Genomic DNA, 116,272 nt, shown 5'->3' on the forward strand with positions numbered 1-116,272 from the left:
GGCAGCCGATCCCCCTTACCTGCGGGGGCCATTTGCAATTATTCTGCAATGTTTTCACAGTGCAGACAAGTAGATTGTGTCATCAGCTATGGTACGCAGACCACGTGTACTACGTGAAGTTCAAAGTATACTACGTGAAGCTACGTGTAGTGCTGCCACTCAAACTATGCCAAGGGTAAGGGCGGCAACCTGCCAGAAGTGGGTGTAGCCTCAATGGTTGGGACTGTGTTTCTCCGCTCAAAAGGCCAGCCAACATTTGCTGCGGTGGATCAAAAACGCAGCCCTTAGTAAAAGTGCATTGTGCAAAAGAAAAAAGCTACTAGCCAGAGCTAAAGCAGTTCACAGATTATCCATTTCTGATAAATAAGGTACTGACCTGGGGAGACGTGGCGCAAGCAACCTCCAGTCTTTGTGGCCAGCATCAGAGACTTCCAGGCCCAGGAACCATTCGGGGCCGCAGAGCACACCGGCAGCCCCTCCCCCTTACCTGCGGGGTCTTTTTCAAATTCTTGTGCCTCCCGCTTCGTGGGAGACGCAGCGCAAGCAACCTACAGTCTTTGTGGACAGCAGTAGGGACTTCCAGGCCCAGGAACCAGTGGGGGCCGCGGAGCACACCGGCACCCCCTCCCCCTTACCTGCGGGGGCTTTTTCAACTTCTTGCGCCTCCCGCTTCGTGGGAGACGCGGCGCAAGCAACCTCCAGTCTTTGTGGCCAGCAGCAGGGACTTCCATGCCCAGGAACCAGCGGGGGCCGCGGAGCACACCGGCAGCCCCTCCCCCTTGCCTGCATAGGCTTTTAACCACCTGCAGACTCCCACGACGCAGGACACACGCTGGTGGTCGCCGGTCTAAGCCCAGGGCAAAGGGCGGGCCGTCCGTGGCCGTCTGTGGCTGGACGAGGCAGGGCTGGGCCACCCATCCTGTAATCCAGAATTGACTTCCGGCAGGTAGAGTGTGCATTGGGGCATCAGGCTACGTGACTGTTTCATGGACCTGCGGAACCTTCTCAAAGACAGTGGGTGCAAAGTTTAAATATGGGAAAACGAAAGGCTGTGGATGCTACGGGGGAGTCTTAGACTCAGGGGTGGGAGCACAGAAGGGGAAGAAGGCAAGAAAAGCTACTAAGACCCCTGTAAATAACTGTGTTTTGGACAGAATTGATGGCATTATTGCAGAGTGTGTGGAAATTATTTTATCTGATGGACCCACACACGCATCTATTATCGCGTACCATGTAACTAAGAATAGCGGGTCAGTTCATACTCGATCTATTCCCCAAATGTTTCGGAGACTCCCTAACTCGCAAGCATCGGATATTGCGTTCCCTTTGGTTTCTGCTCAGCCGGGAGAAAGGGGCACAATGGTGAGGTCCCCTGCTGATATTCCAATGGAGGCGGAAGGGGGTCATTTAGAGCCATCAGTGGTCGCGTGTTCAAACCGCTATGCCACCCTTGCTGAGCTTCCAGATCTTCATTCTGGTGGCACTGTATCACCCCTGAGGTCACCGAGATTTTTAATGAATCGGGTGATATTTCCCCTACGACATTTAGAGATGTGGTACAGCTAATAGGTTCTCTTCGATCAGAAATTGAGGACTTGAAAAAAATGATACTAGACTCAGCTGTGGTAATAAAAAAAAAAACAGCGATGACTACACCTCCACATTCTAATAAACCAGAAGTCCCTTCGCCAGTTTTAAATGCAGATGACCAATTAGTTTCCTCTACAAAAAATAATTCCGTAAAAGATGGAAGCATTATGTCTCGCCAGGGTAAGTAAGTAAGTAAATTTATTATGCATGATTAATTAAAACCGTTGCATTCAGAACATTAAAGGCACATTTTAAAAAATATTGCATTAATAAAAAATTTAAGATAGAATACAAGGTTAAAAATGCTTTGGTTTTGTGTTTAAAAGACGTAAATATTGTTTACTACTGTGTTAGCACTGCTGGCGCAGACATGAAGGCCTGTGTAAGGTCAATTATGGAAACTTTCTTGGTTGACCAGTGGTGTGGTCCAGTTCTACATCTTCAACTCTCTGTAAGGGTCTTAACTGTTGACAGCAGGTTTTTTCAGTCTCAGTGCTGTCAGATCGAAGAATTTTGTAAGGCGGCAGTTTAGCTGCACTAAGGTAGGGTTAAAGCACAGCATCACTGCCTGCCTGTATGACCTCACTCCATACGGGTCAAATATTGGTTTTAAGAGTGCCTTCCGAATGTCCTCTAGTTTCTTGCATATGCATATGATATGGATCAGAGACTCAGTGACTTTCGCACACAGACAGCAGATCTGATCGCTCCCTCTTCCTTCCTACGGTGGCAAAAGCGGACTGATCGGTCCGACTCCCAACCGAAGCCTTAGGAATGTTTCTTTGATCACAAGCTTGGATCCAACCTTGAGGTAGGGCTGAGGTTTAAGAGCTTCATAATTGTTAAGCACGATCCAACCATGAGCTCGCTTGGATACCGCTTCCTTATCCTCTATTACGGATATGAGTCTTGTAGTTTTTGTGACTAGTCTTTTGTAAACCAAGGGGGCCATTGGGATGTTCTAGGCTTCTGCCACACCAAGAGCCTGCAAGGATTTCTGAAGGTAGTCATTAGCTGGCAGCTTTCTGGTACAGGTCAGCTCTTGCCAGAGCTGATAGTTCAGGGACCCTGTGTCGTCAGCTCTGATTTTGTGCCAGCTCTTTAAAAAGGCACCCTGCCTTTCTACTTCCTGTTTTTGAAGTCCGAATTCCAGTCTTATTTGGGCAGGTGAAACAATTTTGGGGAGTTCCAAAATCGCATGATAGGAGGTTGCAATTGTGCAATCGAGGATAGCAGCGTCTCTTCCTGTCATGGATTTGCTCCCATAGGTGACTGTTGGTTGAAGTTTCGCTCACAGGCCAGGGGGCGACTAAAATACCAGTACTTTTTATGTACCTCTCTAGCCTCTTTCTTTACTTTTCTTCCCTCTTACTGTACTTTTCTTGCTTCTTTCTGTGCCTCTCTTAAAAATTACTGCACCTCACTTGCTTTCTGCACATCACTCTCTTCTTTCTGCACTTCTCTTGCCTCTTTCTGCACCTCACTTGCCTCTTAATGTACCTCTCTTACATTTTTTGCACCTCTCTTGCATCTTTCTTCACTTCTCTTGCCTCTTTCTGAGAACTTATCTTGCCTCATTCAGCACCTCACTCTCTTCTTTATGCACCTTTCTTTCCTCTTTCCGTACCTCACTACCTTATTACTGCAACTATCTTGCTTCTTTCTCCACCTCTCCTGCCTCTTTCACCACTGCTTGTGTCTCTTTCTGTACCTCAATTACTTCTTTCTGTACCTCCTTCTCTTCTTTCTGTACCTCTCTTGCCCCTTTCTACACTTCCCTTGCTTCTTTCTGTACTTCTTTTGCCTCTTTCTGAACCTCTCTTGTCTCTTCCTACATGTTCATTAGCCTCCTTCTGCACTTCTCTTGCCTATTTCTGCAACTCTCTTGCCTGTTTCTGCAACTCACTTGCCTCAGTCTGCACCTCACTTGCCTCGCTGCATCTCACTGTCTTCTCTCTGCACATCACCTGCTTCTTTCTGCACTTCTATTGCCTCTTCTGTACCTCTCTTGCCTCCTTCTGCACGTCTCTTGCCTCATTGTGTACCTCTCTTGTCTCATTCTGTACCTCATGTGCCTTTTCCTGCACTTCACTTGCCTTTTTCTGCACCTAATTTGCCTGTTTCTGCAACTCACTTGCTTCATTCTGCACCTCACATGCCTATTTCTGCACCTCACTCTCTTCTTTCTGAACCTTTCCGGCCTTTCTGTACTGCTATTGCCTCATTTTGTACCTAAAGTGCCTCTTTCTGCACCTCTTTTGGCTATTTCTGCAACTCACTTACCTCATACTGCACCTCACGTGCCTCTTTTTGCACCTCACTATCTTCTTTCTGCACCTCTCCTGCCTATTGCTACACTTCATTTGCATCTTTCTGCACTTCTCTTGCCTCATTCTGTACCTCTCTTGCCTCATTCTGTACCGCATGTGCCTCTTTCTGCACTTCTCTTGCCTCTTTATTAAACTCTATAGCCACTTTCTGCACCTCACTTGTCTCTTTCTGCACTTCTCTTGCCTCTTCCTCACTTCTCTTGCTTCTTTCTGTAGCTCTATTGTCTCCTCATGTACCTCACTAGCCTCTTCCTGCACCTCACTCTCTTCTTTCTGGAACTCTCTTGCCTCTCCTTTCGCCTCTCTTGCCTCTTTCTGTACTTCTCTTACCTATTTCTGCACTCCACTCTCTTCTTTCTATATCTCTCATGCCTCTTTTTGAAATTCTCTTACCTCCTTCTCTACATCTCTTGCCTTCTTCTGTACATCTCTTGCCTCTTTCTGCACCTCACTTGCCTCTTCCTCCACCCGCTCTCTTCTTTCTACACCTCTATGGCCTCATTCTGTACATCATTTGCTTCTTTATGCACCTCTCTTGCCTCTTCTGTATGTCTTTTGCCTCTTTCTATACCTCAATCTCTTCTTTCTGCTCCTCTCTTGCCTCTTTCTGCACCTCATTTTCTTCTTTATGTAACTCTCTTGCATCTTTCTGCACCACACTTGTCCCTTTCTGTACTTCCTTGCCTCTTTCTGTACTTCTCTTGCCTCTTTCGGCACTCTTTTTACCTCGTTCTGTAGCTCTATTGTCTCGTTCTGCACCTCACTTACATCTTTCTGCACTTCTCTTGCCACTTTTTGCACCTCACACTCTTTTTTCTGTATTCCTGTTTCCTCTGTATGTACCTTTCTTGCTTCTTTCTGCACATGACACTCTTATTCCTATACCTCTCTTACCTCTTTCTGCACCTCTCTTGCCTTTTCTGCACCTCTCTAGCCTCTTCCTGCAATTCTCTTCCCTCTTACTGCACTTTTTGTGCTTCTTTCTGTTCCTCTCTTGCTTCTTTCTGTACCTCTTTTGTCCCTTTTAGCAACTCTTTTGTCTGTTTCTGCAACTACCTTGCCTCAGTCTGCACCTCACTTGACTCTTTCTCCACCTCACTTTCTTCTTGCTGCACCTCTCCTGCCTCTTTATGCACTTCTCTTGCCTCTCTCTGTACCTCTCTTGCCTCCTTCTGCCCTTCTCTTGCATCATCCTGTAGCTCTGTTGCCTCTTCCTGTACCTCATGTGCCTCTTTCTGCACTTCTCTTGCATCTTTCTGCACCTCACTCTCTTCTTTGTCCACATTTCCTGCCTATTTCTGCATTTCTCTTGCCTCTTTCTGCACTTCTCTTGCCTTTTTCTGTACCTCTCTTGTCTCATTCTGTACCTCACGTGCCTCTTTCTGTACTTCTCTTGCTACTTTCTGCACTTCTCTTGCCTCTTTATGTACCTCTACTGCCTCTTTCTGCACATCACCTGTCTCTATCTGTACTTCTCTTGCCTCTTCCTCACTTCTCTTGCCTCTTTCTTTCTCTGCCTCTCTTGCCTCATTCTGCACCTCATGTGTCTCTTTCTGCACTTCTCTTGCCTCTTTCTGTACTTTGTTTTGCCTCGTTCTGCAGGTCTATTGCCTTTTTCTGCACCTCACTTGCCTCTTTCTGCACTTCTCTTGGCACTTTTTGCACCTCACTCTCTTCTTTCTGTATCCCTCTTTCCTCTCCCTTTGCTCTCTTGCTTCTTTCTGCACCTCACTCTCTTCTTTCTATACCTCTCTTGCCTCTTTTTGCACCTTGCATGCCTTTTCTGCACCACTCTAGCCTCTTTCTGCAATTCTCTTCCCTCTTACTGCACTTTTTGTGCTTCTTTCTGTTCCTCTCTTGCTTCTTTCTGCACTTCTTGTGCCCCTTTCTGCACTTCTGTTGCCCTTTTCTGCACCTCTCTTGCCTCTTTCTGCACTTTTCTTGTCTCTTTCTGTACCTCTATTGCCTCTTTCTGCACCTCACTTACCTCTTTTTGCACTTCTCTTGCCACTTTCTGCACCTCACTTTCTTCTTTCTGTACCACTCTTGCCTCTTTATGCACGTTTCCTGCCTCTTTCTAAACCTCTCTTGCCTCTTTCTTTATTTTTTTGAATCTGTCTGCACCTCACTCTCTTCTTTCTGTACCTCTCTTGCCTCTTGCAGTACCGCTATTGCATTTTCCTGCACCTCCCTTGCATCTTTCTTCCCTTCTCTTGCCTCTTTCTTCCCTTCTCTTGCCTCTTTCAGCACCTCACTTGCCTCTTTCTGCACCTCACTCTCTTCTTTATGTACCCCTCTTCTCTCTTTCTGTACCTCACTACCTTATTTCTGCAACTTTCTTGCCTCTTTCTGCACCTCCCATGCCTCTTTCTGCACTGCTCTTGTCTCTTTCAGCAACTCTCTTGCCTGTTTCTATAACTCACTCTCTTCTTTCTGCACCTCTCGTGCCTCTTTCTGAACCTCATTCTCTTCTTTCCGTACCTCTCTTCTCTCTTTCTGTACCACACTTGTCCCCTTCTGCACTTCCCTTGCTTCTTTCTGTACTTATTTTGCCTCTTTCTGTACCTCTCTTCCTTCTTCCTACATGTTCATTAGCCTCAGTCTGCACCTCACTTGCATCTTTCCGCACCTCACTCTCTTCTTTCTGCACATTTCTTGCTTCTTTCTCCACTTCCCTTGCCTCTTTCTATACTTCTCTTGCCTCCTTCTGCACTTCTCTTGCCTCTTTCTGAACCTCTTTTGCCTCATTATGTACCTCATGTGCCTCCTTCTGCACTTCTCCTGCCTCTTTCTGCACCTCTCTTGCCTGTTTCTGCAACTCACTTGCCTCATTCTGCAGCTCACTTGCCTCTTTCTGCACCTCACTCTCTTCCTTCTGTACCTTTCTTGCCTATTTCTGCACTCCTCATGCGTCTTTCTGCACTTCTCTTACCTCTTTATGTACATCTATTGCCTCTTTCTTTACCTCTCTCGCCTCATTCTGCACCTCATGTGTCTCTTTCTGCACTTCTCTTGCCTCTTTCTGCACTTTTCTTGCCTCCTTCTGTAGCTATATTGCCTCTTTCTGTATCCCTCTTTCCTCTCTTGCTTCTTTCTGCACATCACTCTTGCCTCTTTTTGCACCTCTCATGCCTTTTCTGTACCTCTCTCACCCCTTCCTGCAATTCTTTTCCCTCTTGCTGTACTTTTTGTGCTTATTTCTGTACTTCTTGTGCCCCTTTCTGCACTTCTGTTGACCTTTTCTGCATATCTCTTGCCTCGTTCTGTACCTCTGTTGCCTCCTTCTGCACTTCTCTTTCCTCTTTCTGCACTTCTCTTGCCTTTTTCTGTACCTATCTTACCTTATTCTGCACCTCACATGCCTCTTTCTGCAGTTCTCTTACCTCTTTCTGCACTTCTCTTGCCTCTTTATGCACTTTTCTAGCCTCTTTCTGTACCTATCTTACCTCTTTCCGCACCTCACATGCCTCTTTCTGCAGTTTTCTTACCTCTTTCTGCACTTCACTTGCCTCTTTCTGCACTTCTTTTTCCTCTTTCTGCATATCCCTCGCTTCGTTGTGTACCTCTCATACCTTTCTCTTCACCTCTATTGCCTCTTTCTATATTTTTCTTGCCTCTTTCAGCGCCCCACTCTCTTCTTTCCATACCTCTCTCGCCTCTTTCTGCATCTCTCTTGTCTTTTTATGTACCTCTATTGGCTCTTTCTGTACTTTTTATCCCTCTTATGGCACTTTTCTTGCTTCTTTCCGTACCTCTTGAATATTTCTGCACCTCACTTGCTTCTTTCTGCACCTCACTCTCTTCTTTCTGCACTTCTCTTGCCTCTTTCTGCACATCACTTGCCTCTTTCTGCACCACTTGTCTTGCCATTTTCTGCACCTCACTTTCTTATTTATGTACCACTCTTGCCTCTTTCTACACCTCTCTTACCTCTTTCTGCACCTCACTTGTCTCTTCCTGTATTCCTCTTGCCACTTTCTGTACCTCACTTTCTTCTTTATGTGCCACTCTTGCCTCTTTCTGCACCTCTCCTCTCTTGCCTCTTTCTGTACCTGTCTTGCCTCTTTCTGCACTTTTCTTGAATCTGTCTGCACCTCACCCTCTTCTTTCTTTACCTCTCATGCCTCTTTCAGTTCCCCTCTTGCATTTTACTGCACCTCTCTTGCATCTTTCTGCACTTCTCATGCCTCTTTCTTCACCTACTCTCCTCTTTCTATACCTCTCTCTGCACCTTCCCTTTCTCTTTCTGCACCTCTCCTGCCACTTTTCGAACTTCTCATGCCTCTTTCTTCAACTCACTCTCCTCTTTCTATACCTTTCTTGCTCTTTCTGCACTTCTCTTCTGTCTTGCTGTACTTTTCTTGCATCTTTCTGAACATCTCTTGCCTCTTTATGCACCTCACTTTCTTCTTTATGCACCTCACTCTCTTCTTTATGCACTTCTCTTGCCTCTTTCTGCACCTCACTTTCTTCTTTCTGTACCCCTATTACCTCTTTCTGCACCTCATTTAGATCTTAGAGGTATTACCGTCATTGTGCCATGGCGGTGGTCCCAAGTACTCTGTCGAGCTAACAGTGTTCTCTCTGCCGTATTGAGATGTGACATCAACAGACTGGGTAACTGCTGTATCGTATTTTTTTTTCTGCTGGCTTCCTGTACTTTGTCACGTTATGCCTGCAGGTTTGTGTCAGGCAGATTTAAATGTTCCTGTTGTGCTGGCAGTGGAGTCCTGATAAACTGAGGTCATGGGGAAACATCCATTACAACGCAATCATTACAACACACTAACTTAACAACTGAACTGTTACGACGCAACTGCCTTTACACCGCTTGCCATTACAACGCATGTCACTACAACGCATGTCATTACAATGCATTCCCTTACAACACATGCCATTACAACGCATTATAGGGTAAGTAATGGTGATTTTTTAGTTTTAGGGTGGGTATGGGCTTTGGGGTACATGGGAATAGTAATTTGTAACCCTACACTCTCCAACACTTTCCCTATTGTTGCACTCACTGGAGTGGGAATTGTCATTTTTCTCCCTACACTACCCAACACTTACCCTACAGTTGCACTCACTGTAGTGGGAATAGTAATTTTTACCCCTACACTATACTGTTACCCTATAAGTATTATGCCTTGTAATGGTATGTAACGTCATATATTCCGTCATGGTGGTGTGGAGACAGGTAAGTACTACTGATCATTACCTCACTACACATATGTGTTGTGAACTGTCAATATGTACATGCAGGTAATGCGCTTTTTTGATATAATACAGAATGGCTCTGCACTCAAATGTTGAGGTAAATTGCTAATTGATGGAGATTAGTGTCCAAAATCAATTCTAAATTATTAGAATATAAAGTACTGAATGTAAATATCAACATTTAAACACAAATGACATAAGCATTGCGTCTCCCATATGAATCACAGTGCCAGTCGTGTTACTGGAAAAATATTCTCCTTTTATTCTTTCATTAAAATTTTCTTTTATAAAATCACAGCACACAATTGACAGCCGACACTGTGCGTTTCGTCCCACACAGTACTTTTTCAAGGCTTAGTGTTTTAAAGATAAGATCCAGAGGCTCTTCATGTCAGGCTTACTGGGGCAAAGAAATAATTTGAAAGGTAAACGGGATATGTATCTCCCAATGTAACAGTACGACGTCCAGTTCCATCGAATACCAACAACATGCACTCACTGTTGAATGTATAACCACAGGCACTATAAACACGACACCCACAACCCCTGCCACCATTACTTTTTTTTAAGTGTCAATACAGGTGTGTACATTTTACTATGATAAGTGGTAAGATGTCCACTCATGCATGACACATAAAAAATTGCATGTTAGAGCAATATAAAAATACACATGGCTAATGCAAATGTGAACACACGATTACCTCTGATCTTGATAATGATGGAGTTGATTTGCGTCATGGCCAAGTTGTAGCAGCGAAGGAGGTACCTGGACAATGAAGATTGAAGCAGAACACAAAAACAGTAAAAATGTAATGTTTTTAGCTCATTTATTTCAATTCCACAAATCAAAGCTTCTGTAACCCAATTAGGGTTTGCCTGGACTCTTTACACAGTGTACCTCGTTTTGGTCCACTATTTAAAGAGCCAGCTTCCCACACTGTATGACTGTCTGTATCAGTGTGTGAGTGGGCGTCTGAGTGATTGTGTGGGTGTGTGAGTGGCTGTATGGATTTTTCAGTGGGTGTGTGAGTGGCTGTATGGGTCTGCGAATGGGTTTGTGAGTGGGTTTCAGAGTATATGAGTGGCTATGTGACAGGTGGTATGGGAGTATGAGTGGGTATGTGAGTCGTTGTATGGGTGTGTGCGTAGTTTTATGGGTCTGTGAGTAGGTGTATGAGTAGCTGTATGGGTCTGTCAGTGGTTTATGGGTGTGTGAGTTGTTTTATAGGTCTGTGAATGGTTGTATGAATCTGTGAGTGCATGTATGAGTGTTTGAGTGATTGTGTGGGTATGTGAGTGGATGTGTGAGTTGTTGTGTGAGTGTATGAGTGGGTGTGTGAGTGGTTACGTGGATGATGTAATCAGTGAAGTCATTTGAGATGTTATCAGTGTTGTCACTGACACTGTTATGAATGATGTAATATGCGAGGTCATAAGCAGTGCATTGTGGGGGCATAAGTTATATGTTAACTAAGGTAATTATAACGGCTGAATTTATATTGTGTTGTGCCTGTGAAATCTGAGCCTAACTATCACATATCCCTATATCCTTTGGTTTTCTCACTTAGTTTCTGTGATTTAAAAAAATATCTATTTCCCAGATATAAAGTCCCTGTAACCTTTGTTTTATGTAAGTAAATGTTTATGTTTTTTAATGTTATTTCCTAACAATAACATGCCCGCAACCTTTGTTTTTTTGTAAATTGCAGAGGTTTTAAAAAATGATATTTCCTAACTTTAACCATGTAACCTTTGAGAGTGGGTGTGGAAATGCCTGTATAGGTTAGTGAATGGGTGTGTGATTGGCTGTATGTTTCTGCAGTGGGTGTGTGAGTGGCTGTATAGGTCTATGAGTAGTTGTGTGAGTGGGTGTAATAGTCTGTGAGTAGGTATGAGTGGTTATGTTGGTGTGTGAGTAGTATGTGAGTGGCTGTATGGGTGTATGAGTGGGTACTTGAGTGGCTTTGTGGGTATGTCAGTAAATGTGTGAGTGACTGGGCCAGAATAGAACCTCACCGGCCCCTTTACCCAGCAAGAGTACACAGTTTTGCACAAAATATCTACCTAACTGGAATACTTTCTAGTGGCTAATTAGTAAGCGTCAACTCGTTGGGTAAATGTCTGGAGCATATTCAACAATACAGCTGCGTAATGGAACATGAGGAAATGTCTCCAGTGACCTTCTGGGTGTTGAATTTTGGCAATCTGATTGTTTATGCACCTTCTTCCAGAAATCTGTGCTAACATGAATCCTCCTGTAGAGAAGATGACTAGACTAAAAAGAGGTGAAACTCTACCAAATAATAGTACTTACTCTTAACTATATTAAGTAAGTGCTTCTTTGTTTGGTGGAGGCTTCCTCACATTCCTCTGCATAGAAACTGCATCAACAACATTGGCATAAAATGCGCTCGGGGGATCCTTTTGGTAAGCGGCCCATCAACATGGGAAAAGATGGGAATGCCTTTGCCTACTACCAAGGTGGATGGGTTGAGGCCAAATGAGTGGAGCTTCCAATTGATATTGCTCCATTTGCATACTCGTAGTAATTTAAAGGGTGAACTATGCACTTAAGTCTCACCAGAAGGTGACAAGAAAGAACGCACACATCACATAGATCAAAGATGCATTCACCTCCAGCAAGGTTTTCAGTTCTTTTTTCAATGTGGAATAGCTGAGAAAACACACTTTTTTGCCTTTGCCAATCCCAGGAAGTTTGGATTATTTCTCCTAGACATGAGGGGAGGGGGAATACCGCAGCCCCCTCCCCGGGCTGATTTTGGCCCCAGGGACCTGATCCCCTGGGGCCCAGCAAATTAATGGGAGGAGTGGGGGCCCTGCTGCCACCAAAAATGATTTATTCCTTGGGGACCCCATCCCTGGAGCCTGGCCAATTACTAAAATTGAAGGGCACCACTAGGACCCCCTCCCCAGGACAATTTTGTCCCAGGGGACTCCATTACCCGGGCCCAGCCACTTGATGCTGGGTGCCCTTGCCCCACTCAGGACACCCATTGTGGTCTGTTGGAGACCATGGGGAGCTGGCATTGGTCCTGCTTACAGGATGCCAATGTAGCATCAGGATTAGGTTACCCCCGCCCCCCCTTTCGTCCTGAAGAAGACTCACAGCGGAGATATGAGTCACTCTCTATGCGTTAGCTGATTCGAAACGTCAACATCATCCACTCACAAAGGGACCTGTACCTTCCCCCCCCCCATTGCTTGATGTTGCATTAATGCTTTATTACACTGTATAACTGTGATCTGAAGAATTGGCAAGGGCAGGTCCTGTATTTTGGTCTTCTTTACCAGTATAATGATGCAATCATTGAAATAATGTGTGTTCCTTAACCAGTGACTTCTACCCACCCCTCTCCACCACAAGCACAACCATCCCAAACCACCCCCCCTTTCCTTGCAACCTAACTACTACTGCAAATGCATAAAGTGTTCTCAATCGGAAGTATATGGAATGAATATACTACTTTGAATACTTTTGGCGCTCCTTTCCTTTTTTGACATTAACTGTATGCTTTACATTGGTTTCTTGGTACTTTGTTGCCTCTCTAACAAAGTGTTCCTTACATTAATTGTATGCCTTAAGCAACATTTATTTCATTATATGATATTGATAATCAGTGCTGGTTACTTTTTCAACACACCTCAGACAGATTGTGATTCATCTCTCTTTGCTAATCAGTTACGTCCTCCTCTGAGATGTCAGTACCTGCAGTAAAAAACTATTGAAGCATACCATGGCAACTCAGAATAAGGAGAAACTATCCTTTCGCGTCCCCTTCTAATTGTGATTAAAAATGGGTCACAAAACCCATTTTGAGAGTCAGAAAGGATTTTTTCTGACTTGCAAAACGGGTTTAGTATTTTTAAAAAAAGTAAATATGGGGGACTTCAATTATAAAATGTCTTTACCCTTGAGGAGCTATATGACATCTGCAACTCATCAATGTGGCTGTCAAGCAACAATTCCTAAACACTGGAATCAATGCCCTTTCTTTCAAAAGCCTGTCAGGATGAGGAAGAGCTATGTCTTCAATTTCACCCTGAAGAGAAATAGCCATGGCATCTGTGCAGCCCTTTGGGAAATAGGTCTAAGTCCCCAAAACTAAATATACACAGTATTGGACATGCACATTTCTGTCATGTAATCTTAGTCATGAAAAGGCACACAACTTACCATCCTAGGGAAAACAATTGATGATTCACACTTCAAGAGGGCCAACAGACCATGTTAGGACCAGAGGCACAGCAGTGATGGGCTATTAGGCTTTAAAAAAGCATACATTTGGATAGATGGATATGGTTAGTGGTCTTCCATCCAGAAACAAATTTGAAAACACGTGCTGAAGCATCATTTGTGAGAGCATAAACAATGAGTATGTTACAGTTGGTTCTAGTGCATTTAGGGATATGGAAACAACAACAAATGATGGAAGGAGGAGGTGAATAAATCTCATTCACTGTTTAGTATAGTAACCACAGTTCAGTTAATCGTTTCCCCACCTCTGCCACAAAAGACTTCTCTCAACCAGAAGCATTCAGTTTTGTCAGTTCCTCAAATAAACAGTGCAGCCTGATCTGATATGTCATGTCCCATCTGCATGAGAACACAAGCAACCATGTTGGTGGAACTACACCCATGATTACATATTAAGAGTTACTCACTGAGAAGAGTATACTGTGATGAAAAGACTTACATCAAACTCATTCCCTACTAATTACTCTAACCATGTGCATCTTCACCTAGTCAATGTTCCCTGTACCACTAAAGACTGGAAGGAAACTTAGAAAGACAGAGGAAGGTGCAAATGTATCTATGCATATTGTGTGTCCTGATCAGTATTCTTTCTGCATATGCATTGGTAATGCATCTTCCAGTGCTATGCAGTCCTGGCAGGGGTGCGCTTCACTTATTTTTTTAAATAGATTTTTATATAGAGCGTACTCGACCCATAAGCGGGTATTGCAGCGCTTTACATAACACCAGTTGCTTTACATGAGGATACGTCATTTTTTTTTGTTAGGCACAGGGAGATTAAATGATTTGCCCAGATTCACAGGATGTTGAGCGTCATTGTCGAGTCTCGAACCCGGTTCCCCAGATTCGATGTCGACCACCCCCAGCCGTAAGGCCAACTAATCTCCCAAATAATTTGATTTCTATGCCTCTTTATTCTGCAGGATTGTTACCTCATTTTAAAATGCCTTACAGCGGTAGGAATACCACTGAGGTGTCGCCATTTGCCTCTTTGATATCCTAACTGAGACAAGTAATCAACTGGTAAATGGAACCTAGCAGATAGTGAGACCCAATTTCTCTATGGAGACCAACATTGGAATAACTAATTGTAAGAAAGTGAATTATTATTTGGGTTGAGCAACTGCCCACCTTAAAGAATAATAATACCCATTGTCAGGAGGAAACCTTGAAAGTCACTAAATTAACTGAGTTCAACTGCTGGTAGCTATGGTACATATCAGACAGGCTTAATTTAGGACAACGTATTAAGATGTATTAAGTATCAAAAATATAATAAATCCAAAACACCATGTAATAAAAATCCCAAACTGAATTAGAAAGAGAGAATATAATCTAATACATTACATTATATAAAAATGACAACAATCCAATAAAGGGAACTGGAGATATGAATATTTAAAGTTTAAGTAAAAATAAGTGCTAGAAAGTACAAATCACCAATTATTTTCCATAGAAGCTGTGGACTGTAACCTAGGCACTATGTGAGGCCAACTGTGATGAAGCCTGTCCAGTGAATATTGTCCGATGAAAGTTGGGAAGTAAAAAGTTCACTAAAGTCTCTAAGTTACCCTTCAGAAAGGGCAATTTTCTGTTTTTGAGAAGAAAAATCCCCCCTGCACTGGATGCCACAGAAATTATAGCTGCTACCAATGGACCAAAGGCCAGACATCTGAAGCAGGTTGGTCCTGCTGGCACTCTAAATCTTTGAAGACGCCTCGCTAAAATGTCCCAACGCTGAATGGGACTTAGTAATGTTTTCTGAGGTTCTGGGATCTTTGAGCAGAACAAAGCTGAAATTCAATCTGATGCTGTGCAACTGCAGGTCAGAAATGTTTTCCAGCAGTTCCTGCTAGAGCTGTGGAACAGAAGTTTTCAAAAGTTTCCAAGTATTTTTCTGGTTCTTAAACAGCCACAGGACTTCACTTCTAAGACCCACAGAACCTAATGCAGAAGCCTTTAGAGACCCTCAGGATGTAGGACTTCGACCAACATCAAGGCCTAGTCCAGGTTAACTTTTCTCTGGTCAGCTGGGCACTTCAGGGAAAAGGCCTCTTGTAGCTTGCTGTGTATTTGTAGCTACAAAAGAGTTCAGCCAATCGATGCTTGGAGTACACTCTTTGTCCTGGGCGCAGGGGGATCAGGTCCAATACTTTAAGCCGCCTCTCAGGTCACAGACAGGAGCGTCCAGTCTTCTTCTGATCTTCAGCATATAAAGAGAAAGAGTCCTGAAGTGGGTGTCTATGGTTGTTGCATTTATTGTTGGCACTGGCTAGTGAAAGTGGGTGAATAATGGGCACTCCATAACCATAAAGGTAACACTATTCACTTTTGTAGCAGTTCGTCTTTCACCTACTTCCAACAATCCCACAATCGAGATGTTGAGAGCCTTTGTGCCCACCCAGAGGTGTGGCCAGGAAAATGTGCAGCCCCAACCCCTGTGTCCACTATGAATCAATTCCGGGGGTAGTTTCCCTTGCACTGGGTTTAGTGTAAACCTGAATAGGGAAACAAAAGCTGATTCCTCCAGTACTCGCCTTACATTTACTTATGAAAGGGCAGGTCCTCTTTCAGGTTAATGAAGTTACTAAGCCCATCCTAACAAGTCTTCCTGCAAGGGGCAGTAAAACACCTCCACATCCTGGCTACTGTGTGTGCTCTGGGAGAAGTTTCACACCTCATTCAGGCAGGGCAGTTGCTGGAGAGCTAATACGAACTACTCTGCAGCAGCTTCTGCCACAGATAAGGTAACGTTCTAAATGCTGATTTTCCTAAATATTTATTAAAAATACAACTTCACTATTGAATTGGGCATTTAATAAATATCAAAAAGAGTGGTGGAAATATTTTTCTAGCTGGTCCTAAAAGTTAAATACAGAATTAATAGTTTATTCTGCATTCTGGTTTTCTGTATAGGATAGCAAGGCCTGCCACAGTAAAAAAAGTTCTTGGGGGTCTTACAACATTAGAGATATGGTGACATCAATTTTCTACATGTCCCATTTTTAAGTAACATGCACATACATTGTGGGCTACAAGACATACAATGAGGAGAAATTAACATTTAATAAGTAGGTCTTTGTCTGTCAAAATGGGTTACTTTGACAGGTTCCCCTGCAGGCTTTACACTGCAGCAGTCAGGCTACCTTGGTCGAACTGGAACCATGTTTTGTAGGCCTACTATGTGGCTGGCAAAGTAGGTGATGAATTCCACATGTGGTATTTAACTACCAGCCCCTGGGTGCATGTTCTACACCATATACTAGAATGTATAGGCAATATAAATGTGTCCAGGAATAAAGGAAATACAAGGAGATGATGGACGGAGAGCTGAAGATTTTCAGACACTCACTGTGATGTATTCCAATAGGTTCTGTATCGATCCCCCTATTCCTGACCCTATTCTGGTTAACAAACTAACAAGTTAACTAAGCAGCCATCCCATGAGGCAGAAAACCCCCATGATGCAGGAACCGTTATCTGATAAAGCCACACTACGGCACAGGAACGCGTTATCTGATTAGGTCATAACGCTTGCCATCTAATTAGACAAGCGATAATCCTCCAGCCCCTGATAAGGCATACGGAGTTCTCAAAACAAATCAAACCTATGTCAACCTGGAAAAACCCTGCGGCCATTGTTTTGATTTCTTCGAGAACTTCAGCAAAAGAATGTGCTAACGACCAAGTCGTATGACATCCTTATTGACATATCTATGTCCATCCTTACGTCAATCTCGGCACCTTAAAGGTATAAATATTACCGATATTGCCCTATGCAAACACACGCGGTGGTGACGAGATCGGAGCAGCCAGACTTGCCGAAGCCCAGAGCAGAGCAGACCCCGCTGGCGCAGCCCCGCCTTCTTGACGCGCTGAGACCGACACGCTGCCTTTTCTCCTGCCGAGAAATCCAGCTCCGGCGCTTCCGGGTAGCCCTCGCAGGCAGCCTGGAATATCGAGACCAGAGACGAGAGATACCATCCCTCATTCATCCTAACTTCCAGGTACAGAACTGAATAACCCCTCGCAGAGAATTCTTTAGTCAGTCACTTGGCAAAACAAACTTAACTTAAACTGTAACTTTCTATTCCCGCCCACGTATTAGGCTTAGGTCAGGTACACGGGGTAGGCGTAGCTAGAAACACCAGTTGTGTACGATTAGTCAAATGTATATGTGTATGTATATATTTTATTCATTTTAAACCTTCATATGGCTTAGAAACCATATCAATGTTTTTACAGTATTATTTTATACTTCTGCTTTTAATGTATGCACTTTACTTAACTATAAGTATTGCAATAATATCGATCCATTTCTCTTGTATGAGAAAAGAGACTGATCAATAAATAACATCTTTTATTGAACATGCCCGTCTCTTCCTTTTCTCTACAATCTGGTGAGACTAAGAATGCACGTACTGATTGAGTAAAATAAATTGCCTTTTGTTCACACGACTCTAGAGATACACTCTTGATTAGGGGAGAGCAAAGTTGTCATGTTCTATGGTTGTCAGAAACTAAATCCCTTCTTGTCTAATCAGGGAAGTTAATTCCTTCCTGAACATTCGAGAAAGTTTCTAGTGAACTCTGAGCTAAGCTGGCAAACCCAAAACTTTAAGTCTAATATCGACAGTAGTAGACCTAGTTAACGTCTGGTCTAGGCCTATACTATTGAAGGTATTATTCCAATGCGCAGAGCCTATTGGGATAATAGGAACTACACTACATGGCGCCCAACGCGTTTGGAAGGGCGATAAAACTAACGTAAGACATTTAGAGTAACTCAGTCGTGCTTTCTCACTCAGACCCCTTTTTTCCCATAATACTCCAAAGACGTCTGGAGTGGGTGAAAGGTCATATCCGCCAGACCTCGCAGGAGGGAACTCCTATGTATGGTTCTTGGTTTAGTCAACGTTGAAGGATACACTGATCCAAAATATTGTGCATCTAATCTTTGTTTCCATAAGAAACCTGATCTGCAAACAAAAGAAATAAGCTTCCTGTCGGTAAAATGGACAGTGATGATGAAAGAGAGGCAGTTAGATTAGCAGCTGAAATAGCAGCAGCTGATACTGCACTACAAGAAGCAGACCAGGATATAATACTCATCCCGGTCATCAAAAGGAAATCTATAACCTTAAAGCTTATAGAAAACGGACTGACACCTAGAGGTGGCACAGTCATATTCGTAATTGAGGCACACGAATATCGGCAGACAGAGGTATACTATTCATGGATAAATTTTCCAGCAGCAAATGCTGTAACAAAGTGCTTCCACTATTACAAAATAGAGGAACCTCCTGAAATGTACACTCCTTTCGAGGAGGTGGAAGTACCACTCAAATTTCAAGAGCATCTGCTCTTATTTGATGGCACCCTAAAACATAATAATCACATCACCAGGCTAGGTCCTTTAGGAATACCAGGAGCAACGTGGCCGGTCCTAGCCGGATACACACCACATCCAGACATCGAAAGAATGTCTGCAGCAGATCTTTTAATACAACTAAAACAATTAATAAAAGTACATAGACAATTAGTCCAATATGTGATGCGGACTTCAACAATACAACCAGCAATTAAAATTCCACAGCTGACCCCTCACCAGGGGAACACAAATAAAATTACACCACAGAACATACAATCCTGCCTAGGTAAAGTACCGGCTAAACGGGAACAAATACCATTCTGGTTGGCACAGAAAATCACCCAAATAGAGGCGGTGTTTCCAGACACCACCCCGTTAGAAAAACACAGGATTCTGACTATCTGTCTTCCAATGGGAATCGCACCACACATTGAGGACTGTGACACTTGGGGTACAGTCTTTGCTTCCATTTACACAAAAACGCACGGTGTTCCATCCATTTCGGTAATACCAGATGTGCTAAAACAAATTCAAGACGAATACGGTCCAGAACCTGCCTTAACTCTTGGTATGAAATTACTAAAAGACTTCAAGCAGGTCTCGGCTATATTATTAGCCAACATCAAGGGAGAAGCAGCAAACGTGGCGATCCGCCAGAGGTTAAAGGAGACAGATATAGCAGACCAACCAGCTGAAATTGCCAGAATCATAGAAAAATCCTATGAGGAACTAGGTAGAGATAGTTTAGGTGGAATACCAGTAAAACCACAGCTGATTGAAAGTCCTGAAAAAATATTTTTTAATAATAATTCAACATCACAAAAAAAGAGCTGGGATGGAAACAAACAATCCAATCCTAAAGAAAAGAAATTCCAGTCCAGAGGAAGGTCTCCTCGGCGGAGAGAAAAATCTCCGAACCAAAGACACAGGTCACCCCAAAGTGACCCCTCTGGGAAAAGATATAACCTTAGAAATAGGGATAATATAAAGAAGCCTGATAGATATCAAGACATTGATACACGTCCCTCTCAATCTTTTCAGACTTCCTCGCAGAAATCGGAAAGAAGAGGACGATCAGAACAAAGAGAAGAGCACGCCAAGTCCAAAGACAAGGAACCTGCTCAGCTAAAAAAGAAATTACAATTTCCAAAAAAGAAGGTAGCCAGTATCAAGGTAGTAAACAATGCCGAGAATACTGAGGACACAACTGAAAAACGGAGAATGGGCTCAGACAATGCTAGACAGCGCAGCAGAAGTGAGCATAGCTCGCAAAGTCCTTATGAATCATCTGGAGACAGTGGACACGAATGAATATCTTCAAGTGGAAACTGCAGACACCAGAGTTAGCAAACCTCACAAAATATATGAAATAACATTACGTATAGAGGGGGATAAGACTAGGAAAATAAGGGGACTATTTTGGGATAATCTCTCCAAGGGCTATGACATCCTTCTAGCTGAAAAAGACTGGCCACCAGAGTTTGTCAGGGAGTGCCCTCATGGCGAAGAAGTAATTATGCCTGCCTTCTCAAATCATATCCCAATTCATAAAAAATACACACTTGCTAGAAAGTGGGCAGTAGCTCAAGCTCCTGCTTTATATAAAAATCACGTAGGATGGGATGAGGACTCTCCTCCTCACAAAATCCAGTTAAAATCACAACCTACTGCACAAAGGCAGTACCCAATTAAGCAAGAAGCTAAAAAACAGGTAAAAGAAATACTAGATCAGCTAGAATACCAGGGGGTGATTGAAACTTGCACCTCACAAATGAACAACCCTTTGTTTCCGGTCTCCAAACCAGACAATTCATACCGTCTAGTTTTGGATTACCGACACCTTAACTCATGTTGCAAAACTTTTGCAGTGCAAAACTCGCATAGTGCTGCACTAATGAATAACATAGTGCGCAAAAAATACAAAACAACATTAGACATCTCTAATGGATTCTTTTGTCAAAACATAGCACCAGAGAGCAGATATTTGTCTGCGTTCTCAATAAATGGCACTCAAAAACAATTCTGTCGGTTAGCCCAGGGGTACAAGAACAGCCCGGGGGTATTCTCAGCGAGAGTAACAGAATTACTACAAACATATGACGACGAAGCATTATCTTATGTCGATGACATTTATTTAACAGATGATGACTTGGAGACTCACTTGAAGAGAGTGAACACCATAATACTTGGGTTCGCAGCAGAGGGTTACAAATTCAACTTTAAAAAATCCAGAATTGCCCATCTGACAGTCCTGTTCTTAGGATATGAATTATCAAGTGAAGGCAAAAGCCTGGCAGACAATTTCCTAGAGAAATGAGCCGTACTCCAAGCACCTAGAACACTAAAAAACCTACAGTCAATTCTAGGCTTCCTAAATTTCGGAAGAACATACATTGCAAATTACGCAGAAAGGGTCAAACCCCTTTATGATCTGATAAAACCAGATTTTAAAAGAACTAGTTGGACTCAAATACACACAGAAATTTTGAGATCTTTACAAACAGACATGTTAATTAAAACAAAATTAGAAACACGTGACAACACACGCAATCTTGTGATTCGAGTCATCCCAGGAAGATGCGGATTCACATACCTGACTTCTAATGAAGGAGAAAAGGTACCAATTGCATTCAAATCACACTTGTACACAGAAGCTGAAAAGAAATTCAGCATTACAGAAAACATTGTTCATGCAGTTCAAACTGCATTAGCGAAAGAAAAAGATAAAGCTGACGGTAGACATATCACAGTCAGAACAGCGGAATCAGCCTTTGAGGCATTAACAACACCGTGTAATTTACCAACCACAGCATTGAATCCAAAGTGGATACAATGGGTGAATTCAATCACCACGGACAAAGTATACTACTACTTTGATCCAGAACTAAAGGAATTAAAAAATCTAGAATATGAAAGAATATTCCCTCTACCAGCCGACATTCTGCCATTACGACAGTACGCCTGTGTAATCTATACAGACGGACATGCTCAACCCTCCGTTTGGGGAGAACAAGCATACAACCCCACATGTGAGATTACAAAAGAAGTGTGGCGCGGAGGCAAACTAAGACCTCTATTAACAAAAACACACTCAGTAGAAACTAATTCAGAACAACAGACTGAAATATTAGCATTGAAAATGGCGCTAGATAATGCGGATCGCGAATTCCCGACACTTATAGTGTCCGATTCATATTACTGCGTCAAATCATATAACAAGGATTTGCAGACATGGATTCAAAACGGTTACAAAGATGACACAGGTGCAACAATAAAGCAAAAACTGCTCTGGGAACAAATAGTTCTGTTACAAAGAGAACTACCAAAGACTCACGTGATACACTCACTGAGTCATCAGCGTGATGGCGTTCACGTTGCAGGGAATTCATTGGCTGAAACAGCCACAGCGGCAGCAACTAAATCAGCTTCCGTAGTTCGAAAAAAGCATACAGCGAAGTATATTGACGGTGAAACAGTGCTGGCGGTGAAAACGTCATCAAAAGGCGACTGCTCAGCGCTACCGGTCAATTATCCACTCAATTATACATACATAATCGATGCAAACTCCGTCCCTTTTGCTCGAATCCCTGGAGTGGGGGATAGAGTGATTCCAAACATGGACAGGAGAAACTTGTTAATCGCAGACGCACATATGGGCGAGGGTCTCAGACACCTCAAACTAAAAGATTCTCTGGAAGAATTACAATCAAGGTACTGGTGGCCAGGCATGAGCCTGCATCATACCCTGTTTGTAAAAAACTGCCCAAACTGCAACAGGAATCGCAGTGGTGAGAGAAACGGTGTAATACCGTGTCGTTTCACTCCAGAAAAAATCAACAGTAAAAAGCAAGGCTTGCGATTAACATATACAGGCTAGTTTCCACTTATAATGTAGATCACCAGCACTCGGCTGACGTCTGGACTGTTATACAAAGATTTGCGAGTCTAAATGGCATATACGCTAAGAGCATGCTACGTTTGACCATTGTTTTCACTCTAGCCCTCCAGCCTGATGGGAAACATGGCCAAATGAGCATAGCACAGCGGGAATCTTCTCACTTCCTTCCTGAGGGATACGGGATGGTGTAAAGAAAAAACCAAGGCATAAAGCAATCTATAACGGAAAGGATATTAGGTTCGGGAGCTGGGTGGGTCAAACATCTAATAAGTGTCCAACGTAGTCTAAATAACCTGCCAAGAAATTCTCTGAAGGGATTCAGTCCGTACGAATTATTATTTGGAACTAGGATGTTAATCTCTGACCTTGACAGTCAAACTTCAGTGGTGAAGGAAAAAAGCTTTGATATCAAAGACCGTTTGGCTATTTTGCAGGACTTAAACGAAACAAGAAAAGACCTGAGCAACATAAAGTTGAAACAACAGCCATCAACCACTGAAGAACCACCACCTGTCCCAGCAAGACCTGTCTGGATTCCAAAAGTCGGGGATCTAGTCAGAGAAAAGATCGCGGTAAAGAAGGAATTTGGGCCTTCTTACAGAAAAGCAGTTCCTGTCTTGTCTGTCAACGGGACAAGATCAGTTGTACTACCGCCGCTTGCTGGTAAAAAGGAGAACCGAGTTGTATCCATCGACCTGGTAAAACCACAATCATGTGGCCGATAACAAACAGTAGGCCAAGTGGACTCCCAATAAGTAGCAGAACACCAAGGTTTGCTACCAGTACAGAGGTCCTAACAAAGAGGCTAATCACATTCGAAACGCCTACAGAAGAACAACAAGGACTATGCAACAATGCAATGGAACTTAGACCTCTGAAAACCCAAATAAAAACATTTTAGCAGAGACACACCAATCTATAATGAAGTACCAAATGATAATGCAAGAAACAGTAATCCTGAAGCAATTGGAACAATTGACAGAACTGCATCCGGCTACTTCATAAACTTCGATGATTCCTCTGAAGGCTTCAGTGAATCAAAGACACAGCCATCATCAAAAACCTTTAAAGATAAAGCTAAAGAACTTTTGAAACAACTGAAAGAAACATATCTGATTTCTCCATGGATCGAATTTTGGGTGGGTTTTGGTGCATTTATCCTCATACTTTGGCTCATCATGATACTAACATTGGGACGCTTCATTGAGGGAAAATATGCTAAAATGGACACAGCAAGTCAGAAAATCAACTTGATCCTCAAACCACACACATCTTCACACGTCCAGAAAAGAGAACTTTCTTCAGTCAACTTCACAGCCAATCCTATACCGGGTGGGGTAGCATGGGACAACACTGACTACGAAATCTATGGTCCGGTTGAAATCCTGAAATATCCACACCAAATTAAGATCTCATTAAGTGACTTTGTAAAACCAAGCACATTTGCTGATGATTGGGACTTCGAAAGCATTAATAATATGATGTCTGACTTAGTAATGTCTGCTAAATTTACCAAACATGATTATTTGCAGGGTTCTACAAATTATGATAGTATGTATTGCTACAACCACTATGGTAACCATTTTTTACATAAATCTGCACAACCTAGAAATGTTTTAAATTATAATCAATGGGAACATTGTGCAACCCCTCCAAAAGGAAGCTCAAGAACCGTTTACGACAAATATTCATATTTTTCAGGTTTTAACACAAGTAATGCTGAAACATTTTATTTCAAATTGTCAAATAAGACAGGGACAAAAAACATGATAACAAACACCAAATTGATATATTCAGACTCATTCTTTGAAAAAATGAATACTTTTGGTTTTGATTATTGGGACAAAAATGTTGAAGTAAAAAGTGTTTGGGGTACAAAAGAATGGCAAGTACAGGGTATAGAATCTTTGTTTAGAGCCTGCATGATCCCAGAACAAATTATATTTTTGAATGACACTGTTCAACAAACCACCTGTCTTGGCTTAGCCAAAATCAAAGACTTAAATAAACCGTCTATTCCAAAACCAACAATGAACAGCAATAGCTCTACGGATGAGGAGATAGACGTAAATTATGTATTAAACCAAAACAGAACACATCCAGATTGGAAACAGTGGTTGATCTGGCCCACAGATACTAATAACTGTCAAGACAGATTCCTGAACAAAACACAGGGGTTCAAAATGACCAGGCCAGACCCTAGATATCCTCAAAGACAACACCCAGGGATAATAACCACCTACAGTGTGGGCAAATTATGCCTTCAATGGCTACAAACTTCCACACTGGCAGAAATTAAGCAACACCTAACTTTACTGACTGATGGTGCTGACTTGCGTGATTTCATTATGGGACCGCGCAAACAGCGTCAAAAGCGTTTCATAGCAGCCTCTGTATATGCAGCATACAACGAGGCCTGGAAGGTTACTCAAATTGAAACAGCAGAAAGAATACGGGAAATTGACCGTATTAATTTGGAAAAATCACTTTCTGTAGTGGACAATGGGTTAATGACTCTGTCCTCCAGAATTTTTTCTCTGAACAGCATTGTGTCTTCAGCAATCGACATATTATCGCAAGACTTACTGTTATTACAACACGGTCAGTCTCAATTGCGTTCTATTGTATAGCTTGGCTGGACGTTACAAAATCTGCGTTCAGGCTATGTGCCTTGGCGTTTAATCAACACAACGTCACTTTTCAATATCTTTAACCTTACTGATAAACAAATCAGTATGGCCCAGAAGGGTGCTGATTATACAATCCTGAGCATTGAGAAACTCGAAAGATTACCAGTGACAATGTCAGAGCGACCTGTCAGTGAATGGATAATACATGGGATAATTAATATTCCAATATCAACCTTCAGGTTTCAATACTGCCAAAAATATATACAGGCTGGCATGTACGAAAAATTGGGAAAGGGGTACATTAAAACAACATGGAACTTGCCCTATTCACATGCATGTGTCAGTAATAAAGGACAGAAAGTGTTTCTTAGTGGCAATAATTGTGCGATGTCACTGACCGGTACACTTCTGTGTAATGGAATTAGTTTGCATGGAGCCTGTGAAGGGAACTCAAATAACCTTTCATGTCACCAGCTAGGCGCACCTGCAACAGAGATAGAACCATTCTTTCAAAGACTCTATAATGGGAGTTACATTCTAATTGTAGACCGCAGATGCTGTAGTCTTATGCCCGGGACTCCTTATCTCGTAACTACGACTGCGAAGGTCAAGTGCTGTGGACACTTATTGTTCCCCAGCTCCTTTCCAGACAGGGAGGCAAGGGCATGGCCCAACTTGAAAATTACTTCTATTCGAATAGACACTTTAAGCAGAATGAAAACAGTGCTTCTTCAGACGCCGACCAGGCTCACGTCATCAAAAGAAACGTATGATCTCCAAGTCGCAAGGACGACTGCAGAGATACACTCCTTATTATCAACTAATTCCCCCATACATTTCGCAGAAATCCTGAATGAAATCTTAAATATTTCTGATACCAGTGGAGTCTCACAAGTATTTAAGACAGTATTTTCGATGGCATTAACACCATTCAAAGCCATACTGGGTATTTTTCCAGATTTCGTCCACTCGATTTTTGGCGGACTTCCCCTCATTTTAGGACTGATTGCAGGAATCCTATTCCTAGTCCTTATATTTCGTTATGGCAAACCGTGTCACAGACAAAACACCTGCGACAAGGGAAGAAACAATCCGAGCCATTGGATACCGGGACCGTATATCAAAAATCCTGGGACTATCCCGGCTTAGAGACCTGAACATGACTTGGTTTCTATCATTTCGACCAATGTGGCATCGATGTGTTTTACCTGTATTAAGGTGCCTGCTATGCGGAGAAGAATGCGTGTTAGACACCTGTCTGACGCTACAATCGGATGCGCCAATGGATGCAGAAACATTGTTGAGTCCAATAAAGGCTCATGCTTTGTGCTGCCCTCAACGGCTACCAATCCTGATGACGGCATTCGTGGTAGCTTCACCATCACGATTAAGGGGTAGTGAAGTTCAAGATGAAAGCAGCATCGATCAGGTACGACCTTCTGTCATCATTCCAAATCAAAACGCCAGTGGAGACAATCATGCGACCGAATGCATGGTGACACCTTTTTCCGAGTTAGTGGAACTCTCCCAGGAAGCTGTTGACAGCTTTTTCGAAAGCCTAAATGATATGATGTTCTCACCAGAGCAGAAATAGAGACTTTTGAGCAAGCTCGCACACGGCGTTCCCTGAATTTGGCCTTCAACTTTAATAACAGAATACGATGAACAATTTTCCCTCCAGTTCACGGACAGCAATTTTTCCAACAGCCCCAAAATATTTTTGCATATTTTTCGGGACACTATCTTCTGCTTAAAGTAAGAACTATTCTTAAAGAACTAAAATTTCTAATTTTAAATAGCTTATAGACATTAGCTGCCCGCAGGAATGTTCATAATTATTTTACTCTGTGATGAAATGGTCTCGAACTTTTTTTCTGTATTAAGAGCCGTTTCATGTGTAAATTCTCATATACAAATTAGCAATAATGTATACAAATGCGTAATTACTTTAGCATTATTTCACAGCTTGAGTGCATACAATACATGTAACTGCATTTTTCCGTATATTTGATAATTTCAAAATGCATTTATGTATTTTGGGGTGGTAGGGTATACACAATACTCTATAGTATGTTGTACTATGTTTTACTATGCATAGATTAGTAAATATGTCTATAGTTAGCGTGGAGTGGGTGTGATGTATTCCTATAGGTTCTGTATCGATCCCCCTATTCCTGACCCTATTCTGGTTAACAAACTAACAAGTTAACTAAGCAGCCATTCCATGAGGCAGAAAACCCCCATGATGCAGGAACCGTTATCTGATAAAGCCACACTACGGCACAGGAACGCGTTATCTGATTAGGTCATAACGCTTGCCATCTAATTAGACAAGCGATAATCCTCCAGCCCCTGATAAGGCATACGGAGTTCTCAAAACAAATCAAACCTATGTCAACCTGGAAAAACCCTGCGGCCATTGTTTTGATTTCTTCGAGAACTTCAGCAAAAGAATGTGCTAACGACCAAGTCGTATGACATCCTTATTGACGTATCTATGTCCATCCTTACGTCAATCTCGGCACCTTAAAGGTATAAATATTACCGATATTGCCCTATGCAAACACACGCGGTGGTGACGAGATCGGAGCAGCCAGACTTGCCGAAGCCCAGAGCAGAGCAGACCCCGCTGGCGCAGCCCCGCCTTCTTGACGCGCTGAGACCGACACGCTGCCTTTTCTCCTGCCGAGAAATCCAGCTCCGGCGCTTCCGGGTAGCCCTCGCATGCAGCCTGGAATATCGAGACCAGAGACGAGAGATACCATCCCTCATTCATCCTAACTTCCAGGTACAGAACTGAATAACCCCTCGCAGAGAATTCTTTAGTCAGTCATTTGGCAAAACAAACTTAACTTAAACTGTAACTTTCTATTCCCGCCCACGTATTAGGCTTAGGTCAGGTACACGGGGTAGGCGTAGCTAGAAACACCAGTTGAGTACGATTAGTCAAATGTATATGTGTATGTATATATTTTATTCATTTTAAACCTTCATATGGCTTAGAAACCATATCAATGTTTTTACAGTATTATTTTATACTTCTGCTTTTAATGTATGCACTTTACTTAACTATAAGTATTGCAATAATATCGATCCATTTCTCTTGTATGAGAAAAGAGACTGATCAATAAATAACATCTTTTATTGAACACGCCCGTCTCTTCCTTTTCTCTACAATCTGGTGAGACTACGAATGCACGTACTGACTGAGTAAAATAAATTGCCTTTTGTTCACACGACTCTAGAGATACACTCTTGATTAGGGGAGAGCAAAGTTGTCATGTTCTATGGTTGTCAAAAACTAAATCCCTTCTTGTCTAATCAGGGAAGTTAATTCCTTCCTGAACATTCGAGAAAGTTTCTAGTGAACTCTGAGCTAAGCTGGCAAACCCAAAACTTTAAGTCTAATATCGACAGTAGTAGACCTAGTTAACGTCTGGTCTAGGCCTATACTATTGAAGGTATTATTCCAATGCGCAGAGCCTATTGGGATAATAGGAACTACACTACAGACCTGGGTTGGATCCATCTTCGTTTTTTAGCTCACTTCGCCACCCCAGTTCAGACACTACTATATGCAAATCAGTCTTAACCCTTTGCCTCATGGGAACAGTCCAGCCCAAAGGGCCATGTCTTCCCTGAACTGCAAACAAGCATCCTGGGACCGGTTTCAGGCTAACAGCCCTCATCAGCCAGGCTAGCTTGAATCCAGTGGCAAAGTGAGCAAGGGACCCACGTCTGGGCATTCCCTGCGATCAATTGTTGTTTTTGTATATGTCACCCGAGTTGGACAGGTATGCCCAGAAGTGGGTTGCGTGCTCTCCATGCCACTGGAGTCAAGCTATACTGGCTGACGAGGGGTGAAACCCTGAATCCGGACCTAGGATGCTTGTTTCCAGTCCAGGGAGGACTTGACCTGGCAGTTCGGGCTGGACTGTTCCCATTGGCATGGCAACAAAGTTCACAAACCTGCAAATGTAGGGTCCAGAAAAAGCAGAGAAGTTTGGAGTGACCATGCAGAGAGAGCAGATTTCCCACAGTCATAATGTGACAAACAATGAGCACTGAGAAGAGAGCCCAGTGTGCAATCATAGTGATAATACACCACTCCGTTATGTGCAGGGAATCGTTCAGAATATCTTTGATTCTTTGGCAGGAATACATAAAGCAATGTGTAAAACTACTCCACCTTGAAAGGCAAGGAAGTACACTCATCAGTTTGGATGAAAGTTGAAGCGCCACAACCACCATGACTCTCTCCCCTGGAACACACAAGAAAGACACTATGGTGGGAATATGCGTTTTGTACTGCATTTTTTTTATACGTCAATGAACCATGAGATATAGTGACCAACTCCTTCAGGGTAATTGCAGTTACTGTTTCCAGTACTGTTTTTATGTGTTACAGGCAAGTATATTGTGTGTATTGTAGTCTTGTTTTGCTTTAGGTGGAAAGTTCAGGTCTAGAGTCAGTGTTTGGGATGACCAGGAACTAAGTGGTAGCCCTAGCATAGGATAACATAACATAACCTTAGGACGACCATATTATTCTTAATCATTCCCAGTGCTGCCAATAAGGAATCCAATTAAGGGTCCTCTAAAGACTTTTTAAGGTTTGTTACAAACTCTATGAACTGCTTTTGGAAATCCAATGAAATCTTAATTTTTCTTAGTGAGTATAATACACCAGTTGCATTACAGCTGCAAGTCAGCTCTATAAGCAGATATATATGCATGCAGGAATTGGAATACAATGGTTCTCAGCAAACCAATGACAAAAATGATCGGCTCAACCTGGTAATCATCCATCTGTATGCTGTAATAAATTATTTATGCTATATGTTAAGAAGGATCCTTTGGTCTGATGGAAATCTATTACATTAAATCCATTGAAGAGCAAACAAATAAGTGAAAAATATCTGTTTAAAAGCTTGCTAAATCTATTATTAAGCTCCATTTCTGTACACTCATGTACTTTCTACTGCTTGTCTTAGGTTTGTCTATCAGCATTTGCAATGGCTCCAAGCCATGGTATTTGCCATTGATGAGATCAACATGAATGCCAACTTTTTGCCCAACATCACCTTGGGTTTCCACATCTATGACTCATGTGTAATGTTGCGACGCTCACTGGAAGGAGCTCTGTGGATCCTTTCAGGGAAAGACGAGTTGGTAGTGAACTACCGGTGTCAGAGGAAGCCACTGTTGTCTGGAATTGTGGGGGAAGCCAGCTCAACACTCTCCATTGTTCTGGCAAGATTGCTGGGCCTATACAGATACCCACAGGTTGGTGATTCCTTACAGGGGCGACAACATTCAGCTGCTGGTTATTTGAAGATTAAGACATGTCAGCATTCAAAATGTTTTGTTACAGGGCTTCCTGCCAGCAGAGCAAAATACAAAGAGATAATCTTTTTTAATGACGAGATAAGACATTAACTTTAAGGTTTCAGACCACTGGCTGTGAACACATTATGGGGCCGATTATGATGGCGGACGGACTTGAGTCCGTCCACCACCATAGAGTAGGAGGGACCGTCCGCAGGGGCAGCGGCGGTCCCTCCATACAGATTAGGATGTGACCCCCAGGGTGGCGGTCACATCCTCTATTTTTAACATTGTGGCGGGTGGAGCTTCCAGCTGCACCCGCCGCAATGTTAAAAATGCATGCACAGCATTTGCGTGCACAAAGCGGCAGGCACCGCGCGGTGCCTGCCGCTTTGTGCACGCAAATGCAGGGGGGTACCATAGGCACCCCCCATGTGCACCCCCCCCCCCTTCACCCAGGGGGCCTGCAACGGGCCCCCGAAGTGAAGGTCCGTATGCTTTTCCACAGCGGAAAAGCCGCCGTGGAAAAGCATACTTTTTACTCCATCCTAATATGGCTGGCGGTGTCTGATAGACACCGCCAGCCATGTTACAGCTTATCCGCCGCGGTTGTAAGTCAACCGAGGCGGAAAAGCGGCGGACTGAAACCAGGACCCACCAGCCATCCTAATGTGGCGGTGGGTCTTTGGTGGGTCCGCAGAGGATTTTCCGCATCCTCCGGGCCGGCGGTGGCTTCCGCCGGCCCGGAGGATGCGGAAAATCCTCCATCATAATGAGCCCCTTAATTTGCCAAAGGCCCTTTCAAAGTGAAAAACAAATATTGGGGCATAAGTAAAAGGAGATTGCGCCACTGCAAAGTCACTTTTACTGATGTTCCTGTGGCACAATGCCCTGCACCATATTTACAAATTGGCGTTAAGACACTTTGCAGGGCTTAACTTTGCTTTGTAAATTTGGTATCCTTTCTCTGCAGATACCAGCAGGAAAGGGGCTTGCAATGGATGTTTCTGTGGGCATTTCAAAACAACACTCATTGCTTTTTGACGCTGCCCCAGATTTACAAGGATGCGTAAATCTGAGGCAGCACCAAAAACTAACTCTATGCAAAAGCATTGAGGAGATATTCTTTTATTTCTCCTTGTTTCTGCTCTCTCTATTCATTCTGCAGCACAGCTAGAAAGAGCAAAACACCTTTACAGATTTTTTTATGTGCAGGAAGGTGTCCCTTCCTGTGGATATATGACATTACAACGCGGTCTTCACACCGTGATACGTTTACAACGCGGTCATTACAACACAAGTCTTTACAATGACTTGCACTAGAGGCGCTGGACTTAGGAATAGTATGATTTACTATTCCAACTCCAGCCTACGTAACAGTGGGGAAGGTGTTGGAATAGTAAATCATACTATTCCTTAGCACATAGAGCCATCCAGCGCAAGTCGTTGTAACAACTTGCGTTGGAATGACCGCGTTCTAAATGTATTGCGGTGTAAAGGCCACGTTGTAATGGTTGTCTCCCCTTCCTGTGCATAAATAATCAGTCCCTGCAATGCAGGCACCCTTGCACTATGGTGCAATGGTGTCTGTGTTGGTGGTAGGCAGCTTCTTAATACGGTGCATCCCTGCTTTTTTTAAATGATAGAGTGCAGCACTGCAAAGTTGCTCGCAGTGCCTTGCGGTGCCATTTTCCTTGTAAATATCCCCCATTATCTTTCGACATGGTAGTTATGTATTTCATTTTGCACTCACATACATTTGATACTGTAGCCATGTCTGACGCTGAAAGAAATTGCTACAAAATGTGATTTACTAGCAGGCCTCTTGTACCCGCTGTAATGTGGTTCCAAGAAAGTCCTTTAAATTACCTATTCTGAAGATATGGCATGAGGAGATCTCTGTTTGCCTCAGTTACAACATACATTGGTTATTCCTTCTGACCATGACACATGCAGTTCATCTTTGATGACCCTACATGAGATCCTGGTCATCTATTTAAGCAAACAAGATAATAAGTAACTGTTGTTTTTTCAAAAGAGTAAAGCTTCAAATGGTACTGGGTTATACGTATCTTAGTAAATGACTAACTAAACTGGGATGCTACAATAAAAAGAACTGCATACGCCAAAAATATTAAATTAATGTATTTGATTAACTGCCAGATAATGTGGGCCTACACCCTGTTATCCTCTTAAAACACATAAAGCTATGGAAGTTCTTACAGTTATCTATTATGTAACTGAATGATTATCTTCTAGCAATCATTGCATCGATGACTAGGAGGCTCTGGTGATTTATATGTTTTTCATACATAGGTCCCTTGCACACTTTACCACTGGTATCAAGCTAGCCTGGCTGAGGAGGGGTGATACTCTGAAACCGGTCACAGGATGCTTGTTGCTGGTAAAGGGAGGACATGGCCTGTCAGTTTGGGATTGACCTTTCCCACAAGGAGTAGGGTCTAGACTGATTTGCATATGATTGGGTCCAAACCGGGGTATCTTAATGAGCAGATGAACAATGATGGATTCAACCTAAATCTGTGTCTGGGGGTGAGTGTCTGAAAAGTTTTAACACTCCATCCATCACATTATTGTGTTTGCTATGTTCGCCCTAAGTGGCCAAGGTATGCTCAGACCTAGGTCCCTTGTCCACTTTGCCACTGAATTCAAGCTAGCATAGCTTATGAGGGGTGATACCCCAAAACCGGTCCCAGGATGCCTGTTTCTGGTCAGGGAGGACCTGGCCTGACAGTTCAGGGTTGACTCTTCTAATGAGGAGCAAGGTCAAGACTGGTTTGAGTATGGCTGGGTCTAAACTGGGGTGGCTTAGTGAGCAGAAGAACAATGATGGACTTAACCTAACTCTGTGACTGGGGGTGAGTGTCTGAAAAGTTTCAGCACTCTGTACATTATCTTATTGTGTTTGTAATATTGGTTCATCCCCAATTGGCATATTTAATTTTCTTATAAGTCCCTAGTAAAGTGCACTATTTGTGCCCACAGCCTGTAAATTATATGCTGCTAGTGGGCCTGCAGCACTTATTGTGCCATCAAATTAAGTAACAGTCTAACCATAGCTCAGACCTGCCATTGCAGAGCCTGTGTGTGCTATTTACACTGCCATTTCGACCGTATAAGATAAACCTCTTGTCAGGCCCAAACATTCCCTTTTTGTACATACAAGCCACCCGTAAGGAAGGTAATGGACAACACATATACAGGGTGCAATGTATTTAAAAGACAGGACAAGTACTTTTAGGTTTCAAATGTCCTGGTTGTGAAAATTAATTTCTTACTACTGTAAGGCTTATATCTCTCATCGGTTAACAGTGGGATTGCTTTATTCTATTGTATAAGTTTCATTCCTAATTATGAAGAGACAGACTTTTCAAGTTTGGTCGCAATTTAAAATCCCAGCTTATGGTACAGGCAGAATTTAAGTTGCAATTCTGAAAATGCAATTTTTAGAAAGTTAGCATTTTCTTAGTAAAGCCATTTTGTACCTGCTGCCTGTCCTATCACTTTCAAACCGGCTCCAGTGTCCCTGCATTACTCATCGATCCAGACGTCAGGCGCCTGCAACATCCTGCAAGCAACCTGACTTCGCCTCCCTTTCCCGCACCCGGGCGGCTTTATTCTTCTAGCGCACGTACAGACAATGCCTCACTTTTTCCGCACCCGTACTGCCTCTGGCACCCTGCCTGCCGCCCACTCGGCTCCTTGCGACTCACCACACAGCCGGACACTGGACAGTCTCCTCCTGTTATCATAGGCTCCATCCAATTCCTAAGCGCCGTGACGTACCCGCCCCAGCCTCAGCTTCATACACGCTGCACGGCTATTTTTCAGCCTGTGGCCACCTACGTCCACACCCTCGATTCTAGCAGGGCGAGCTATCCAGCCACGACCTACACAGTTGCTCCTATCTCCCGCTCCCCCCCCCCAACCGGGTTGGAATTATCACCGGTTTTAGGGGTCTAGCACACCTCCAGATGCTATCGCTATACAGCCCTGATGAGTCACGGGACCTCTCCCGGTGACGAAACACGTGTCAGCTGGTTTGTTTTGTTCAACATAGTTGTTGTTGAGATATAAAGAAACTTTTTGAACTGACACTGATGTCGACCACTTTTTTTTTTTTTTTTCATCACCACCCCCTTTTCCAAAATCGCTTTTATCCACACTATGTGTGGGAGGGTATGCTCAGACGTGAGTCCCTTGCTCATTGCACCATCAGGATTCAAGCAAGCCGGGCCGACGAAGGCTGTGATGCCAGAAACCGGTCCCCGGAAGCTTGTTTCCTTCCCAGTATAAGAATTGGCTTGGTAGTTTGGTTTGCCCTGTTCCCATCATGCACTGGGACAGGAACAGACTAATTTGCATATAGCCAGGTTCTGAGCTGAGATGGTGCATTGAGCTAAAAAACGGTGATGGATTAAAACCATGATCTCCTGACTTGGTAAGAGTATTCTGCATCATTCAGAAACTCTGTCCATCACCACCCCCTTTTCCAAAATCACTGATGTCGACCACTGCATTTTTATGACTCATTGAAACTGAATGTTACATTGCTAATACCCTCACCGCGTGTGCTCAGGACTGTGGTTGCTGTCTCTGATCACATGTCTGGGGTGGGTGACAGTTAGGATTTGTTTATTCCCCTTATACAGTCACACACAATGGGACCTTAAGTATGACTTGATGGGCCATCCTGGCAGAATGGAAGGGAGGAGCTGGACCCAGCCTAACTTACACCTGAATAGGCTGTGTCCTGTCCCCTCACAAAGGACTACATACCCCGTGTGGTGAGTCTGGAGTCAGGGAATGATGAGAAGACCTCTGTGGCACAACTAGGTATAAGTATTGGACCTCAGACACCTCCACTTCAGTACACCTCTGAACCTGTGACTACTCTGTAGGAAGAAGAACTTTAGTGCTGCTGAAGGACTTCCACTCTGCTGGACTGCTGCTTTGCTGAACTTCTGCCTTGCTGTGCTGCCCTGTTGTCTGCTGTTCCCCTGCCTCGGTGGGAAGGACAAGATCTGCATTATTTGATCTGCATTACTTGAAACCAGAGTCACTCCAAAGACTAGCTGGTTGGCCTCCTGATCTGAAGTCTCAGGGACATAATAGACATCCAGCCACCCTGCTTCTGCACTTGGACTCTACCAACTTTGAGTCTGTCTTTCCAAGTGGTGCCACACCAGTGCTACACCCTTGGAAGTAGCCATAAGTTGTTTTCTCTAGTGGAATTGATTCATTGTCTGCCAAAGTGATGCATCACTGATGCTACTCAGAACAGAACTGACACATGCTGTTGCATGGATTGGACTTGGCACATCGCCTTCGGAACCACCGCTGAACAAAGCTCTTACCGACGCCAGGTCCTCAACCACAGCCTCGATGACCATGATAAAACTCCACATCGCAGCTTCCTCACATATTGGAGCTGACACATCGCCTCAACTTCACGACGCATCCTCAACACTGGTCAAGGCATTGCAAGCCCCATCAACAGGAGCCTTGATGTTGATGCATTACAAACCTGGAGCTTCGCCTCTGCTGCGCACCAGATCTCCGACCCAAACCCACACAATGCTCCGTAACCTCAAATTAAGGTACTTTGATTCAGCTGGCCTAACTAGGTCACTGTAGCTGGCCCACGCTCCATCACGGTCGGTCTGAACTTTTGACTTTGTTCCAGTCCGGATATCCCAAATAAGCGCTTATTGCCTCTAAGTGCTATTTTACAGTTTATTCTTTAAAACTTCAGAACTCAAGTTCTACTTATTATATTTTAGGTATTTTGATCCTGATTTATTTATTAGGTTAAGCTCTCTTTTTCTAACCTGGTGTGTAATCTTTGTGTGTGGTGTTTTCACTGTTTAATGTTTGAAGTGTTGCACAAATGCTTTACAACTTCCCTCTAAGTTAAGCCTGACTGCTCAACCAACAACCCCATTGCTATCATTTTTTGGAAAAATAGAGCAGTAACTGGAATGTGCAGAGACATGGAGGAAGATTCTAACTTTTCTAACTCTAAGGAGTGCAAAAATAGACATGTTGCCATAAATATCTCCTTTCTGCTTGCCACCATACAGCTAGAAAAACAGAGCAGTAGACAGAAAACAAGTTTTGCTTTTGTTCTTTGAACTGCTAGGTTAATTATGCTCCATGATCTGACCTACCTTTACCCCTGGCTTCGGACTCTGACTGCAGGCATTGTGATACTTAAACTCAACTCAAATATGTTTTTACAGTTGAGCTTCTACATCAATTCTTTATAATAGGTGACTGGGAGAGTGACGCGCTGCCTATTACAGAAAAATTAGAGACAGTTTTCTATACAGGGATTGCGAAATCCCATGCATTATGCATTTTTATATGAAACTGTGAACTGATGGAGGTTGTGATTTATTCTTCTCTGACTTGACAATTATTGCTTTTTAGTGACAAGGCAGGGCCAAACATAAATTATTCAATCTCAGTACGGAAACAGACTAAGAAGACCTTTTATTGGAATTACTTTACCGGTAATGCATTTATTAAATCCAGCCCTGGTAGGGTTTATGAGATCACCTGTGGGTCTTGCAAGAATGACAGATAGGCAGGTGGTCTAGTATCCCTAGATCTTAAACAGTTTGTAAATTTTGCAACAGGAGTGCAGTGGAAGCTTAAAAGCACATTATGTTATATTGCCAACACCATTGCCAATTTGGAGAGATTGTTATGAAATGTTGTATTGTTATTGAAGCACCCTCAAACGTAGGATTTGGGAAGAGTTAAGCAACCCCCTGACTACATGGCAAAGCTATCTAAATATCTCATTGGAAGCCTTGGAGGCCAGAGAGATTTGGTCAAGTGATCTTCCCGAGCCTCTGGTATCAGAGTTGCTGACGAGGCAAGCAAAATGAGCATCGAGAGACCAGGATGCGAGGGTCTGTAGAAACTAGCACACAGTGCCAGGGCAGTTACAGTGTACGAGCCAGGTGTTCTGCTGTGTTATCTCTCCTTACCTTTTTGTAAAGATATGAAAAAACAATGAATGAGACTCAGAATCAGGTTAATCCCCCTGAAAACTTACTAGCATGCCTGGAGGAATTCCAGTGATCCCAACAGACAATGCCACTTCTGCGCAAATGGAGAGGAACCTCTGAGCCAAACTCTCTGCATCTGCAAAAAGCTTATCCAAATATTAAGGTTTTGGCTGAGGCCAATATGGCCGAGCCTTAACATCAGGACCGGTCAAGATGCTGTGCAAGCCTGTTGGAGAGGCGAATCATCAGTGCCAGTGGCCCTATTTTTGAAGTTCATGAAATATGCCCTAGCATCCTCAACCAATGCAGCAACGTTTGAACCAGAATCTCTTTAAGTTAGCATGTTGTTGAAAACTTTGCACCTCATGTGGGCCTCGAAATTGACTCTGAATATTAGACAAACCCAGGACCATAGATACTGGGGTACAGGTCAATAGTGCATGGCCTGGCACCAATGGTCTCTATGGTCACAAGGCTAGACAATATCACTTGTTTTTTAATCAATTTGTTTTTTAACCTATGGAGTCCAATGCCGTTTTTATTCTACTTACTAGTAAAACTTTACACTTCACGAAGGACTCAATTGAAGGGCATAATCTAGAGGTAAGCAAATCATCTACAGCCCTTGAGGCTAGAAATAACGTTCTCTAATGTAGGCCTCAAATTTCTTATATTTGCTGCAAAAAAGAATGCACTTTGGGCACTTAGCACTTTATCCAGACCTCAACAGTGGACCTCATGATAGAGGTAAACAGAGCATGCTTGGCCTGGGGAGGCTAGATAATATTATTCCAAGGCACCCATTTTAAATCACTTTAATATATAGCACTTTAATTAGAGGCAAATTTAACATTTATAGTTACTGGAAACATTTAATACAAATTGCACCTTATCCAGGCTTAACATAGGTACTCACATCAGAGAAAAAGCCAACATTTCGCAGTCTTTGGACACAGAGAGGCTTCACTTTTATTTGTTGTTTGTAATCACTATTTGAAGTGTGGCCCTTTAGCACTTGTCTGTCAGCCCTCAAACCTAAATTACATTAGGAGAGGAACCTGGATTCCAGTTGTAATGACTTTAACTAATTGTTTGGGCTTTCTTTGGAATGCTTTTAATTAATTGTTCAATAAAAGCTTATCTATCAAGCTGTCTTTTTTGCATGATAATGATAAGTTGATGTTTAAAGTTAGGAACGTGCTGGCCTGTGACTTTGAAAAACAAAAAAGTGAGTAAAGGAATGCTCTAATTATTCTCAGCAATTAGTAATTAACTACCACCGGCAAATTCCAATCCAGTTGTTTTTTTGCCGATTATACCACTCCAGAGATGTGATTTATTATTTGGGGTGGACACGTGGTCGCCTGAAAAAATAAGGCCATTGCCTGCTAGAAGTCACACGAATTAAATAATATGAACCCGTGGTCAATCGTTTGTAACATGCTACTAAGCAGTCAGGCTTAAAAAAGGGCAATGTGCCAAGCATTTAAGTTGAACTGAATATGGCCTGGTGCCAGAAGGCCACCAGGGCTCCAAACACGCACAATGAAAAAAATACTCCTTTTAAACAAACTGCAATGTATTTATCACATGAGTTTCTTCAACCAAAGTTCATTTTCTTACAATCATTGTTTACTACAAACATATCAATTTCATCAGTAAATCAGGACATCAAAGCATCATTAGTTTAATCAATGAAACTATGGAACATAATCAAAACATAACAAAAACCCAATGCATTTCGGGGCCCTGCCCCTTCGTCAGGGGTCTGTATAAGAAAAGGGAAAGAAAAAGGAAAGGAGACCGTATTACTTTTGTTGCCAAGGGGGACAAAATGTATATACACTAAAACTTGCGTTTTGTTACATCTGGCTTACCTAGTAATTGTTATATTGCGCGTTGCCAAAATGTTGACAGGGCGCGTAGTTCTCTTTTTTGACGTTCTATGGGAAAACGAGTGGAATTATGCGTTCATGAATGGTTGACTGACAGTCAAAGAAGTGTCATACTTCAAGTCAATTCAAAAGCTCACCTGAGTATAAAAAATTATGTCCAATCTGAAAAACGCGAATGGACATCTATCAGTATGATTGTCAATAATACTGAACAAAAGGTAACATGAACTGAACCAAGAAAAACGTGCATTTACCTGTGGGGTATGTGTGTATTCTAACCCCAGACAATCAATCTTGTCAACAGGGTTGCCTACAAAACAATAAAATCGAAATGTTGGAACTGAATATATCGCCAAAGGTTATCTGCCATTGTTGCCGCTTTAGGCAGGCACATTTGCTTACCTGCGGGGAGATTAATATTGCCAGTCCCGCTTCGTAATATGAGGTACACACGTCCGCTCTACATAAAGAGAACGAGTGTTACTTAAATCTAATGTGCACTCGTTTTGGTAACCAAAAACGAGAAAATAAGTTTCTAACTTAGAAACTTATTTTCTCGTTTTTGGTTACCAAAACGAGTGCACATTAGATTTAAGTAACACTCGTTCTCTTTATGTAGAGCGGACGTGTGTACCTCATATTACGAAGCGGGACTGGCAATATTAATCTCCCCGCAGGTAAGCAAATGTGCCTGCCTAAAGCGGCAAGAATGGCAGATAACCTTTGGCGATATATTCAGTTCCAACATTTCGATTTTATTGTTTTGTAGGCAACCCTGTTGACAAGATTGATTGTCTGGGGTTAGAATACACACATACCCCACAGGTAAATGCACGTTTTTCTTGGTTCAGTTCATGTTACCTTTTGTTCAGTATTATTGACAATCATACTGATAGATGTCCATTCGCGTTTTTCAGATTGGACATAATTTTTTATACTCAGGTGAGCTTTTGAATTGACTTGAAGTATGACACTTCTTTGACTGTCAGTCAACCATTCATGAACGCATAATTCCACTCGTTTTCCCATAGAACGTCAAAAAAGAGAACTACGCGCCCTGTCAACATTTTGGCAACGCGCAATATAACAATTACTAGGTAAGCCAGATGTAACAAAACGCAAGTTTTAGTGTATATACATTTTGTCCCCCTTGGCAACAAAAGTAATACGGTCTCCTTTCCTTTTTCTTTCCCTTTTCTTATACAGACCCCTGACGAAGGGGCAGGGCCCCGAAATGCATTGGGTTTTTGTTATGTTTTGATTATGTTCCATAGTTTCATTGATTGAACTAATGATGCTTTGATGTCCTGATTTACTGATGAAATTGATATGTTTGTAGTAAACAATGATTGTAAGAAAATGAACTTTGGTTGAAGAAACTCATGTGATAAATACATTGCAGTTTGTTTAAAAGGAGTATTTTTTTCATTGTGCGTGTTTGGAGCCCTGGTGGCCTTCTGGCACCAGGCCATATTCAGTTCATATCCACAGTGTGCAGGCACTAATCCCGACACAGCACATACACTGGTTTAAATTTGCACTAAGTTTGAATATTTGAGTGCAGCCCCCTTTCATACATTGTTAAAGCATTTAAGTTGAGCACATTCAGTAGAAAAAGACATACAAAACACAGTAAAACTCCACAATTACATTTAAAATGAAGAGAAAGATTTTATGATTGAAATAAGACCAACATCTATAAAGGAAGCTATCAATTTTTAAATAATTTTTAAAGATTGAAGGTTAAAGATTGAAATAGAAATAGTGGCAAAGAGCAGAGCACAAAGAACAAATGATAGTCTATGGGAGCAGTACACCAGAAGCTAGGCGCGATTTAAAGCTGAACGCATATGATCCCAGGTAAACTACAAGAAGTTGATTGGTCCTGATAAAAAGCCTGGAAGTCAAAAAGTTCAAAAAACATTTTAAAGTCCACATCTGAAGATACTTTGCCACTCTTTTGAAGAAAAACATTGACATTTCATCTAACTACCATTGCAAAAAGGACTTTGTCATTTTGTGAGAAAAATAATTCTCCCTGAGTGGGTCACCTGTAAAATTGTATCCACCGCCATGAAAACAAAGGCCTGATACTTGAAGAACATCAGCCCAATTGGAGCTCTGGATCTTCCAGGATTTCTTGCTCAATGGATCTAGGTTGCTTTTACTGAGGTCTTGGGGACCTTAGGCATGACAAATCTGCATTCCAATTCGGCAAAGAGGAAATGACTGTCACATACCTTTATCCGGCAGGCCCTGCTGAGTCTCTGCAGGAAAGGTTTTCAAAAGTTTCTAAACTTTGGATGTCATAGCCTGAGGAGACAGCACCCATAGTGTTAGGCTGAGGCCAATAGCAAAGTCTAGTCTAAGTCCAGTTACTACTGGTCAGCTTGGTATTTCCAGGAAGAGGCCTCCTACAATTTGTTGTGTCCCTGTCTCCACTCAGTTGGCCAGCCAGCTGACTCTTGGGTAACACTCCTTTGTCATGGGTATAAGAAGAAGCAGGTCCAATTCTTTAGAGTACCTATCAGGTTACAGATGGCAGATCCATTTCTCTTCTGATTTTCTGCAGGCACAGAAAACTTTCTGATGCCTGGGTGTGGGTCAAACTTTGTAGTTTTCACCATCCACTCAGTGGGGGACACCCTAAAACATTCCTAGTCCTCCTCTGACAACAAAAGTAAATGTTCCTGGGCTCTGACTTAGCCACTTTTTTAGTAGTTCCTCTTTGCACCACCACATACAGGCCCAGAATGACTAACATTTCCAACGTTTTAAGCCACAAAAAACATGGGCTCTAAGGGCTGGGGATGTGTATAGATTTGTCATATGGAAATCATCCTTGTCCTCCCACTTCTAACACTAAAATCAAATTTGAAGCAACTCCTAGGCCCACAACAAACCAGGAGACAGACATCTACTGAAACACACCAGTGACCAGATAGGAGATACACAATAATTGTTACTGACTCAAGTTTGATCGCATTTAAGAGCAAAGGCATTTTGCATGGACTTAGACGGATATGGCAGGCACAGTTTGACATGGTAGAGCCAACAGGATGACCACAGCCTTTAACCTGAATATTTTGCTGAGCTCAGAGGAGGCATCCTCTGCCCATTCAGGTTGACCAGTCAATCACACTGACCTATTGTGTTGCTCCTAGGACGAAGCTCACACCTCACTCACACCTCTTTCAGGCCAATAACCAGCTCACCTCCTGTCAGAGGCTAATAATAATTAGACTCCTGAAGCCTTAGGCAAGGAAGTGGTAACTTTATAAAATTGACTTTCCTTTAATATTTATTCAAAACCTGACTTCACCATTGAATTAGATTGAGGTCTCCCACATTGAAAATTTCTTTGGGGGCCTTATTACTGTGGGGACATGGTAACATTCATTTTCTGTATGTCCCACTTTTAACCCCTTCCATGCTCATGACAAGCTCAGCTCGTCATGCAGTACACTGCTTGTGTGCTCATGACGAGCTGAGCTCGTCATGAACAATGGGAATCAATGAGTTCCAGCGCTGAGGGAGAATTGCTGTAGCATTGATGTGGTTAAATATCATGTAGCCTGCCTTGTGGTTTCAAGCCCTACTAAGGCGTGACTTCCTGATATGGATGAAGATCAGCCATCTGAATCTGAACTCGGACAGGACGGAGGTCCTCATCCTCGGCTTCAACCTGTCAGACTGGGACGACTCCTGGTGGCCAATGGCACTGGGGGCAGCCCCGACCCCCACCGACCACGCACGCAACCTGGGAATCATCCGCGACTCAACGCTCTCAATGACGAAGCAAGTCAACGCCGTCTCCTCCTCCTGCTTCAACACCCTCCGCATGCTCTGCAAGATCTACAGACGGATCCCGACAGATACAAGAAAGACAGTCACCCAGACCCTCATCAGCAGCAGACTCGACTACGGAAACGCCATCTATGCAGGAGCCCCGACCAAGCTCATCAATCGACTACAACGCATCCAAAATGCCTCGGCACGACTGATCCTCGATGTTCTACGACACAGCCACATCACCCCCCACCTAAAAACCTGCACTGGCTCCCCATCAACAAGAGGATATCCTTCAAGCTCCTCATCCACGCACACAAGGCACTCCACAAGACCGGCCCAGCCTACCTCAACAGACGGCTCTCCTTCTACTCCCCCAACCATCAAGTTCGCTCCACCGACCTCTCACTCGCCACCGTCCCTCGCATCTGAAAAACAACCACCGGCGGGAGATCCTTCTCCCACCTCGCCGCCAAGACATGGAACACCCTCCCACTGAGCCCACGACAGACCCAAGACCTGCTGACCTTCAGATGGACACTAAAGACCATGCTGTTCGATCAGTAGCAGCCCCCACCTATCCCCCCCAGCGCCTTGAGACCCTCACGGGTATGTAGTGTGCTTAACAAATGACTGATTGATTGATTGATTAAATGAGAGGTCAAAACTTGTAATTATACAATGCAGCATTTTGATAGAATGTTGTGGATCATGTGTAACGTGAAATTTCCCAAATGATTAAAATTACAACAATGTGATTCAAATTTTGCCCATTGCTACATATTACACAGGGTACTGGTAATGTATTTTTTTATATCACATATTTGTTGGCCCTTGTTTTAGAAACAGATTTGTTTTTTGCATACACTAAGTAAAATAGTGGACTATTCTTATTTCTCTGATAACCTGAAGTGTTGTATTAGGAAAGCCACATTTTATTTTGCCAAAAACACATTCTACTTGTAGGAGTGATCGAACTGTAAAGCTGCTCTTTGTAAGTTGCAGTTAAAAATGATCATTCATGGGGCATGGCCAAGGCGTGCATGGAGTTGTCCATGAGTTAGCTCAGCTCTGTTGCCCGTACCCTGTGAAGAAGGTTATCCTAAGACCCCCTGACCGGGAACAGGTTGGTTTTGGGCCTGAAGCAAAGACGGGGGCCGGGCAGATTGCAGACCCAATATTGCCGTGGGCCAGAAAGCGACCACAGAGCCAATCATCAGAGAAGAACGTGCATGCCCAAGATGGCAGTACGGCCATACACTTTAACTTAAAGAGGCTGCCGTGGAAGTACTTGACCGGCCCTGAGGTAATTTCTTGCTGCCTTTAAACACAGAAATGGTGCAGCCCACTCACCCGCAAAGGGCAGACCTTAGGAGGGGTGGGAAGAGCCGCCTGTTTGACAGGAGCAGAGAGGTCCGAAATCAATGAGAGGCAGTAACGCCCTCTCGCGGAAGGAGGATCCGTCTCATGTCACGAGCTGCAGCCTGCATACACCACTAAGCTGTGAGTCCCAGGGGAATCTTTTGTTTTGAGAGTTCCGCGTATGAAGAGGTGATGCGTGACCGGCAAGAGGAGTCTCACGACAACAAGTAAAACATCGGACCTACTCATAAGGATGAGGAGTCAGAGAACCCCCACTTTGGAGTACAGTACGTAGGGGTGGCTGCAGACTGCATACATATTGGATGGATCCTAGGTATAGTATCCTAGCAATAGGAGGCAAAAAAGGCTGGTGCCTAGTAAAGTCAAACTGGTTCTGATTGAGCAGATCGGTTCAGAGGTGGGCAAGTGTCCCCCCCAATTGCAGTGCCTAACACCAGGTAGAACTGACCAACATTGACAGACAGGATCAACATTGAAGAACCTAAATCAGGACGAGGTCAAGGTGGGAGTAAGCATACCCGGGGCACCATGCACCATGCTCCTTGTTAATGGATGTGGCCAAATTGGACTACATAGCAAAAGCAAAACCGCTCTACAAAGTAGGAGAGTCCAAGGAGCACATCATGTTCGAGTGATTCAAGAGCCCGATGGATGTCTAGCGGTAGGCTTTGAGGCTATTGCAGAGACGATGGCAGCATACTTGAGGGATTTCTTTCGAAGTCAGGCACAATCAACTGAGGAGGATATGCATGGACTACCCCATCCATAGCTAGGTCATAAAGTGTCACCAGAGCTTGAAGGTGACTTGACTGTGGAGGAGGTGCAGTGAATATTGACCCAGCTGCAATGGAGGTAGCTCCCCTTAGGTGAAGGTGGAGTGAAGGTCTCATTTAGAGATGTTGGGTCTGCCTGAGTGGGCTTGTGTGACCAATCGGTCAATGGCAACCGGAAAGGGCATTCAAGAGGACCTGGAGCCTGAAAGGGTGGCCCAGGGGCCTTCCAGAAAGAGAAGAGGCAGGGGGAATGGGAACCCAGCCCAAAGTTCCCACGGTCCAGGAGGAGGTAAACCATGAAGGGGTGCCCTGGAGCCTACAGGGGAACAAGAGGCCAAACTGGGGGACCTGCCTGAGCTGACCCATTGGCAGCAAGAAGGAGGCCCCTCCAGGGAAGAATTCTCTTATTTGGTTTGCGACAGGTGGCTGCAAACCAGGCAGCATGTGATCAGTCTGGATCACATTGGATTTACTGGGAGAATGGTCTCCTGTATAGCGAGCCTAAGGTTGCTAAGGCTGGGTGTGCTGGTGGTACCCCTCCTTTCCTTTGCTTATCTTTTTCTTTGAGGACGAAAGTGTGCTGCTAATTTAGAAAATGTGTATTTGTTTATATTTTCTGTGCTGTATAGTTTAACTTGACAATGTCCTCCTGTTTTTAATTTTATTGTATACTGTGTTGTGCTGGTGTAAAAAATTGTTTTATATTTTATGTTTTCAGTATAAATGTTTTCATACTGAAATTTTAATAAATTTGTCTTTTTAATAAAAAACTGTGAACGTTACAAACTAGTCTGTGATCAGTGATCCCAATATTATTTGGAATATATACTGCTAGTGAGGGTTATACAATTGTCTGATATTAACTTGTCCAGGGATCGCCCTCTGACTTTACATTGTCCCTAGTACCCTGTTCCCTGGAACTTGTGGGGTCTTCTCTCAATTTATTGACTTAGCTACAAGTCCACCACTCCTTACCTTACTTTATTCTTGCTCCTAGGTTGGTATATCTAAAAAGGGGGTGTTACACTGGGAAACCTAACTAAACTCCTGCGCATTACAGTTAGGTTTCCCAGTGTAACACCCCCTTTTTAGATATACCAACCTAGGAGCAAGAATAACGTATTTAAGCCCACTAGCAAGGTATTTTTAAATCACTTTCAACACACTCCACCACACTTTGCGCCACACATAGTCTTCCACCAAAAGTGCTACTACGTAATTTCGCAGGTCGCAGCATGCCCCAGTTCGTAGAGACTGGGATGGCCCCATTGATGAAGCATGTTGCCATGGGGAAACCCTGGTAAGTGAGGGGACTCAAGAAAGACATTATTCTTTCTTTAAGGTTCATTCTGATCACACTGATTAGGAGCCACTCCCTTTGACTAGGCCTCAAAACCCGGGACCTCTGGTTTTCTTTGTGTGCAAAGTGTGAAAACAACAGTAAGTTCTTATGTGAAAGTTGCAATTTGGCAGAAGCAAAATAAACATGTGTAGTAAGGGGTGCAAAGCAGCGGACAGTCAGCAACGTGCTCATGCTAACATAAGGAAGACGACAAAGCCCATCTGGACCACTTGACAAAGTCTGTGATATTCATGCAATACACACAGTGAAGTTCACTCCATTCCATGAAAGATTCCTGGTTTTCTTTACAGTGCTGTGATGCTATATGAATCTCGACAATGGCACAATTACCATGCAACGTGGTGCAAAGCAGCAAATCGTTCTTACGGAAATATACACCTTCTCTATCTTTGTTAGGGCCTCTGTCTGCCTTTAGTCTTTAGAGTCATCTATACAGCTCTCTCCATTTCAGTTTTATGCATCACAAACTCTGTGTTGTGAAATTTACTACACAGGCATTAGTCTTCACATGAGCAAACTGTGACTGTTTCAGGACCATGTGGGGAAGTGGATCAGCAAACTCAAGGATGTGAACTGACCAAACAGCATAAGGCACTTGTTTCCAAGATAGGCGACCGAAATATTGCCTGATGGATCAATTATGTCAAATTAATCTATTTTTGCCCATTCATTTTAGCTTGGTTTGGTACATCACAGACTCTTGACATAACTGCAGGAAACTGTAAGCTCCCTCAATCTTTGATTCCTTGTAGAAAACAATGTGCTTCAAATGTTTAGGTCGCCAGCTTACTTCCAGCTGTCACATTCAAAGCAGTTTTCACTAGTTTCTAAAACGCCTTGACAGTACAGACTTACAACACAGGGTCATATTTTTCCATTAGTGTCTACTAAACATACATTGCATGTTTAAACATCTTAAGGAGTTTAGTACATTAAGGTCTATATTACTTTACTTTCATGCAATGCAAAGCAGCAATGTAAGTGGCTGCACTGCGTTGCATGAAAGGAAAAGAACAGAAATGTGCCACGTCTATTAAGATATGGCACAATCCTGCTCTCTCCTTGCACTGCACACTGTGCTGTGCCTAGCGTCATCACAGTCACCCTTGCACCATGGTGCAAGGTTGCCTGCCTTAAGGGAAGGATTTTTTAAGTGCAGGAATAGATACCAGACGTTGCCGGCACAGGTAAGAGCGCTGGGGCGGGCGGGGGAAGGGTGGAAGTTGACAGGTGGTGGGGTAGGTAAAGTTAAATAACAAATGTTATAAAACCACTTAGCTTGCGCTTGTCGCATGGCTGACTCCTAAAGCCAGGCCCAACTTTCCCCTGCACATCAGAGCCTCAGCACGGTTCTTGATTTCTGAAAGAAACTGAAACCCTGGCTCTTCACCTAGCCCCAACCCTAGATTCACTTAAAAAATTCTGCTTGAGTTCCAGGACACCCTCCTGGGTCAGTTCTGTGCTGTACGAATACATATATAACATAACATACAAAAACTTAGAGTCATATTTGCCATCAGATTCAGAATGAAGAGGAACTGTACACCAAAAATATGTAGCTTTGGCTTCTTCTTTAAGTAATTGCCCTGTTTCTGAATTTTATAGGAGAGATTTAATTTAGCTTTTTAGAGCCAGGTGCTGATTGAAGCTTTCAAACTAGAAGTCTGGAAAAATAGGCTTTACCTCCACTCCATGTCATAAACTGAAAGCTTGATCTGGAACTTAGGAACACATTATGTTATAATGAGAACTGAACGTCATTGCTAAAAGAATGATCACAAGTTGAAGAGTACTTTTCTATGGTGCTATTTTTAATTTATGTGGAACATCTGTTGATTGTTGGGATTTCAAATGTTGTGTTTTGGCTTAATGCTTGAGATCCTGGGAGAACTTTCTCAAAATCCTACTAATAACAGCAGGTAATATTTGTCAACTAAGCATCAAACATTATAGCAATTTTTGGTAAATACCTGTGATACTGGCAGCCTATGATATGAAGTATGAACTAAAATCCCCTCTATAATACTTTTTTTAAATATATCTAACTTAGAGAAAGCACAGGGGATATCTACTGCCATTCAAAATGACCATATCAAACCCCTTTAAATCTCAATCAAAAACGGCCCATCAAGCATACACAGCAAGATAAATCGCTGGAACAAATTTGTGACAAAAATCTATCATATATTGGTTCTTCTTTTTCTTACCAGGTTAGCTATTTTTCATCAAGTCCAGTCCTGAGTGACAGGTCACAGTTCCCTTCCTTTTTTCGGACCATCCCGAATGATGAATTTCAATCACGTGGGTTGGCTGAGTTGGTGATGTACTTTGGTTGGTCCTGGGTTGGCCTCCTGGCTGAAGACAGTGACTATGGACAGCATGGCATTCAAATCATGAAAGAGCAGCTTATCCAAGCCGGAGTGTGCATTGCTTTCTCTGAGAACATTCTTACCGGTCAATTGAACAAGAATGCAATTGAACTTGCCCAGTTAATCAAAATGACATCTGCCAATGCTATAGCCATCTTTTCTCTTGATGAGTACCTGCTCCCAGTGCTGGATGAGCTAATCTGGCTAAACGTGACCGGGAAAATATGGATTGCGAGCGAAGCTTGGTCAACATCAACCATTCTCTCCATGGACAAGTACTCAGTGATCCTCAAAGGCACCATTGGGTTTGCCATCCATAGCGGAGAGATGCCGGGTTTTAAGGAGTACCTACAAGGTGGCAGTCTCTCAAGGTCTTCAGATGATTTATTGTTGAGAACGTTTGGAGAAGAAGCTTTTAGATGCACTTGGCAGGACTTCAATCCCTTTGACAACAAATCTAATTCTTGCACAGGGCTCAAGCAAAGAGATGGACTTAACAATGTCTCCCATGAAATGCCCGACTGGAGAGTTAGCTATAATGTTTACACTGCAGTTTATGCCATTGCATGGGCCTTGCGGGATCTCTTTTTATGCAGGCCACAGAGAGGTCCATTTCACTACGGGTCCTGTGGAAACATCATGGATTTCCAACCATGGCAGGTGAGCACTGAAGAATATGTACCCCTGTTTTTAGGATAAACCACACATTAAAAAACATGCACTCATTTCTAATTTTGTTTTGTATGATGGAAATCTGAGGATGCCTTAGAAAGCATTATAGGGCCGAACTATAGCAGTTCTATCCAACATAATTCTATATGCTCTGGCATGTTTCTGAAAAAATCACTCTTCCTTACCCTATAATGACCGAATAGACACATATGACACGTATGAAATGTAATAATCAAAGGTCAAATAATGGTGCCTTAAATTATGGCCAATATTTAATGAAAACTTAACAAACCACTACATTTGATTTGCACCGTCCAAATAGCATCCTTGTTTAGGCTTAGTTTCTGTTTTCAAAAATACATTGTGCTTGCTCCCTCTTGAGACGTGGCAAGTCTAATGTAGCTTTTGCACATTCTGGGCCTCAATTACAGAGTTTTGGCGCAGGGCAGCACCACATTGACTCTTGCTGCACTGCCCTGCATCAAAAGAAAAGGGCAGGAATGTGCGGTATCTATGAGATATGACATTCCTGTCCTTTTCTCTTGCACTGACACCAAGGTGCAAGGTATCTGTCTTGAGTGGTGATTGTTTTTTCAGGAAGGGGTATCTTTCTGCCCAAAAATTATCACGGGGGCTTCCTCTTTCCGTGTGTGCTGCAGAATGTCCCTGGGTATGCGTTAGAATCTAACGTATTCCTAGGTTTATCATTCCTCGTAAATATGGGAATGCTTCAGATGCCATTGGTGTTGCATTGGAACATCCACAGCAAGGCCCATGGAACACTTCTTTTGTGCAGTGTTCTGCGTGGAAGTGGCACATATTTACAAGGCCATGCAAAGTGGTTTGCATGGCCTTGTAAATATGCTGTGACACTCTGTACCACCAGAGCATCAAAACAGAGATGCTATGGCGGTGCAAAAGTGCCACTAGGGGTCTCATAAACGAGGCCCACTCTTTGGAAACTACACAGGTATCTACGAAAGTACTAAGGGACCGATTACAAGTTTGGTGGTCTGGCGGCAGGACCACTCCACCACTTCACTGCCAAACCTGCATGAGAGACAACCCTCCAAATAATTATTTTTTTTGTCATTGGTAAGCGAATCCTTTGCCATTCCCACAGCGGTGCCTATAAAATAGGCACCTCAATGGGAACATCAAAAGACGTTCCAAGGAACTTCTGTGCATGCACACAGGTGTGCACCTGGTGTGCTCCCTGTGTGCATCCACAAGGAAGGAGGCATTCATCTCTGCTACTGCTTACATGGAGGAAAGACCTCCATAAAATCAGTGGCAGAGATAAAAGTCGCAATATGCTTTGCGGGACTACGACATTCCTGCCAAGCATATAGATGACTCTTGACCAGGGAACAGCGGTTTCCTCCCGCAGTCAGTGGTCCCAGGCCGGCACAACCACTAGGGTCATAATGAGGCTGCCGCACCACAAGTCTGGCGGTCCTCGGACTGCTAGACTCGTAATTAGATCATAAGTGTGGTAAAAGGCATTTAGCCCTGCTCTGTGGTTTTATAAGTGAAAGTGAATATAACTCTTATCAGTTGAGGCAGACCCCACACAATCTTTTCCATCCATGTCCTGCAGTAGGCAGGGATGCTTGATGTTGCCCATGAAACTTGGGTCATTGCAGTTCATAATGATTTTAATAATATTCTTCAAAAACATTCTAAAACTGAAACTAGTAAACACATAAACTGGACAGTGGACCAACTTGCCTGCAATAAGCACAACTTCAGAAGATAGACCAATGTTTAACTAAGCACAAAACAATTCTGTGTGCCAACTCCAAAAATGCCCTCTGTCCAAGGACACCACCCTTGCCAGCAGGGTCAATCTTATGTATCTCTTATATTGAAGTTGCACCAGCTTCCAGATATATACAATCTGATCATTTCATATTGAGTCCATATTGAAGAGAGGAATGTAATTCTTTCTTAAATGCTTTTATTTTTCTTTATAATTAAGCCACAGCTGACGCGTTTCCTTCTGTGAACAGAACTTCTTCAGGGCGTTCTTAACTCTCTTGAAGTAAATATAGAATATGGCGCCAGGCGGTAATAATTTCCTCTTTGGGATGGATATTAATATTGTGCTTTTGAATCTTAAGATAATCGTGAAATCCTCAAACAACAATTCACATCCTTCAGGTGTGGTGTAATGATATGATAATCAATGCAATGCACACCATACCGTATTGGCGGGGCCTATACACCCAAAATCAATCTCTCGGCGTCTCAATTCCTGCCCCTTAGTTTGAACCACCGGCGGGAATCGAGACGGCGAGAGATTGATTTTGGGCGTATAGGCCCCGTCGATACAGTATGGTGTGCATTGGGTCCGATATAAGAAACGGACTGGAGATTTTTAATTGATTATCATATCATTACACCACACCTGAAGGATTTGAATTGTATATATCTGGAAAGTGGTGCAACTTCAATATAAGAGACGCATAAAACTGAAACTATATGAAGGTGAACATTTTTAGTCCTCTAAGTACAATTTTCAAACATTCAGAACTCCTTAGAGAGCTTTAGGAATTTCTCCGAAATAGGAGGCAACAAACGAAATCATGCTAAAACAGAGACAATGATTTTCAATACTACTCAGACATACAAATTATGCACCATTGATTAAAAAGGGTATATCTCTCTTCCGGGGCTGAAAGGCTATGTCAATAATCAACAGGGCTTCTTTAATAAACATGTCAATATAACAGCTATTTGTCTATCTTTTCCCACTCCCTGCATTCTCTAGGCTTACTTAATTGAATGAATACATTCCCTATTTATTCCTAGAAGTTTGCAGTTCACAATATTTCCTTATTCAAGCAATATGCAGGGTTAGTGCTGCAGATTTTAAAACTGCAGTATGTTGAATTTAAAAATATGCCATTTTGCCTCCATTATGATGTATGGTTAAAGAGTACCAATCCCCTATTTCATATTATGATAATGGTTTGTTATCAGATATAATTAAAGAAGTATGCCAAATATTTAAGAAGGACTAAAAACACAATAAACAAATGATACAAGCTCCTATAATCTCTTTTTTAAGGCAATAACCATTTTCTAAAAAAAGTTATATTTCTTGTAATTACAGTGTGCCCAGGTTAGAGGGTGTTATTATTCTCCAGGCGCCATTAACATAAATTGAAGCTAGCAGATGCCAAAGAATAGGGATAGTTAATTTGAGAGATTTAATTTCAGGCTCACAGTAGAAATCCTAGAGCTCCATTCGAAATTTAAATATGAAGCAATGGTAATGGTTTGTTTTTCTTACATTCAAATTAATCCATCAATTAGTTAAATTGGGATCTACACCAATAGTAGTGCTTTTAGTGTTATTTTCTAAATTGGTTATAGTGCAAAAAGACAAGCATATGGATTAGGGGAATGATTTTACCATGTTGTAGAGCGCACCAAGATAATTTAACATGTAAAGAAATAGTAAGAAATTGCCAAATGATGCAGATAATACATTAAATTAAGGAATTAAGAAAACTGTAAATGAATTGAATTTCTCTACTACAAAAACGAAATATTTTAGGAGAATGCAATTTTCCACAAAGTGGGTCCTTTATTGTACCCATGGATAAAACAGAATTTAGGATTGAGCAAAATATTTTAGCCGCCTAAAAAATAATACACGAAATTAGCTTTATTTGGTGTGGTCTTGTCCAGCATTGTGTAATTCTTGGAGGGGAGTTTCAGCTGTAGCAGGAGCAGGTTAGATCTACACATTTCTGCAAATTTTAATATTTCCTTGTTGGACTATTTGAGTTATATCGCAGAAGTGGTGGCAGATTGGGATGGCAAACTAATATTTATCTTGAGGTTTGTTGCTAGACCTATATTTAAAAATCATAGAAACTTACAATATTTGCCTAGTTTTGTGGTTGAATAAATTATCTTCTTTATGTTATGTTAAGGTATGTTGATTTGTAGACTGTGCTAATCACTAGCGAGTACATCCATGTTCTTTTGCAGGAGAAAGTATGTTTATTCCTTTTGGTTACTCAAAGAGCCTGATCTTCACCTTCTTGTGGAACGCAATGAGTGAGGAAGAGGCTCTGATGTGTTGTTGGAAGTTGTTATATGTTTCGGGTGCTCTGTAGGAGAATGTAGGGTGTGTTTATGAGTAAGAGTGAGGCTGAGTGAGGTGTCTGGCAGGCGAAAGTGTATGCAGCTGTTCAGGTATTATTATTATTATTACTATGCGTTCTTATATAGCGCTCGATTACCCGTAGGCTTCTCGGCGCTTGCCTTGGGAACCCGTCCTGGCTTTTCCCTGTGAGATACCCATACTGGGCATCCCCAAGGTGAAAGCCAGGCATCCCGCCGCGGGGGGGCCGTAGTGGAGATTAAGCAGGCTAATGCCCAGAGCTGCAGAGTGTGAACCCGTGATTCGAGAAGGCACCGAAACGAGAATTATCGAGTCCGTGGATAATTGGGCTCAGGACCCTGCCGCGTCGGGAATTGAACCCTGGTCCCGGGTCTGACCTCTGCTTCAGGGTCTGCCTCCTCTAACCAGTGAGCCACACTGCTGGCACAGCTTTGTACAAGGCTTCCTGTGTGTGTATTAGGAGTTTAAACCGACTGCATGTGTGAATGGGGAGTGAATGGAGCTCTCAGAAAGACATGTGCGTGCAGTTTGGGAGGATGAGGATGAGTCTTGCCCATCATTCTGGATGGTTGCAGTATGTGTGTGAGCTGCTTGGAGATCCTAGTGTAGAGTGTGTTGCTGTAGTGTGGGTCATTGGGTGCCAATTTTGTGGAGTCTTTTGATGGGTGTGTTGTTGGAAAAAAATATCTTTACTCTTCCAAGATAGGTGCCATTGGAAATAAGATAAATTATAGGGAAACTTTAATTGATCAAATATCTTTCCATGAAGAGAATATTTGGATTTTTTCTTAATATTTGGTTTATTGATGAAGACCTTTCAGTGTCTAAATATTCATTCTGATAATGGTTGTAATATTTATAATTGTCATCTACTTTGTACACTCCCTCCTCATAAAAAAACTTGATTTGCTAAATAATAAATAGGGTGTAGTAATTTAAAGCGTTTAAAAACCTGATCTAGCCCGATCCAAGTACTGAAAGTGAAAGTGCAAATGAAAAAAGAAAATGATTTTCTTTCTGACAGCTCCTCCACTACCTTAAAAATATAAAGATTGATGGTGAAGATGGCTCAACTCATTTCTTTGACAGAAATGGTAATCCTCTGGCTCAGTATGATGTTGTTAACTGGCAGCTAGGCTCTGATGGCACTCTCAAGCATGTGAATGTGGGCAGCTTTGATTCACGGGCTCCTTCTGGAAAGAACCTTCTTCTTAATGCCAGTACTATCGTGTGGCCGCTAGGCAGCGCACAGGTAAGATACCTCTTGTAGTTAAGCATCTGTCGTGGACAACATCTCTACGTAACCTACTGATTTCTGATATTGATCATGGTTTTGCCAAATCAAACATTTATCTTTCTAAGGTCAATAAAAAGAGTATCTTTAAGTACCTTAAAATTTGATAATAGCAATTTCTGTTACTTACAGTGTAACATCTGAGGTAAACCATGTTATGTAACATGTAAATTATTACTTTCAGTTAGAAAGGCTTCATTGGAATAAACGGCACATATGTTTTAGCTAAGATCAAAAGAAGGCGTGTCCTATTGTTCATACTTTTCATTTCCATCTGTCCTTTGCGTCTTTTCTCCCCCTTCCATTTCCCCTTCATTCCTCCCATCTTCCTGCATTATCTCTGTCCCTTTCTGTGTCTCTGTGCCTTTTATATTTTTCTATCTACACTTCATAGATCTTCCCCTCTCCTTGTCTCAAGGACTGTTTCTTCTTTCACTTCTCCAGTTATCAAAATAGTCTCATGTGTGCAAGAAACAGAGCGTGTCATTGAATGTGGAGTGAAATTACAGTGATTGATTTTTACTTTCCAGTGCTTTATGTTGATGCTATATATATATATATGTATTATGCGGCTGCGAGGTATCAGAACTGATTTAAAAAATATTTTCTAGAAGTAGAAACAGTCGTGGAAAATCCTGAGAATTAAGGTTGAAGTAAAGTTACCTATGATCACAGAAGTTTGTCAAGTAGTGAACTGGAAAGAGAGTTTACGTTTTCATCTACTCGAGCTAATTGTACGCAGGTGAATGCCTTGCTGATTCTGCATAAACACAAGCATTATCATTATCTATCCTCCACAGGAACACTGCCTCATGCCCATCAGGAGTTCAACACAGGGCTGTCTTTAGCACTGGTGGAGCCATGTGTGACAATGTTTGTTGGTGCCCCCCAATGACTACCACTGCCACAGACTCCTTCACTGTCATAATTTAACAGGGACCCTCAAGTCTCCATAACCAGTCTCTCAGATTCATTTAATTTTTATAGCGCCACTCATACCAGTGTGAGGTGTCAGTGCACTTTACATCATACGCACATTTAACAGAGACAATCACACGTGTAAATTAGTGTATAGGAAATATTACATAAGACAGAGGATTACATGATGTAGGAATCACTTGTCCATACTAGTAGGCAGTATAGTTTAAGAGTCCTTGGTCTGGACAAGCACAAATTCAGAATTTAAAACATAACACTAATTGTTAGGGGTTCTCTTTGATAATATTTCTTCCAAATGAACCCTTCTTGCAAGATTAGGATAAGGAAAGACCGAGCAAAAAACATGTAGGTCTAATATACACCTTGCAGTTTGATGCAGCTCTTTGATGACGGTTAATACCTCATTTATCTATATTAGGATTTTAACTAATAAACTGCAAGTAACAAAAAGTCCTCGCTGACAAAAAAAGTAACCCATTGCATGCACTTTGTGATCTGCATGGCACATGTTCTTAGCAGCAGGCATATTAACCTTCTGACCTACCTTATGAGGAGTCAAACGTTCACTAGACAAAACTCCGTCTCTCTCCAGGAAGAACATTAATCACTGGAGTTATCTTGACATTTTTATGGATGTCTGAAAATTGGTGGAAGCAAGGAACGGGGCAGCAGGTGGTTTTCAAGCCATAATATATTTGCAAACAGGGCGCCCCCACCCCAAGTCAATGCCCGACATGGTGGCACAAATTGCACCGCCTTAGAGCTGGCCCTGGTGCAACACTTTAAAATGTGTTTACCCAATGCAGCTTCTTCCTGCATGTGTCAGCTCAGTGTGGCACAACAGATCTGGCCAGGGAAAAAACTGCCGTCATCCCCATGCAGAAATATCCCTTCACATCAAGGCTATTTGTTGTTTTCAGAAAGTCCTCACGTTGTGTGTTTATTTCTGAAAATGAAAACAAAACAAAATGCAGAGCAGGCCACTATGACATGGTGGCCCCTGTGGCGTTCATTTCTGAACCAGGCCATTGTGGCTTACTATAATGGCCTGATTATGACTTTAAGGTTAAACTCTCACCCACTACAAAGTCCCTATTATACCCAAGAAAGACTACTCACAACACAAAAAGAGCAGCAAGAACATTGGGCCAAGCACTTCAAAGAAGTCTTAAACAGAGCAGTACAAACAATCAAAGTGGAAGCAGAGACAGATTTGGATGTGAATACAACCCCATTACAGAAAGAAGGAATTGTCACTGCCATCTGATCTTTCAAGAGTGGGAAAGCCCCTGGCCAAGACAACCTGAATGCAAAAATGTTCAAGGTTACAGAAACAAGGGAGACCCATGGGTACATAGGAACCTGGGGTACATAATAGGTTTAGGAGATGAGTCTCCCTATGTGATGAAGAAATATTCTTGGATAACAAAAAGAATAAGTTAGCATTTAAAACATTGTATTATTCAAAATGACAGAAAAACATTCATTGAAATCCATAATAGTGGGTAGTGAGGCCAGCATGATGTGAATGTGTGCTCAGACAAGCAAGAGTGATAAACGCGACTTAAAAATGTATTGTTTTTGTTACAATCTCAATAATAGCAATACAGCTCACCCAATTTATAATATTCATATTGTTAGAAATTGGCCTTCTGGTTGCAGAGGTATGTACCCTGTCCAAGCTTCAACCACAATCATAGTCAGGATAAGTAAGATGCACACTAAAATGTAAACTGTGCTCACCCTCTGGTAGCTTGCCACGGATCAGGCAGGTTTAACTTGAGAGGCAGTGTGTGAAGTATTTGTGTAACACAATACACTGTAACACAATGAAATGATTTTTACAAATAAAACAAGACCAAAGTGAGAATGATCCATTGAGTAGAAGTTGAGATATTCATTTTTAGATATTAAATGTAAAAATAGTGCTTAGAATCAGTAAGCGCTTATGGGAGTTATCTGGTAATGCTGGACCGGGGCAAAGTCAAGAGTCTGGCTCTGATGCTGCTTGGCCTGGATAGAGGAGCCATGCAAGCCCACTGAATGCTGTACCTTGATCCTGGTTGCAATAGCGAGATGCGGGTACACCCGAGCGTTGTGTTGGTGTTGATCGCCAAATCACGGTGATTCGTCAATTTTCTTCAGACAGTGGTGGTGATGCACCGGTTATGAAGATGATGGGCTGAGAGGTGTTGGATCATAGATGATGCTCTAGGTTTCTCCACACAGTCAAGGGAATGAATCGATCTTCCCACACTGCACACTGGTTCTGATGACCTGATTCTTTAAAGTAATGTGCTGTTTCTGACTGTGATGCTTAAATTCTGCTCCTGCAACAGAGTCAATGTGCCGGTTCTGCTAAACACAGACTGGAGATGCAGCAATTTTACTGGAACAAGCACCTGGTTCCATTTCCAATGGACCAAGCACAAGAGCAGGTCGTGAGACTTTGATATCCCTGAGACTCATGAACAGGAGGCAAGCCAACAAGTCCTCGGAGATCACTCCAAATTAAAGGAAGAGTCCAGCTAGCCCTCTCTGCAGGCAGGAGGGCAGCACAGAAAAAAGCAGTTCTTCCAGGGCAATAATCCTGCATCATGACAGTCCTTGTAGCAGCACAGCAGTTCTACTCAGAGAGGCTCTTTACTTGTACAGAAGTGTCTCATACGGTGGGGTCAGGGACCCAGTACGTATACCCAGTTGTGCCTTTGAAGTGGGGATGACTTCAATGAAGGGTCTTTCTCAAGGTGGCATTTCTAAAATATTAATGTTAAATCCAACTTTACCAAGAAAGAGGTTTTATCATTCCCATTCCCAATATACAAAATATGACATAGCTACTCCTTTGCAATCAGGAATTACAGCTTAAAAGTGTAATAAGGAATTCCCAATTATAACCAATGATAGGGGAAGGCCTCACAGTAGTGATAAATAAATGTCGGTGTTTTTCACTACCAGGACTTGCAAAACTTAAAAGAACATGTTTGACCTTTTACTTATACAGCACTCTGTGCTATGGGCTACCTACGGCCTACCTTAGGGGTGACTGGTGTTAAAAAAGGGGAGTTTAAGGCTCGGCAAAGGGCTTTAATTACTAAGTCGAAGTTGCAGCCAAACTGCAAACACATGTTTTGTAGTGGGAGGCCTGAGTCTGGTTTAAACAACACTTGTGTGGTTGGTACAATCAGTGCTGCAGGCCCACTAGTAGTTTTTAATTTACCGGCCCTAGGCACGCGTAGTGCAATCTACTAGGGATTTACAGAAACATTAAATATCCCAATGGTGGAAAGACCAAATGTACCCATGGATAGGAGAGAAGCACATGCACTTTCGCACTGGACAGCATGGGTAAATGGCTCAGTGTCCCAAGGCCAAAAAAAGGAATCAGCAAAAAGAGGAGGTAAACAGGCAAAACCTTTGGTGGTAAACCACCCTAAGCCTGACAGGTCTATCACATATATACAGAAAAGGGATCTGCATGCAATATCAACAATGTTTCAATCCTTTACACATGTTAGGATTATCATCATATTAATTGAACATAGGAATCCGAAATGCTGCTTAATATAAAAATAAACATTCATAAAAGACAAACAGAAAAATGAAGACAACAAAAATAAACAATAATAATAATAATAAGTTACAAACAAGTTAAAATCAAAAATCAAGTCCCTAGGAACATATTATCAAGTGTACATATAATAAATTGTATCTACGAAAGAATAAGCAAAACCTATTCAGGTACTAGGAGCTTACCAAAGTGGCATGGTGCAGGATAATGTCACAGTGCCAATCTCATGGATTTAGTGGCATCTGTTTGTAAAAATAAAAATGTGTATAAAAGAATGGCAATGATGGCAACAGGACAAGGAGGGAGCACAAAGAATAATCTGTGTCATATAGTCGCTTAGAAGCCGGTAATGAAAAAAGCCAGGTCTTAAGTAGTCCACTGGGCAATCTGTAAAAAACACAAAAAAGGAAATGAGGATCAAGTCATTGGTGGACAATGCATAATAGTTAAAGATGGCAACATTGAAGAAACAAAATGGTTAACAATAGCTAGTTTATCCGGGGAATCAAGGAGGGTGACGCTCAAACAATCACTATGAATTCCCAACACCGCTTTGGCAAAGGATGCTGGGCAAGCAGGGGCGATCATGAAAAATCCAAAATTTCTTCTACAGAGAAGAAGTGTGCATGCTCCAGGCATGTAGGTGGTTATAAAAGTAGGGCTGTGCTTGCAGAGTCATGAGGTAGTCAAACTAAAGAGATGGCTTAAGGGATGGTGTCATGGAATGGGAAAACAACAACGGACATAGAGGAAAGACTCAAGAAATTTCAGATTTATGTAATGTAAAATTCTGGAATTATGTGAATTTCATCTACATAAATACAATTTTGTCCAAGTCAGCTAATTAGTTATGGAGAACACATTCCAACGCACAGATGGACTGGATTTTGGGCAAGTTATTTTGGTTAATTTTGTAAAGAATATTGAATTACTTCTGATTAAGTTTATGATCTTTGCTCTCATTTTCTTGACCTTCAGGTTCCTCTTTCAGTGTGCAGTCCAAGCTGTCCTCCTGGATTTAGAAAAGTTACTAGAAAAGGGCAACCAGCCTGCTGTTTCCAGTGTATTCTCTGTCCTCCTGGGGAGATTTCAAACCAAACTGGTATGTGCATCAGAAGGTTAGAGGTTGGTCAGTTTCTTTCATCCAAAAGGTTGATTTTATTTATTGTTCATCTTTGAGTATGCCAAGACCAGTGCTAAACCAACAACTGGCCAGTTTGCAGGACACTAATTCCTTTTGAAAGGCAAAGAGACCATTACTGTCACTGAATTTGCCTTGAATGATGTTAGACCCTTTCTCTAGATCTTCGTGCAGCAACACATTGGGGGACAGTGTTCATTGTGGGTAACAGTAGTTTAGGCTTCAAAACTACTGCATTACTCTCTGCCAAGTTCCCTGCTTCTGTATATCCTCTATGCAGGTCTTGGCTGGATCTATTTCCATTTATCAGAGTAGCTCCTTGTCACAGTTCAAGTGTGCGCTCCTTGAAGCAGGGGCAGAGGTTTCATCATTCGTCTCTAGTCCCAGACCTAGCCCTAGACTTCGAGGCAGCAGCATCTGCTACTCCTGTACCTTATCCTCTGTTCCGGTGCTGAAGGACTTCCTTCTGACCTCTAAAACTTGTCCATGATACCGGTTCTAGAATACTAATATGTAAGATACTGGGGGCCTTGAGTGGAACCCAATGACATACCTTTTTACATTTGGATTTCCTGTCCTCAGACAACAAAAGCAGGGCACACATTTACAGTAATGTTTCCAGACTTCTTACATTGGGGGAGGTAGGAGTAATCATTAGAGGCTGGTAATTAGATTGGAGGTAATATAATATAGAATCAAACTGAGCTTGAGTCTGTTTTAGACGAATCAGTGGTCTGATTTCATCAGATGGCCAACCTGTTTTTCAACATTGTCCCATTATCGGGGAGATTTCTGTGATCAATGGTGTGGCAGCCCTGTGTCAGTCACTGTGACATTACTAAACAGACCTCCAGGAGCAACTGTTCCAAGGATAAGAAAGTTATTTTAACTTTAAATGAAACCAAATGAACCTCATCTTGTGCATCTTGGAATATGCCTTCAACTGGAAGATCATTCACACGCATATAAGACATACCACATCTAGTCTCACAACACATTCATGGGAAAGTGAATGAATTCACTCATGGGGGAGTGGACTGAATAGTTTAAAAAGTACACTGCTCATATCTGAGTAACTTTTATTCACCAAACATTAAGACTGTCCATATATTTCTGAGGGGCGAGTAGCCACTTTTTTTCTAACTCCAACCGACCATGTCCTGGGTTCTACTGCTGTACAGCAAAATCACCATTGGGATCCACAATGTTGGACTACTGTGTGACAAGCACAGGAAATCCATGACATTCATAAAAAGAGCAAGATGACGCAGTTATTTTCACATGCAAATAACGAGAGAACATTATTGCACCTGGGAATGCACTGAAAATGAGAACAGACAGATATTTAGATTGAGATGTGACTGGTCCTCTTGTGAAGAGAATAACAATGAATAAAATTATAAAACTTATAGCAAAATTAGAAATGTTGATATTTGGTTACAGGCTTAAAACTTTGGGTCATATTACCAAGGGCCTTATCGCCGCTTCAGCGGGAATTTTTCCCACTAAAGCGGCGATAATTTAATCGCCCTATTACCTAGCTGTTGCTAACACCAGTTAGCGACAGCTAGTAGGAGATAGCGAGCTTCTGGGGTCCCACTTTGCATGTCAGCGATATATATCGCTAATGACATGCAAAGTGGGTGTGCCAAGATGTTAGCGACTGGAAACAGTCGCTAACATCGCTAACTCCTATTACCAACTTTTGGAAATAATCGCGCTAAGCGCGACTATCTCCAAAAGCTAACGCCTGCCCAGAGCAGTTCTTAGCCATGTTATCCAATGGTAGGTGGATAACATGGCTAAGAGCATTTGCTCGGTAATGCATGAATATCGCTGACTTTTCAGCGATATTCATGCATTTCGGCCAATTTTTATCACTTAGGAGATAAACCTTGATAATAGCAAGGCTCCTAAGCGATAAAAATAGGCGCAGCACGGCGATATAAATGTAGCCGCTAACCAAGCTTAGCGATATTTTTCGCTTAAGCTTGGTAATATGCCCCAATATTCTAAGAGATTGTGATCAATCTGTGAACAAATCTGAAATCAGAATTTCTCATACAATACATAACATTAATACAGGGTCCTATTCCTAAGACATAATGTTGATTACTAGCGCAGTAGGTCATATATATATTCAGTTCTGTTAATATTTTATTGATATGGAGATGAGTAATGCTAATATCTTCTTACAGAGTGTAAGCTTTCAATGAGCTTTATTGCACTGGTGATCAGTTTCCTTGGTGTGTGATGGCTTTTTAAAATTCCTTATCTTCGCTCCAGTAGCAATGCAAGGGTATCATTTAATCATCTGTGGATTTATTTATACATTTCTAAGTATGTATTTATCCTTACCCTAAGTCAAAAGAACAATTTAGGGTATGAAGTATTTGATTTCCTTGTCATCTGAAGGGTATGAAATAAGGCAGACCTTTTGGTAAAACATGGATATGCCCCAGCATGCTGATACGTTTGTTGCTTTTTACTATCTATGCCTCTGTCAGTATTTTAACTTCCCCATGGTCAAGTCAGTGTCTGAAGAAAGTTGAAAATCCATTACTAGCTCTATTGACATATATGAATGTTTCAAATGAGCTAAATAATGAAGACTATTTTCAGGATCAAACATCCCTACAGTCAAAGAATAGATAGCTATGCTCTGGAGACAAGAATTATGTCCAGGAGTAATAAAAAATGTATATATAGTACACTTTTAATCGAACATATGTATGTGTGGATGATTAACCCCACTGGGGTACTCCTCAATGGGTGTTAAAAACATGAAAATAACAGGCATTAGACATTAAATGACCATCAGTTGTATCCACAATGGGGGTTACTTATTTATATCAAGGAGAACACTACTGCATCCAGAAGTCATATTCAATTCAAATTTGTATTCTTGATGTATCTTTGTAACTTTTATGATTAATATTCTATTAATCGGATAAAGTAAAATTGAAGTCATAAACACAAATTTACAGAGTGTGCAACAGTAGGGAAAACATTGGATAGCATAGGAGTAAAAATTACTATTCCCACTCCAGACAGTGCAACAGTAGGGAAAGTGTTGGATAAATTAAATATTAATACCAATTACAAATTAATTAAAAGTAATTAACAATTTAATATAATATAATAATTAATCAAGTAAAAATACAAATAACAATTAATTATTAAAAATGATTACCTAGTAATACATATTAATTACCAATTAACAATTAAGTAATTAACAATTAAAAAATAATTCAAAATTACAACAAAAAAACAATAAATAAATTAAAATATTTAATTATTACAATTAAATTACTTCCCACCCTAGTCCCCTATAAACACACAATCCGCAACAGAAAATAAATTAATAAAAGTAACATAATTATCAATTAATCAATTAATTAAAATTAATTACCAATTATATTTTAATTAATTAACAATTAACAATTAATTAACAATTAATTCAAAATAAATACCAATAAATAAATTAAAACATTTAATTAATTATAATTAAATTACTTCCCACCCTATTCCCCTATAAACCCACAACCCGCTACAGAAAATAAATTAATAAAATTAACACAATTATCAATTAATCAATTCATTAAAATATATTACCAATTATATTTTAATTAATTACCAATTAACAATTAATTAACAATTAATTCAAAATAAATACCAATGAATAAATTAACATATTTAATTAATTATAATTCAATTACTTCCCACCCTATTCTCCTATAAACCCACAACCCGCTACAGAATTATATTTCACAAAAATTAAATACCATAAAATTAATTAATTGAAAATTATTATTATTATAAAATAAATATACACTTTTCACACATATACTAACATAAAAAATCACTTTAAAAAAATGTGATATTATTATAAATTTGATATTACCTTACTTACCTCAAATTTGATATTTTTGTTGTCTATATTCTGTCCATTCTATATTTTTGATGTCTATATTCTGTCCATTCGATATTTTTTCCATTCTTTATTTTGAATTTCGATATTACTGCTCTTCTATTCGATATTTTTGTAGTCTATATTCTGTCCATTCGATATTGTGTCCATTCTATATTTTTAATTCGATATTAATGCAAATCGATATTAAAAACTCAATATTTTGAGTGTATACCGCCCCTTGCACCCCCATGGTAACTGCACCTGCTCCATAATTATTTTTGCTTGTCTTGCCTTTAAGAGCTCCATTTTAATCACAATTAAGTTAGTTATTTTATTTACAGCTTATAGACTGTTGTCCCCCACCTTGGAGTGGTAAATAAAAAATGTGGACAATATTTTGGCTGGGCCAAGTTGCATGCACAGTCATGTATGGTGCTGGATGCGAGAAATACATAATATTGAAAGGTGGCTCCCTAGCACCATTAAGAGCACATATGAATACATGCATGCACGTCATTATATACTTTTTCTTTCTTTTTTAAGCCAATGCCACACAACATCAGCAAAAAGCATTAATTTTTGACAATGCTAAACAAACAAAATTGCCATAAAAGCATTATCAAAGCTAATAGGTAAGCATCAATAGCCAGAAGATGAAACCTACTGGCTTTGCCACTGAATATCAATTAGAGGGCAGTGTGGTATGAGCCTTGAGAAGGAAAAATGTAGCCACCAAATGCTAATTAGTCATCATTTTTGGCTTTCTCAGGGACATAAAGCCTTCTGAATTAAGGCGATAGAATGCTTCTATCAAGAGTGCCTATGACCACCTTTAGAGTATTTCCCTAAACTAAGCACCTCTGTCAACCTTTTTGCCATTCACTTAATTTGTCTATTGAATCCCTGTTTGGGGCCCTATACTGATGCGAATCTTTTGAATCATGGGATAATTCTACCTCATGTTGGTGGACTAACATTGCATATATGTATATTTTTTAATTAGAGGTTATGAAAAAGCAGTCCCTCTAAAGTATGTCTAAAATAGGACTTGTCAATTTAGTTGGATTTTTCTAGTTCCAGTCGAAAAGATCGATGGAAACATTTACCAGGTATTACTGTTATATTTTTACATCCTTCTTTAGACTTACATGAGTCTCTGTTACAAAACTATCACACCAAAGGTTCTGTAATCTATTATTTGTCATAATCGGTTAATTGATGTTTACTTTTTAAATCAGAACCTTGCTTTGGTCTTCCTGTTTTGAATTATAGTTACATTGCGAGTGTTGTAGTACTTTATTCGATAAAAATGTTATCATAAAAGTAGGTACATTTTCAATCATAAAACAGACCATAAAATTTGTATGTCCACATTACAGTCATAAATAAGATAAAAGGACTTATATACAATAAAAAAGGAAAACCCAAAGGGCCTAAAGTGCTACGGCAATATAATCATGTACACCTAATCTGATTGAAATACAGCTGTCTAGCTCATTTTATTCTTTAACAGCTTTGTACGTATCTGCCAGGCCTTTCCCAGATACTTTGCAACCCCACATACGATAGTCAGAGATGTTGTATCTGTTGTGAGGATGCGTAGGGCCATCCTGTGTTGTCTGACTCCCAACTCTTTACATACTGGTTTCAGCCATCTTCTTCTGGCCCCCCTATGAGCTTTACAGGAAAACAAAAAGTGCGGTAAAGACTCGCTAGGGCATTAACAACCTGGACAGGTAGCTTGAAGGGACCGTGGCTTTTTCCAACTCTCAGTAAATTAATTTAGTGGGAGTGTCCCGTACCTCAATTTTTAAAAGAGCGATCTATCTCTTGGGATTTGAATAAAATCTAAAAAAGCTTCGAGCTTCCTAACAGGTTTATGCTCAAGAAATTGATCAGTTGGAGTCCCCCACTTAGAGCCATGTAAATCCTCTGCCTGCACCCACTCCCAGTAGATTTTCTTAACAATTTGTTTGGATGGGGGGGATTAGGACATCCAGGATTCACCCATCCCCAGGTTTATGACCAACTGTCTCAATTTGCTCAGCCGCACGATCTTCTTTGAGCTGTTCAAATTGATGAGTTCATCAAGCACTGCTGCAAAGTTTGCCAATTCGGGTGTCCTTCTCAGGCGCACCCAAAACAATAATGGGTGAAGGCAAACTATGTCTTTAATTGAGCGTTTGCCCATGTCGTGGAAAAGGGGCTAAAAGGGGGTTGAAAGTGGGAGGGAAACTAGTTCTCTCAACTTGTTCTCGGCTCTGACCAAGTCTGTGGTATTCTCCAACCCCCAAAATTCTGAGCCGTAAACTGCAGAGGCCAGTGCCTTCCCTTCATATACCGCAAGAGCCGGGGCTATTGGTCTACTAATAGAGGCCCGCTGGTCTCTTAAAATTGCTCCCGACACTCTTTTGTGGTTAAGAAGCATTTTGGCCACGTGGGAGTCCCATTTCATTCTGTTGTTGACCCTGACTCCCAAGTAGTCGAATGCCTCCCCCACCTCTAACGGAGACCCATTATGGGTAATATTAATCCTCCTTGATTTTTTGGACCGTGACAATACCATTAATTTTGTTTTGGAGGTATTGATGGTTAAACCACGTTCTTCACAAAACGAACTAAACCTGTCCAGCAGTTTCTGGAGACCAGAGGGGGTTTTGGACATCAGGAGAGTGTCATCTGCGAAGAGCAGGGTAGGTGTTTTCTCCCCCGCCAGGGCTGGGGCGTCGGCTGGGTCCTCTCTCAAAAGGTCTACCACCCCATTAACAAAGAGAGAGAACAAAGTCGGGGCCATCACACAGCCCTGGCGGACCCCCCTATTCACAGGTACCCTCCCTGTCAGCTGTCCCTGACTCCCCCATCTGATTTTAGCGTAATTACCCTCATGAAGTCTCTTAATAAACTCAAGGAGATATCGTGGAAAGCCCATATCCTGTAGCACCTGCCAAAGCTTGACGCGGGGCTCCAGGTCGAAGGCAGTTTTCAAATCTATAAAGGCGAGATATAGACTGCCTTTCGTGATGGACACAGATTTCCAGTATACCCTGAAGAATCTGAAGACCTGGTCCATCGTGCCCGCCTTCTGCCTGAATCCCGCCTGAAAATGCGTCAAAATATTCCCTTCGTCCAACCAGGACCCTATTCTAGAGACAATGACCCTGCCCGCTACCTTCTGGACCACATCGATTAAAATAATCGGCCTGTAGTTGGCAGGGTCCTCTCTGGCGCCTTTCTTGTAAATAGTTACAACTTCAGCTCCCTTCCAAGACTCAGGGACAGATTGGCCCTGTGCAATCAGATTCATTAGAAGGGCAATGAAGTTGGCCCACAGCATAGGGTCGTGTAGGAGTAAATCCCCCGACAAGCTATCCGGACCTGAGGCATTGCCCGGGGCTATGTTCTTAATAGCCAGTTGTACCTCTTGGATTGTGAAGGGTTCTGCTGGTGCAGAATTCTCTAAGCTTAGTTATATTTGGGCACCTTGCGTTTGCTCAGATTCTACCTTGCCGCCGTACAATTTAAAAAAATGGGAAAACTATTGCTGCTCAGTTATGTGATTTGGGGTGGGCTCTGCTCCCCTTCTATTAGGTTTATTTATCAATTCCCAAAATAAGGTTGAATCCTTTGAATGGGCCGCGATTTTGAGCTCCTGCCAATGTTGTTCCTCCCAGTCCCACTTTGGTGTTATTATACTCCTTTCTAGCCAGCTGCAGGATCTTCATTACGGTGGGCTATGGTTATGGCCTTTCTCTTTTTCCTACACAAAGCTGTGTACCATAGATTACCAGATTTAACTATTATTCTTTTGTACCCTCTGGACTCGCTAGCAATAAAAAAAGAACCCAACTTCGCTATTATGCTCCTGTAGAATTCGCTCAATTGGAAACCCTGCTTGTTACCCTGGGCGGTGATGAGCGATGAGAGTTCTATGCTCTTTAGTTCTAGTAGCTCACTAATACTAGTTAGCACGTCCTCCTGACATGCAACCTTATACATTTTAATCTGCGATTGGAGTTAGATGGAACTACCTCTTTTGTTGTAAATAATGGGGCATTAGATGCTTTTCCGATACTTCCCCATCTAATTTTCATGCATAGAGGATTGTGATCACTATCCTGCGATTGTTTAACCTCCATGTCCACTAGGTTCCCCCATAGGCGGGTGTCAAGCAGTATATAATCAATAATCGATGGGCCACTAAGTCTGTTAAAGGTCATAGCCCCATTTGGGTCAGAGATTGTCCTGCCATTCAGTGCTCGTAGGTTATATTCTAATGTTAGGGCGTTTATTTGAATCACCCTCGGTGACCATTTCCTAGTTGGCGCCAAACTCAGTGCAGGGATGGACTGTCTCACATCATCTTCATTAATTCCCAAGAAGTCTTCCTCACTTAAGGGTTTGTATGTACAATTTAAAATACTGTTATATTTTTACATCCTTCTTTAGACTTACATGAGTCTCTGTTATGAAACTTTCACACCAAAGGTTCTGTAATCTATAATTTGTCATAATCGGTTTATCGATGTTTACTTTTTGAATCAGAACCTTGCTTTGGTCTTCCTGTTCTGAAATATAGTTACATTGCATTGTGCTCCTTTAGTTTACTTATTGCATCCCTGAATCTCCTACACAAATACACTGTAAGTTTGGGCTGTGCAATTTATAGTATGGGAAGTGGTATTGTAGAAGGAGTTTGAACGAGTCGCATTCCCATATATATTCTGGCCGTGAATTCCTCCCAGACTTCCTTCAGGAACATGCATTTGCGTGTAAAATATTTAGAAATGTTCTTGATTTTACTGTTAACACATAATTTCTGACATTGGAGTTCAGAATGTGTTATGCACAGATCCACCGTACATTTCAGAGGTGTGTGAATTACTAAAGTGTCCATGTTTGTTGTCATAAATTATATGTGTTCAAATTTGAAATATGTTTTATGTTGTCTCCTGTCTAGATTCCATTGACTGCTTGAAGTGCCCTGTGTGGAGTTGGCCTAGTACCTGGAAAGATCAGTGCATTCCAAAGACAATAGACTTTCTCACATATGACGAGCCCTTAGGGGGTGCCTTGACAGCTCTTAATGTTTTCTTCTCTTTGATAACAATGGTCATACTAAGTCTCTTCATTCATTCCAGAGAGACTCCCATTGTCAAAGCAAACAATCGTTCCCTGAGCTACCTTCTGCTACTGTCCCTCACTGTGTGCTTTCTATCCTCATTGGCTTTCATTGGTTATCCCACTGCCAAGAAGTGCCTCTTGCGTCAAGTGGCCTTTGGCATCACTTTTGCTCTTTGTATCTCCTGCATTTTGGCCAAAACCATCATGGTGGTCATTGCTTTCAATGCCACCAAACCCAACAGTGAACTAAGACGATGGGCTGGGCCTGAGCTCTCTTATAGTATCATCATCATCTGTACACTCATCCAGGTACTTCTATGTGCCTTTTGGTTGGCTTTCATACCTCCTTTTCCAGAATATATATTTCCCACTCAGCCTGGATACATAATAGTTGAATGTAATGAGGGGTCTCACATTGCTTTCTGGTGCATGCTGGGATATCTTTGGCTGCTGGCCTCCATCAGTTTCATTGTTGCCTTCCTAGCCAGAAAACTGCCTGACACCTTTAATGAAGCTAAGTTAATCACCTTCAGCATGCTTGCATTCCTCAGTGTTTGGCTCTCATTTGTTCCAGCCTACCTCAGTACTAAGGGCAAGTACATGGTAGCCATGGAAATCTTCTCTATCTTATGCTCTAGTTGTGCCCTAGTCTCTTGTATATTTTTCCCAAAGTGCTACACCATCCTTTTTCAACCACAGAAAAATTCCAGAAGGCATCTCCTGGACATGGGAAGAGGATAGTAGGACCGTTGTCCTCTCACAAATGGTTTACTCTTTGATGAGTGGTAACAAACAGTCCAACGCAGGGTGCTGGAAGTCTTGCATGCCCCCTGCACTGGCTCTTAATGCCCCTTGTTTCTGATTCTGGTGCTTATACCCCAGAGAATATGACTGTTGCCCATGTATTGCTTTATTTGGTAACTGAATGCAGTAGTGAGAATCCTTATCAGATGTCTCAAGTAATGTACGCTGCATCATTAGATATGCACCAGATTCACAGCAAATAAATAGACTGGACAATGATGACAACACATTGATATATTCAATACAGGGCTGTCAGATGTAACACACAGGACAAGTTAAGGAGACTGCTAATAAAGCTTTGAAAATATATGTAAATAACGAACTGTAATTGCTGTACCCTGAGGCTTCCATTTCAATAACAAACCTCAGAAATAAACAAACCAAATTTATATAGATAGCGATTTAAATGTTTCTAGTCATTCAATCGAGCCAAATGTGAGTTTTTGTTGTCTAATGTATGTATCTATTTATACATTTATTCCAAGGATTTATGTATTGGAAATGTGCACTTTGGAAGTCAGCTCAGGGCATTCATGCAAGATGAAGAAGAAAAAGCAGTGGCTAGATGAGGCCCCAGCCAAAAGACTGCCAGCTGAGTCAATTGAGGATAGCATTGAAGATAGAAAATGTTGATTATTCGGGGGAGTTGTTGAGGAATGCATGGACTGCAAGATAGAGGTGATTGACAACCGATGACTGAGGTCTCTCAAAAAACGAAAACATGACTGGGCTTATTCAGGACTTGCATATTAATAATTAGCAACGTTTTAATAACGTAAGTAGATATTGAAAGAACACACTTGAAGATTTACTCAAGATTTATGACTGAGGTGAGTGGCGGAATGGAACTTACAGAGGATGTCACATAGACACTAGGGAAGCTGTTTAAACAAATCAGAGCTTCATGGACAATTTGCCCTGGTCTAAAATGAATGGTTAAATTGAGGATTTTCACAGCTATCCAGTGGGTGCACTTAAAATGGTTGAGCAGCCTTCTGCTTGTTGGGTAGCAAAAGATGTATCCTGGATGAGTCTATTCACCAAAAATATAAAGTTTGAAATATGACAATTCACTGATGGAAAGCAAGTGTAGACAGTTAAGACTGGAACATATGAACTCTCATGATCGGTTGAAGATGGCAAAGGCAACATCTTCCCAGGTGGGCGTTGGGCAATTTGTAGAGAACAACATAGAGACAGTTGACGTGCTGAAAGATAGTGCAGCTAATAGAAGACTTGTGTGAAAGAATGAAGACTTGGGCTGCCTTTTATAGCATTTGTATCTTAACACTGGCCATGGTCCTTGTTATCCCGAGAGGATACTAAGACATCACAGTCTTAGATGATGTCAAGATTTGCTACTGAGCTATGCTTTGGAGTTAGTGCAATGGGAGGGTGCATGTCATAATATCAGGGAGACAATTTTAATGTGCCAAAATATTGAGTAGCAACATATTCTAAAGCTAGGTAAGCATAGATATATATAACATTTGGAATAGAACATCTATACCTCTGTGTACTTGGAATTGAACATCTATACTTACCTCTGTTTACTTCACAATATTAATATACTTGATATTTAGTTAAGGATATTTCAGCATATCAGTATTTTAACCACATCGCTGCGGCGGCTATTCCGCCGCAGCGCTAAGGGGGCGGGGGGCCGCGTGGTGGTCCCATGCTGGTGACGGAACCGCTCCGTCACCAGCCGCGGTTGAGCTGTGCTCATGACGGAGCGGTTCCGTCATGGCCCCGCCCGCTTAATAGAACGCGCCGCGCAGGCGCGAAATCAGCACCGCGCAGGCGCGTCGGGCGGGCCATGACGGAACCGCTCCGTCATCACCACAGCGCCACCGCGGCTGATGACGGAGCGGTTCCGTCATCAGCACGGAAAGAGTTAACAATGTTATTTGTTAGTATAGATGAAGGATATGTAGAGGCATTGGAGAACGTTTGTGTGTTCAATTTCATTGAGTGCCTCTTATGCCTGAAACAAGCACTGAATTGTTGGATGTGATGGAGGGATCAATGGATGGATGAATGGATGGATGGATGAATGGATGGATGGATGAAGGGAAGGATGGATGCACAGGTGGATAGATAGATGGATGGATGGATAGATGGTTTGAGGAGTGTGTTAATGTATGGATGAATGCATCAGTGAGTAAATCAATGATTTTATTTATAAATGAATGGATGAGTTAGTGAGTGTGCAGTAGATGTGCCACTGTTTATAATAAAAAGTGTTTTCCTGTAGATTATTCACACTTCCCTTTCTGTTGTAGGCACACTATGAAAAGCTGTGTGCATGTTGTATCCATATGTTAATTGAAATCCTGGAAAACGCTGAACACACCCCCATCCTGACAGACCTCCATTGGCAACTCTTCCAGGTGCACATCATCTTTAAAACCAGCTGCATTATTTTCAAAGCCATCCCAACTAGCACACCTGCATATCTTTCAGACAAGCTCACCAACTAAGGTGGATCTTAGCAAACCTTCAGCCATGTTGCCAGTAGACTGGAGATGAAGAAGTGTAAAGAAGAAAACAAAAGCAGCAGGACTTTTCTATCTATGCACCCATTATCTGGATAATTATCCCTGTATCCACCAGAACTTCCCCAGCAATCCTCCAATTTAGGAAAGAGTTGAAGACACACTGTTAGAAATGGGATTCTTTGTTGGCTGAGGTATGCACCCAGGCCAGCCAAGAACCATCACTTTTGTCAGAGTAAGCTAGATACCCACTAACAGATAACATGTGATCAACCTCTGGTAGCTTGGCATAGGACAGTCAGGCTTTTACAAAGAGGCAATGTGTAAAGTATTTGAGCAACACGTACACACCCAGTAACACAATGCATACACCACAAAAAGGTTAAAAAAAATATAGACTATTTATCTGAGCAAAATACAACCAAACCGCCAAAATTCCAATCAATAGAAATCGAGATATGAATGTTTAAAGCTGAAATGCAAAAATAGTGTGTATAAGTCACTAGCAGTCGAAAGGTTATTTGAGGTCACAAGGGACTAATGCATATTCAAAGTTCAGGTCATCCGCGATCACCGGCAGGCCGGCTATAGGACCCACACAGGTCCCGCTGAAGAAACACCTTGAAAGGAGATTTTGTCAGCATCGAGAGTCTACTGCATCATTTTTGAGCCACGCAAAGGGGGTCCTGCATCATTGTCAAGCTCTGTTGAAGTGAATTCAATGCATCATCATCGAGCCACGCAGAGCATCATCATCATCAAGATACGTGGCTGTGGAATCACTGTCACCAAACAGCCTCTACATCAGTGTCAAAGGGTGACGTGGTGTAATTTCTCTCACAGTTGATGCAGTATGTCAGTTTTCGCAGAAATCAGTTGAGAAAACAATTTCTGAGTCCTAGAACCTGGAGGGGCTACCTCAGGCAAGGGCAGGACTACCAGAAGGCAGAGTCCAAATTCACCAGCAGAATTTCAGTAAGTCTTTTGTGTCCCTGACACCGGAGGCAAGACAGCAAGCCCTTGGAGATCACTTGGAGGGAAGGCAGAGTCCTTCCAGCAGAGTAAGGGAGGAGCAGGAAGCAGGGTGACAAGCAGGAAGCAGTCCATCCAGAAGTCAAGTCCTTTAAGCAGCACCGCAGTCCTTCTGACAGAGGTTCAGTTCAAGATCGGAAAGTGTCTACTTTTAGGGGTCAAAGATTCAGCACTTATGCCTAAATGTTCCTTTGATTTTGGGGGTGACTTCAAAGAAACTCTCTGAAGTGCTCATATCCCTTCCAACACACTCCTGTCTGCAAGGCTATATGTGGGGAATAAATCAGTGCTTTGTGTGCGGGCAGGACACTATCTATTGAAGTGTCAGTCCCTCCCATTTCTCCCTACCCAGCAAGACCCATAAGAATGCAGATGAATGCAAGTATAGCTGTCACCCAAACCAGGCGTTTATTAGAGATAGGCTGCAGACACAGAGCAAAGTTAGGAGCAAATTCATCTTTACTTTCTGAAAGCTGCATTTCTAAAATAGTAATGTCAAATCTACCTTTACCACTAAAGGGGATTTATCATTACCATTCCAAAAATATGAAACATGATTTAGCTATTCTTTTCTAATTAGAAATTACAGAGTAGGCCACACAGTAGTGAAAAACAAATTTAGTTGCTTGTCAATACCAGGGCATGTAAAACTTAAAAGAACACATCCTACCTTTTAGTTACAACGTACGTTGCCCATAGGGCTACCTGGGAAACACCTGTGGGGTGGCCTACGTGTAATAAAATGGGAGTTTAAGGCTTGGTATGTGGTTTTAAATGACAAGTCAAAGTGGCAGTAAACTGCACCCAAAGGCCTCGTAATGGCAGACCTGAAACAGGTTTGAAAGACTCCATATGTGGGTAGCGAAATCAGTGCAGCAGGTCTACTAGTAGCATTTAGATTACAGGACCTGGGTAGACTTAACAAGGGACTTACAGGTAAGCTAAATATGCCAAACAGGTGTAAACCAATAACACCATGTTTAGTGGAGAGAGCACAGGCACTTTAGCAATGGTGAGCACAGGTGAAGTGCCCAGAGTACTAGAGCCAACAAAAAGAGAGTCAGTATAAAAGAGTAGGAGGAAGGTAAAAGGTTTGGGGAAATCCTGCAAACAGAGCAGTTTCCAACACTGACCTCTTTAAACACCCTGGCAGTGAGGGGATTAACTAAATATGATTGATGGGGACCCCATCTACCTGAGCCCTTGTACTTTATTTTACAAAGAGAGTCCTGTAGGTGGATACAGGTGCTAATAGGTACCTCAAAACTGCACATTTTGCAGCCAAATGTCAGGTCACATGCTGATGAAGCCAATGTGCCTTCTTCCTTTACACCAAAAGGGGGAATACCAACGGAGACCTTCCCTGTCAGGGGCTATAGAAAAGGCAAACCTGAGAATCAGCAGTCTAGAGATTCAAGAGTTCCTACATATGGGGCACTTTGCAAATTATTTACAAAAACATACAGAAGGAGTTTCAGACGCAAATTGAAGGGATACCAGTAAGGCAAAGGTGCTCAATGTGTATTTTGTCATTACAACCATTTTAATAATGAGGGAACTGAACACAAGCGTGCCAGCCTGACTATATGCTTCTGGGCGGTGTTTACAAACATAAAGGTAGAACAGGGCAAAGAGAAACACGCAATGGGGCAAGATAAGTTGAACAGGTTCATAGGAATAGCCACAGGATGAAAGGTAAAGCATTCTGAGTAAGGAAAAATACAAAGAATAACAGCACAACAGAGAAGTACATGATGATAGAAAAACTAGTCAATATAATACAGAAATTCAAAAACTTCAAGATCACTCTCACACTAGTTAACTTGAGCCAGTTCCTTCAACATTACGTACACTGGCTCATTCACACACACAATGAAGACCCACACACATACACAGACACAGTAGCCCTAGACACATACTCTTATTTGGAGGATAGTGATACAATGGATCAAACAAGTTAGTAAAAAACAGACTCACAGGTTTGGCCAAATTTCAAACTCACCCCAAATATCGACTGATTGTTCTAAAGCAGGCAAAGTGGATGGTCACATGACCTGGTGACCGCTACAAAGCTTACTCAGTGTGTAAACGTAGAACCCCCAATAGGTTAAAGATGCTAAAAAAACACAAAATGTCTACAATAAAAACAAACACATTTGTAACTAAGCGATATATTATGCCATTATGTGTTGTTTGAATACACAATGTGACACCTATCTACACTGTTGTGGGTTTATTATTTGATAGAATCGTGTAACAGTTTCAATTCAAGAAAATATAATAGAAAAGGAATCTAGTATAATTGGTGTATTCCTTAGATATGCCCAATTATATAAATATTTAAATGAGCTGCTCTTCTCCTTTTCCTGTATCTCCTTCACTGCCTTATTCCACAGGGGCACAAGCTGGTATAAAAGTGAACCAAGCAGAATGGTTAAAACAAGAGATGTAAAGGTAGTGGAGCACTGTCACGAGAAATCAACTTCCAACTCAGGACAGGAGGCAGACACTGTATTACTGACCCCAGTCTGAGTCCAACCTTGAGCATCCAGCTCCAGGACATACTAGGTACTGAACTCTACTCTACCCTGATATACTGCACATTTCCCTGATTCACTGCTCCCTACCATGATGCATTGTGCTCTAATATGCTGTACTGTTCTCTGCCCTGCTGTCCTGTGCTCTACCCCGATGCACTGTGCTCTTCCAGGCTGCACTGTGCTCTTCCAGGCTGTACTGTGCTCTAACAAGCTGTACTGTGCTCTAGCAAGCTGTACTGTGCCCTAACAAGCTGTACTTTTCTATACCCTACTGTAGTGAGCTCTCCCCTGCTGCACTGTGCTTTACTATAATGTATTGTTCTCTACCCTGCTGTGCTTTGCTGTACCACGTGTTACTGATCTCTCCCCTGCTGTACTGTGCTTTTCGCTGCTGCACTGTCAAATTCCCAGTTGCACTGTGCTCTACCTTGCTGTATTGTGCTCTCCCTGGCTCTACTGTGCTCTAACATGCTATACTATGCTCTACCATTGTGTACTGTGATCCAATCTGTTGCCTTATGCTCTACCTTGTTGCCCTGTGTTCTACCATGCTGTTGTGTGCTTTACCATGCTGCATTGTGCTCAATCCTGCTTTACTGTGCTCTACCACACTGTACTGTGCTATTTCTTGCAGTACTGCACTCTATCCTGCTGTATGGTGCTCTATTATGATGTATGGTACTCTACCCAAATGCAGTGTCTTCTACCTTGCTGTTTGGATTCAAAGAACATTTTTTAGGGGAAGTGTTAGTGTAACAGGAATCGCTTCCATAGGGTGAGATTAAAAGATTAATTTAAGAGGAATGTTTGTTGTAACAGGAATTACTCCCACAGGGTGGTTTGGACTATGGTCAGTTGCAGATGGTTTTATCCGAGAGATTTTTATGCCGCATGAATTGTATTAGGATAGAAAGAGCTCACCAAGCCCCCAAATTTAATATTAAATCCCATGAGTTTCCCAGTCCACAGTAACGTTTTACGCTTGCGATGAAAACTATTTGAACATTCAAAAGGTCAGTGTAATTCCTGTTAGGAGACCATAATGTATTTTAATTCCATGATGTTAGTAGAAAACTGGGATTTTTATCATTTGCAGTGTATGAAGATAACCACAGTAACATACTTATTTTTTCGTCCGCCTCCCTGCCTCGTTGTTTTCCTGTTATCCATCCCCCATCCTTGACTCTGGCTTACTTTCTTGTTGTTCCCCATTTTCAATCCACACCTGTCAATACTACTTATTACATTGCCAACCTATTGGTAAAAGACACTCTAATACTTGTACCATTGTTCTGTTTTCCATATCGTTGACAGTTCTTTTATTAGAGGCAAATTGCTATTTTCATGGCATTGTATGCTGGTAAATTATTACATAACTTTAATAAAATGTTTTAAAAAGTATTGGTAACATTTCCTGGGTTCACCTTTGTATAAAGACAGAACTGTAGTATAATTATGTCTTGTCATTTTTTGGCTTTTACCTGAACTGTTTAGTCATAATTATGCTGGTTTTAGATGACACGTGTTGGAATTTCTCACAATTATCAAAATGGGGAAGTTGTACTGTCAGCCTTCTGATATCGGCTCTTCGAGATGGTACACAGAAGCATATCTTTGGAAGTCTTCTATACGGTATTCCACATTTCTCCACCATCAGAAAACCTTGTGCTGCCTGGTGATGTGGCTGACCATGCCTGCAGTAGTAGACCAGAGGATAGCAAGAGGTTGCCATCTGAATGGATTCCATCCCACTGGGCTCTTCAGACCTGGAGATATCCTGATTGGTGGCATCTTTCCAGTTCACGTGGACAGGGTGTACCTCCCAGACTCCTCGGCCAAAACCTTCCACACAATGCCCCCGCATCTCACTTGCCAAAGGTAAGATATATGTTTTTCAGTTTAAAAAAGCTTTATTTAAACAATGAGGCACAATACAAAGGCAACAACAAAGGCCATGATTAAGAAAGGAGAAATAATAAAGAGAAAAAAAGGTTGAAAGAGAGACAGAAGTAGAAGAAAATATGAAGCACAACACTTTAGTTTGAAGACCAGGATTCAGAAAAGGAGATAAGAAGATGAAGTGACACAGGCATAGAAAATTAAGGGCAAATCACTGTAAATATTATAAGAATAGTGAGGTCATAGAAATTGAAGGTGGTTGATAATTCTCAGCAGAAACAGTAGATATCAATCGAGTCTTTTTAGAAACATTATTCAAATAGGTTGTTATTGGAAACCAAAACGTTTCTCTAATGACAGTGTTAGACATGGGGTCTCTAGTTGGAAGAGTGATGAACCTTATCCAAGTAGGAACCAGTACTCTAGTAACAGTAAGTGAAATACATATCCTAAATTGACCTGTGCTTGTATTATTTTTTTTTTTGTATTTACAAGTATTTGTAAAGCGCAACATTCATTCTGAGGGACATTATGTCGCTAGGACTGAGCAGAGTGTTGTGCGGGTTATTGTGAACCTATTATTTGGTAGATCAATATCTTGGAAACAAGAAAGGCTTCTTGCCTTCTGGTAGCTTGGCACAGAAGAGATAGGCTTAATTTAAGAGGCAATGTATAAAGTATTTGTTCAGCACTTATTACAATAAAATAGTGACAAACACCACAAAAAAAGAAAATCCACACCAGGTTAGACAAATTGGGCTTAATGTAATGAACACGACAAGACAGAAACAAATAAAATCTAATAAGTAGAAGCAGAGGTATTAATTTGTAAAGAATATCTTCAATTAGCTCAGAGTTATGCTCCAACTGGGGCTATCTGGTCACGCTAGACTGGATCAAATCTGAAAAGTCTACTTGACCATGATGGAGCATGGCTTGGATACAGTAGCCAAACAGGCCTGCTGAAACAGTATCTTAACATAGAACAATCCACAACGTCGAGAAACAGCTGCAAGGAGCATGGGATGTGATACGTTGTTGTCGATCTGAAGGATTGTAGACGATGTGTTGCTTCTGAATCACAAATCCAGGTCCTGTGTCAATGTAGATACCCCGCAGATGAAGTTAACGCCTCATCTTCAAGCCGTGCTAGCGATGTTGTGGAGTCTGAAGAAGCGATGAGTCAGCTTTAAAGGTGAATGCATTGTTTCTAACCAGTGTGAATCAGGCAATACGTGGATTCTTGCAGAACACTACAGGAAAACTCACCTTCAAGGGCCCAGGGCAGGATTGGCACCACTTGGTAGGGTATGACGCACAGAAGGTAGTGTCCAGGAAATCCAGCAGAGTATGAGTCCTTTCAGCAGCATGGCAGTTCTTCTTCCTAGCACAGTGTGCTCGAGCCTGCACCAGGTGAGGTCGCCCCACCTCCGCTGCTCCTGCCCGCTGTGGCCAGGACCCTCACCTGCTGAGTGCTGCGCACTGCCTCTACCACCCCCGTTTTTGCCACTGTTTTCTGCTGCAGCGTTCCTGTTTCCCCTCTGTGTCTCTGTTCGCCTGCTGCTTGTTCTGTCCACCTCTCCCCTCGCATTCTCTCCTGCCTCCCCCCGTTTGATTAAGCCTGCCTCCACTTGTATCTTCACCTGTTTCCCCCCGTTTCTAATCTTGCCTCCACTTGTTTTTCTCCTGTTCCCCCCGGTTGTATAACTTGTCCCCCCTCGTATTTTCACACCTGTCTCCCCTGTTTTCCTTCTGTACCCCTCGTGCTGCCCTCCCCCACCTGGGCGCTCCCTCAAGCCGCCGGACGACCCAGCCGCCACTGAGCCGCCCTCCTTCCCGCCACTGCCCCCGGCATCTCCACCCCCCTCCTGCCCATTGGCCGCCCCGCTCCCGCCACCCAGCTGACCCGCCCTCCCGGCTCCTCACTTATGACGCCCCCAGAGCGACCGCGCAGCGGACGCGCGCAGCGGGAGCACCGACTGAGCGCCGAAGGTGCGCCAAAGGTAAGCCCGTCTGCGCCCGTCCGCGCCTGGACCGCACCCAGTGCCAGGACCCCTGGCCCTCTCAGACCCCAGCCCACCCGCCGAACGTACGACGCCGCCACCCTCACCGCACTCAACACGGCCGACTCCCGGGATGCTACCGTGCCACCCCGAGACGGACCCTTCAGCTGCCGCTCCTGCGAGTTCACCTGCATCCGGACCTGCTCTACACCCACACCCACCAAGACCAAGACAAGCAACAGCAGCAGCCACCTGAAGTGCATCCTGCTCAACACTCGCTCCGTCCACAGACACGCCGTCGAGCTCTGGAACCTGCTCGACACCACCTCACCAGACGTCGCCTTCCTCACGGAAACCTGGATGAACGCCTCTTCAGCGCCCGACATCGCCATCGCCATCCCAGATGGCTACAAGATCATCCGAAGGGACCGCATCAACCAGACCGGAGAAGGCATCGCCATCATCCACAGGAACACCATCCGCATCACTACCAACGCCGACGACACCCTGGCAACCGCCGAACACCTTCACTTTCAGGTCCACACCAACCCCAAGACCACCTTCAGAGGCACCCTCATCTACAGACCCCCGGGACAACGCACACAATTCAGCGAAGACATCGCCGACTTCATCAGCCCGCACGCCCTCCTCTCCGCTGACTACATCCTCCTCGGGGACCTCAACTTCCACCTGGAGAACAACAACGACCGCAACACCACCACCCTGCTGGACAACCTCGCTAACCTCGGACTCAAGCAGCTGGTGACCACCCCCACCCACTACGCCGGACACACACTCGACCCCGTCTTCTCATCCAGTAAGGTCATCACCTTCAGCCACACCACCAGACTCCACTGGACGGACCACAGCTGCGTCCACTTCAGCTTCAGAAGGAACATGATCTACCACCACCAGCAACAGACTGCACGCAGAAGCTGGAACAAGATCACAGCCGACCAGCTCGCGACTTCCCTGAGCAAGAACCCACCCACCAGCGCAACAAACCCCAGCCAAGCGGCCACCAACCTCACGAAGTGGATCAGCAACTGCGCTGACGACCTCGCCCCCCTGAGGACCCCCCCTAGCAGACCCGGCAGCAAGAAAGCCCCATGGTTCACCGAAGAACTCAAGAGCTCCAAGAAGAACTGCCGAGCCCTCGAGAAAACCTGGCGCAGAGACCCAACACCGGACAGCATGACTGCCCTCAAGCTCGCCACCCGAAAACACCACCAACTCGTCCACGCAACCAAGAAAACTGCATTCAAGGAACGACTGGACAACAACGCACACAACAGCAAGGAACTCTTCAGCATCGTTAAAGAGCTCTCCAACCCCAACGCCGGAAACAACGACATCACCCCTTCGCAAGACCTCTGCAACTCCCTCGCCTCCTACTTCCACAACAAGATCGCGGACATACACAACAGATTCAGCACTCAACCGATGCACGCCACAACCGAACAACCGCCCCCCACCACCACCCTCCGCGCCTGGACCCAGATCAGCACCGAAGACACCGTCCGAACGATGAACTCCATCCACTCCGGATCTCCGACCGACCCCTGCCCTCACCACGTCTTCAACAAGGCCGATGCCGTCATCGCACCCCACCTGCGGGACATCATCAACACCTCCTTCGACACCGCCACCTTCCCGGAGAGCTGGAAGCACGCCGAACTCAGCGCTCTACTAAAGAAGCCATCAGCCAACCCCACCTACCTCAAGAACTACCGCCCCATCTCGCTGCTCCCGTTTCCTGCAAAAGTCATCGAGAAGACCGTCAACAAGCAGCTGGCCGCCTTCCTCGAGACAAACGGATCCCTCGACCTCTCGCAGTCTGGCTTCCGAGCCAACCACAGCACCGAGACCGCCCTGATCGCAGCCACAGATGACATCCGAGCACTGCTTGACAACGGAGAAACAGCAGCCCTCATCCTCCTAGACCTCTCCGCGGCCTTCAACACTGTCTGCCACCGTACACTAGTGCAGCGACTCAGCAATGTCGGAATCCAGGAGAAGGCACTGGAGTGGATCACCTCCTTCCTCGCCGGAAGGACACAGAGAGTTCGCCTCCCCCCGTTCAGATCTGAAGCCACCGAAGTCATCTGCGGCGTTCCTCAAGGCTCCTCGCTCAGTCCAACCCTCTTCAACGTCTACATGAGCCCCCTCGCAGACATCGCACGCCAGCACAACCTCAACATCATCTCCTACGCCGACGACACCCAGCTGATCCTCTCCCTCACCAACGACCCCGCCACCGCCAGAGCCAACCTTCATGAAGGGATGAAAGAGGTAGCCGAATGGATGAAGAACAGTCGCCTGAAACTGAACTCGGACAAGACAGAAGTCCTCATTTTGTGATCCTCACCCTCCGCCTGGGACGACTCCTGTTGGCCCCCCGCACTAGGCAGCGCACCCAAACCAACAGACCACGCACGCAACCTAGGTTTCATCCTGGACTCCTCCCTCTCCATGACCAGACAAGTCAACGCCGTCTCCTCGTCGTGCTTCAACATCCTGCGCATGCTACGTAAGATCTTCCGGTGGATCCCCACCGAGACCAGGAAGACGGTCACCCAGGCCCTCGTCACCAGCCGCCTGGACTACGGCAACTCCCTCTACGCAGGAACCACCGCCAAACTCCAGAAGAGACTTCAGCTGATCCAGAACGCCTCAGCACGACTCATCCTGGACATCCCCTGTCGCAGCCACATCTACGAACACCTGAGAGACCTACACTGGCTCCCGGTCAACAAGAGAATCACCTTCCGTCTCCTCACCCACACTCACAAAGCCCTACACAACCAAGGACCAGGATACCTCAACAGCCGCCTCAACTTCTACGCTCCCAAACGCCAGCTTCGATCGTGCGGCCACGCCCTCGCCGCCGTCCCCCGCATCCGAAGCGCCACCACAGGGGAACGGTCCTTCTCCTACCTCGCCGCCAAGACATGGAACTCCCTCCCGACCCACCTCCGCCTGACCCAGGACCACCCCGCCTTCAGGAAGCAGCTCAAGACCTGGCTGTTCGAGCAGTAGCGGACCCCCCTCCCCGAGCGCCTTAAGACCCTCTGGGTGAGTAGTGCGCTATATAAATGCTTTGATTGATTGATTGATTGAGTGTCCTCAGGTCCAGAGTGTGTTGAGTTGATGTTATTAGGGTTCCAGTACATATACCCAGTTGTCCCTTTGAAGTGGGGGGCTACAAACGGAGGGCTTTAAAGTGCACGAGGTCCCTATCTTCCCTGCCCTGGCTGCAGACTCACTACAAGGGGTAGCTCTTTGTGTGGGGACAGGCAAATTCCTATTCAGGTGCAAGTGTTGGCTCGTTCCTCCCATCTTGCTCAGGAAGGCCCATTAGCCTGGTGATAGGCCATTAGGATGTGAATGACACTCCTCAGCTCCCTTTGTGTGTGACTGTCTAGAGAGAATGCACAAAGCCCATATGTCACCCAACCCAGAAGTGTATTCAGAGATATTCAGAGGCACAGAATGGTTCAGGTAAGAAAATGCCAACTGTCTAAAGGTGATATTTTCAGAATTACAATTTAAAATCTGACTTCATCATAAGTTATTTTAAATTGTGAGTCCAGAGACACCAAACCCGAACTTCTATCTTACCCCAATTGGAAATTACACTTATAGGATGGAATAAGGTAAACCCAATGTTAACCTATAAGCAAGATTGGCCTCGCAGTAGTGAAAAACATATGAAAAGAGTTTTTCACTACTTGGACATGTAAAACTTAAAAGTACATGCACAACTTTTTAAACACACTGCACCCTGCCCTGGGGCTGTCTAGCACATAACTTAGGGGTGACTTATATGTAGAAAAGGAAGGTTTGGGCCTTGAAAGTGAGTTAACTTGCCAGTTTGAAAATGGCAGTTTGAACTGCACACACAGGGTCTGGAATGGCAGTCCTGAGACAGGTTTAAAGGGCTACTGAAGCGGGTGGCACAATCAGTGCTGCAGGCCCACTAGTAATATTTAATGTACAGGGCCTGGGGAACATGTAGTGTACTTTACTAGGGATTTATAAGTACATTCAATATTCCAATTGTAGACGTGTCAATGTTACCTTGCTCTAGGGAAAGGACCTCTGAACTTGAGCATTGAACAGCAGTGGTGAAGTGCACAGAATCCTAAAGCCAGCAAAATAAAGTCAGCAAAGCAAGAGATCTGAGGCCCAAAAGTCTGGGGAAACCACACCAAGGACACCAGGTTTGAAATGTGTCCCCCACAGCTGAAAGTGGAGAGAGGTACCCAACCCCTTTGTAGTTCTCTTCACTAAGGCCACAAAGTAATCAACCAAGTAAGATCAAAGTCCCTCTCCTATTGAAGCTCAATCTTTGATTTTTGATTATAAAGAGGTTTATGTATGAGGGAGGCTTTCGGAGAAAAAGTAAGATATCGTTAAATGTGAGGTTTACTGATAGAAGTGTTGAGGGAGATTATTGGGAACAGGCTCACTTTATCAAACTCCATATCCACCTTCTCATGGTATTAAAAGTATGATGTTCACCTCTTATCAGTATTTCAAACTACAGTGTATCCATCTCTTAAGGTATCACCTGGTGAGTGTTGAGATGGAACATCTAGAGAAGAGCTGAGGATATGTTGATAGATTTGCATCAGAAATCTCAAGAACATTTTGCATTTATTACTTCATTTTTTATTTGGGGTCTTGGATAAAATGTATCAGAACTTGAGCTATAGGAGAACTTCACATTGGAACTGTGTGGTTAACATGAAAATACTGCAGAATTGCACATTATGAAGTATTTCTAATTGTCAAGAAAGTATGTAGACTCAAATCAAATGGAAACAGTTGAATCATTTCTATGTACAACATGTTAAACAGATTGTCAAATGTAAAGACAAACATCCAGAAGTACAAATGCATTTCGTTATCGCAAACCCTGCAACTCACAAAATCACAGGGTTTACAATCTCAAAATGTTTTTCCCATGTACCAAACCAGTTTTGCAATTTAGAAAAGCCTTTGAGACTCACAAAATATGTGTGCTATCAGTGCTGAATAGTTACATTCAAGATCTGTACCACAATATATTTGTGTTTTTTGTGTTACAAAATGTTTGTTGTCAGTTTTTAGGCCTTTGTTTCATAACTATATCTTTCATTCTGCCCTGGAGGCATGCAAATTTGTATTGTTTCCAATGGATGAAATGATATGCAATAAGATTTATCAATTTTTGAAACAACTATTTTGCAATCAGTGCGAGTCAGGTGGGCGATTCAAAACATTTTTTTTATCTTTCAAAATATATATTAGGAACCTGGATTATTCCTGGTGGTTGTCCTAAATTAATGCAATACCTATTTCTTAAGAAAATGTTATTTTGTATTTTTACAAAGTGTATGTAGTACTATGCACATTGCACATTTGTGGATAGGATATTGAATGCATTGATCAAGTTTCTATGTTATACTTGTTGTTTTTTACTATGGCACACAGTTTCCCCTTTTAGTGTCGGGAACAAGCATGCATCTATGGTCAGATGCAAGGCATAAAGTATAAAGGGTTTTACGATCATGGAAATTGTTATGAGATGTTTATGCATTTTTGATCATTCTCCGTGTGTTACCCTATTTAAAGGTTGCACTTATAGAACTACACTTGTACAACTTCAGTTATTTAACATGCTCTACATGGTGCTATGCGCATTGTCACCTTATATAGTTATCAATGGTTTTAAAACGATGTATGTATTAGCTTGGTGATTCATATTAATTTTAATACATATTATGTATTTTTGTTTTATTATGTTATGTGGATCTCCACAGGAGTTCCATATCATGCTGAAACGGTTCTGTATCACAATTAGTATGGAATGTGAAAGGGGTGTTCTCTCCAAATTGTAAGTCACAATTGTATATATCAATGTTTTTCTACTGCAGTTGCAAACCATTGATCTGTTGCCGACACCTCAAACGAATGGAAATGAGTTCTCAAAGGGAAAGGCATTCCCTAGACACACCTTCCCTTTGTGGATCATGTCAGGTGACCCCAGCAGAAGCTGGTAGTGGGGACCACTACCTTCTCCTCTCCATAAATTCCCAAATAGGAAACTTAAAAACAATATATTACTAATTTCTTCAAGGAAATCTGGCTGGTTTAAAAAAGAATAAATGCAAAGACATAGATGGTAGTGTTCTTCTTGCTGGCCACATTGCCTCTATTTAGTAGCCAATAATATTGGTCCACAAACAGTGACCCTTTGAGTTATTATGCATTAGACAGGTTGTTCTGTGACCCATGTGACTAGACATTTTGTGATGCAACCTATAACTACACTGGCACGCAAAATCCAAGACAGGTTACAAAATGTTAATGGCAATCTTAAAACAACTTTTTGCAACCTGTCTCTCAGTGCAAATAACCCATAGATGTGACAATAAGTACAGAGAACGGGGAAAACATTTGATGGGCTCTTTTTAGGCATTGAGCCATCCTTGGATGACTCATTTGTGTATTAGACATTTTTGTTCCTTTTGAATGTTTAAGAAGAGGGCCTTGCAGTAATGACGGGGGAAATTGACTGCCAAATGTCAGAACCCCTTCTTCAAAATGATTGAGAACTGGTTCTTTGTTTTTTTAATTGAAATGATTTCTGGAGCATCGATTCAGATATTCAAAGGGAACACTGCTCCCAGAAGTGATGCTAAAGTATAATGCTTTTTGCATGATACATGGTAATTTGATCACCCATTTACTGGAATGCAGGATGGTGTAGTGTCTACAACAGGAGGGTGACATAGAATTTCCAATGTAAAAATATAGTTGATGGGCTAAGACATCAGAGGAAGAAGCCTCTACATAACAGTGATATGCTGTTAGAACTGGGATTTCTGGTTGGCTAAGGCTTGCGCCAAAGCCAGGTAGAAACCACCACTCTAGTCAGGGCAAGGGAGCTACACACCAAAGATAACCCCTGCTCACCCCCTTGGTAGCTTGGCACGAGCAGAGAGGCTTATTCCGGAGGCAATGTGTAAAGCATTTGCACACGCACACAGCAACAACATCCCAGGCACACTACAAAAGGAACTCCACATGAGGGTATATAAAAATAACTTTTGTATTCTTAAAACACATCAGATAGTAATCACACAATATACATTGTGCCAACTGGCACAGGCAATATTCACAAGGGATTATTTACACACGACGTTGCCACGTGTGCCATTGTCAGGATCAACACTTAGAAATAGCACTTAGAGTATTTGTAGCACAAAATAACCATTGTAGAACGCAACCAGTAACCACTGGTAACAGGTAGGTACACACTACACAATACTAATCACCATAGGCATAGAACACGCAGGGGCACATAAACTCACTAGTATAAACTATACTAGGCACAACAACCTCCTAAGCATGAAAACACATTTAGAGGTATCACATGCATAACCGCATTGCACATTACGCATAAATCACATTAGGCCTAACCAGTATAAATACAGTATGCAATCACCTTGCGCCACATTTAGAGCACATAAATCACATTAGGGCCTTGCCTGGGCAGCTGAGAACCAGAACAGGGCCTAAACGCTGCAGCTGGCACTAAGTGCTGCACAGCTGTGGAAGACCTGGCACCTCTGTGCCACTTCTGTCCCTCTCAGGGACTTTCAAATTGTGCCTAAACAGTGCAGCTGCCCACTACTTGCTGGGCAGCTGGGAAAGTCACAACTGTGGCATGGGCTCTCACTGGCCCTCAGGCATGAAACTGCGCCGAATGCTGTAACCCTCTGGCTCTGGGAATAAATACCGTGCCTTAGAGCCCTCTAGGCTCTGGAAAAAACAGGGTACCGCAGTGGAGCCCTCTAGGCTCTTACTACACACATGCCCCCTAGATCTGGGGCCCTCAGGGGCAAGAACACGGGCCCCTCTGGCCCTCTGGACCCCCGCTGGGGCCTTTTAAATAAATTTGGCCATCATTGGAGCCCTCGGGCTCGGGAAACAACTGGGGGCCTGACACTGCCACTGGCCCACTCAGGAAAAGAAATGCCCAATCGGTGGATCCATGCATGGGCTCAGTAAATCATTAATCAAATGTTGGGGCAGCCCACTGACATCCGGGGCCGCCCGAAATGCACCCCTACCACTGGGTTGCGCACTGGCGCCTCCGGCAGGGCTCCTCTGGGCAGGCGGCATGACATCTGCTGTGCTCACGGTGGGGGCAGGCACCGTCAATGTGCCTCGCGCCCCCTCCGCTGTGTACTGCTGCTGGGGCAGCGCTTCTCTTCACCCGGCTTTCCTCAGGCAGCGGCAGCGGCATGCGTGGGACTTCCTCCGGCAAACCGGAAGTCCCGCCTGCTGCCAGGCGCAATGCTGCCTGACTTCCGTTTTCGCCGCGGGTCGCGGCAGCGATCCTTTTTCTCGGGGACAAAAGCGAGGGGTAGGCTCCCTCTAACTGCACCATATATTTAGCAAGCAGAGTGGGCACACGTATAATTTAAATAAAGGCCCCATGAAGTGGAGTAGGCTCCCACTACTAAGCATTAAATAAAAATGAAGACGCAGGGTGGGCACCTGCTACAAAACATCGCAACAAGAGGGGTGGGCACCAGCGAGGTGAACACAAAAGGGCAGGAGCACTTCCCCCGAGGGAAAACGACAGCAGTCTGCCCATCAATGAAAAACAAAGCGCTCACGAGGTGCTGGGGGCACAGCAACCATCAAGCCCCCAAGGAAAAACCCCCAGAGCAAAGGGTCTCAGCAACAAGCAGGGAAACCCAGGAAAAGGTCTCCAGGGCAAGGAGAAAGTCTCCCAGCCATCCTCAGGCCAGGCAGAAGGGGCCCCAGAAAGACGTCCTCCAGCAATCCAGGGGCTGGGCAGGGCCCGGGGAGGCAAGCATTCCCCTGGGCCCCAGCAGCAGCACGCCCCTGGTAGATTCAAGTCAGGAAACAAGAACATTTTTATCGGGTCACAGCCCCTTCTTATACACTGAAGTCCTTTGTCTCCAAAGGTGCAGGCAAGAGGCGAACCAGATGCAACTGGTTCTTGAGCACTTGCTCAGCCCCTCTGCCTATTCACAGGATGAGTCAGGGACATCAGATACACCACAAGGGGTGGAGCCAGCATTGTGGAGGGAAGGCCCAGCCCTATTCAGGTCCCAGGTGCACTCCTCCCTCCCATCAACATGCAGATCTCTCCATTCACCACCTGGGCAGAACCATCCTGACTCCTGGAGCCAGGCACACAAGCCAGCTCCAGCCAATCACAAGACAGACAGTCAATTTACATTTACTGCACAGACATGCCACTTCTACACTAGACACAATAAATCCGCGCACCTTATTGTGCAGCATTTAATCTCACGAGTTCACACATACCAAACTCGACCCTGCACTCCCCACACATCAGGGACTACCATGGTCACACATATTCCCCATGCATTCCTATGGGAGGGCAGGCCACTCTCACCACACATACACAGAGAGCGCACGCAATTTACACTGGACCACAGTGAAAAAGTGCTCAGATGCCTAAAATCATCAACACCCAGTTACAGAAACAGGCTATGCAAATGCAAAATGTTTTGGGGTGAACTTGCCAAAAGGGCCAAGTCCAACATATGCGATTTAGAATATGAGATATTACTTGTGTTGGAAAGAGACCAGAATAGCAATAAAATAGCTGTATGAATGAATACACAACTCAACAGAATACTTGAATTAAATAACTGATCATAGCAACAGCATTTGCCAATTAGGATTATTTGTGCAAAGTAAATACAATATTAATAGGAATTTATTAAGCGCACAGCTACCCTAACGGGGTGTCCCGGCGCTATAGTGGGCAGTAAATGAAGCAGCAGACAGAGCAGCAAACTAATCAAGCCGGCTAAATAGCCAGGTCTTAAGGGCTTTGCGAAACTCACATTCAGACTGAATCAAATGCAACGGAAGAGGTAGCTTATTCCAACATTTGGTGGTTCCTACCTTGAAGGTTTTACCTCCTGATCTAGCTTTTGAGAACCGAGGGGTGATGAGCAGGCGCTTGTCATTGGACCGTAGAGATCTCGATGGACAATAGGGATGGAGTCTCCTCCTAAGGTAGACCGGCCCACGGCCTTTTCCTGCCCTGAAGGCGAGTGTCAGCACCTTAAATTCTGTTTGCTTAGCCATGGGTAGCCAATGGAGTAGTCGTAGATATAGGGAGATATGTTGTCGAAGTGAGACTCCGCATACCGAGTAGGCAGCCGAGTTTTGTACCATCTGCGGAGCAAGCCTAATGAGAGACCCATGTATAAACCATTTGCGTAGTCTAAATGGGAAGTTATCAGTGCATGGACCAAAGTTTTATGGGTTGAATTGGGCAGATAGTTAATACATTTCTTGATGATTTTAATCTTGCCAAAACAAGCGGCAGCCACCGCTTTAACCTGTGTGGCAAGGGACAGCTGTTTGTCCCATCTAACTCCCAGATTCCTGACCAAGTCCGAATACAAGTGAAAACAATTATGAAACTTTATTAAAAAAACATTCAGTAAAAGAGCTCTTTGGTTTGTGCATCACAAGTCCATTAGACTAAGGCATTCTGTGCGATGGATGGGAATAGCAATATTTTATTTGAGAAAAGTCGATTAATACCCATATTTTGCAGTTTTCTGCATGATGGTTTTAATGTAAAAGTTAAATAATCCTTTATGAGTGGGGTGATTGCAGGGGTGTTGCAATCAATGTGGGCCCAGTGGTCTAAGGGGCCTATGGCAGCCAGTTTGTGGCTGTTTTTCAACAGACAACCAGAGGATATGAGTGTCCATTTTCTTTTTATGCACAGCAGTTTCCTAATACGCTATAGCAAGATTGCTCCACTCTTTTTCTAGTAGGACGATATTGACAGCAAAATTCTAAATACATTATTAAGGGTTCCTTAAACTGAGGGGAGATCAAAACATGCTAAAATGATAATATTGAGGTTCTTGCAATGAACTGAGAGTTGGAAGAACTTGAGATATTCTGAATTTAAGGTTTTGTCTTAGTAATGAGTTTACCTTAGACACTATCAGAGTGATACAATTATGTAATTTAAGTCTGGAAATCCTAATAAAAGATTGCCCAGTGTCTCAGAGAGTCTCTAATTTGAATGTGATTGTCACCCTGAAAATCCCTCAAAACTTAACCAAATGAGAAGTTGCAAAACAGAGATTTTTGCAAAATTATTTACACATAAATTTAATGTTTTTAGAAGAGAGAAGGTGGAAATTGAGCAAAGGAAGAGATACTTGTATTGTGAGGTAAATGAGATTAATCATATGATGGAATTTTTGGAAACCTCTGTTAAATAGTGTAACATAAAATACCTTTAGATTTCAGTATGCTGAAGTTAGTCACTACATTTCAGTATATTGAAGTTGAGCACATGTTCTAAACGTATTGAACATATTTGGAAATAAAAGTGCAATGCACAAACGATAACTTTCACATTGCAACATTTCTGGCAATGTGTAAATAAGGGCAAATTGGCAATCCATTTAATAATAGCAAGGATTTCTAGACAGCACCAACATAATAGACAATCCGGAAAGCTCCATTCATCACCCTTTAATGCCCTACTTAAAGTGCCACTGTTTGTGTTCTGTGATATATAGTGTCACTGTACTTTGAGGAAGTGGGAGGGTATTTCTGATTACAAGACTCTTCAGAGGGTAATGGTGTTGACAAACAAATTCATGATGATGATAGCATGTTCTATGGATGTGTAAGTGGTTTTACACTGCTCTTCTTTTAAGGTTCAGTGTGCAAAATTTCCAGTGGCTCCAGGCGATGGTTTTTGCGATTGAGCAAATTAATGGAACCCCTGACATCTTACCCAATATCACCCTGGGATTCCAAATCTATGACTCCTGTACAATGCTCCAGCTGGTACTGCAGGAGACCCTCCAGATTCTTACAGGGAAAGAAGAATTCCTTCTCAACTACCGGTGCCAGCAGGATCTTCCACTTGCAGGAATTGTGGGGGACGCAGGCTCCTCAAACTCAATCCTAATGGCACGTGTGCTGGGTCTCTTTGGCTACCCACAGGTGAGTGCCTGAAGGAGGGTTTATTTCCGTGCATTTGTCAGATCTGCCTTCTATGTATTGTGGATCGATAGCACACCACACCACTAGCGGGGGCCTGTATAACACCACACATTCATTTATGAATATTTTTTATGAAAAGCACCCTTTGAATACTGTGTTACGTCAAATATCCAGCAATCTTTAGGTAGAAGACCTTAATCTAGAAGCCAAGAACAACATCCAGGCACATCTAGCTCATCCAGATCCAATCCTGTGCCCAGAATGTATTACTCCTTTATCTTTACATGTACCATTCATTTTTTTATTAATTGTGTAAAAGTGGCAGACTTTTACACAGGGTTCCATGCCGCAGCAAGATACTATTGTAAGCGCTATAAGAAAATATCCAGACAAAAAAATTAACTTACTGCTTTACACCAGTGAATGCCATATACAAGAAACAATAATTTACCAAAGACATTTACTCCTTAAACTTGAGATCATACTACCAATCATTACTTTGCCTTGCTTCCGATAAAAGGATTTAAAGAAATTGTAATATCATGATAAATCACAAAGCAAACACAATTTAGCTCTGTTTTGTTAATAAATAGTATGTTTTTGATGAATGCAAGCCACTTTTTTATAGATGACCTCCAGTTATCAGTGGACAACCTTAAATACCTTAACAAAATTTAAAAAATAGCAATTGGTGTTCAAGAAAAAATGGGAAATCAACGTAAACTTGAATATTTGAAAAATTTGCATTTATTTACTTTGTTCTATAGTACTGTTGGAAAGTGGATTATTAGTGGAGATAATCAGTGACTTATCACTAGTAATAAGGCCACAAACACAATAAAAGGTTCAGTTGAGGTATCAATAAATTATTCTCTTGCTCAACCATTGATAGGTGGCAATGAGCAGGGAGGCGTAACTTGGGAAACAGGTTTGTAAAACATTTAAAAACACCAAAATATTAAATAAGTAAGGCACAACACACAATAAAAAACCAACCCCAAATTAAAGAAAACAGATGATTTGTTTTATGAAAAAATTGACACCAAAACAGCAAAACTCCTATGTAGGGAACCAGAGACAAGAATTTATAAAGAATAAATGTAAAATTAGCAAATAGCTTAAAAAAGGTTGTGCTGGACCGGGACTGGGACATAATCAAAATTCTCCAAAGTTTACTTCCAGAAATGTTACTTGATACAGGAAGGTGGTCCACAGCACCAGCCAAGGGTGCAGATGTTCTGGTTTGTCTCCTGGGAACTTGGACTACAACTCCCACAATGTTCCTGGTCATCTTGTGAGCGTTTTCCAGAAGTTTTTCCAAACTTCTGCCAACATCTGGAACTTCTTCCTAAAATTCCTCCTTGAGGGTTTAACGTGTCCACAGCATCAATATAGGGGTCTAGAATTTCTGAGATGGTCCTTGAGATTTTGGGATGCCAATATACGTGGCTGAATCTTTAAAAGTCTATTGTTGCAGTCCAAGATGGGGACTTCTTGATGGAGATGATGAAGGTGAGCTCAGTTAACCTGTAGCTTGCATGGAGTCTACTCCTTAATCCTTCACAAAGCCATTAGGGTTGCAGTTCCAAGTGTGCAGCAGGTGAGGTCCTTCTGAGTCCAATCCTTTAGGTTGCAGACCTGGGTTAAAGCAGGTCAGTACTTCTTCTTCTTGTAGTTTCAGGCAGCAGATCTGAGGGGCTGTGGGGCTCTCTCATATTTACTTACAGTTTCAGGGTGTCAAGCAGGGGGGCACCCCATACCAATGGGATGCAGGGTGCCATCCAGGGTTATGACCACTTCCTCCAAAGTGTGGCATATTCTTGTCCCAGAAAGCACTATTCTCTCCAAATCCAACATTGAGAAAATCTCTCCTTTGGGGTTAGATCTAGCTAAGTCAACCAATAGGTGTAGATAGGTTTCACCAACACACCCCTTTCAACCCCCTATTAATCTAATTACAGAGGCTTCTTGTGTAGCTGGGGGTGCAGGATGTGGCGGTCAGCCTGTGTTGGCCCCAAACTGTCATCCTCCCTTTGAAGATAGGTTTGGCTCCCTCACTCTCTTCCTGCTTTTTCACTTCTGCAGCTAAAGTTCCCCACCCTCAGGAAATCAATTGTTTTCTCTGACAGGACACTTCACACCTCATCAAGCAGCTCTATCTTAGCCTGGGAAAGGCTGGCCAATCAGGAGAGAGGAGCTGGAAAACGGGATTTTGACTCACAGGAAAGAAAGTTTAATAACATATTTTCTTTAATAGTTATTACAAATTGAACTGTGGAAAGTTGTTGGATTTATCTTATTAATAAAATACCATCAAGTAAATTTTGAGATGGCATATGTCAATATTTACACTTAAATAAAATATCTCAATGTTAGCCTACGGAGCCATTCACTACAAAGCAGGAAACGGGATTAGCAGTTTTTCCCTCACCAGTGCTTATAAAACATATTTTATTGTGTCCCTACTTAGAGTTACAGGCACCCTACTCCTGGGGCCTAAGCAGTGACTGATATGCAAAAAAAGGTGGTTTGAGACTTTGGAAATACTTTTAATTACAAAGTCAAATTTGCATATAATTACATTTTAAAAGCAGACTGCAAGGCACGGTTAGCTTTTAAAATGACAGCAGGCAACACAGAAGTTCACACCCTAGTGCAGGAAATCTACTGTGCCTCTAAACCTCCATGTCCTTTTATAAACTAGGGACTTATAGGTAGGTTAAATCCCCCTTGCCTTATTATATTCTAGGGACTTATAGGGTTCTGTCATTGGCAATTATTATTATAACTAACCATGTACTTTTAATAAGAACACAGGTTATGGGTCTGGTTAGCAGAGTCCAAGGCACAATCAGAGTCAGAAAAGCAGCACCTAGCAGTTAAAATGGAGACACAAATTAGGGTTACACCGCAAATAAGTCCTGATTTCTCACATGTACTACTCTATATAGCCTTAAATCATGGTGGTTGTGGATCCATAAACTTTCTCCAGTTACCTGCTGCTGTTTGTATAAAAAAAAGTGTCTCCATTTCTTTGATCAGATCAGCTATTTTTCAACGAGTCCTCTCCTAAGTGACCGGAACCAGTTCCCTTCCTTCTTCCGGACCATCCCAAGTGATGACTTCCAGTCCCGTGGTCTTGCCCAGCTGCTGGTTCACTTTGGATGGACCTGGGTGGGTCTTCTTGCTACAGACAATGACTATGGTAAGCTTGGTGTGCAGATCATAAAGCAAGAGCTCTTGAAGGCCGGAGCATGTGTTGCTTTCTCGGAGAGCATCATGACAGATCGCCTTGACAGGAACGCCTTTCACATTGCCAAGGTGACAAAAGCCTCTTCGGCTATGGTTATTGTTGTCTTCTCTAGTGAAGCAAGCTTAGTCCCAGTTATGGATGAGATGGTGAAACAGAATGTGACAGGGAAGACCTGGATAGCCAGCGAGGCCTGGTCAACATCTGCGCTGTTATCCACAGAGAGGTACCAGAAGGTTCTGAGTGGTTTACTTGGGTTTGCAACCTACAGTGGGGAGATGCCAGGATTTGAAGAGCATCTCACTAGCATCCATCCATCTAAGTTCTCGGAGGGCCTTTTTATGAAAGAATTTTGGGAAACGATTTTCAACTGCAACTGGTTAGACAACAACACCCTCCTGGGTGTATTAGAGATTAGAAACACACAATGTACAGGTGATGAGAAACTGACTATGCTCGATGGCATCTTTAATGAGCTATTGAATCCTCGAGTAACCTATAATGTTTACAGTGCAGCCTACGCCATGGCGTTGGCCCTACATAACCTGAACACCTGTACTTCAAGAAACGGTCCATTTATTCATGCAACCTGTGTAGAAATTTGGGATTTCCAACCATGGCAGGTAAGAATAAGCTTTAATTTAATTTTACAGATACATAGAGTGAACATGCATCATTTTGATTTGTTTTCATTCAATTTGATTTTTTATTTATAGAGTGCTTCATAAATCCAAGATGCATCTTAGTGCTAAGGACCCTCAGCAACGGTGGGATAAATATTAGCTAAATGGGGTGTATACTCCTGAGACAGAGAGGGAGATCAATCCAAAAGAGGGGGACCAAATACTCAAGAGACCACCTACAAGGCTTGCTTCCTGGGGACAACAAGGGGAAACATGAGCTGGAGCATATATGTCTACCCCAAGAATAGCAAATGAAGCATTGCTGTAGGGATAATTTCTCAGTATTGTAGTAAACCTTACACATAAGGCAAAGAGTGGTAAAATATACTTTTTGCTTAACTTTTAGCCATTGTAGTTGGATTCCTGCTTGGAGACATGATCTAGTATTTTAAGATGAGACACATTTCGATTTGCATAGTTCGGAATCCTCTGCAGTTCCCGTCAACTTGTCTGTGGAAAGAACCAGATATAATATTTCACAATAGTCTATTCTTGGTAAATGCAGAATCCAATAGAGCATGAGAAATGTGTGTCCATAAAAACAGACTGATGACACAGCATTTATCTGAGATTTGAGGGGAGGATGCCAGTTCGAGATTGCTCCTAGTTCTTGACTTACGGCTGGCGAATGGGGGTCACCCATGGATAAAGGCCAGTTAGTATTTTGGCAGCTAAATAAATTGTTCCAGACCACAAAAACCTCCTTCGTATTAGCATTTACTTTGAATAAGTTCAAGGACACCAAAGCCTGCGCTCCCTTCAAGTGCTTCAAGAAATTGGTAGTAGAGCTAGGTGCTAAAATATCTGGCAGAACAATCAACCTGCCGTTATTTCTATAAGATACTAAAAGACCAGCATGAGATCTGATTAACTGGGTGAGAGGTTTAATACAGGTGTTAAGCAACACTAGTGACAGCAATGAGCCCTCTGGGACCCCATAATTAGATGGTGTGGCTAGGGGCATGTAATGTAGAAGTGGGACTAAATTTGGAAGAAGCAAAGCATGAAAGAGTTAGGCCTGTTTTTTCCAGCTCAGTTAGCTATCTCAGTAGAACAGACAGCTCCACTGCAGTCAGGAGGTCTACGGGGTTCAGGGAGGCTGAATTGCTCCTTATCCATAGATAGTCTCAGATTAGGCACAGCAGAATAACACATTCCCAGTACCTATCCTTGGTCTCAATCCCTGTTGCCAAAGTTCAAGGACACATGATTGAGAGTCAAGGAGACTTCCTCAGCCTTAAATTGACAGCAACTAATCCAGGAGGTCTGTGGATGACTGAGTAAAAGTATATTCGAATTGCAACACATCTGATGTGATTTATGGCATCCGTTGCTCTTGCAATGAGTTGCATATTGTTCAGACGAAACAATAAGTAAAAACACGGATACTACAACATTGTAGCAGAATCAGATGCGGCACTGTAGGTGCCCCACTAGTAGAACATTTCACTGTCAGATCACACACTCGAGAATCAATCAAATGGCTACTCCTTGAGAAAGTGTCCTTGGGAAGCAGGGGAGGCGACACCACCTCCATTATGAATGTGAGAGAATGCAAGTGGATGCATAAATTGGACACTGTGAACCATGGATTAAATTAACTGGATGGCTCTAATGCCCAACTCTCTGTCGTTACTACTGAATAATTATTCATTTCCAGACACAACTGTCCCTTATAGGCTGTGGTAGAAGTGCCCCTACTTCTTGAATTTCATTGATTCCGTTCCCCTACTTTTTAACATTTTAAACGTGTCCCAGGACGGCAGAAATATGCAAGGCCTAGGATAAGGCTCAGCGTTTGGAGCCGTTCCGGGACGTGTGGGGTGGGCAGAGAAGGAAAAGGACGCTGTCTTTTCCTTCTTGCCCAGAGAACACAAGGACAGAGTACACTTCTGCTCTGTCACTGGCAGCTGACTCCCTCACCCTCTTTCTTACTCTCCCTCCTCTCTATCTCGCTTCTCCTCAGGTACTGAAAACCATAACTTCAAGAAATGATCATTACTCCCTCTTTCATCTCCTTTCGTTTATTTGTTCCTCCGTGAAATGTATCCAAAAACGAAAAACACTTTATCTGGAAATGTCGTCTTTTTCGTAAATTTTTTTATTCCAAAAAGAAAGAAATACAGAGCCCTCGCAAAGTGGCAAGATTGATTTTTATTTACACCCAAACACATTAGCGCCATTTTACAGAGTTTCTCAGTAAAGTGCCACTTTTGTTTTCTCGTCTTTCCCTGGGTGGGGAAGTGCACCATTCCTGGAGGTACTGTGCATTACATGCGTGATAGGTGGATGGGAAAACAAATTGTGCACCGTGGCTCTGTGTTCAGGGTTGTAGTCTTTTTTAACCATACTTTATATGTTTTGTAAGGATACAAACAATGGACATTTAACAGGTCCCTTCTGGGCCATGTAGTCATGTCCTTAACTTTTCATGCAAAAGCACTCACTCATTTCTGAATGAGTGTAAAAGCGTTAAGGTAACCCATGTTACATTTCACGTGCTTTACTTAATCTTGCATTCCCTTAAGTGTTGTTAGCTTTTAAAAACATTTTTTTAAGCAGCATAGAACTCTTGTCTAGTGCATAATTTGAATTTAGTTGCATCCAGGTGTTTATAATGGGGCACAATGGGGTTGTAGCTGAAGGCAGTACGAGTTTCTCTCAGTGAGGCAGTATGGTGTTCAGTGGGGGAGAGGATTTGGCACTATGGTCAGAGCTGCCAAATTTGGAACTGGGGAACCAGGTTCAGCTTTCTTGACCAGTCCATCAGACAACTCTCCTTAGAGAGCACATTCCCGTGGTAGACCTTAAAAGGCCCCACAAGACCATACAAGCCCTGGCGTCTTAGCACAAGCAGGTGGACCCTAGCAGTGGCAAGTGTAGGTTAACCTTGAAGGCCTGTCCACCATAATCCATGCTGAAGTTCACCTCCAGTCTTGCGGTCAGGCCTATGAAGCAACCTAGAGCGAGAGTGACTCTGTTACTGAGGTCACAGGACCCTTGAGCGTGGCGGCACTAGGGCGGTGCTACAGGTGCGATCGCACTAGGTGCTGACTTCGGATGGAGGCGTCATGTTTGCAAGTATATTATGTTTCTAAAAGCACTTGCTGGCTTCTTCCTGCCCTCCAGCAATATTTGGCAACAATAAAAATGTCACACTAATGCCAGTGATTAATGTTCTTCCTAGGGAGAGATGGAATGTTGTCAAGTGGAAGTTTTACTGGTGGAAAGGTAGTGCAGAGGATTGATGTGCCTTCTACAAAGAACATGTACCATGCAGGTCACAAAGTGCACATACTATAAATAGGTCAGTGGGTTACTGCCTTGGTCAGTGAGATCCTTTTGTTACTTGCAGTTTATAAGTCAAAATCCTAACATAGAACAGTGGGCAATTTACTATCATCTAAGAGCGGCATGCATACTTGCAACCTGCAAGGTATAAATTAGAGCATTATGGTTTTCCCCAGTCTTTGATTATTCACATGTTGCAAAAAGGGTTCATTTGGAGAGAAATCAATTCTTTTTATTAAAGAGAACCCCCAACCATGGTTTTACGTTTTAAATTCAAAGTTTGTGTTATACCAGAAAAATCACTATTAAACTATACTGCCTATTAGTATGGTTGTCATGTGACTCCTACACCTTGTTGCCCTTTGTCTTATGTAATATTTCTTATACAGTGATTTACACACATATGATTGTTCATGTGTAATGTGTGTGATGTAAAGTGCTCTGACACCCTACTTTGGTACGACAGGTGCTGTATATCAAATTAAGTGTATCTGAGCGAGAGTGTGGTTATGGAGATTCGAGGGACACTGTTAAAGGGTGGTAGTGAGGGAATCCATTGCAGAGGGAGTCATTTGGGGACACCAACAAACATTGCTGCACAGGGCACCACCAGCATTGGCCTCGGCTTGTGCAGGTAAAAGCGGTAGGGCCGGGATGGGGAGTTTTCGACATACGACCATGTGGGAAAATGAAATAAATAATTATTTTTCCCTCGTTGTCGTCTGTCAAAATCTCCACCACCCCCAACCGGCCCCACAGCCTCAAAGCTCTTACATGCATGGGCTGCGGCTGACCAGCACTAAAGCCTGCCCTGTCCTTGAGGCCAGTCTGCCTCACACATCAGTACCTCAATTGGCCTTGTTTCAGCAGTAGTGATTGCAACTCCCCAGGGGTTGGCAATGCAGAATTTGCACGCACACTAAACTTCAAGGTCTCTGCTTCATGCACAAGCACTTTTAAAATGTGCTGTCTGCTTTGGGGCCACTGGAATTAGGTCGCAATAGAGGACAAAATTATGCTGCAGTGTTGCCTAAATTATGCAACAAAAAAAAGGCTGCTGCGTAATGCGTTATATTTATTGATACTTTATTATTTTGACATTTTTACACCTGCTAACAGTCTCTGCAAAGATTTTGCCTTATTAGTGCCAGTGTAACATACAAATGCAGCAGTGAGAAAGGCATCGGCCAACATTTGCAAAGGGCTGTCCTCTTCACAGAAACACATTTTTTGTAACTTTTGATTCATTCAAGCTACAAACAATTTATTAGTTAAAATCTTCAAATTATGCAGCTGATGATGCATTATGTGGCAAATATTGCAGAGACATAATTATATAGAAACATTTGCAAACTAGGATATTTTGCTATTGGTGTTTGAACTGCTCTTGTGGAAAAAGGGAGAAGTGCTGACGACAGAAACTGCATGGCTCGGAGAAAAATTGCTTGCCCTTCCACTTTTAAGTGTATTTGGGACATTCTGTGATTGGAAACGTATCCCACTTTGTTAATGTATTTTTATGTTAATAACTCATATTAAACCTTAAACAAAAGTGTATGCATTGGTTGAATTAAATAACATAATAAGCTGTAACTGGGTAGTAAATGCCAAACAAATACTAAAAATTAGAATGATTTTCTCTTTCTGGCCACACCTCTGACTCCGTCCACTGACCCAATCCTTAGGTTATTCCCACCCTCTCATTCTACGCCCACAGTTCCCCTACTTTTTTCCCCCCACTTCGACCACTGCTTATAGGTCTCTAAACTTGTATCATGTATCGGAATAGATGTACACAATGACCACCCACTACTGATAAGTGACTCTCATGCATGTAATTAACACTCTATTACATCTGAACAAGTGACATAGATCATTTGTTAGCTTGATGTCTTAATAGTAAGACTTAGGTCTCAGATGAAAAAGATGTTTACAACCTTTAAAAAGAACAGGAGGAACCCAGCCCCCTAAACGTTTCCCTTCATGTAAATATTTATAACAGAAGATATGTGTATTAAAATTCTAGATGCAGTATTTATGTAATACAGGCACCGCTACTTATGTATACCATATGCCTGCCTTTAACATTTTTGGTATTTGTCATCATGTTTCAGATGTCCTAAACTTACATGTAAAGAATGGGATGTTTTATGTCATTGCATGCCTTTCCATTGCTCAGTTGTTATGTTATGTTATGTTATGTTATACTGCATTTCTAAAGCGCGTATCCCGGCGCTGCTACCCTAAACCCCCACCCCCAGTTGAACAGAAAGATGGGCTTAAAATAGTAATGTTTTTAGGTTCTTTTTGAAGACAGCCGGATCCGCAATCCTCCTAAGAGCAAGAGGAAGCTCATTCCAGGCTAAACCAGCCTTACGGGTGAAAGAGCAGCCCCCAAGTCTCTGGCGAAGTTGTGCTTCTTGGACAATATTGTTTCCGCTTTGTAAATATGTATTGGCCATGATATGTGCTTTTTTGTAGGCCTGGGCGTTAAATTTCGTTCCGTTCGTGGAATTTGCGTAATTTGCGTAATTTCGTGTTCCGCGGAGAGCGTAAAATTGCCCCAAATTCTGCGTTCCACGACTTTGCGAAATGTTTTGCTTGTTCGCGTTCTGAAAGGCGTGTTCATGAGATATTTCCCCCCGAGCACGCAAACAGCGATTGAGAACAGTACAAAAGCACCGCGAACAAGCAATTCCGTGTGTTCGCAGAATTCCTGCATGTTCACGGAGATTTTTTACGATTTGCGTAACACAATTATGCTAATTCCACCCACCTCTACATTTTTCAAACCCCTGAGCTGAATTCACTGCCCAATGTATGCTACATCACGGCACTTGCTGCCTTATTTCGGTGCATCTAAATCACTACATGCTGAACCCAGACCCATCCAGTTCTCGAGTTTCAGCTGTTTGACCTTTTTCTCTCCACGTTAATAAAGGAGGCATGCAGCGCCTGCACTCAATGTGCAAGTTCCGCCACACGTTAAATAAACGGGTTGGTTCACGGCGTGCTCATTCAGGAAACAGATTTCAAGTTGTATGGACACTTTTGAAGGTGAGGCTGTGAACGCTATATGACATGTTTTCTTTAGCAGACACTGGTGTCGCCACCACTCTGCTATCTGAATTCTTTTAAAAATGAATTATTTTTAATTGAAAGGTCCCACAGGGTATCCTTTGCAGCAGTCCTTTCTACTTTGAGTTTAATTTGCTTCTTAACTATCGAGGGCACCGTTTCATATGTAATTTACCCTAAGGGAGGCGAGTGCCTTGTGGCTATAGCCCCTTTTTTAACCCTTGTTACACGAGTAGTGACAAGATCCCGGGGTTTCACATTAGTTAGCATTTACCAGTTGATCTTTACTGTAACAAGAGACAGTTAAGCATGCTCCAGAATTTCTCTCTGAGGCACACCCTCTATGTCCTTTCAGACTCCATTATTTGGGAACTGCCCAAAGTAGGCATATAACGTGTGATTCGTCCCACCATACTTTGCCCCCTCTTTTCCCACCACAAAAGGCACCATACCAGTGGCTGCTCTTCACTGCGTAGTCTTTATTGATTTTCATATAACAGCATCTTTATTAGTAGATGCACAGGTTCCAGTTACAATTGTATTTACAGTTCAGGATCTCCAGAGAGACACTGTATGCGGGTAGTACCAGCAGTACACAACCCATCTCCAGTGATTCCATTTCAGGCAACTACCCGTCCTCTACCTCCTAGACGTGGCCACCAGAGCACTGCTTTGCACCTTTCCTTGCGCACCAGCTTTCACCAAGTTGTTTCCTCCAAGCACCGGCATCTCAGGTAGGGCCGGATAGTCCAGGGCCACCAGCAGGACAGCCCCCTCTCCCGCCAGCCTGGAGCCCCATTGACTGCCCTCCCTGTTCTAGGATCGGCCAGTCCCCGTCAAACAGAAGTCCCCACCATTTTCCTTGCCCGGGACCCCGCCAGCTCTACCTTTAAAATGAGGGATGGGTGTGTGGGCAACTTTACTTCTGGCTGCGACCCGCTGAGCGCCCAAGGCAAGAGGACAAAGAGGGCTTCTACCTCGTGTTCAGTGTTCAGTGTCCTTATCCTTTTCAATGGAGGAGTTGCCTGCGCACATAGGTGATGCACTACGTGCCTGCCTCTCGCTTGCCTCTGGCACGAAATGCCACTAAGGACCCCCCACCCCTAGGCACGGGGGGGGCCTCTCATAGTAGGCATATAACATGCGAATCGTCCCACCATACTTTGCACCCTCTTTTCCCACCACAAAAGGCACCATACCAGTGGCTGGTCTTTACTGCGCATTCTTTATTCATTTTCATATAACGCCATCTTTATTAGTAGATGCACTGTCAATATTAGACCAACTTTTATTAACCAATCCAACACACATTGATAAACATTGGGCTGCACAGTATTCGTTTGAACCACAGGTTCCAGTTACAATTGTATTTACAGTTCAGGATATCCAGAGACACACTGTATGCGGGTTGTACCAGCAGGACACAACCCATCTCTACTGCTTCCATTTCAGGCAACTACCCATCGTCTACCTCCTAGACGTGGCCACCGAGCACTGCTTTGCACCTTTCCTTGCGCACCAGCTTCCACCAAGTTGTTTCCTCCAAGCACCGGCATCCCGGGTTGGGCCGGAGAGTCCAGGGCCACCAGCAGGACGGCCCCCTCTCCCGCCAGCCCGGAGCCCCATTGACTGCCCTCCCTGTTCCAGGGTCGGCCAGTCCCCGTCAAACAGGAGTCCCCACCATTTTCCTTGCCCGGGACCCCGCCACAGGGCGCGGAGCCTACTGCCTCTCTCGCCCTCCACCCAAAAACAGCTTCACCTTCCAGATCTGGCGCTAAAGCTCCCCAATATAGCGTGGATGAATAATTCCAACCCTGCGCTGAAAAGCTGCACCCCATCTGTTAAGTACAATTCCGATTTCACTGCCTGTAACATGGTATGCCTGATGGAGCATAACGGTCCCCATCTGCCCACTGGAATCATATCATTGCCGCGTGCAAATATCCACCCCAGCATACTTGCATCCGATGCCATGAAACCACTGTATGAAAAGTCACAGAGTGTAAAGAAAAAAAAATGCACTGCTAGATCGCCGCTGCCCCTCAGCCACTGTTTAACGAACTGTAGTCTGACCTACCGTTCCCAACTAAAAGCCCAACCTAACAACCATTCCCCTTTGTCCACTGGAGTTACTAACTAAAGGCGACAAACCCATTGATCTGGGTGCCGCATGACTAGCAGCGCCATCCCGGGAAACATGTGTTTTTTGCACCCTAGCTTTGTGTACTATTTCCAATACCCCATAGTAAGCATACCCTCCTTGGATATATCCAAACTTATTCACAGCTCCCCTTTCTCACCACGTCCACCTATGACAGGCAGCAAGAAAATTTACTCAAGACATTGCACTTCATCCGCAGTGTACCCATACTCTTGCGCTAGGCCGTACTCATGACCTTAGCCGTGCCCCTGAAACCCGATATTGTACTCCAGTCCACCTGAGTTGGTTTAGAGCAGAGAAATCCAGGACGACCAGCAGGACATTCTCCTCCTCGCCTACCTTCTGTACACGTGGAAAACCACTCCTTCATGGGATCCTCAAATAGCTGAAAAACACCATTGTTAGGCATCCCCCTTGCCCCCAAGAAAACTGAACCAGCCCCCGCAACATTTTACTACCGTCCATCTGTGTTGGGTTAGGGCAGTAGCGCACAATACTACAAATGGAAAAAAACACTCCCTCCTGAGGTCTTTAAAATTGGTTAAAAAAAACAAAACACACCACTGTTTGGTATCCCCCTTGCCCCTAAGAGAGCTAAAACATCTTCCCCAATATTTTATCCCAGTCCTTCCGTGTTGGGTTAGGGAGGTAAATTGCAGGACCACCAGAAGGTCAGCCCTCTCCCCACCTACCTTCTGTACACATGGTAACTACCCCTTCATGGGGTCCATTCCGTAGCCGTAAACACCCTTGTTGAGCATCCCCCTTGCCCCTAATAAACTGATGAAGCCCCCCAATATTCTACTCCAGTCCATCCATGTTGGGTTAGGGCAATAAAGTACCAGTGGCCACTGCCCACTCCTGTGGTCCATCCAGATGCTGAAAACCCCATTGTTGGCATTCCCCCTGCCTCATTGCAACTGAAGCTTCCTCACCGTCACTGGCATCCGCCATGGCTTTTCGTCCCTTGTCTGCGGCGAGCGGTCGGCCTCCACAACCTCCCTGGGGAGACCCGCCACTTTGAAATAGCTTGGTATTCGTTCCTCTAATTACCACTAAAACAGTGTCCCTCTGTGCAGGATAATCGTAGAGCCTTACCCATTGGAGATACGGCCCAAACGCTGCCAGTGGGAGAGTCTCACCCACAGGAGATAAGGCCCCAACCACTGCCACTTGACCCTTCCGATAGACAATGCTGTGCCACACGCCAACAGCTCTTAACTTTCCACATTTTTCGCGCGACTGGATGAAACTCCCCCCTCCTCAGATAGGCTTGGTCTTTATTGCATAATCTCTTAACTACCCTACCGTCAACGCCCTCTGTAATTGTTGATTGAATGTACACCTGTAACCAGTGTCTATGAATACCGTAAACCCACGAATGTGTTAGCAACCAATTAGTTTTGCCAATAAATTCCAGCCACTAATTGTCACTGTATTACCTTACATTAATGGCCCCTCACCATCAGGCTCCCCAGAGATGTACTCCTATGCTTGTTGTGCCAACAGGCCAAAGCCGACAACTTGTACTTTTTTTTTTTTTTTTACTGTGGTAACCACCAGTCCTGTACCCCAGAGGCGCTACATATAGGGCTGTGCTTAACACCTTGCTCTCCCCTGGATCCTATACCAAATATGCTCTCCAAGTTTCTCATTACACCCACTGGTAACTCGGTCAGTGCGTCCCATCTCATGGCCTAGTCAATAGTACAAACAAGATCGAACCCTTGCTTCCTGCTTTTTCCAAGAATACCCATGCTATTATGCACTCCTATTACCAATTCCTTCAGACCCCGTTTCCTCCCCCTAGCCACACCATAACTTGGGGCCCCTTGGGTTCGTTCACACATGCTATGGCACTTCGATATGCTAACGTACTATGCAGCTAACTTTACCCATTAAAGGGCCTCTCAGATCATGTTTACCCCACTGTAGCCAAAGCCCTAACCCGTGGCCCTATTGTGTTTCAGTCGTATGTGACTAACCCCCTCAATTGGAACTGCTAGCCCCCACGCTTGCTGTTTGAGCCAAATTCGGACAACTTACTTGTGACATAGAAAGGGCACACGAGAGCTGCAACCTCCTCTGACTATCCCAAGTCAGTATTATCCCCAGAAGAGCAAGCGGTGCTTGATGTTTCAACAACTAGGGACGGGTATCGAGCATTCGCCAGCTTCGAGCCCTTGTCTTGGGAGAGCCCACGCTACCAGGGGCCCACCCCTTCCCAGTGAACTTCAAGCTTCTTGGAGCTCAGCAACTAACATCCGAACAGTCCTTTCCAACTTAGCTTGCCTTACACACGCTGAGCACTTGACAGTGACACGCGCTCATCTTGCCAATGAAATACCAGCTCCAAAGTGGCCTTCCGCATGCCCTCGCCGTAACTTGGTCCATTGACGTCACTGATCATACCCTTCCACGTGACTTGGTTGATCCTCCTGCAGTCGCCATCTTAATGAGGTCACTGACCACTCCCATTCCATGTGACTTGGCCCATCCTCCTGAAGCCGCCATCTTAGTGAGGTGCACTTCCCGTGTGAGCCACAAATAAAGCAAGAGGAAAATCAAGAAGTTAATGTTTGGTGCACTTCCCTTTGCCCTGTGCGCATCGACATTTTTGCTTTATGTTAACTACCTCACAGCACGCATACCCGTCCTTTAACATTTAGATCAAGCCTGAACTCAAAGAAAGATAGAGCAGGCGCTACAGAGTGATACTTCAGGGCCAACCCGCTTTCCCCTGCAAACAAACTACTTGCTAAGGATCACACCACCCCAGTGAACACTCCATGCCTCTATCCCCCCTGAAGTATAAAGGCACAGGTCATATAATTAAGTTAGTACCCTCATGCTCAGGATTGGTATTTTTGACAACGTATTATTTTAAATAAGGTCCCAAATACACGTATAAACTAATCCACATGCCTTTCCTTAGCTAGTATACATAAAGTACTGCGACCTACAGCGAAGGTAGGCAGCATGGATCACAAAGCAGGTTATTGGTGTTTAGTGTGGATCAACCAGAGTTTATCATCATTAATGTTATACGCTCAAAATTTTTTAATTTATTTTTTAATTAAAGAAACGGGAATCCTTCTTCCCTACCCCTGCAGTTGCAAGGATAAATCTCTGCGACAGCTACATTACAGCGGTGCTTAACCTGTATATAACGTTCAGCAGTGCAACCACGGGACACCATCCTCAGAAATAACATATGGTCCAAGAAACTATAACTGACAAGAGGCAACAACTCTCCGCTGTAACCTGCCCTCCTCTGCATCAATGTTGACATCTTACTGTCACTAATAACATGTCCTAGCCCAGCCATTCTTTAATGCAGGCGTAATAACTAGTGGTGAAATGTCATGAAATATAATAAAAGGATAAAGCAATATTTCTAGGTTAAAAACCTCAGAAAATGCTGATATGGTAGACATTGATCTAAAAGGACTCGGCTCATTATGCTGCTTTTTCTTTCTCTGCAACTATTTAAGGGTTTTGCAGTCTTTTTAAATGATTTAATTCTGCCAGAGCATCAAATACTGGGATGGTCTTCAATGCTATAGCGCGAGCCATGTCCCTGATTTTAGCTGCTTTAAATGTTATGTCCTATTTGCTCTGAGCCAAAGGTACAGAAATACACAACAGCTTTGTTTTTGTTGTGTGAGGTGCTTGCAGCACATGGGTGGCACTAAAGGCTGTCTGTGTGATCTCATTGCCCCTCTGCTGTGTGTATTGCCTAGCTTCGCCTTGCCTCACTGAACGTGTTATCTCCTCTTCCAAGTTTTTTCTCTGATTTAGCTTAGTTAACCAATGTACCCATGATGTACATACACGAATATGCCTCCCGTCCCAAATTATTTATCCGCTGCTCCGATACTGTATTTAAGCAAAATGTGATCAATTTAAGGATTCTAATGTTTATTACATTCCCCTGCTTTTACTTAACTTCAGGTTGTATTTCTTAATGTAAACCGCTATGACTTCTGCATGAAACTTTCAGCTTGAACTGCCTGGCTCGGATTAGGGCACATGTGACCCCAGACATTAGAGTGTCTAAACCTTGGCGGCAGAGAGCGGGGGATGCGCGATAGCCAAATCATTTTAAGAAAAGTCTGGTCAGTAATTTAAAAACGTGGAACATTATTTATTTGCCTACTGCGCGTTGAAGCCACATCCATTGCATGCAGTGCTGAGTTAAACCCCTTCATGAACTACCCAGGGAAGAGGACAGACTCCTAACATGCCAAGCCTCAATGCACGCCAACTCGCCCCCGGTTTCCCGCATCCCACTTAGCCGTCCCGACAATCTTACACACTTCATCCTTACTAAAATTAAATTGCTTTAACAGCAACCGCCAAACGGTATGAACTACCCACCTTGCCAGTCCCAGTTTTGCTACGCTGTGAGACCCCTCACCTCGGGGGCCCGCCGCAACTTGCCAACTTTGCTTCTGGCTGCGACCCGCTGAGCGCCCAAGGCAAGAGGACAAAGAGGGCTTCTCCCTCGTGTTCAGTGTTCCTATATTTTTCCCTGGAGGAGTTGCCTGCGCACCTAGGTGACACACTACGTGACTGCCCTACCTCCTCATATTTCCTGGCAGCCCCTCCCACTCGCCCTGACCAGATGTGCACTGGCCCAGCCTCTCTCTTGCCTCTCGCACAAATGCCACTAAGGGCCCTCCCCGCGGGTGGTGCCTCTCAGGATCTTTGGTCCGGCAGAACATTACCACATATGCGAACAAAGGGCCGTATTTCTCCACAATGTGAATAGTAAGTGTCCATTCAGGGGATCTTGCCATTTATTACCAACAGATCCGGAGAGGTTCTGGAATTCATTTTATTTTTATCTTTCTCATGTGTGTTTCCTCCATATTCAGGAGCTCAGGCCCATTTCCAACTGTTTATGCCTAGCAGACTAACCCGCGCTGGATGCAGTACTAGGTAATTTTTACCTTTTTTGAGCTGCATTTCATTTTCCCCTTTAGATACCCTAACTTACAAAGTATCATTCTTGCTTTTAGGTGCCTCCCCTCCTCACTGTCCTGATGAAGACCCCACCCTAAGGTTATATTCACCTAGCTAATGTCACAGGGGTCAAAACGTTGACTACATTTTATCTCACAAGTCCTGATAACTGTGAATTATCAACAGTGTCACTAGCGATCTATGTGATTGTGGAACAATTGACCATTGTTAGGCAGGAACTGTATTTTCATGATAATTTGATGAATATATGTAGGCTGTGGGGTTTTAGGTTTAAACCTATAATAACTGATAAAACCCCACTGAAAGAGAAATAACCCTCACCAGTGAAAACATATAAACACTGAAAAAACACCTGCAAAACCACAAACTAAATGCCATTTATTTTCTTCCTGAAGGTGCCAATACAATGTAACTTTGTTATACAAGCTAGCAGTAAGAAAGACTGGCTAACATTATTCTGCTTGAGTTTTGATATTTGGGGATGCCACTAAAATATTGTTTCTTCTTCCTTTTGTTTGTTTCCGTTTTTGTGGTCTTTGGTCTAAAGATGCAGGGTTTAGTAGCATGTTTTAGGTCTCGTTTGATTAATTTATAAACTGTTGAGCATCAGGAAATATCAAAATCATATTTCATATTTTGGCTGTGTTTGATTCTTTCACTGATAGGTAAAATGGCTGGTTTTATAAGAATCTTTCCTAATATGTGTCATCACATTTACCCACAGAGAATGAGTAAAAACCCTTAATACATCAGCCCACAGTTTCTAGTGGGTCAGTATTGATAGTAGGAGAATTGCCAACACCTCAGGCTTTAAATATTCAACGCTAGGTATAGTGAGAGGTATATGTATTAAGAGCTCTATCACCAAGCATCTGGGATAGTGGTGAAAACATGACACTAAACTTTTGGAAAACATGGAATGCAGAGTCACTTGGAATGCTCTTCAAAAAAAGGTTCTTTCCAAGTTCCACAAAGATTGGAGTGATGTTGTTTGTATTTCCAGTGATTCAGCTACGTATATGAAAAAGTTGTGTGATGACCTGCCAAAATTGATACCCGAGCTGAACTAATTCCCTGTAGGAGATCCTTGCCACTTGTTAGATGGTATGCTGAAAGCATCTTTACATTCTTCAGAGTTAATGAGGGATGCCGTTTACTTTTTAGTCCATTCTGGAACACTGTTTTCTTATGCACAGGAACTAAAACGCAAATATTTATCATTTCTTTGTGTGGCATCAAAGAGTCATCCCATCTGTGTCCTTTAGCTGAATGTTCTCAGTTCAAGGGGCTATGAATGCTATATTATCCATGAGGCAACCGTTTACAGAATTTTGGCTGAGTGATGATGCCAAAGTCAAGAAATGTGAGGATCTTTGGTCGCATATTGATAGTGATCTAAAAAACAGTACACTCTACTGCATTATTAGATTTTTACAGGAAAACATAACTACTGTAGTGGACATGATAAAAACCAGTCTCAAAAAACCCTTGTCTGCCAAGTGTTCAGCATAATTGGTGTAGATGTGAAATATCTTCTAGAGAGTAGGCTGGGCGGCACCTTTAGTGACTTTGGCACTGCAACATGTTCCATGTTAGAGTGCTTGCCACTTGGTAAGCAAAGCAATGTTGAAGAGCAATTCAGGAATTTTTTTTTTTACATTGTATGAGAAATGGCTTGCAATGATGCATAGAAATGTCCCTTCACCACCAATGGCATTTGAAGTCAATGACATCCAACTGTGGTACTCTGTACAAGTTCTAGATCCCTTCAGTAAAGGGGACAAGCGCCAGCTCAATGCAAATGTTCCAGAACCTGCCATGAGAATCGAAATGTTCAAGTGCACCAGTATTGGCATGGAAAGCTATGTCAGTGGCCAGAGGTAACAAATTGTGTACTGGTGTGTACTGGCTGCTTTGGCGTTGCCCATCTCAAGTGCCAATGTTGAGAGGGCCTTTTCACAGAAGCTTACATGGGAAGGAAAGAGCGAGCACACATGACCAAAGACTCACTGAAGAAGTATTGTATGGTGTACTACAATAAGTTTAATTTGCAAAAATCTATTTGGACCTCATATACACTATACGTACACTGTCTATATACCATGTTCTGTCAGTGCAGAAAGCAAGCAATAATAAAGGCAAAACGTTCCATAAACACCCGAAAAACACTTTTTTCTGTGATTTTAGAGGCACGCAAATATGTAACCACTGATAATAACTGTTTTTTAAGGTATTGAAATCACTGAAAAAATCCCACCAGAATTTACCAAAAATAGAAACTGAAAACAGGAAAGCCTAGATATATGTCACACCTCTTTTCCTTGTCCACCCTCCTCACGGTCGCACTTTGACCAACTGCACTCCTTTTCACGTTCCCTACACCTGAGCACCTTTTTGAAATACTAGAAGCATTTAAGGATATAAGCGCAACTGTGTTGCTATATTGAAACTGCATAAAATAAATCGCGTTTTGTTTATAAATCTCCAACGTGGTATTGTGGTTGCAGCTTTACTTTGTTTTTCGCTATTGACAATTATTTGTTGTTACTGTGACCACTTCTTTCTTGTATCACAGTACCTATCCTTGGTCCGAATCTCTGTTGCCAAAGTTCAAGGACACATGATTGAGAGCCAAGGCAACTTGCTCAGCCTTAAATTGACAGAAACTAATCCTGGAATTCTGCAGAGGACTGAGTAATGTAAAAGGGGGTGTATGCAGATATAGGATGAGAGTTTTGTCTATTGCATGCACTTTTTAATGTTGCTGCTAAAATAGAGGGCTAGTTTGTCACATCAATGCTGGGATTTATGTGTTGTAGAGCGATCACAAAAGAGTTGTATAAAAGATTTGAGGCTTTGAGATAGATCACAATTGGGAATGAAATAATGGTGGATGCACTTGCACACACAAAGTGTGATTTGGGCCTAAAAAGATCTTTCTTGTAGAGTTTTGTTTGTCATTTGTAGCCAGTAACATCTGCCTAGGCCTGTGGTTTACACCATTTTTGTTGTAATTGACAGTCGTTTTCATACATGGTCCCCTGAGAGACATTCACTTTGTGCACGGCTCCCTGCTGTGTACTTAGAAGGTTATCTAGGCCTAAACCCTGTATAGGCGCAACATTGAAATGTGTTAAAGCATCACTGACTGATGCACACAACTTTAGGATGTAAGAGGGAATGTAATGCACCGACAATGTAGGCAGGTGGTTTCACTCCAAGCAAGGCAGGTGTAATGTTTTTATTGCCCCTTGTTTTCCAGTTCAAAATATATTATGAAAAGTTTTGAAAAATATTAGATCACACATAAAAGAGCTCTAAAAAAAGGTACATGTGAAATAATGTCAATGTGGTAACTGAGCTAATAAACACTATATAGCAAGATAATATCGAGTAAGATTTAAAAGAACCTGTAAAACAGTTACTAAAATCTTATAATAAAAGAAAGGAATAACAATAATCATCAGTACAACGAATCTAAGCACATCTACTACATTTAACCAATATATCTATGCATGCAACATTAATCATTAGTAAATAGTCTAAGTTATAGATGTAAATCTATATAAGAATCAATTGGGTTCCAAAATAAATTATAATCAGGAGTATTGTGAGTAACACCTGATAAAGACAAATTAGCTCATTTTCTGGTAAAAGTAACCCATGTCCACCATGCTTGTATAGATAGGAGTGAGGTATTCTTCCAATTGGCAGTAATTGATTTTAACGCTGCAGAAATTAAAAAATCTAGATGGTTGCAATGATGAACAGACAGTTTGTTGGAAAGTGAAAGTGACTTACAAATTAAAATTGCATATGAAAATTCATCTATAATATTTTTTAGTCACGATGTTCCAAACCTCTTTACAAAGCTTACCAAAATATGATATTCATAAAGCATACCCAGTTACCCCTCGTCTACTAGATGTGACTGTCAAACAGGCCATTTGCACGGTCACTTGCACACCCAACAGACCAGCTACGCTCCATAATAGAAGTGTGATTAAAAACAACTTAGCGCCTGTACACCTGTCCACCCCGATCCCCGACACTCCTTCCGACCCCCCTGATCTCATCCTGGACAACAATTCTGACTTAGCTATTCTAACAGAATCAGGGCTCAACGAATGCTCATCTCCATGCCTGGATATTTTAGTCCCTCCTGTGGAAAATTAGTGCGTTTTGGTGAACATTATCTGCGCCATCTTGCCTCTTCCCCTGATGCCACACTTTTGTTGCGCGCGTCCGCCATTTTAAGATGCCCCGATCAGAACCAACCCTTTTGCATGCCGCTGGCCCCTGACATAGCCCTTTGCCTTCGCTAAGCCTGCCCGCTGACCACCCCCCTGCTTGCACCTGCCTGGAGTCATAAACCCCTCTTCGGCGCTGCTCTGCCCCCGGCCCTCATCCTGTTCCCAGCGCGACACCTCCCTGCTTTCCTTTCATGATCTCCGGCCCTTAGATGCAAACCCCCTTTTTCCCCGTGTGCCCGTTTTTTCCTCCCCGTTCCCAAGCCGACACCCAGCTCTGCCGATACCACCCTCGCCCCTCCCCGTACAATAGAAAGCTTCCCCCATCAAAGAAATCCCCGGGTTGATCAAAGCCCCCGCCCCATGAGATCCAATCAGACTCCCCTCATCCCGTGAATCGGCGGATTATCCAGCTGCGCGATGCTCACCACCTGTTGTGATTGGGGTGGGGATTTCAACTGTAAATGTGTGTGGGAACGGGCCCCAAAGGGGGATTCCGGGTATGTCTTTCCGTATATCAAAGCTTTGTCACATATTTGTAAACTGCAATAAAAACCGTAAAACACTGTATATAAGGGGCCAGGCCTCAAATGTACGTTAGAGCACCTCTGAACGATACCTTCTGTCCGTTTCGTTGTGTTCTCCTCCGGAGAGAATAAAAAACCTTGTTTCCTGCTTTCCGGTCTCCAGCGCCTGCCTCTTCATTGATTTAAATAACTAGAGGGTCACAGAGGCAATACCGCCGGGCAAATATCGATTGTCCCCGACCCGATTGAAACTGTTTTTACAATTGGCGTCCCAAGCGTGGGGCCCATCAGCGACTCGTGGATCCAGTGGGAGAGGTCCCGACGACAGAGTGAACGACTGCAACGATCGGGAGAGCTCTTGCCCAATAGACCCTCGTCTGGCAGCCGATCATCCGAACTTCACTAGTTCCGAACAGACCTCTCTCGAGTGATCTACGGTCCTGACTGGGAACCATCAGGAGTGCCGTGAGAAATACGAGTAAAAGAGGACGATCGGGCGCTGGATTCGGAAGACAAGAAACTGTCCACATGGTCCGGGTAAGGTCGTGTTGCCACGACAAATTGCGAAAGAATTTGTCTTGATTGATTGTCAAAAAATACTAGTATTGCCTTGTTTATTTTTATTTAGAGATTCACTGTCTGCAAACGGAGAAGCAACAGGCTCTCTCTCCCTTTGCAAGCAGTGGAGGATAAGTAGGGTAGCAGCCGTGCTTGTTCTTTTTCTCCCCCACTCAATAATTGCTTGAAACTGAACTGTTGTTCACAAACTATTGTTTCCTGGAGATTCTCTGTCTGCAAGCAGGGAAGAGACCATCCTTTTTGCAGATAGTGAAAAGGGTAGGTGACGCAGATCTTTGCGGTCCTACTCATTCTCCCCATTGTTATTTTGTTGGTCTATTGGTTTTTTTGGGATCCATGAGGTATTCACTGCCTGCAAACAACGTAGAATAGAAATATTCTGTCTAGTCTTTGCACCTAGTGATAAGATAGGCAGTGCTGACTTTTTAGTCCCTCGTTACGAGCCGTCATGTCTGTCTTCTCCCCATTGATAAATAGCCTGTTTAGCCCGGACCGGGTGTTAGAAGTGGACCATATGGCTCCACTAGAAGGCACCCCTAATAAGGACATGTTCATAAACTATGGGTTAGTTACCATAGCTTATAATAAATTAT

The 116,272-nt window shown here is 42.9% G+C and overlaps 2 protein-coding genes across 2 annotated transcripts; both read left to right on the forward strand.

Moving 5' to 3' along the window:
- Positions 1 to 44,385: 44,385 nt before the first annotated feature.
- On the forward strand, positions 44,386 to 70,785 carry LOC144797923 (extracellular calcium-sensing receptor-like). The gene is made up of 5 exons (XM_078668725.1): positions 44,386 to 44,670; positions 49,094 to 49,912; positions 55,090 to 55,317; positions 60,848 to 60,971; positions 69,881 to 70,785. The coding sequence occupies exons 1-5, from the start codon at positions 44,386 to 44,388 to the stop codon at positions 70,783 to 70,785; spliced, it is 2,361 nt and encodes a 786-aa protein (XP_078524851.1).
- A 7,682-nt stretch (positions 70,786 to 78,467) lies between these two features.
- LOC144797924 (extracellular calcium-sensing receptor-like) lies at positions 78,468 to 113,021 on the forward strand. Its single transcript, XM_078668726.1, has 4 exons — positions 78,468 to 78,796; positions 92,580 to 92,871; positions 95,914 to 96,744; positions 112,899 to 113,021. Exons 1-4 carry the CDS (start codon positions 78,468 to 78,470, stop codon positions 113,019 to 113,021), a joined length of 1,575 nt encoding a protein of 524 aa, XP_078524852.1.
- The last annotated feature ends 3,251 nt before the right edge of the window (positions 113,022 to 116,272 follow it).

This window comes from Lissotriton helveticus, chromosome 12, assembly GCF_964261635.1.
Source record: "Lissotriton helveticus chromosome 12, aLisHel1.1, whole genome shotgun sequence".
Classification (NCBI taxonomy): Eukaryota; Metazoa; Chordata; class Amphibia; order Caudata; family Salamandridae; genus Lissotriton; species Lissotriton helveticus.

Coding starts and splice junctions, on each gene's coding strand:
- LOC144797923 (XM_078668725.1), top strand. CDS start 44,386: ATGGGGCATGGCCAAGGCGTGCATGGAGTTGTCCATGAGTTAGCTCAG. Junction 55,318..60,847: donor GGCCGCTAGGCAGCGCACAG/GTAAGATACCTC, acceptor CTTGACCTTCAG/GTTCCTCTTTCAGTGTGCAG. Junction 60,972..69,880: donor GGAGATTTCAAACCAAACTG/GTATGTGCATCA, acceptor TCTCCTGTCTAG/ATTCCATTGACTGCTTGAAG.
- LOC144797924 (XM_078668726.1), top strand. CDS start 78,468: ATGGGGAAGTTGTACTGTCAGCCTTCTGATATCGGCTCTTCGAGATGG. Junction 78,797..92,579: donor CCGCATCTCACTTGCCAAAG/GTAAGATATATG, acceptor TCTTCTTTTAAG/GTTCAGTGTGCAAAATTTCC. Junction 92,872..95,913: donor GTCTCTTTGGCTACCCACAG/GTGAGTGCCTGA, acceptor TTCTTTGATCAG/ATCAGCTATTTTTCAACGAG.